Genomic DNA, 144,179 nt, shown 5'->3' on the forward strand with positions numbered 1-144,179 from the left:
AGCAAAACTGCCAGCTGCACCATTTCAGTATCTGCTGCTGATAAGACTAGGGGCCTGCAAACACAAAGAATGCTTGTTTTAAGAAATCCAAAGAATTATATTGCGTAGAAGGCCAATTATAACTACCTGCTTGAAGAAAACACTGATATAGCTTAGTTACGTAGACGTCTTCGGATTTACGCAGAAGTTTGCTTAACCAATAGAAATTAATTAAGACTGAAGGAATTTCTTTTTTGAGACTTAAGCTCTTTGTATTCCTTATCAGGCAAGTGTATAAAAGGTCAGCTGTAACTTTTCTAGTTGGAACCATCTTCCTAATCGCAAGGAGGGTGCTTCCCTTTGGCCAAATATACAATAAACTCCTCTTCTGCTCAGCAAAAAGGTCTCCAGTGGATTTTTACTCTACACTGTAGATAAAGCAACTCCAGCAAGTCCTGATCTCAAATGCGTGGCTGCTTAGTTTGCAGACAGTGCAAGTGTGAAGACCTAAAATACACCCGAGCGTGTCTGTCACCTTCTATTCCTGATCTTGACATCAAAGCAAAACAGGCTTGTAACAACTCGGCTATAGAAAAATATTTTATTCTATATAAATCCACATCTTATACCTATGAAAGCATAAAATTCAATCTGAGATTGTTATTGTTTTATAATTGAAAGAAAAAATACAGATACCAAATCAGAAATGGTCAAAGGTGTAATTCACATCCACATACTTACACAGTCAATGTCTTAAAAAAAATGTCACTGTCTTCTGTCCTTATTGTATCTGGTTGCCTGTCAGTATGTAGAAAATTATGTTTTTTGTTACATTTGCATCTGTGGCTTCTTGTAAAAGGGTCGGACTGACAATTCAAAGTGAGAACAAGCAACACAATTTAATGCTGCAGTCCGGTGCCCCTGTATGTACATTTCTGCTTGTTTCACAAAGTGCTTGGGTCCAATTGTTCATTTTTACAAAAAAAAGTCTTTGTTGGTTGGTTGTTAAACAGAGCTGTGGGACTTTTTTTTTTTCAACAGCCGCACTTCAGATGAAACTTCAGCCATGTTCCACATTTATAAGTCTGGGGTGGAGCTGCTCAAAACCGTTTGCCCCACAGAAACCTTTATTACTCCTTTCTTCTGTTTGTGTGATAGCGACCTTGACAAAAAACAATCAAACCATATAAAGTGCCCTAAATTCACTTCCAGAGCCTCTTCAGTGCATGTGCACTTGAATGAGATTCACAAGTAGATTTTAGATCCTTTTCTGGGCCAAGTTAGTTATCCTGATCCACAGCTCTTAGCTGTTATTGGCTTGGCATTCAGTTTGTAGCCTTTGCATAATGGCTTGACAACAGAAAGACTCCTGTCAGGCCACCGCAGACCAGCATCCAAACTATACCGTATTCCATCTGCAAGTCTTCCTCAGCGCGGACAGAGAGATGAGAAGGAGGTGTATTCCTGAAGGTGGGAAGATTTTCTTTATTTTTTGCTGCTTGTGTTTGGAATGCAGTGGAAAAGATTGGCAGTCACCAGAACATTGGTGATGTGTTGGGTTGCCACACCTGTACGGGTGGAGGAGTTGCATGAGAGCAGAAGGCAGGGGTGTGTGGGGTAAGACAGCCGCTGTCTCTAACCCAGAGGTCCGGAAGAAACTTTTATTCTCATCCTGCAATCTTCTTTATCCTTTCCAGGACTCTCACCTGGGGACAGACAAACATTTGTTCTTTAACTTGTTGGATGTCATCAGATTAAATAGGTCTCAAAAACACGAAGGCTGGAATTAATTCAAAACTTCGATCCACGTGCCAGTTACAACTTGCCCACCATAATACTAGATACCAGCATTTAATTAGGAGTCCTATTTCGTTAGATGTCTAACCAAAGAAAATCAACCCATTTGTTTCTAATTTGTGGTTGCTAGGCGGATCAATACCTGAACCTACTTTTGGCTGCTATTCACTCTGTTACAATTCTTTTGTTAAATCTACACAATTGCATGACAATTGAGATGCAGTTCTCTAGAGTTTAGTCCAGGCAATAGAATAATCAATGCTGGTGAAGTTTTAGCCAAACTCCTATTCCATTAGAGTTTAGAATAATATTTAGCTGGACACTGTTAACTGTAAATGGCAAGTGCTGTTACAGACCACTCAAGAACAGAGCCCCACTCTCCGAAGTATTATTTCTGTGATTTTTTTTCTAATACTTTATAGCGGGTAGTGTGCATGATCCCAATATTTTAGTAACACAAGTGCATTCCACCACACTCTATATTCACACCTACCGCTTCATCTTCACTTCTGTGAGCTCAGTCAACTTGGCTGAGTTGCATGAGGATCTGAAAGAAACAAACAGACAAAACACAAAGGCCTTCAGCCCTGATATCAAAGTGAGCACCAACCACACAATCGAATTCTGAATGCTAAAAATGCTTGGTCTGCATTACCTTTTCTAGGCAGCTTAAATACTAAACTCCAGATAGCAGTTTCAGTTTTCATATAAAGGCTGGGCTGATACAGTTTTCATTTTGATGCATCTTATTCATGATAAGACTGGGGTCTTGTACAGTTGGGAGGAGTTTAGTAACATAAGTGCCAGAGCAGGAACCTTGTCAATTAATGGGCCTGATGAAGAATTTTCCTGGTTTAACTTTTGACCTTTGTGTGCAGAAGTTCGTCAAGACATTGTTTTTCGATGTGAGAAAAATGGCCAGGCTGTGTCCTGTGTTGTCTGTGTCTGTAGCTGAAAAACCAACTTGTCTACCAATCCTCTTTTGCTTGACGATTGATTACTGTGCAGCCGTTGCTTGTAAAGGGTTTTTACTGCAAATCTAGTTAAAATATGCTCAGAATTCAGGATCTTGAATCCTGTCTGGTTTGGGGGAAAGAGATGATATCATGCTTGCCTAGGAGCCCTTATTGTGTCATAGTCACGTTTCGAGGTGATGTTCAAATATTTAGTGCTCACATTCAAGGTGCTGCTTGGCTTGGCTGTCCTGTATGGCGAAGTTACATGATTACTTCTCTGCATATGAGCCTCGCTCATCTGGGCCAGCACTGGGTTCTTTTAAATTTAGCAGCCTGAAACCCTTTTCAGACGCTCCTTTTGTGATTGGTTTATCTTCTGGATCTACATTGGCTTTCTTCAGTTTCATTGTGTGCATTTTGCTTTGTAAGTTTTGTAAAGCACTTTGAATTGATTGCTGTTAAAAGCACTATACGAAATTATAATAAGGAACTATAATGCTGCCACAATATATACAGTATCCTTGTCAACTTTTGCAGCGTGTTGCACTTAAAACTCTTTTTGTACCACTCTACCCTATATAACTTCCACATTATTTTAACAGTTCTGCAACTGTTATGAACTTAAGTCAGCTTCAACAATGACATACACTTAAGTAACTCTGTAATTAACTAATTCATAAAAGGGAAGATTAAGTTTCGGTGTGTGTGTCTGCCTTGGGATGGACTGGTGTCCCGTCTAGTGTGTACGTTGTCTTAGCCCATTGCTTGCTGGGATAGACTCAGGCTCCCAAACAACCATGTACTGGAAGAAGTGGTTAGAAAATGAATGGATGGAAGATAGAGGTTTGATCCTGCATTTGGATGATTTGCAATAATAAGTACTTAAACTAATCATAACATCACTCCTTTCTGACAATTATGCACTTACTGAATTTGATGCTGTATCTCAACTGATTGATTCAGCAGAATGCAGGAGTTTGAGAAAGCACTGATTTAATGTATTCTCTCACCTTGTTCTAGTCTTTTCTGTTTCCCCTTTCTTTCGCACTTGCGAATTTGCTTTTCAGATCTGCGACTTTCTCTCATGTGTCATAGTAATCTTTTGGAAAGGTTTTTTTTCCCCCCACTGTCACAAAGGATATGTCATGTGTGACACCCCTTGCTTTAAGAAACTCAGTGCTAAATGTAACGAGATCTGCACTGTCCACACCACCTAAGGCAGCAAAGTGAGTGCAGTACTGTAGCCAGGCAAGATGGGTAATGTATCCTGGTGGATACAGACGTTTTGACCAGCTGTGGCAGGAGCTAGGAACAATAAACAACACTTGCTCTAAGTGCAGTATTAATGAGACCATGCTGGCTGCTGTGTCACCAGTGCAGGACCTCTATTGCTGAATCTTTTGCATTGCATGCATGGTGCAGGACAGTTCCTGAACTGCAAAGGGCAGAGTGCAAAGGATGACCACTTAAGAGTGATTGTTCATGCCTCCCCCATTCCCCTGAATCGACCCTATCCTGCTATGTTTCATTTATTTCTCTTACTCAAGCTCTTTGAGCTGCTTTTAGCGGGAAAGGTGCTATATAATTAATAATTAATAATTAATAATAATTGCTTAGACTTCTATAGTGCTTTTCTGGACACTCCACTCAAAGCGCTTTACAGGTAATAGGGACCCCCCTCCACCACCACCAGTGTGCAGCCCCACCTGGATGATGAGACGGCAGCCAGGGTGCGCCAGTACTCTCCCCACACACCAGCTCTCAGTGGGGAGGAGAGCAGAGTGATGGGGCCAACTCAGAGATGGGGATTATTAGGAGGCCGTGACTGGTAAAGGTCAGGGGGAAACTTGGTCAGGATGCTGGGGTAACACTCTTACTCTTTTTGAAAAAGGCCCTGGGATTTTTAATGAGTGCAGTGAGGACCTTGATTTTACATCTAATCCAAAAGACAGCACCTTTTTACAGTACTGGAGCATCAGGACCTACATAGACTGCAGGGTGAGCACCCCCTGCTGGCCCCACTAACACCTCTTCCAGCAGCAACCTTAGTGTTTCCCAGGAGGCCTCCCATCCAGGTACTGCCCAAGCTCACACTTACTGAGCTTCAATGCACTGCCAGCTGTGAGTTGCAGGGCAATATGGCAAATAGCTTTAGAATTAAATAGCTTTTTATCTTTTATAGTTATCTTTTTTGACTTCCCATTACAGCAGTTCCACTCCCTTTGAACAATAGGGAAATTATTACCTTTTAAAAAAGTGAAATCACAAGATTCATGAATTTATGGAGCAAGCCTGAGTTTCATTTCTATTAGGAAACAGAAACAGTATCTTATGTACCTGCATCACTGTTGGTCACACTGCAAGATGAACCTGTTGAAAGGACTGAAGTGGTTTTGGATACATTAACTGAGGAACAGTTGCTGGATTTTTTAAAAACTTTTTTATTTTTAGATATCCCAAGTAGAGAGGAGCTCTTCTTATGCCTGATGCTTTAAAAAATGTTATTGCAGAGCAGAATAGCTCTTGCTTTGGTGGAATAGCTTTGGAACGGCAGTATTCACTTCAGGCTTGACATGACTCATATTTAAAGAAAAAAAAAGAGAATTTTTAGAATTCAGTAGAATGACTGATTATGCCTTCATTTATCATTATTTATATAATCCACCCTTTTATAGTGCTTGAAGAGCCCAGAGCAGGATGCCAAAATTTTTCAGGCAAATCAATGTTAAAAGACTTAAGAGACACCTCTGGGATGAATCACAGCAGCTGTGCTTTGTCAGTGCAGGGCGAATCATCTCTCCCAGGGGAGCAACCTAGCAGAATCTGAATTATTTTGATCTGATGGAAAATCACCTAATATTATATTACTATTTCAATCGCTTGGCAGATTTGAATAACTAAATCACACAGAGATTGTGTCCTGGGACCATTCCCTTGGTCTCATGTTACAAGACTCATGGAGCATTGAAACAGGGCTGTTGCTTGTTTCTTCCGTGGGAGCTGTCCCTTGTGAAGGATGCAAAACCGATTCCCACTCTGATCTCTTTCATTTACAGGTCAGCATGTGAGCTTGGCTCTCGGTCTTTTGAAAGTCTTGCGTCAGCACAGACCTCACCTTGGACACCCGATAATCCTTCGTAAGGCAGCAGGAAACTGAGCACCAACGGATCTCCTTGTGTTATTGCGATACATCGTCGTCCTCGGTAACTGCTTTCCCGTAATTGGGGTTCAAGTCCACCACCGTGGTGCCTTTGAGGGTGCCGCTGTAGCTCTCCTGAGTCTGAACGTCATATTTCTCCGCCAGTTTGCCCGAGGAAGAGGAGGACCCTCCCCCATGGCTGCCATTGGTCTGGGAGCAGACGTTGCTGACCTTGGCCTGCTTCTGCTTGTAGTGGTTGTTGTACACCTTGTACTTCATGAGCAGGATGAAGATAAAGACCAGCACAGAGGCCACAATGATGCCCCCAATGATGATGATCATGGTGCCACCCAGGAACTGGTCATGGATGGAGCGGCACTGCCTGTACTCCTTCTCAGTGGTGAAGGCCACGCAGCCAACCAGCTTGGTGGCGGTCAGGGAGGTGATCCCGTCGTCGTACACGGCCAGCACGCACAGATCGTAGTCCCGCGAGGAGGCCAGGTCGCTGAGCAGGAACAGATTGCTGGTGGCAGGGATCATTCTGAGCAAAAGAACAAGGCAACGGTCAGTCAATACCCAAGTTTACACTTTCTCCAGATTGGAGGTCACCCAACCTGGTCCTGGGTTTCCAGCAGGTGTTATGATCCCTCTTCTATCATCAGTTTGTAAGAACCTGGTGCAAGTGAGCTTTGATCAATTGAGGAAGTCAAATGATTCAGTTACGTCAGGATTGTCCATCTGTGCTCCCTGAGAAGGGCAGGATGGTGGTATTTTCATTTCACATCATCTACAGTACTTAGTAGGGCTTGAATGGGCAGAAATGAAACAGATCCAAATGCTTAAAAACTGATGATATAAGAGCGACCCCAAAACATGCTGCTGTGGCTCTCTGAGGCCCAGGTTGGTCCACCCTGGATACAGATCATAAGGTGATAAAAATAGATTATAATTAAATAAAAATAGACAAAAATAGATTCTTGCAAGAAAAAGCAGCTCTGAGCTGGTGGGAAATCACCCATACTGTTTTTATGCCAGGTGCTTTGGCTGCATACAGATGTGGATCTAGGATCTGTGGCGAATGCCCAGAGCTTCTGGACTTGAGAAAAGCAAAGCAGACTTTGGAATATTAGGAGCGGCATGGTTAGAACACACAAAGAAGCTGTAGTCTAAGAAGCCGTTAAGGTAAAAACAGAGTAATGTTCAGTTAAACACAGTGAAAGCATGGGAAATACATGGTAAATCTTGATGCAAACCATGGCTAACGGTGCCGAAGCAAACTAAATGTGTGGGTTAAAACCTTGAGAAAACAATGTGGAGCAAGTTTACTGTGGTGAACTTTCATAAGTGACCAGCAGGAGGAGTTTTCTTTTGGATTATTAAGCAGGTGAAGGAATGCATGATTCATTGCCTGAAAACTTGCTTTGTTTGCTCATTCAGGGTTTTAGCCTGACTTGCTGATCCTTGTACATAGTGGGATGCTCTTCTGGCTTGATCCTCACAAAACATCCACCTGAGGCTGTGTGCTGTGTGCTGTGTGCTGTGTTTGATGCATTTTTCCCAGGGGACTTGGCACGTGAACTGTTGATATGCTTTCTGCAGCCTACAGCAGTTGTTTTCCCTGTTTGCTTTTCTGGTCCCTGAAGTTCAAGTTAAGGCTGCCTTATTTATCAACACTTTGAAAGTAAATGGCAAGGCAGTTATAGAAAACAGGCAGAATCAGAAATCTCAGTAGGCAGACTCCTCAATATTTGGCAAAGTATTCAAGAACATGAAAATTATGATCCAAGTTGGACCATGGTCTAAAAACAAGAAAAGAGAAATAGGGGTTAATGTACCATTCTTTATTCTTCAAAGATTTTAGCCGGTTTCACTTTCATGTGAACAAAGAACCAATATAGTATCTGACAGCTGTCATTTCTCCCCTCCACTGTCTGTTCAATGGAAGCCTCATGAGAAGGCACATCTATTTAGTGGTGGAATGTGTTTGCACAGACTTCACAATAAGAAATCCGTCTTTTGCTTGAGATCTCCCGCAGTGAATACATTTTGCCGGAGAGTTTTCTTCCTCTCCTGTGTCTGGGTACCTCAGACCGAACATGTTAGCAATAAGAAGGAACATTATCACCCACGTTGAGTGAAATTGAACTTGAACATTGAACTTTGCTGGTGTAAACTTTTCACTGTGGGTCACTGTATGATAGCTGGCCACAGACCTGGTTTTCAGTACACTTCGATGAGTGGCCCTACCTTTTCACAGCCTTCCCTGTGAGCAATGATTGATTTTTTTTGTGCTCTTCAAACTCTTCCTCAGCAAGTAAGTGCCAGCTCAGCAGTCCTTCGTCTGGTGACAGTGTAAATATAGCTGATGGCACAGATCCTGCCTTTTTGGCGGGCTGCATATTTTCATGGCAGTAGATCCCTATGTGAACTTTTCTGTGACGCCTCCCTGCAGCCACTAGGTTAAGACTGACATGAGTGGAAGAGAACAATCTCAAAGATGCAGCATCTGACATGGCCTATGGCTGGTTTGATCAATCAGTTAATCAATTAGCTGTGGGCAAGATTGATCATATTCCAGCTAGCGCTGCAGAAAGCTTTTGGACTGCAGTGCAGCTCCAGGGTCGGCTTCTATTGAACCCCCTATTAACAGCATTTTAAGATTGAACCAAAAAATAACTTAATGAAGGCATGCTTGTAGAGGAGTGCAGGGGTCTGACACGTTTCGCCTCGACCCTGAGTGTGGCAGCTCTTCAGATCAGTGTTGCTGCACTGTGGAGGCTGTCACATGGTGTCAAGGAACTTTTTGCAATCAGCCATCCAGCTGTCTAGCAGAGTTAGTGGCAGGGGCATAATTACTACCGCTCGCCAGCTTGTCACCAATGGGTAGCTTGGAACATAGAGGCAAAGAGCTAATTAATTTGCTGCTCACTGTGAGCAAAAGAAAGATGTAGGCTGGTTTGGGTATATCTGTCAGCCCCAAGCTTTCCTCTCCAAGCTTCTCTAACAACAAAAATAAACAGCAGTGGCCTTTTCTGGTATCCAACAGCCTCTAAGGATTGTATATATTTTTAATTGATTATGAAGCACAGTTTTGATTGCATTAATTTCCTCAAACGAATCCCTTTGACTTTTGTGTACTCCTTTTAGCATAATTAAAGGAAATTAGATTTCTTAAGTGGCTGTTTTAGATTGTCCTTGGGGATAAGCTGGAGGATAATTATATTATTACAGTCTGTAGTGGTGTAGAATTGCAACAGTACTATTTCTTATTGTCTTTAATTGAAAGATGGATAAGTACCTTTTTTTCTGTTTTCTGAAAGTAGGGTTTTTTATTTACCGAATGCAATCAGTACAACAGGTCGCAAGCTTTATATTGTGTTGAGATCAATTCTACAGCTCCCCCAGAATGAAAAAGTGGACAAGTTGACTACTTTTGCAGCAAGTTAATTAACTGCTTTCAAAAATGTCCGAATCACAGAGAGGAGGAGAGATCTGCCTAATCTGAAATGCTCAAGCATAACTTCATGTGATGTATTCAACTGCCTGCAGTCCACCCCCTCGCTGAAAAATACAAAAATACAAGGTCTTTTTCCAGATCCCAGGTGGAGCTGTGTAACCTGAAGGGTATTTTTAAACATTTCTGTATAACGTCTGTGTGTGGAGGGAAAGAAAAACTGCTGTGGTTGAAGAAATGTGTGTTTCTGTTTCTTTTACGATAGGATTTTAACGATCTTTGGGTTTGTGTTTAGATAAATGTTCATTCCCTGTATTTTTGGGTGTGTATGTTCTTTTGTCTGGTGTAAGAAGAAAAGTCAAATTAAACAGATGTATTCATCTTTGCGATTCAATTTCTGTCTTATTTAACAATGTTTACTGCAGTTTTTTATATTTCTGTATATCTTAGGATTAGTACACTGAGACCGATCTTCAATACAGTTTGTTTAGCCTGGTATTTGCTTTGTCTGAGCTGCCATCCAACTATTCTTAGGAAGCTGCTCATTCCTGGTGAGGGCCACCTTAGTTGGCATACTGGTCCATCGAAAGACACACACATCCAAGTACACAGAGACTCCAATTAACCTAGACAACATGTCTTTAAAAGTTGGGAGGTAACCTGGAGCACGTGATGATAAAGAAAACAACAGAAGTTGAGTTAACAGGCATTCCATCGTACTGCCTGCCTGAGGTACCATGATTATTAATTCATTATTCATTTATTGTAAACCGCTGGTATGATCACACAAGGATACAATAAGAACTCATACTCAAGCGGTCATCAGTCTTGAATAGACACAATTATAAGCCGACCTGATGCTAATCTTCACAGTCCTGAGATGTGAGCCTAAAGTCAACCCTCTTCTTAACTTTAGGATCGATAATCAAAGCGAAGGCTGGGAGGACAGTTGTTATGAGGAAATGCATTTAAGACTGAATAAATGAGACATTTCTTTACAAAAAGGGTAGCAGATGTCTGGAAAAAACAAATACCCTGCCATGCTGTTGAAGATTAGTCTCTTTGAATCTTTCGAGAAATGGCTCACATCATCAATTCACGTCTGATAAAAAGTGCAGGAGTGAATTCCTCTCTTTTGTAATCTTTTTTATGTTCTTCCTATCTTCCTACACGTTAGTGAACATTTGGTCCCAGAATAGATCTGAGGTATTACAGTGAGCGTGCATTTGTTCTGTAATATCGTGTCAGTATGAATAATGACAGTAATGAAAGTGATGCTGGCCCTTTTCTCCTCTACATTAAACTCATAGCAGAGGCTATAGCAGGATCAAATTGTTATGGTAACCCACGACACTGAAAAGCTGTATGCCTGCTTAAGCAAAGGGAATTGAAAAAGAGCCCTTGAATTTTGACTGAAAGGCAACACATACCAAAGATGACTCAAGTGTTTGATGTTTTTGACCGTCTGGGGGTAACGTGAATACAGATGATCTCTGAATTCTAGTAACATACTGGTTGGACTAAGAATACCTTGTCAGTCTGTAGTATACTCACTTATTTATTCCAAACTTTTCACCTGCAAAACAACAGAGTGCATTTCTCTCCCTGCAGCAGTGCTTGAGGCCTCTGTCTAGGACATAGTATTAGAGTTTACAGTCTCACTAAAACTGCTAAAAACTCTGCATTAGAATTATTCAGTGTTCAAATGAAGGATGTGTACTTGGGGAAAAGTTAAAAAGGAATGAGAAGCAAAAGTTATGAGTTTGTTTTGACTAATTAGTACTTCTTGGGAGGAAATGGAACAACTTATTGACTTTTCGTCAGTGTTACTTTTTTGTTGTAATCAGAACCTCTCTAGTGTCACGTGGTTGCTGTAACCCGACAGTGCATGCACAGCAAACTTAGTGCACCAATGCTCTCCAGTCAATCTTTGTTCATCTGTTCACTTCCGTCCAAACAATGAAGAGCTGTCTCACCTGTAGATCAGGATTCGGTCTAGGGAGCTATTGTACTGAATCTGATACATCCGTATCCCTGGAATGTGGTTCTGGGGGTTCCACTTGATGGTGGCTGACGAAGACGTCACCTCGGTCACCATGACCCTCTGGTCCTGCCTGGAGTTGGTCACATTGGATTTAATGGATGTGGGGAAGTCTGAGGGTCCCGGCTCGGGTTCGATTTTGGGGTTGAAATAGGGAAAAGGGTTGACGATGAGCTCCACGGGGGCAGTGGACTCTCCGGCCGCGTTGGAGGCAATGCAGGTGAAGATGCCGGAGTCCTTGATGGTGGTGGTGAGGATGTCCAGGGTGCCGTTCTCGTAGCAGGTGGTCCTGGTGGTGTTGGCAATCAGCTTGCCTTCGGGACTGACCCAGTGAATGGTCGGCTCTGGGTCCCCAATGGATTTGCACCTCAGGCTCACCTCCTGGCCTTCCATGACAAACATCTTGGAGGTGTGCCTGGTTATCATGGGTGGTTCGCAGATGAACTCCTCCTCCTTGATGGTCCAGAAGTATTTCCCCATCAGCTCCTGCGGCGAGGCGCAAGTCTCCAGGTCGTCTTCCCTGGTCAGCCTCCGGAGCCACACCAGCTCGCAGTTGCAGTGCAAAGGATTTCCCCCGAAGCTGAGCACCAGAGCAGACAGGGGGGATCCCTTTGTTTTGGCGTAAACGGGAATCCTGAGGAAGAGGGGATCGGGAGGAATCTTCTTGAGCTTGTTGGAGGTCATGTCCAAGCGGGCCAGCTTGTGGAGGTTGGAGAAGATCCCCTCGGGGACGAACTCAATGAGGTTGTGATCCAGGCTGAGGGTGTTGACACTGACCAGCCTGCTGATGGTATCCCAGGGAATGTCCACCAGGTTGTTATAGGACAGATCCAAGTCTTCCAGGGTCTCCAGGAAATCCTCAAAAGAGCCCTCGGCAATGGACTGTAACTGGTTGTTGCTGAGGATCAAGTGGCGCAGGTTGATGAGTCCTTGGAAGTGGCTATCATTGAGGGTGGTCAAGCGGTTGCTGTCCAGGTGCAACGCGTGTAGTTCCTGGAGGTCAGAGAAGGTGTAGGGGATTATTTGGCTAATGGTGTTCCTGGAAAGGGTCAGGTGGATGAGGCTGGTCATGTTGGCAAAGTCCTTTCTCCTCAGAGTGGTGATGAAATTGTCCATTAGCCGCAGCTCGGCTGTCCTCTTGTCGATGGTGGGTGGCACGAAGAGGAGCCCAGTCTTGGCACAGAGCACAGTGTAGGAAGGCATGAGGTTCTGACACATGCATCTCTTTGGGCAGAGCATGGCAGAGGCTGGGGCGCTGAGCATGACCAAGCAGATGAGCAGTCTCTCCATTGCTAGCTTCCTGGACAAACAGAGAGGACATGTGGTGAGAAAGCAATACAGAGAGTAAGAAAAAAAATCTCTTAAGACTGTGGCTTTGGGATCTGTCACATTGTGTATGTTATGCTTCCAAGCCAGAGCCTGCTTGCCTCTCTGTTTCAGAATAATGGTCACTGGTACTGCCTGCAAGCAAGGACTTCACACTAGTCTTGTACTGAATGCTGTGACATGAGCAATAACATGGTGCATACTACCTTCTCTAGACAAAGCTACTTATGATAATAAAAATAAAATGCCTCATAATTACTGCTATTTTTTGCCATTTTTGTCATCATAGAGAACAGTACATTTTTTAAGAAAGGAAAACTCACTTATTTGACAAAAGCAGTAAAATCAAAATCTTGGCACACACTGTCATTGTAGTGCTATTACAGCTGGAGTCCAGGAGAAGGCAGTATTCTCAAACAAATGAAAGGAGGAAGGAGAGAGTCCAAGCTCATAATTTATCACACACCCTCTCTCTTATATGTCCATACATACTGTGAACTGTAGCAGATCTCAACCCACATTACGGTGACTGGGATGACTGTGGATCTTATTGTAATGAACCAATATGCAGAAGAACAGCACATAAGGTCAAACCTGGAGAAACAATATTTGGACTTCTCAAAGTTGTCAGCACAGCTGTGATACCAAAACAGGAAGGCATATAGTCTAATTAGTGTGGTCTCTTAAGAATACCTTCAGACACTCATACACCTGCCATTTTAATTGTGCTAAATAAGTGCTGTGCAGCGCACATTATTATCAAATAAGCAACCCTCCAAAACACAATGGAATCGTATCACTTTGTATTATTAGCAGCAGATATGCTTGTCTTAATGTGACAGATTTGTGTATGAATGGTATTTAGTTTCTCAAACTACAGAGTGCCATTTCATGATGGTGAACAAAAGAAACACAATGTTAATACAGTAATGGTGAGTAAAGGTTAGCGGGGGATTTCCAAATTAATTATACAGATTAAGGTTTACAATACTACATATAGTAAATATATATGCCATTATTTTCACTCTGGGCAATCTGCCCAAACTGTAGCAAATGAATTCAGTGGCATTTTGTCCACAGGGAAAATTGGGGTTTGATAAATGTTTTGTTTTTTCTTTAAATTGCAAGTATCAAATATAGGACCATTGCTTGCTAGGATTATGCTAGTAAGTAGCTGTACTAAAGCTGTACTTCCTTTTTGTTTTCTTTGATTACAAACTTGATGGCATGCTTTGTGTGTTTTTTTTAATTGCAATTTGTTTCAACTTAGCAAGTTTGCTTAAAAACCCTATAACCAAATGAGGAAGAAAGAGACATCCAATTTTCGATAGAAATTCAATTTATTTAGCTTTATCTTAAATGAATTGCTAATTTGACCGATAAGGCAGAATACACAGATCACATTAACAGTAGATGAATAAAATGATACAAATGACACTAATTAATTGATTAAATATTGAAGTGGTGATAAGGGTAATGAAGGAACAGGCCAGTTGAAGCACAGTGAGTCGCGGTTCTGACGTTTTAAAAATTGACATGCCAGTTAAAGAGTGGTACCTGCGTTAGTCTAATAAGCAGAATTTAAAGATCTAAAACCCACACAGTGATTTCAGGTGTCGACTGCAGATGCACTGTGAAGTATTAGATTAGGCACGTTGTGCAGCATATACTGCAAAAGAGCTTCTGAAAGTGTCACGATCAGTTCTTTCCGGGCCCTATGGGGACGACACGATCCGGAATTGTGAGGATACAATAGGGAAAATAGTCATGCAGGAGAAGGGTCTGGAGATGAGGAGTGCAGGTGTCCTGGGGGAGTGAATCCAAGGCGAACAATCCAAGGGTATATCCAAAGGGGGGATCCAAGATGGGAGGCAGAGTCCAAGACCAGGGAATCCATCCAAAGGAACTAAAAACTGTGTGTGAGTGAGCGAGGAGGCAGAATAAGAGAGAGTCTGGGTATGGGAAGCTGTTTTTGGAGGGCAGTCGATTGGGTTATCTGTAAATATGCGAGCGATGCATGTTTTAGCAAAGAACGTGCTACCAAACAAAGACCGACAGCCTGACAAATCTTAAAGTACTGTCTGGTCCATAACTTTTTCCCTAAAATTACACAATCTGTAAAGTGTTTCCCTCTTCAGGGATTCAGGATTGTTATTAAGCGGTGGCCAGTGTAATGAATGTGTTTCCAAGGATGTAGTAGCGTGTTGTTTAAGCGTATTGGAAAACCGGCAGCTGTTGGCCGGTCTGAAACTTGACAGCCCACTGCTGGCTTTCAAGTTAGGAGGAAACTTGTTCATTTCACATTTCAGGAGGGAGCCAATGGGATGGACTGCTTGGCCTGTGTGGGTGGGCACTGCTAGCAAACAAATCTTGGCTTTGACTGAAACAGCATTAGTACAAGCACTTTCGTTTAGTCTTGCTGTAATGTTGTACAGTTGATTATCATGATTCATATTGTAATGCATTACAATGTCATCACTCCACCGGTCCATTTCAGGAAGTGGAAACTACTTATTCTTATTCAGTGGTACAATATTAATGCAGCAGGTTTTCATTCCACCTAAGCTCCTATTTGTTAGCATATCTGGATCAATCCAATGCCTTTCTCAAGTGGTATGGCGCTGGAGACATTAAGAGGCATTCATGGCATCATAATTTATCAACTCGGAACACTAAAGTGCAAAATACATCAGTACTGTATATGCACTGTGCAGAGATTAGAGCAGGGAGCTGCCAAGGGACCAGAAGAGGTTTAATTCCATGCTGAAGAGTAAGAAAGGAAAGAACTGTGTGTTGGTTGTGGAGCAATCTACAGCTGTATGAATCAGCCCATTTCTAATGAAGTCCGGTATTGTGGCAATTGAACAGAGTCCTGCATTTCCCTTTGGATTCTGGCTGTAAGTCTATTGTGCTGGTTTTGGGGACTGTCATTAAAGTGAAAGAATTAGTTGCTCACCACCGAAGCTGGAACAGCTAACTGCTAAAAGAACAGCTATTTGAGAAGCAAATTCTCCTGACATTTTGTGTCACCTAACTCAGTCTGAAAGAAAAGTCTTTCTTGTTATGTACTGCAGACGTTTCTGTCCGCCAGCGTGCCTCCAGAGCTGAGCCAGAAGCAAGCTGCAGCGGGAATCCAGACATCCAGCTTTTTTATTTTAATTTTCCTGCAAGTATGTGGAAAATACTGGATGTGCATCACGTAACCAGTAAAACATTTGCTCCCTGTGATTTAAAACGTCCCCTGGGCCCAGTTAGGTGAGTTTTTCTGAGTCTTACACATTTTCAATGTCTTCCCCCCCCAAAAACAAGACCATTGATACCAGCAGATTTCCTCACAGCAGCCTCATTATAACAGGGTTTAGCAGGAATATTGTGTAGCATTGTGTCCTTCACAATTCTTAGTCCATGCACGCACGCGCACACTTCACACTGACTGCCCAAATCAGCGGGACTCCTGCTCGATGATATGCTCTGTGTGTGGTTGCTGTGAAGGATGGGTGGGGACTGTCACTGATCCATGGAGCTGAACTGCGGTTTGTGTAGTCCTCGCGAAAAGGTTGTCTCGCCTTGTTTCTGTGTCGCTGTAGCCTCTTCCTTTCTCACACTGTCTCCCCCGGCAGGTGAAGCCATGTCACACACCTGCTGGCGAGACAAAGCCTTTCGCCTTGCTGGTTGAGCCTGCTCAAAGAACACTTTCGCCAGGTTGCGGTGGGCTTTTGAATCGTGCTATCACTCCGTCCCAGTCTGTTGCTCTCCCCATATTCCTCCATGCCAGAGATCACCTGACACAGTCGCGCGGCTCGTCCTATTTGTGTTGCCTGCAGGTACGGTTACGCGTCTATTCAATTTGACAAGTAATGCATATTAAAGAGTTTGGGTTGGCTCGTGGCTCCTGTGAAGTGTATTCAGCTGGAGTTTGAACAATCAGATTTTGAAGTCAGTGTAAAATTAATGAATTCAGCCACAGAGGAGGAATTTCATTAAGGCATTTTGCACAACAGGAAAAAAATTAAACATGACAAAACTATACAACTTTAAAAATCAAGAAACATTCCTGAAGATGATCATACTGCCTGATTGAAGGGCCAGGTCACCCTATCTTGTAACTAGAAAAAAGAGAACAGATATTTTTGCTGCCTTTGTTACTGTAAAGTACAGTATTACATATTTATTTTGTGCTTGTCCTTTGTGAAGTTGTAGGGTTTGGTTTATGGTCTTAAATATAAGTGAAAATATAAAAGTGAGCACTTGTAATCTTGCAGTCTTTTGAAACCACCTCATTAGTTCAAAAGCTGGAATTTTTTAAATGCTTGCAAGTGCTGAAAAATAAGTACTTGTGTAATTGTCCCTTACATTAAACAAAATCAACTGGGCCTGTGAAAATTGCTGCAACGTCGGTGTGTGAAATCTAGCAAGTACAGCCGATCCATTATTTGATTACAGTTACTGTTATTTTCTGCAAAGAGCCCCACGGGGGGAAATTGTTTAAATCTGTCAACAGTGCTGACAAAAATCCGGGAAAATCTCTTAAAATGTAGACATGTACTTGACAAAGTAATAAACACGCGTCCCCGTCAAGACGGAGGTACGATTGTGCAGGGAATCATTTCGTTATTACTTTTTCAGGTTCAGATGATTTCAGAAAAAAAAAACAACCCACTGCAGCCAACTCTTCTCTTGCAGCCCTATAGATAATTTATGGAAATGCATGCGTGCTCTTGGAGGGATTTAATAAGATGAACAAATGAAGTGTAAAAACTTTTCAAGATTCAGTAACTTCCGTAAATTTTCGGCATCAAAGCAGTTAACGAGTTTGACAGCTGTGATTATGTCCTGTCGTGACCTTGTTTCTCAGTCCCCTTTCGCCTTCTCCTGGACAGACTCCCCCTCACTCCGACTCCCCTCTCGCTCGGTTTCAATTAACCCAAACTAAATAAGCGCTGACAGAGTACTAGGCTCGCCTGACAATAAGCCGTGCCTCGTGTCAGCTCGACTCCCGCCGCTACAGCTTTATCGTTGCGTCTCGTTATTGCAGAGCGCTTCTCCAGATGTGTGCGCTGGGATCTGCAATTCACAGCAGTATCGGAGCGCAGACAGCCCAGGGCACAAGTACGCTGTATATTAATAGGGTCTCGGCATCAGACTGCAGCTTCTCTTCCCCCCCTGCATAAACACAACAGCAGACTGAAACTCCCCTGCCTTATAGCTCTTAAATCCTTCCCCTTAATTGCATTCTGGTCAGGGGTGGTACCTCCAGCTCGGTGCATTAGTGTTGTTTTGATCAGGCATGTATACAATATGTAAATGAAGTAGAGTAATCTAATACTTAAAGCATTTTTCATGAAGTACTGAAATGTCTTCTTTTTTTTTGTTTTGACTTGCTTTAGTCATTAAGCTTAGGCAGGGAAATTAAAAAATGGCAATCACATTCTAGGGATTCTGTCAAGCAGGTGATCAAAGTTTGTGTACACGTGGGTAAAAAGCTGCGATTTTCTTTAACATGTTTTATATTCATAAATAATGCTCTTGTTTTGATATTTTGAAATTAGAGGAGACATAAGCTCCAATTCTATACACTGACCTAAAGTCTGATTCTTGTGAGGTTGTAAAGTAACAGCAAACCAGACCTTTTCGTCGCTGTGTTGTACTGATTTAATTGAATGAGAATTGCTGGCATTTGTGTGATTTGCCTGCTGAAAAGCGTAACACACCAGATCGTGTGCTCTGTTTCTATCCATTACTACTGTGGCTTGTTCAAAAAAACTCCAACAAGCGAGTTCAACAAGACCTGCCTTTTCTAAATCCATGTGAGTTAATTCCTGTTTAATTCCATAGCTTTTCATGTGATGGAAGCACGCCTTATTGATCAATAATTACTTGGTTCAGTTTTCTTGCCCGTCTTGTGGATTGGTGCAGCATAATCAGTTTTCCAGTCAATGGGTATTACCCCTGTTTGAGTTTCTGCTGATGGAGTTTTACTAATAGTCTCTAAGTAATGTCTTGTTTCCTTAAGTAGATCCCACTGGGTTCTGTTTTCTAGGTACCTCTAGTTCCTTTATCACTTCAACCTCTTCTACACTAATATTATTTAATGTTTTTTCCTTAACCTGTTGTGCTTTCCCCCATACTAAACACCTGAGGGAAATATTCCTTTAGGTGCCAAGACACATCACAGTTTGCTGCCTGGCTCGGGGGTGTAGCCCGACTCCATCATGCCAGCTCCAGTGAGAACAGACAGGGAGGTGGCGCAGACCCGACAGTGTAATTTCTGTCTGCCTCTTATCCTCCACACCATCTCCAGTGAGTACATTACTGCTCCACCCACACAGAAAACAATAAACCGAAACGCGGACACACACACATGCTGTACACGCACTGAGCCCAAAACAATTTCCTTCTCTGCTTGATTTACAATTACTGGAGCCTGCACACCTGCAAGCCAGAAAGCCTTTCTTCACTCTCTTCTGAGAGGCGAGGAGGAGGAAGGATGAGGGGTGTTGAAGGGCACTGCTATCACACGCCAGCTTTAGAACTTAGCTGCCTCTCTCTGCATTAGTGGAGACAGAGACTCTTCTTTGTCCATTTACCAGCTCCCTCCTCCTGTCTGCACTTTCCTAACAAGAGGGTTCAACACAGGATCATCATCAACATCTCTTCTGACATGAGACCCAAAAAGAACTCCAAGAAAAAAAATGGATTCGTTTTATTTCGTTAACCACTCTGTGTCTCTAGGTTTGTTTTTGTTTTGTCAGGTCAGTCAGGTAAGTCATAGGTTCCCTCTGGATTTTGCTCAGGGAGTTCAGAGGGTAATAATAGACTAGTGTGGCACATGGTGCTTTGGCACAACTTTCAAGGTACATTATAAGAACATGATAGACATTCAGACCATTTGATGTAGTAAAACTCCAGTTTTAGTTTTGTTTTAATTGATTGTACCATGTCTAGCCTGTGTATTCACTTCAATGTGCCATGTTTTTCAGTGAATTTGTGCCATATATTAGCAGGTTTCTGCTCAGGCCCTACGAGAGGGGGGCCAGCGGGGCCATTTGGCCTGGGCCTCACCTCACAGGGGGGCCTCATCTCAGCCAAGGGTGCATGGTTCCCCACTTCAACCCTCTGGCTTTGTTTCTCGACTGGAGTCGAATGTGGAACTTTTACCACAAACTGTGATTCTGGACTAAAGTCCACGCCTGTGAAAAAACGTCTCCCTTTCAGTGCAGAATTTACCATTCTTTAGGAGTTTCAAAATGGCTGCCTTAATCTTCCCATCATGCCATTCTTTACATTGAAATATTTTTTACCCCTCTTCCCAAACAGTGACGGGGCCTCACAATGTGAAATGGCCCGGGCCTCATCTGAGCTCTGTTTATACTTAGATTTCACTGGTCTTTTTGACACTTTTCTCTGCTTTTCATAGCACATGAGCATGAACATTTAGAAGGGTTGACAAGGAAAGTAATACATTTAAGCACGTATCTCCAAGCACAAAGCTGAGTGCACCCAAAGACAGCAGTATCTGGTAAACTTGGCCTTACGTAGACAGTAAGAAAACTGATATTTTATACTGCTAGTGTGGATGAGGGGCATGCCCATCGTGTTTTGGGGTACACACTTCTGTACTTAGGATTACTGTATTACTGTACTGTATTACGGATTTATATTGAGTTCTCTTTGACACTGATGGTGAACCGCTGAAACAAACAAACTCTGAGATTCCTTCTTTTCTCTGAGCTGTGATCTAAGGCAATTCCGCCCACTCAGTGTCTACAATGCACAAAGACTGTGAGAAATTGTGGATGGGGGTATGCTTTGCTCCTGCTACATTATCCCCCTGAAAAACAGCCCGCCTAATGCAAAATGGCTCAACCTTTTTTTAAAAAAGCCTTAAGTATTACAATTACTTAGTGCTTGGAAAGGTGCTGAACTGCAATATTTATTTTCTAATATTTGCACCGCATGAGTGCTCATCAATCATTTTCTGATGTTGGAAAAGCAATATCCGTGTGTTTGTAATGTAGGTGTCAGTGTTTTACTCTCACTGTGTTACTGGCATTTTGAAAAATGTGCGCACAGCAGTGTGCAGTGGTGCCTGCTTGCTGTGCGTGACTATTCTACATCAGTGCACGAACCAGTCAGCTAGAAGGCAAGTTAATTTTCTTAATTCTTCACAGCAGACCGGAGAGTAAACCTTTCTAGACCGATCGGTGTCATGTCTGTTTGTTCTTTTACCTTCTGCACCAGGCTTGCTAATTAAATGTTTAAAATTCTAAATTAACTGCCTGCAGTGTTGTAACACCTAAAGGAGCAGAACCTCAAATAGACACTGAAGGCAAATAAAATCAGATCTAGGTTTGTAATGTAAGGTTTTTCCTTTTATCCCGAAATTGAAGGTCTGTTCAAAATAATTGAAATAGTGACAGGACTTGCAGCGTTGTTTAGCAAGTGGAAATGTGCATCTGAAACCACAGTATGTTCTACAGCTGGACTGAAACAACAGAAAGAAACAACAAAAGAAATGTATTTGGTCTGGGTTAGCACAGAGTTATAATTTTGCATTCTTTAAACCTAGAGTTCTGCTTCAAAAACGTCACCGTCGCTCCAGGAAATCTTTTTTTAAACATTGGAATTGCCAGTTGTTACAGATTTCACTGTTTTTTTGGCCAAGTGAGACACAATACACAAAAAAATTGACCCTGAACTTTAAAAAATAGATTGCTGCCCTGGGATTTATGCCCTGGATGCCTTTAGCCGAATGAACCTGAAATTTGAGCCAAAGGAATATCAATTGAATACAATATTTACAAATTTTTTTTTGTGCATCCAAAACCCACCTCCAAACACCAGGTTGTGTGTGTGTGTGTGTGTGTGTGTGTGTGTGTGGCTGTGTGTGGCTTCAAGTAACTGGGGCTGAGGAACAGCAGCAGGGAAATGAAATAACTTTGCTGCTATCTTATTGCTTCGGATTCTGACCCCATTGGGATTCTGATGACAGAATCTCAGAAGGAACAGGGCAGCTCACCGTAATAATGATATACAGGCGTGCGCGGATGTGACTTGAATTCAGCTCATCTCAAGGAACTCTTATTTGACATGGTGCAGCTGGAGAAGGGCAACCAAAAAAATAAAAGGAGCAAAATAATCATGACAAAATTTGCTCCGCTCAATGCATGGCTCTTGGCTCGAAGCGTAATGAATTAAGACATTTTGTAGAGGAATCCTTCTACTCCCAGACATGTCAGTTAGTGCCAGGTTCTGACAAACTCACCCCCCCCTCCCTATCTATATGGAAATAACATCAGCTCTCTGTTGCACTTAACATGAGGCAACCTTTTAGAAACTCATTCCAAGCAATAACTAATGACTAATACTGTCGGCTAAAAATAGCAAGAGAATGTGAGAAGAAGTCAAGTTTGTACTGCCCCACAGCTGCTGTGCCTCAGCAGCTAAATGACTTGTCATTCCTTCTAATGTTGCTGCATGCGATTGTACATCATCATCATCATCATCATCATAACTACCTTTCTTTTTAAGTCTCAGCTGTTTACTGTATATTTACTTCACGTTAATCTCCTGCCGTTGAAAATGGTGTCACTGCAGCAAGAAGTTATGCTTCCTGCTCATCACCCCCGGGAGTCAGCAAAGGACTCCCTGACTAATGGACAGCAGTCGTCTTCAGTGATGGGTCCCAGGTGGAGCTCCTTGGGATTCTGGATTCGAGCATTTCAAAGTCATCGTCTGTGTTCTCTTTCCTTGGAGAGCAGCGATGAATGGGCTGTGCTTTGTGTTCGCTGGATTTTGATCGGATGCTGGGAAAATCTCAAGGAGAAGGGTAGGGGGGATTGTGTGCAGCACCTGAGGTATTGACCAACCTCAGGACATTCCCCTAGTTATTGTAGATATCTAAATCAATCTTGTTAGATTTCTCTCTTTCTTAAGTACATTTGCCAAGGTGTTCTCACTATTAAAAAATATGCTTTCCAAATGCAGCAGTTGTATCATGCTGCAACCCACAATTAGCAGCCCACTAGGACTCAGCAGGTGTGAGCCTGGCCAGTACCTAGATGGGAAAGCTAAGGTTGTAGCTGGAAAAGGTGTTAGTGGGACCAGTAGGAGGCGCTCATCCTGCGGTCTGTGTGGGTCCTAATACCCTAGTAGAGTGACATGGACACTATACAGTAAAAAAAGCATCATCCTTTGGATGAGATGTAAAACCGAGGTTGTACCTCTCCATGATCTTTAAAAATCCCAGGGTGTTTCTTGAATAGAGTAGGGGTGTAACCTCAGTGTCTAGGCCAAATGTCCTCCATGGCCCTTTTTCACATTTTCCCTCCAAATTTCCCATTGATCTTTACCAATCATATCCTCCTAATAATCCCCCTCTCTGAACTGGCTTCCTCACTCTGCTCTCCTCCCCACTGAGAGCTGGTGTGTGGGGAGAGGACTGGTGCACTATGGCTGCCGTCACATCATCCAGGTGGGGGCTACACACTGGTGGTGGTGGAGGGGAGTCCCCATTACCTGTAAAGTTCTCATGGGAACTGTATGGGTCAGTTAAGGAAAGAAGCTTAATTTAATCTAATCCTAAAACTTGTCACAAACTGCACGCATACAATTACCACACTCTCACGAGCACCTCTCCCTGCAAACGCTTACATACTAATTAATCGATTTCCATTCCACACACCCTACTCTATTTGTCCCCTCCCACTCCACTCCTGTCCCCACTCACTATCGAGGTTGTCTCACGGAGCTCACCAGTAAACGTCCTTTTGGCCTTTTCCCTTTGAAACCTTCCTCGTCTCTCTCGGCTCTAGTTTTCCCTAGCTCTGCTCCCGGACCACGGATTCGCTTCCTGTTTGGATATGGTTACCTTCCGGAAATACTCGCACACCCGGCTCTAGAATCCCTAACTCGACTCCTAGATTTTGGCTTTGCTACACGTTTGGGTTTTGGTACTTGTGGAATTGTACGGAATCATCTCGGAGACATTCCACCTACTGCCTCGCATTGGGTCCATATCTCCTGTTCCTATATTTGCCTTCTGACAAAACGAAGACTAAAAAACTGTTTGTAATCTTAGGGCTGTCGTCCATCATATTGCCATCTAGTGATGGTCGAAAGCGCTGGAGTGTTACCCGTTTGTAGCTACGCACGTAGAATTCTCCCATAGGGCTGTGAGAACTCCCTGTTCTGTCTACTGTGGAAGGAAAGACAATAACTTGGATGCTCGAGTTTTTGTAGTTGATGCTGTGATCTTCAGTTCTGCATGGCAGTGTTCAGATGCTAGCCAGAAGGCCAATTCCCAGCTTGCTCTTTTCTCTTGCTCACCCTGAAGCGATGCGGGTTATAATGTCACAGTACTTTGGCTCTATCATACAGCAGATGGGATACAGCAAATTAATTTTCCTTTTTGAGGTGTTGGAAGCCTGCAAAGGAACAATCTTTTTTTCATTTTTTTTCCCCCCCTGGCTTTGAACGTGGCAGGCGAATTGATCCAAATGCTGCTTTGCACATTATTCTCTTGCTATATAAGCTCATGTTTCATCGTCGGTTTTGGAGAATTAAAGAAAAACGGCACCACCATTGTTGTCTTGAAACATAATGGAGTAGTGACACATTAGAATTTCATAATTATATCTGAGAATGAATTTTATTTCTTTTGAATAGATCAGTGATAGCAATAACTGTGTAGCCCCGCTGTAATGAGACTAATAACGTTTTCAAGGCCTGAGTGGACATGTAATGGGGTTCAATTACACATTGCACAGTCATGTTGGATTAAAGAATTGTGCTGGACTGAGGGTGTTGCTCCTTTGTGTTTTTGGATTCTATAAAGCACACAGCAGTTTGCAGTCAGTAAGCTGCAGTATACAAATGGGGCAATCCATTAATGTTGAAACATTAAAGGTTTTTACTTCCACTCACAATTGGATATTTAAAGCAATTTGTTATTTTTTTGACAAACAAAGAAAATTGGGCCAGGCTCCAAATTAAATTGTTGTTGAACGTTTCATTTTTCCTTCCAAATCTTTTTTCTGTGTATCAGCAAAAAAAAAAAAAAAAAAGTGGTGCAATGTTTCCTAAATAGATAATTGACCTTCTTAATTTATACCTCAGGACTTCAGCGCTTTATTGATCATTGCAGAAACCTCAGATCTGGAAATGGTTTGCAAATGAGATTGGAATCAATCCATTTGTAGAAAGTGTTAAAAAGAAAAACAATTCTGGATTAAGAGCTGAGGTTGGAAAGAGGTAGTAATTGTACAGAAGTGTTGTAAAACACATATTAGGCTCAGTTCATCCCATATCAAATGAGATATTCTGTTGTGAATTGGGCTTTAACACTGTGATGAAGACTGAACATGTTTCAGAAAAGAAGGGTACTTGTTATCTGTCTTGCTAATACATGGTATTGATGCGTCAGGTCACGATGATCCTGATTTAGAGCTAAACATCTGCAAAAGAAAGGACTCAGATTTCAAGGATACCACGACCAAAACTATGCTGTTGGGCAAATTGCCTGAGAGACATGTTAGCAATGTTCAGAACCATTAACCCCTCATTCTCACACTTCTGCAAACACCCTTTATCTCTATCTGCAACTAAAAAAAATAACCTCCTGTCACAGGAACTACTTCAGAATCACTTTGAGTGGAGCAGAATGATGCTATGATGGGCTACATTGTCTCTTCTCATTATTAATGGAAAGGTTCATCTCTTAGCTGTGACCTTAGAACAAAACAAACCAAAAAGGTTTATTGACAACAAAAGAATGAATTACAAAACTCTTAGCAGTGAAAACTGCAGAACATTGACTGGGAAAACGCAATCCTATTTACTCCAAAATCTACAATAATACAAAAAAGTGCCTTTCAAAGTCACAATACTGGGCTTACACAGTGTTATGTTACCAAGCACCTCATGCATTTAATTACCTGCCTAGCAAATTAATTTTCTTCTTTAAACAAACATGTAAATAAACACGAAAACAGTAATGATGACAAGTCTGGATTTAATGATTTTCTGAATTGCCCATCCATAACAGTCACCAAGCCTATTGAGACAAATTCAGATCAAGGGCCTTAATAATGTTAGCTGATGGGGGGTGGGGGTTGTTTTCACAATGTCTACCTGTATGCAGTCTAGAATAGCACTTTTTGTATTTATGTAGTGCTTTTTATCCCAAGGGACCTGCATGCACTTCACATATAGGAGGAGAGAGTCCCACTCATCCAGACCTGGATGCAGTACCCACCTTAGATGTGTCATAGCCTTTGTGTCAGCAGGAACAGTACACAGCAGATCAGGGGGAGAGACAGAAAATGGCTTCACCAAATGAATTAAGGGTGAGCTTTAGCTAGGCCAGATTGTGCAAGCCCTGAATGGAATTTAGCCAGGACACTGGCGTTAAGAGATTGGCAGAACATCAGAGGGTAAGATGGTTCATTTTCGAGAGCCCATTCATCCTGTTCTTTGTAGAAGCCTAGCCTTCACGCAACCACCTCGTTTTGAAAGTTTGCTTCAACCAATATGGCAGATACACCCACTGCTCTTTGTGCAAAGAAAAACATTTTATTTCATTCCTCGAGGCATCTCCTCTTAGAGCATTTAGGACAAAAGAGAGGAGGCAGTTCTTTCAAAGGCAAGCCTGCATTTATGGGATTCTTGCAATAAAGGCGAACAATATCCAGGACCACTGTTTGAACTAGCATTTTACCTTTTGTGCCTTTTGTTATTTTCCAAGTGAACACTGGACTGATAATTCAAGAATCTGAGAGCTCTGCAGTAATTCACTCATTTCATTCTGTAGACATTGAGAGTGAGGCTATTTAACAGATGGTTGTGTCTATATGAGAAGCAAAGAACATCATACATGACTTAGGGGACTCAAGATCCCAGAAACGCCATTAATATTCACTTTCAACAGGACACATACTGTTAACATTGGTCACACTGACATAAGTCAACATGGTGTCTATTTATACTGCACAGTGTTTTAAATATGTACACTGTGTTCATGCTCATTCACATCCGACACTGATGTAGTGTTGTTCAAACATCTGAACCAGATGCTGGTTTATGTGCTTAGAACTCTCCTTGCTGAAATCTCTCCCTCACCCAGCAGCACTTGACTCATTGATTATTTAGGGCAGCGGCAGCTTTTTGTGAAGGACAGTTGAAAGAGGAAGTCAGAAAGATTTCATAGTCAGCTTCAAGCATATTTTTTTAACAAACTTTCCCATATGCAATAATACTGTACATATTCACATACACATATACTGTACGCAAAACAATTTACCAGAAAATATAAAAGCCCTCTTAATGAATGTAAATATCTGTCAGTCCTGTCTGTCTGTCCTTTTATCCACACTGGACTGGGTATTCGATTTGTATCCATGCTGCAGCGTGAGCTGGTTTTCCGGCTGCATAATGTCCTGGATTGTGGACTGTCGGGGCAGGCTGGGTGTAAACACCATCCTCTGCTGCTAGTCAGGTACCTGCCTGCCTAAACATCACAGATATCAATCTGAAGTTTGACTTTCGTTAGCACAGGCCTTTGTCCAAGATGGTTTCGTAGACTGAAGACAAGCTGCAGTAGAATTGAGTTATTTGGAGTCACATTCCTCTCCCAACTGGCGCACGGACTCTCCTGTTGGCGCTCCAGCATGGCAGAGGGACTGTGTCAATATGAGCTTGTCTAAGGCAGAGCCATCTCTCCTGAAGTCATAACAAGACACTAATTCCCCCGAGTGAATGATGTAAGTGCGAAGTGTGCGCTTTGGCAGAAGTATAGACCAAGTTCGAGTCAGATTCTTTGGAAAACACAAATAGGTTGGAAACGTTTTTTTTCCCCCTCCATTTCATAGTTGCTTTTTTTTTTAGTTGCTCAGTGAGATGGCCTCTTTCCATCTCCCGAAAAGGAGGAACTGAATAAATTGATGCCAGTTCTAGCTGTAGCAGGATGTGTTAAAGCCTGGATTTGACTGCGAGTTAATGGCAACCCATATTTTTCAGAAAACTCCTGAGGCATGTACTGTGCAGTGGATTTATTTTTTAATTCTTGTGTATGTTAGAAACTGCTTCTGCAAGCTGTTAATAACCCTTTCTTGTAGCCGTACTCAAAGTGAACTGAGCTGTCCTAACAGAACTGTGCAGCCCATGAGGTTAAAATGTATTCCTCACGCGCTCCTTGTCTTGTGAAGAAACACATTTGATGTGTACTTTACCTTCTTCACAGTTCCCTGCCGTGGCAATTATGCTCAAACAGTCGATGCTTCATGAATACTGATTAAAAGCGAGATTTTTTAAAGAAAGATTTCTGGAGGTCTTCTTTGTTTAGCTCAACGTGTGCCCTGTGTGCCAGTGGTTGCGGGATTTGCAGTGGAATCGGAGCTTGTCTGCTGGAGTGACCCAGCCTCCAGAGGTTTGGAAATTTAGGCCAAGTTGAGGGAGAGAGAAAAAAAATAATGCCACAACAGTTCCTCTGTAGTGCGAAATTTGATTGCACATTGACACAGTTATGGGGTGCAATTTCCCTGAGTTATGTATTGCATGGGCATCTGTGACACTCTAGGTTGCTAGACCTTAGCGCTCAATACACAGGGACTCCAGAAACACGTGAAGGAAAATGCCCTACTGCAGCAGCTGAATTGAACAGATGGCAGACACAGTGAGCCAGGCTTAGCTGATCTCTGAACAGAACTGGAGACTGAGGTGCTTGTGTGCCCCTGCTTATTTCCATCCAAGCAAGGAAGAGGGAGGGCTCAGAAATCTATTCCGCAGGCCAGCAGCCTTTTGAAGGTAAGAAAACGAAATCTCAGCAATACACCGGTCGCATTTAACTCATGTTAGGATGTCAGCAGGCACTTAAAGAAGTCAAATTCTACAAACATTAAAAAATGTGTTTAGACTGTTGAAAGGGCTGAAGTTTAAAATGCCATATTTTGAGGAAGCTTTTCATGCTGTGTTGGTGGCTGTCTGCTACAGGATGAAGGGTGAGCGCGCATGTGCCAGGAAACGCAACAGCGATTGTCCTATGCTCTGGAACGGTGCAGAGAAATTTACCTAGTCCAGCATGCACAGGGAGCCTTCAGCCTGCAACCCCCTGGGTTGAGCAAGGACCCAGGGGTGGGGTGTATGGAATATACATGTCAGGACACCAATTGGTAGAATATGAGGATCCTTATGCGGAACCGTGAATCCTACAGAATGCACAAAAGAACAGGCACAATCCAAAAGACGAAATCCAGGGGCTGGGTCAATTAGGGAGACAATGAGTCCGGTAACCAGGGAAATCCAAAAGACAATCCAAAGACAAAATCCAAAACGCGTGGTCAAAAGGCAGGAGCAAAGATTTGGTACCAGGAGATCAGTCAAAAGGCTTAGAAACGCGCACAAGAGAGTTCTGCAGGAGGCTCTGCATATACACCTGTATATGTAAGCAGTATACACCTGTCCCTCTTTTTACGAAACCCTTTTGTATACCAAAAATTCATTAAAAGAAAAACCCATTTCCATTACTTCTTGTGGGGAAACATTATGACCTGTTCCGGACTTTTATTTTTTTCACCAGAAACGGACAAAAGGAACATTAATTACTAATTTTCATACTTTGGTTCGTGTTTTAAGTAGCAAAAAACCCTGCGCACCTAGTTAGAAATCATTAATCATACCTCAGTACAGTACTGTACAGTAACCAAGTCATTTGCTTTTTGTGTAACTACATCCACACACTCACAATTTTCATTTTCTTCACACCTTTAGGGTCTATGATAAAGTCTAAACCACAAATTTTCTTACACGAGAGGTAAGAGTGGAAACAAAAGAGAACAACGTACTAAGCAAGATGCGGTGAACTATATCACACGTCTCTCCTGCCATCCCATAGTGCTCTGTGCCAGCTCTCACCTAGACTAGTTAGTGGAATGTGATGCAGACACTCAATATGAAATGATATAAGACGCCTTCCTCTTCACTCAACTTCATGTGTTTCTGTGTTGCGGTTCTTCATAGTTTTGAAGTTGGCCTCGTTATTCTAAATGTGGGTAACAATTCACATGCTTCGTAGTATCTAATTTTCATTAGAAGAACATTTGTAAAAACAGGTACGGCTGTATACTGTATGCAAGTTATTTAGTATATACAGTATGTATACTTTAGCAAAGTAGCTTGACAGCACATCATTAATCAGTGGCACCTCTCTGCACTTGGAATTAAGTAAGAGTTGCAGGCTTAGATTGATCGATAGATAGAAACTCCTAATCAATACATACATATATGCATGGTGTACTTACCAACAAAACATCAAATCTGAGCACGTAATCTTGCACACAAACTTGGCACTTTGGCATGTAAGTTGAAGTATTCTGGATGGCTGCTTTCTCAGACTGTAAGTGTTTTGACATTGCTGGGTTTTCTAGACTGACTACCTTTCAAATTTTGCAGCAGCTATGCTGTATTTTTTTAATAAGTGGAAGCTTGCCTTTGGGGAGGGCTATCAGTAAAACGTTTTAATGTTCCTGCTCCACAACAGCTAAGACATTTTGAGACTTTCAGGGTCATAATACTGTCAAAAAAAGCTTGACATACAAGATTCTGCTAAGTGAAACCCTGCTCTTATTTTAGCAGATTAACATTCATACATATTCTTTACTACAGGAAAAATATCATTTTTTCTTTCTGCTCCTCTGTTAGTTTTTAAAGAAAGATGTGGCACATCCCAGCTTCGGTGGAACAGACCTGTACTGAAAACAAATTAAATACCTCACTAGACCTCTAACAAGGTGTTGCACGTTGCCACAGATTGTCCTGCAGTGTCCACAAATGAACTGATGCTGGAAGCCACATGTAGTGACCAAACGCCTGGCTAAGGATGTTGTTAACAGCTGGCGTCCCTGGGTTCATGGTGCTTACATCTGTCTTTACTCCTCTCCCATTACACAGCAAAATACCAGATGCTTGGCTTGCATTCATACCACAGATGTTTTCATTGGCAGATGGATACACATCTCTGCTTCTATACTACAGGCTTGTAGCTGGGCTACAGAGTTGTGTTCTATATGTTTAATTCTTTAAAACATCCAGTCTCCTGTCTTTGAAGTCTGGGATGCATGATAATGTCCTTGGCATTTTTTATCCCCATTTCCTGCACAGTTAGATTTGAGCCTTTTCATTGAACAAATTTAACAAAATCTCTGTTCAGGAAAAGCAGTAGATGTGATGTGCTGATACACTCACCCCTCCTTTGGCTAGGATGATGCTTGGTCAGCCTGTCCTTATTGCAGAAGGGGAACAAAGGTGCCAGCTCTTATCCAGCTGAATGGGAGCCAGCCTTTCACAGCCAGGACTCTGCAACGTGAGTTTACTGCATTGCCACGTATTTCATTCAAGGCCATTGTGCAGTGTTTGACTGCAGCCTTAAACCTTTTTTTGGAAAGGATGCTACAATTTTGCAAAGCTCCTCCTCAGCCAAACATCGGCATGCAGAATTATTTAATGAGTAGTTAGTAAGATCATACATTTTAACTCACAAGGCACATTTATTTTTTGTGCCTCTCTTTATATCTGTAGCTCATTCTTATCTTTCTCGGGAACTGGTGGCCAGGAATTTCCTGTTGCTCAGTTGTGTTACTGGTTGTATAGTAGGAGAGCATCTCTTAAGTGCTGTTTTGTACTGATCTGATCCAGGGGGTGGATCACGTGTTCTCCCTTTCTTGAGCCGTCTCAGTGTTTTGATCTATTTGGACCAATTGAATATTTTGTTCCAGGCGTTGAACACGCCATGCATGTTGAATCAAGCACCTCTTTGTAAACAAGCTGCCATGGGAGACCATGGCGAGAAAAATAATTTAAATATGTCTAGTTAACAAAATACATGGGTTGATTGGGTCATTTAGAGCATATGTTGCAAATGGAAAGCCAAGTGTCTCCACAGTCCTGAAGGACTGGAGTTTGAGAGGCTGATCTCCGGTTTCTCTCCTGAGCTCAACGAAGACAGGCATTTGCATTGTGCAATGTGGGTGGGGCAGGAGTTTGCAGAAAAGCCTTTACTCAATGCCTTCCCAGGATGTGCTAGTTATTTCCTTTTTAAATTAAACCTGTAGTAGGTATATAGGGAGCTCTATTACTATTTTAGCATCATGTAGGTTTTCATCAGCTCCTGTCGATGCTTTACAGCATCTGCCTCGAGGTTTTTGGACCTCAGACAATGTCAGTCGTCAGCCACTTTATCTAACTGCCAAACTGTCTGTAAATAAATAATGTACCGAACACATAGAATGGTCTGAGCAACAATCCATGCCAAGAAAATGATTAAAATCTTTTTTCTAGGAATCTGGAATTCTGAAGGCTACACCCAATTTCAGGTGAAGTCACCACAAACATGCCAGCAAGCAGCGAAATCAGTGAACATTAGATGCCACAGGAACTCAACCATTAGAGCAAGAGCAGTTAAACTCCAGAGAATGCTTTTCAGGCATTCATCCTGTGGCTGCCATCTCTCACATTAGAAATGGAAGCCAAGGTTCATTATTTGGAATTAATCTTAACTGAGTGACAACTAGATTCCTTTTGAAATCCATAGACAAGCTCATTAATATGGGCTTGACAATTCAGAGCCAGCAACGCCGTAGAGCAGTGATATTACTGTTCATGAAATAAAAGTGTCTGGAGCAATTCCTGAATCAATAAAACACACAACACACTCCTGCTAGAAAAGTGTGATGAATCTCTTATGATTCATCGCATGGATTAAGTATGTGTCTAATAATCATCTTCTCTTCAGGGTGCGAGTTCATGTGGTTGAGTGTCGTCAGACTGTTTTCAGTTGCGTTTTTGTGAGGTTGTTAGTCAGAGTGAGATCAATCACACAGTCATCGAGCACCCATGCGATCTGTGTGGAGCTAAATGGTTCTTGCACCAAAACCCTGATACTTCATCTCCAGAGGCAAAGATGTTCTGGATCCTGTAAGCTTCCCTACACCTGTTTCTAAAGACTGGGAACAGTGCCACACCAGCAGCCATATCACCCTGCAGCTCACAGCATGCAGCCCACTGAAAATCAGCAGTATGAGCCTGGCCAGTACCTGGATGGGAGACCTCCTGGGAAAGCTAAGGCTGCAGCTGGAAGAGGTGTTAGTGGGACCAGTAGGGGGTGCTCACCCTGTGGTCTGTGTGGGTCCTAATGCCCCAGTACAGTGATGGGGACACTATAGTGTAAAAAGATCTGTCCTTCATCGTCCTTCAGATGATATGTCAAATATTCTGACTCACTGTGGTAATTAAAAATCCCAGCGTGTTTCTCAAAAAGAGTAGGGGTGTTACCCTGGTATCCTGTTCAAATTTCCCATTGGCCTTTACCAATCATGGACTCCTTATAATCCTCATCTCTGAACTGGCTTCATCAGTTTGTTCTCCTTCCCACTAAGAGCTGGTGTGTGGGGAGTGTGGTGGAGGAGGGGATCCTCATTACCTGTAGGATGCTTTGAGAGGAGTGTCCAGGAAAGCGCTATATAAGTGTAAGGAATTATTATTATTATTATTATTATTGATCAATTCAGTAAGTCATTTTTTTTACAATTATGGGAGCTTTTTGTTCCAAATGATTTCTTAATTGATTGAGAAAAAGATAGAAGAAAAATGAGAAAACTCTAGAATTTTGAAATGGGTGCTTTAACGGCAAAGTTTAAAAGCTCCTGGAGTGATGTTTTCCTAGTTCAGGATTGGACATGGCTGTTTTTAGGGGATCACAAAGAACAAACATCATAGACATATCATGAGTAAGTGATGCTTAACTATGAATTTTCATTGAGTTTATGTACAGTATGAGAACATTCTACTTTTTGTAGAGATGGGCTACAATGTAAAAACACTGTATTGATATTATTATAATATATTGCAGGCTTTCAATAACTTCATAAATGAAATTTGCATTTACATAACATTTTACACAATGCCATCATATCACCTGATGGTCAAAATAGTTCATCAAACAGGATACACCTTGAAGTCCAGTTCCCCTTTAAAAAAACAAGGCAAGGTTACATCGTCATATGTGGGTTCGTTTTGGCTGTGCTGATCTACGGTATCTCAATTACACAACGAAATGCAAGCACAGGACCTTCCAAACTTTCAAGCTGCTGTCCCTGCGTTGAGATTTAGAACCCGCAAAACCGCTGTACTTTTATCGCTTGCCGAAATTTAATGTGAAGTTAAGATGATCGCTCTGCCCGTCTAATTAAGACGAACAGTTCAATTAGTCCCCTTCACTCCTCCCATTAGAGAGCTTGCACAGCGCCTTGAATTGCATACTCTAAAATCTGCACCAGATCAGCTAAATTAACCGTGTAAAATCCACACCAAGGCACCCAGGGGGAAACATGACCTATTATATAGATTTTTTTTTCCCCCAGCAAAATCAATGGCAACACACGAATCATTGCTCTCTGTTTCGGCCGTTCAGTGCATTCGCACCTTAAAGGGATACAATACGCAACTACATTTTAAGGATGTAGCGCACATATCAATGGATTATTTTGACATTGTTAACAGATCGAAAGGTCATTCACCCACACCGAATTGCCGAGTTTTAACACGTATGTAGCCTCTTGTTTGTTTGCTCTCTCCTCTTCTCCTACTTTTAATCTTCATCACGTGTGAAATTTAGATAATGATTTGCCAGGGTCAGCAAAAGCCGTCGTTGGCGGCAAAAGCGAAGGTGTTTAACTAAGAAGTTCAGATCATACATTTTTAATGGAAGCAGAATTAAACGTTTATCTTCTGCATTTTTAATGGTCAAGGGGCCATTTTATGGCTCTGTAATAAGAGATATATTACATCACGTAATGTCCCACGCTAAACCTTACTGTGCTGCACAGTAAGAGACATGGGAAGACAGATTGCACACATATCTGTCAGCCACTAATTGAAGAGGGTCACCTTGCCTGCACCAAGAACGTCCGTAGAAAGAAATGTCTGTCCAAAGGTCTTTTAATTTTCTATGAATTCTAAGCAAATTCTAAACCGCGATCTTATTTAGGCATCTGAAAATGAATGCTAGCTGTTACAAAGCAAGATAAATCATCTCTAAAAGTGATGTGCACATTTTTCAACATTACGTAAGAGATGTATAATTAAACTTTATTAATTATTGTGGAAGATTTTTCTTATCACAGCATCTCCTCATGGTTGGGAGTTACAGCTGCACATACAGTAGTGTACTCTGGGTGTTGCTTTTCAATGCATTTGTTTTCATTTCAGAAGCATAATGAATTTGTTTCAGTTGTTGTTTCTCAAAGTTCATCAGAGGCTGCAAATGTAAAGTTCTAGTCACTGGTGAAAGCAGCGCATCAGCCTGTTGTAAAACTGGCGAGTATCTGCTGTTCTATTTGGTTTGGCTTTGTGTTCAGGATCATTGTTGTGTCGGAAAGTTCCTCATCGCTCTGTTTGAGCTTGTGCATTGAGCTCTGGATGTTGTAAAAAGCCTCTTAATACAGTGGGTTTTGTCTTCCCTGTACACATTTAGATGTTCTGTCACATACCTATTAGTTGTGTGCCTTCCTGTTTTGAAATGGCTCTGCATGCGTTTTATTTAAGGTGACATTTTTTCAGGGTGTAAAATGGAACTACTGGTAGTATCTTCTGTAGGTTTGTAACTCATTCGTGAATGATTTCTTCTGCAAACGAGATGAGACCTGTGTTATTGAGCTGTGAAGAGCAGAGCACTGCCCTGCCTGCCTGACCTCACCTGGAGCTTGGTTTCTGCCTCACTGATTCCCTTGATGGGATATTGGCCAGGATCAGCTGTCCAGTGTGGTCAGGATAGCAGCAATAGAAATCCCAGCGGCACAGCAGATGACTAACAGCACATTGATAGTACTGTCACTTAGCTTTTTGATGGCCTGGTCAGCCACACATATTGGATATTTTTTACATATGGTATTATTGTCTTGCATAAGAAAAAATAAACAAAACCTTTTTCTGTGTCCGGAATATGATAAGCATCATTTTTTTCCTGACTTACAGTAGATATATTTGAGCAAAGTAAGAGCTAGCAGACTGTTGAGAGGAACTTTGTGAACTTTGTAGATACTTTTCCTGCTGACGCAGCAGTATTTCATAAGGTAGACATACCGAAATGTAATTCTACACTGTATTATATAGAAATGCATGCTATAAAACTAAGTAACCAATTGCATTAAAAGAAGTTACCTTTGGTAGAGAAGAGGAAGATGAGTGTGATTCTGCAATGCTGCCAATCTGATAAGCATAGGAAAACATGACACAGTAGGTAACAGAAAAATATTTAAGGACTGTTCTTATTTAATCACTTTGAGAAAAATACACCTAGCATGTGTTTAGCATCCATGTGCATGACATAAAAACTTATTTTACCTTCTGAGACAGACTCCTGACTATACTTTAAGGGGAAGAGGAAAAAATTCTCCAACAAGGGGCTCCCAACTATGAATCCCACAGATCTTTCATGGCCCTTTATCAACAGCTGAAGGCTGTGCAGAAGCTATAATTTGGTCCAGTCAGGCTTTAATTGGATCAGTTTCTTTCAGTAACTTTCCATGACTGACATTATGATGTAGTGATAAACTAGTGTTTTTTTAACTGCACAACCTAGTAGGCTTTGGCAAAGGAACTCTTTTTCTGTTTCATTTAAAATAACAAAGTATGTATATACTGTATCTCTCCCCCCACATTAATCCCAGCTGACTACTGTAGCTCTCTTTTCTCCAACAGAGAGGTGAAGACAAGGTACTCTAGGTCTATTTACATCTGTGAAATGTGCAGTTGTCACATCTTTCTATTCTTAGTCACTCACTGAGCCTGCCAGTGCCAGAGTATGTTGTAGGGGAAATAAGTAATTTTTACCTGTGACACCCCATTATCTTGTGGGTGCCTGGCTAACCAAGTTACTGATGCCTCAACATTTCCCAACCCCAGTAGTGCTGACAGATGTGCAACCCTGGTTGTGGTACCCTGGTTACTGGTGTCTAATGACACAGCTGAAATTGGAATTAGCAACCTATGGATTATAGGTCCCAAATAGCACTGCTCTATCCATGAGATATATAGTAATTCAGAGTGCATAAATGGTGATTTTTAGAATATTTGTATTTTGTAATGCCGTGCTGTGTGTAGGATGTTAGATGATTCACAGCGAAGGGGCATCGTCAGGGTACAATGCTGAGCAATTTGTGCTGCTCTGGGAATCTCCAGGCTGACCCACAACCAATCTCCCACCAAGATGTGCGAGACTGGTCAAAGTCTGGGTGGCCAGTTTTCAAGGCATCCTTAAAAGTGCCCAGCCTTCACACACACAACTTCTTTCATGTTTTTCATTCTCATCTCCTTTCCTGACAACATCTTTCATCCCTCACAACACCCATCCATCCATCCAACCATTTTATAGCCTCTTTATCCGATTTGGGGTCACAGGGGAGCTGGAGCCTAATCCTGGCAAGAGACGGGCACAAGCCAGGGTACACCCCGGATGGGATGCCAGTCCATCATGGGGCACACAGAGTTGCAAACCCACACATAGTCACACAAGGGCTAACTTTCCCAGAAACCAATTGACCTACCAGTTTGTCTTTGGACGGTGGGATCAAACAGGAGCACCCAGAGGAAACCCAGGAGAGCACAGGGAGAATATACAAACTCCCCACAGATACCAGCCCGGGAATTGAACCCAGGACCCCAGCACCGGAAGGCAGCAATGATAACAACTGACCAGTTGTGCCACCCCCCTCGTGACATAACAACACAAAGAGTAAAATGGAAATTCTTGAGATTTTGAAGAAGCCTTCACAGCATCAAGGGACTGCCTTCGAAACAACAGTTCTGGCTTTACTGCACGGAAGACGAGCTGCAGTACCAGAGACCAGTGGTGAGCCTCTGTCATTCGGTTCAGAAGTAAATAAAAGCATTGGGCGGAAGTGACAGGCTATGGAAAGCACCCATTTAAATTCAATTGAGAGTGCCCATGCTCTTGGAAAATAAATGAATAAGATGAAGAATTCAAGCAGTAAGTGAACCTTGCTGGGTCAGCAGTCAATTGGAACCGTATTACTGATATTCAACTGGATACTGCTGTGCTCCAGATGACAATGGGGGGGACAATGTGCGGTAGACAATAACACGAATCAGTGTCCGGTCCTGTATAAATATAGCTGCTGCCCTCTTCCTGCAGCCTGTGCTCCAGACAAAACGAGGCTGCCTGAATGTGAACAATGTTTAGGCCCCGGCTAACACTGTCCAGAAAAGGTCAGGTGAATACTATCGACTTTCGGAAGAAGAATCCTTCATGATTTGGACGTTTTAGACATCCAGTTTCCCCATGTCAGAAAAACATTTCTTCCTGCATCTGCGCTGCAATCCAGAAAAAAAAAGTGAGTGAAAGGCTTTTTTCCAAACCAAACAACCGGCTCTTTTCATAACTCTGACAGTCTGACTTGCACCTGGGGAGAAGTGTTTTACTGTCACCGGTCCTTTTAAAGGTATTAGTGCATTATCAAGGCCCCCATTGAATTGTTTTGGTTTCTAGTTCTGCACCAGCGGGCACCATCATGCTGGTGGATTTGAAGTCTTGTCACATCGGTGAAATACACCATTCCTGTAGGGAAGGATTTATTTCCACCTCAAGACCACCTATTCAAAAGGCATCTGTAGGTGCTACAATCACTCCTTCTGTGCTGTCTCTGTCATCATTGCAGAGGTAATAGCTATTTCCTACATTGCCTTTCATCCCTGCTCACTATGGAGGATCATATCTCAACCATGTCAAATTGACTTTTAACTGGACGTTTTGTTAAAAGTCTTGTTTTTCTTTAGAACTTAAGAACATTAGAAAGACTATGAATGACAGGAGGGCATTAGGGCCATCTAGCCCTTTTGATAGGTAGTAGGTAGTTGATCAATAGATCTCATCCAGCCTTTTGTGTAAAGAAGTGCCTCCTGACCTGACTGGAGAATCACATCCAGTCATTTCTTGAAAGATGCCTGGTTATCAACTTCACGAACATAGTTGGTTAACTTGTTCCATTCTCCCACAACTATTTGTGTAAAGAAACTTTATTTGTAACGCAGTGACCACAATTGTGCATAATTCTAATGCTTCCCCTTATTTAATCTGAGCTCAGCTACATGTTAAGTTTGATGCATTGCAATCTTACGCCCCATTGTCTGTGATTATGTCATGGCTGAAGATAAATAAATCAATAATAACAATAACTACTAGTGGTAGGGAGACTGACTGGACTTTAGTGCCAGTTTTTTTTTAACTGGGGATGACAATGTATAGAGGGGTATTTCTTTGCACTGCGAATGTGATATTTACAGCTGTGGTCACTATTCATGCTTTAAAAGAACAAAAAGCATTGTTCTGAACATTTGCTTCTAATAGAAGGTACTTTATTAATTAACCTCCGAGATTATTAACATGCGGACAGCGCCTTCTTGGTTTATACGAGTCTTACTTTACAAAGGAGTGGCCATACAGATTATAGAAATCAATGCCGATCGCTTCAGTGGCTCTTATTTCCCACTGGACTCTTGTTTTTTTCTTCTAATTACAGTACGTGACCCCTTTTCAGAGTAGTTGCATGAAAGACTATTCATTTGGTAGCATTTATGCTTCGAGAGCTGAACTACAGACCCTTGAGTGAAGCAGGCCTATTCTAGAGATGTATGCTGTATATGGAGCATGGGAATAAAAAAAGGAGACTTAATAATTACTTCTGTAAGAAAGGAATCTGTGTAGATACCACGTAATGTTTAAATGGCATTTCAAAAGCATTTGGATTCGTCTTTTCTACTAGCTAGCACATTGGGTTATCATCAGACGCGGCCATGTCCTTTTCTGTTTCAGATAAGGGCTTGATAAAAGAATCGCCATACGCTGTGAGTTGGTGTGGTTTGTCGGAGTGGTGGAAGATTGTGAGCCTCTACAGTTTTGCAAAATGACCTTGAGGAAAGAGGAGCAGTACTTCACTTCACCACTGTTGGTACTGCATTACCGTCCATCAATCAACAGTTCAGCGACTCAGAAAAGTTAATTGAGTCTAGGGGATAGAAAAACAGAAATGTCTGAACCATATTTTTAGCACAAGGTTAGGTCTGCAGATTCCTAATTGTGACTTCTCAACAGCTAGAAGGGAAAGCAAGTGGTACCACGTAGTGAATGATCAATTTAAACTCTGACTTTATAAGAAAAATCTGATCTTCCTCCGTATTTTTAAGCATATTTCATTCTCCCCTCAGAGATGGGAGAAAACAGAAACAACAATATTCTTTTAATATTACTAATGTTAAGGTCCTGACATCTAATATTCATGTTGTTAAGCAGCAAAAGACATCTGCAAACTAAAGATGAACGTACAATACTCAAAAGGCTGCTCGAGTTGTAAATAGCATTTGAGGCTAAGTGGTTTAGTGGGTTAGGCAGAGGGCTTTCTGTCTAGCAACATCATGGTACAGAAATATTGGTACATGGTACAGAAATATTGTGGCCGTGTAAATTTCTAGTGAAGGTTTTTGAAACATTCTTTATCGTGCTACCACGACCAAAATATAATATTAACCGTTTCCTGCTACAATGTTGGCTGGGATTTTGAAACACTCTGATGTAATATTCATGTGTATAGAACATGCTCAAGTAATGTCTTATAAAAATATACTGTATAACATACTTGTCTTGAGTGTGTGAATTGTGGCTACTGCTTCAGGGACTGCCTCTGTAATTTTGTTAAAACCTTGCTCAAACATTTTGTCTAACAGAAGCGAACTACAACCTTCCAACAACATTTTGGAAATCCTATTCTGAAGTTTTATGTTGGTTGGCTGGTACCAGGTGTCAATGTAACCCCTGCAACTGACCAATTGTGCGTGATTCTGAGTGCAGTTCCTGAGACTGCTGTGCTTGTGATCTGACATTAGATAAAAGTCTAAATGTAGATTCAGAGTTTAAATGTTTGTGGCCCTGGGTAACAGTGCTCATGAATTGAACCTCTTTCTTAATTTATATCTCCCCTACTGAAATCCCCCACTGGCAGTGCTGAGAAGACCTGGTCTTCAGGCATGGGGGAGGTATCCACTGTCTAGGCCCATAGTGGTCCCAGTTTTGCTTGGCTTGAATCCCTGCACAGGCAAGGAGAGCTGTGCTCATCACATCAGGCAGCAGCAGGTGTCGATAGTGTTGATAGGTGATATTACAGATATGTACAAAGACCATGTGTCTGTTTCTTCCTGTGTTTGTGAGTAATGTGTGTTTTTGTGGTTGCTTTTACATGGATGCAGCTGCAAATTGAGTCAGCATAATTTCCCACAGGGTTAGGGTTTCATTGTATATAAAAGAGTAATTCAATTATCAGATAATACCCGAGTGACTTACAAAGCAGTATTTCATCCACCCCATCCCAGATACATTCAGAATAACCTACTCATTTATCCCTTTTGACCTCTGCAGTGTAATTATATTATTTGGGCTGATTTCTTCAAGACAGCAAGAAAAGATCACCCCAATAATGAGTGCAGTACACACAGGCGGTTTAAATTGCTACTATCAATCTTGTTTGACATTAAAGCCAGGTTTTGAATTAATTAAATGTAACTGTAGATGTATACAAGTCCTTAATTCAAAAGTCACTTTAAAACATACAATTTGTGCTCAGTGCTGTTAAGGCCAAAAGGATACTCTGCCAAGTCATCATTAGCCCCTTGTGAAAACAGACTCTTCATTGTGTCATATAATTGCAAGACTAGTATGTATCAGCTCATACAGGAAAGTAATAACTTCAGATTGTAAGTGTGGCTTGCGCAGGTTGCGTTGTTAAACCTCGAACCAGAGCTGGCTTACGTACAGTACATATCAGTGTGTAAGAACAGATGTTCCTACAATTATTCTGGACTGCAAAAAAACTGTAGTTATTTAGAGCAGGGGCTACTCCACTCTTTTGGTCCTCTCTGCTTTGGTACTTTGTATAATCGTTATACTGATTATACTAATTACAAATAATGTAATAAGTTAAAAAATGAATACACACAGTTAAATTTGTGGAGTTGCAAAGCTGTGCACTGAACCTGTTCTTTAATGCCCTCTCTCCTTAAGGAAGGCCTGTGTCTATAATAAAAATACTTTCCATTTCCTTTCAACGTGGATACTCCGTTCAGAGAAAGGAATGGTTTGTTAAGCCCACGAAATACAATACTGCCCAGATCCCTGACAAAAAAAATCAATTTGATTATTTGCAGTAATCTATAGAACACTGAAACCATCACATCCTTTAAAGTTTTACAGAACAATCAAATGTTAATCATTTGTATTCCTAGACTCTGTTTAGAGTGTGGCATGAATTATATATGTTAGTGTATCTTTTGATGAAGAGAAATGCAGTCATTTGATAGCTGTCTGACCTTGCTGATTTACATCTTGCCCTTAAAGAATGAAATGAAATAAGCTTATTAGCATTCTAAAATGTAACAATGCTATTGTAAATGCACTGCTTCCTGCTGATATGCTGTACTGCCACACATAAAGTATAATACACTTAAGCTTTTGTAAGTAACTGGAGAATTGAAGAACACCTAACTATAAGTCAGAGCAAATCTCACAATATGCTATTTAGGCCAAAAGAGGGTCTTTTTTGATGTGCTTGCAGAAAATAATTCCCTTTACAGCAGTGTATTGATTTTTTGGGCATGAATTTACATTCCAATAGTTACAGTCTCCCACAGTTTATTCTCCTCTTACCACTTCCAACGAATCAAATAGAGATCCTACAAGTAACATGCTTTAATCTTCTATTCCAGATACAACATTTTATAGCTGTCAGATTTTATTCTTTTACATATTTTTATCATGTACAGAAGACTAGCCTGCACCAGTTGAACATTACTACTGCTATTGGCTTTTATTCTGTAAAATCTATTAAATAATTGTGTTTTCTATTACAAAAGATCTTAAAACACTACTTATAGGAGAGAGCCCACTCCATCTAATGCTGAGTGTAGCATCCACCCAGGTGACGTACAGTACAGCAGCCCCACTGCACAGCAGATAGGGCACATCTGCTGTGAGAAGTGAGAAGTCGTTTCACTAAATTTTAGGTAAGGCAGACTGTGCAAGCCAGGAGTTTAATCCCCCCATATTTACAATTAGTGCTAGTGCTCTGATTTAATATTCAAACTTGTCAGGACCTTGATGTAACGTCTCTTCCTAAGATTGGCACATCATTCATGAGTCCCCAGTCACCATAATGGGGCACTGGTTTGGAAATTCACCATATTGGGGCACTGGTGGGAAATTCTGGCCCAGAGAGAAGTGTACCATCTCCTGGTCCACCAACACCACATACCACTTACAGCAACAGCCTGAATTTCCTTGAGCAGGGGTGATATTCTTTTCCTAGAATTACTTTAGCAGTAGTAATTTCTATTAAAGCTTGTAACTGGCATTCTTATTGTGATACTCCAGGCTCTGAGGTGTTTTCTGTGTAGCTGTACCATGAATACAGATAATCAAAAACACTTTGTTTCATTGCTCAATTTAGTCTTCAGCTTAGAACAACAACCAGAGCACACTGGAACTAAGTCTCAGATCTCCCCCCATCCCAGTACTGACCAGTCTCGTCTGGCTTCTGGGATCTGCTTAAACGACTTGAATCAAAATGACTAATTGCAGTGCATCCTGGTATTGTATATCTGTATAAACATGGTTAATGTGGGTCACGTAGATGGTGTTTGAAAACTTGCCCTAGCCCACCTGAAGGATTTTAAAAGCTCTTATTTCATTCACATCATTAAAGGGAATGTGTTCTACAGGGAAATGCCTGAATAAAAAAAAGTCCTGAACTAAATTGTACAATTAATATACAGATTTGATCTGAAATGGATGTTTAGGGTATCCTTCTCTCTGTGAGCTTTTAATCAGCTGTATTTATGTATTATTCACAATGCAATCCTGTGAATTGAATGCACGTATCTGAAAGTAATGTTCTTCCTCAGAGATGCTAAAGATGCTAAGATGCAGTTCTGTGAGGTAGAAGGTGTTGGTGTGTCCAAGGGGATAGCTCTCCATGTTCAGACAAAGGGTATGGAGTGAATACAGCTCCAAGCCAAGCCCACTGACCCATATTTCTGCCTATGTGCAAAGACAGGTCATTAATCCTTCTCTGTAGTAACACCTCGACTGTACATTCTCCTACATCCTGCATACAGTACCAGCAGATGAAGCATTGTCTTCCTCTAGGCTAGGCTAGTGCGTAACCATGTAATCACGTTATTGTCGGGTCCAAGCCACAGAGGAGACATTAATGTTGGTGCACTGATTTAGGGATGTTTGTCTTCTTGATAAGGAACAGTTCCCAGGATTGGGATGCAACCAGCTATCATGATGGATGCTCACTCTTGGCGCCTGGTTGTCTAGTGAGATTCTAAGCACATCTGGATTGTGGTCCTAGAGTCAGAGGTAATGATCAATCATTCCTCAAGTTGACCAGCCAATCAGGAACCTGCAGGGCCTGGAAACCCAAACTGCCCGGCAACCTCTTGACCAATCACCAATTGTCCTCCAGTTAAAAGGCATTGCACAGAGCTCCGAGATTGCTCCTCCGTGCACCCTCGCACTCCTGTCTGACAATCACGTGAGCGCCAGTGCTGTAGTCTGAGTGTTGGGACTTGTAACTTTTTCCCAAGTGCCCAGCCAGAGATAAACCGTACGTAAAGACAGAATTCTGCTGACGCCAAGCCTGCAGCAAGACTTCGTGATCTGCTAGTGTAACGAATGCGCCCCTGCGTATAACAGGGATCTCAGCCGCCCAGGCTGGTGCAGGTCTCCTTTAGCTCAGCCGGCAAGTTCCCTGTTGTGTGATGCCAGAGACCCGGGTTCACGCCCAAGCAGTGAGGGACGAACTGGAAACCCAAAAGAACCGTTACACTAGCAACCACCGCCGTATCCACCTGATCAACGCAGCGATACGGTTAGACTTTTGTCGACATCCGAATACTTTTATTCAGAGGTAGCCGCTACGCCGGAAGCAAACCCAGTTACTTCCCCCCAAAGAGTGACTACTTGCTCTGACCGCGCAGTCACCTCTGTGGACAGATCCACTAGTTCAGCAGGAGGCTAACTAGCAGGTCCCTGGAGAGGAACGACTGTCCAGCGCGAAGCCGACAGAGGAACTCTCTCTCTCCTTCTCCACGTGACTCCGTGCCGCACCAGGACTGGTTGGGCATCGAGCCAGGAGGCTACGGATTGGATACCGCCTCGACAGAGCCTGTCAGCTGTTCGTTCCCTGCCCGTGCCGGGAGATACAAATCCATACCGCATGAGTATATATCCAATATCCTACATTACTGATCTCGAGAATTCAAATGTTATCTCAATACAGGTTGATATCAATTTAATTCGTATGAGTAAAGTATTAACTTATGAGTATCTAATGTAGAATCTGTATTAATGAGACTGATTAACGAGATAGTGTAACCTAATGGTATACTAAATTCATATTTCTTTGATTTGTATCTCTTCACGATTGTGATATATTCTGTATCTTGGCAACCCTCACAATAAGATCTGCCATCTGTGTCCAGGCAGACTGTTATATGTTTTTATATGCACAATGTGATGTATTAATGTATTTCGTGTATTTGAACCCGTGTGTGTGTATCGCTGATTATTCTGACGATTGATTCCCAAAAGCTAAAAGACGTGATTTACTGTTACAATGAATAAATTGTCCCAGTAAATTCACAGGACTCCTACACCTACTGTATATTAATGGATAGATGAGACGTAGTCACGGATTGGAAAAGGAGATGTGCTCACAAGAGCGGTGGCTGTGTGGCTCAGGATCTGCGCCTGTGGCTGGAAGGTTGCCAGTTTGTATCAGAGGAATCCTACTCCGTTGGGCCCCTGAGCAAGGCTCTTAACCCCAACTGCTCCAGGGGTGCTGTATAAATGGCTGATGCTGCGCTTTGACCCTAAGCTTCTCTCCCTGTCTGTGTGTCTCATGGAGAGCAAGCTGAGGTATGAGAAAAGACAAATTCCTAATGCAAGAAATTGCATACGGATAGTAAAGTGATAAAGTAAAGTGATCTTAAAGATGAGGTGTTTCCGAGATGTAGAAAGGTGAAAGAAGAGAAAGTAGCCTAGTTACAGTAGCTTCATCACATCAAGGTCAGTCTGCTCTCTCTCCCACTCCGTCACCTGCTGTTCCCTTCATGAGTCTTCATCTGAGTGAACGCTTACTTGACGAGTTAGGGCCTGTAGATGCCGCACATCCGCTGTGTACAGTGTTACAGAGCAAGGGCTTTAATCAGAGTGGGATTGTTCTGAATTATGGCAGGATCCTGGGGAAATCAGCTAGCACTTCACCTCCTTTGTTAAATCGAAGAAAAAAATAAAGCCTCCAGATTGTAACACTGAACTGAGAAGGACAAGTCTCTGTTAAATTACTCCATTGAAGTGTTTATAACTGCTTCAAGGGGTTTTATCTATATCACAGGAAATATTTACCACATGACCAAATGCATGCAGGTTTCAGGAGGAGTTACCGTATACAGTATAAGTCAAGTGCATGGATGTTTAGTAAAGTTTCAACTGGTTTTTAAAGTATATTCCTAAATGTGACTTAAAAAATCATTTCCAAAAATGTTGAAATCGATCAATAGAGCAAGGTATTTCCCTCACTACTCACATGTTAAAACCCAAATTCGTAATGGTAACTTTCTGTTTATCAGACACTGCAGCTCTTCCGACAAACCCTGAGGTTTTAAATTTGATTCCGTGAGAGACACACTGTCTGTTGGTTTTTCTTAAAACAGCTTAAACGTCAGCTAAGTACTTCATCGATTTAATTAATTTCCCAGTTAGGCTTATTATTTCAATTTTACATGTGCTTACTTGTTTGGATGTTTTTTTTTGTATCGCTAATAGCTCCAAAGATGCAACTGAGTCATGTTATAAAGTACGGAAGCTTTTTCACCCTGGAGGGAGAGATATCCCACTTATCCAGTTAATTAGTTGATTCGAGCAATTAAGCATTTGAGCGCCTGGCTAGAAGTCACCAGGCCCCTCCAGGAGCGCAGTCTGACAATTCCTGATGGGTGAGTCGAGCTTGTGATTTAATCTCGGGCTAAGGCAATAAGTGAAGAAGTCGGGATCTTGTTGTGAAGCGCTGGTTGTTAGCCAATTCCTCTGCACTCCTCTGTCACTGACATCTCTATCTCTCTGGCTTTCTTCTGGCTGCGGCTTCGCCACAGCATCAGAAGATAGCGGAGATCATGTGAGTTAAGTCTGCGGCCATTAGAGACAATTGAGTGATCATTCCTGACAGTTTGACAGAAATAATGTGAGGAATATCTATTTATAATGTGGGAATTAGTAATGTATACACAGAGGGTGGGCATGGGTAATGTGGTGAACCTGGGTAGGATTCCAGACTTGGGTTCCCTCTCGGTGGAGTTTGCATGTTCTCCCTTTGTTCTCATGGGTTTCCCACCACCTTCCAAAGACATTCTTGGACTTTTAGTTTGATTTGTGTCTCTTATTCATCCCTTAATGGGTGTGTGTGTATATTTGAAATGGACAGGTCCCTTTTCAGGGTCTGGGTTGCCACTCATTATATACAGTCTATTATAATCAATCAGGTTGATTTTACAATTCAGTGTCATTGTTACTCATTATTCCCATCATTTGTTTCTCTCCACACATATGTAACGGAAAAATGCTATTTTTCTGTAAAACATTTAGAGAAAAAAGTAGATCTAGTCGACGAGACTGAACGTCTGAGATTTGTCTTAGAATATATCCAAGAATTGGCGGCTGTGTTTGCCCAGCAATTGCAAATAAAAAAAAGTATTTGACGGCTTGTCCTCTTTATATGCACAAGAAATGCACTATTAAATATTGGATTTGTAATTTGTTGTTTGTCAGCAACTCCAGGTTTTTATTTTATCCTGGGCCGCATTGATTATATTTGAACTGTAAAAGGTTTACAGATTTATGTTTTGGCGCAGTAGTTTTTTTTTCCTTTCCTGGGCTTCAAGCCCAGTGGAAATGTGTATGAAGCATAAGAAAAATGACGTCGTAAAAGCAGACACAAGTGGGGAGCCCATTAGGTATCCCACAGACGGAAGTACAAGTGCAGAGAGTTCAGTGAAGGTCATGTGGCATCAGACCGGACCTGTGTCCCCACTATCACTTCAGAATTGAGCGGACAGCTTCATAAAATTAAAGTAAAGAAAAGACTTATGCAATGTTTCTTAACCGAGGCCACCAGGAGCTTTTCCACATGCTTTATGTTCCACCTAGTTGTTTTCATGGTAATGAAAAGCATTGCATTTGCATAATGAGCATGAAACACCTTGGACATGGCCTGAGGGAGCGATTACATTTGCATTATTTGCTGTATAATCTTACTTTTAAAAAGACTGCAAGACAGGAAAACTTTTAACAAACAGCCTTGTGAGTATTTCGGGAACCTCTTGAAGTCACGAAGAAAAACCAGGAGATAAAAAGATATATCAAAATAAGGCAAAATGATTTCGTTAAAATCGATGCGAGGCAAAAGCTTGATTTGGGATTAGTGTGATTAGGGAGTTGGCTAAAACGGTATGTAGGCTTTTGTTTGGAAAAAGAAAGTTTCTGCCTGGCATGTGGGATTTACTTCCTACGTAAAAAAATAAAAACATTTTGACTGACTCGTGTGGTAAAGCTGAGCAATTGAAATGCGAGCCCATATCTGGGGAGTCAAAACAAACTATCGATGCTCCAGCATGAGCCGCTGGTGAAACTGGAAATGCCTACCCAGCCTGGCCTGGTCTTGATTGTCTAAATGAGAGATTCTTTTCATAGGCCATGGGGATTTGAACCTTAATGGTCCAGTGAAAATTTACACCACGTATTTATCAATAATTACATTGCTTCTCGCCAAGAAGGCTCATATCTGATCGGATTAACGGCAATTAAATATTCATCAGGGAGATTTCAACACAGTCTTGAAGCAGAGGGAGCAGAGAGAAATTGGAAAAATAAGGTCAAACAGTAGGGTTCACGTGCTCTGCAGAAAAGCCCTGTGCATTTTAATTCTGCTGTTCTCTCAAGCCAGGGGTGTCTGGAATTCATTAATCATGGGAAGGAGGCGCTCCTCCGGAACACACTAAGAAGAGCAGCACTGAGTTATGACCAGAAGGGGGCGTCCTTCAAGCAATGAAATGCACTCAAAAAAGCAGGACAGTTATGAATAGGTTTCAAGTGGGGAGCTGCGCCAGTGTGCATTGGCTACAGAGGAGCAAATAAAGATTAATTACATGCTGAAAAATTACGAATATGTGCTATTAAAACATCATTATTTCACTGGGAAATCATCCTTTTTTCTTATATATGGTTTCTTGTGCACTGGTTGGAAACAGTAATGAGCCATTCAATATTCATGTTCAGACCCAACACTTTTCTGGGTAAAAATGTAAGCAAAAACTGCAAAGAAAAATGAAATATGTTGATTGCTTAACTATGCACTATATATCCTCAGATCAGTTATGTACCAAATGGACTAGATGGGCCAAATGGCCCTGTTTGTATCCTTTCTTATGTTCTTACTTAGTGTTTCTGTGTTGAGTTTGTATGTGTTTCCTGTGTTTGCATGGGCACTCTGGTTTTCCACCCCAAACATACAGGTCTAATTGGCTGTTCTGAAAGGGTAGTGGGTTCAGACAAGATAGCATCTCTTGTCTGAACTACATTCCCCAGAAAGCTGTTGGGGGAATGCCCCGCTGCCCTCAGTCACCTGACCAATTAAAAGAAGACAATTGGTCAGGTGATATTTGAAACCAGGAAGTGGAGGATTCCAATGGCTGTCAACCTCCGCAGTGTAGAAAGAGAGCAGAGACTCGGATATGTGCTGCACCAGAGGGAAAAGAAACTTTTTCAATGACTCTCTGATGAGCATGTGGAAAAGGCATTTCAGAAAGGCTTGAGAGTTTTGGCCTAAGATAATTCTTGGTTTTGTGAGAAAGACTTATGTTTTGCTGCCATAGCATATTCATAGGATATGTGAGAAGTGCAGTTACAGGTCAAATACGAGCTAGGGTTTTTGTATCTGTTCCCCTCACTGTGTAAATAAAGAACACTGTTTTTTTACTTACTTTAAAGGATCAAATAGATACCTGCCACAACACTGAACCCAGTGGAGTTGCACTTGTCCCTGTGGCAGATAATAAACCCTAATAAACCCTTTGTCGATGGCACCTCTAAAGCCCTTTTACAAAAAACTGGGTTTAAGTAAAAAACTGCCAGGGGTGGTACATACAGTACATGTACAACTGACACAGAGCTCTGCATGTTGTGCAAGCTATAATGCTTTGTGGTCCTATGCAATGAAATCAGGCCGCATTTGTTATATTCAGGTTAGAGTAAAGAATGAAAATGGACCTTAAAATGAAAGAAAGATAATAAATGGTATTATCCCTATAGAAACACGTATATTCTTCTTCTAACGCATCTAGTCTTGCCCCAGGGAAGCTTCTAGTGTCTGAAGCAGTTCCACAGGAACTGTCCAATTGACAGCTTTGGTGTGTATGAAAAAGCAAGCAAAACAAAGCACAAACAGTCAGATCAGGGTCAGCATGAGGGTTCCACCTTCAAAAGCAGTGCATGTCCAAGCCTGAAAGCAGTCAATTAATATAAGAAAGCCTTTTTTCTTTTCAGAAGGTTAAATCATCTTGTTTTATTTGATTTTCCACTCGTTTGGGAACAAAACTCCTTCTTAGCGATGCAAGCTGATTTGATAAAAAAAAAACAAGGCAGATGCAGCCCAAACACAATTACTTCCCAATTCAGTGCTTTATGAGGTGTTTATCTCTCACGTAAATATCTTGCATGGGAAAAAATGGCTAATTGCTAGGTTATTTTGAATAAGAAGGATGAGAGTAAAGACATGAAATTCAAATTCCCGCAGGTGGGAGAATGTGCAGCAGAACAGCACAAGAGATCAGCTGTTCAGGGGTGGGTTTTTATGCTGCACAAGAGAAAGAGGTGCTTTACATTTCAAAAGTTAAGGCTGCCTCTCTGAGTTCTGGCAGCTTAATCATACACAACAGGAGCTGTGCTCTGGGGGTTGGTCATGTCAGCAGAGCGCCCTGCTGCAGTTATCACCTTGTAATTTACTGTACCCTATCTATTTCTTCTTCTGTAGAGCAGCCTCTTCTGTGCAGAGGATTACAGCCGACCCTGGTCTGTGGACTCATGAAGCCAAGGCCTGTGGGAGAGGCAGAGCTTCGGAGGAGGACGTGATCCTCTTCTGTCTGTGAGCGTCTGTGATCAGTAGGGGTGTTAGCCTGGTGTCCTGGCCAGATTTCTTCCTGGCCTTTACCAATCATGGCCTCCTAATAATCCCCATCTCTGAACTGGTTAAGGACAGACGCTTCATTTAATCTACATTGGTTGTTATTATTATTATTATTCGTTTTCTGCAGTTCCACTCTCTCACCTGCCTCACATCCAGACTTGTGCTTAATGTCAAGATTCATTAGATTGCTGACAGCCAGCAACCACTCCTGGACTGTATAGTAAATTTTGGCATACTGTACCTGAGTCTTTTTGCCCACTATGGACTTGTCTGTTCCTGAAATTAACCAGAGAGGTAGATCGGGAAGGTCTCAGTCTGCGATGCCCTTAGTAGAAACGGAGGTCTGAATTCCTGGGGTGGGATGGGAGTTGCTGGTGCTCAGGGAACTAAATTTCTGATGCTCCCACCTGTCGGAACCAACTCCCCACCTCAATCTGGTTTATCGGGTCAGCCTGGGGGAAGGTATACCTGGGGGAAGGTATTCTCCGATCATCTGTTTTAATTAATCTAGAAATGCACCCAACCACTGGTGACTCACCGGTAAAGAGAAGTTACAGCTCCAAACATACATGTAGACTACAGAAAAACGAATGTGAGCTGATTAAAAGTAGGAATTCTAAAGCCTTAAGAAATGTGATGGCTTGCAATGAATTTGAGGCTTTCATTAAGCTCGGGCTACTTTTCATGAATAATTGAGCAGGCTGCCGGCTCTATATCAAGACACTGAATCGTTATTTCCTGTGTTGGCAAAAATGTACCCATTTCATCAGTTCTGTCTTACTTATGTTGAATGCACGCAGTAACACTCTACATTCTGTTGTTTGTGCATGCATAATTTCATAAATAATTGTATAAATCCTGCATGCTTATAAGGTGTATAAGCATACTACACTTTTACTAATACAGATCTTGGTTACAAGGCGGCAGGCAGAGGAAGACCAGGTTATAGCTTCAGTAATCCCTATTACCTACAGTAGTTACTCTTGACCCACCTGGATTATTGCTGGTTTCCAATTAAGTAAAACAAAGGACAACAAACATGTTTTCTATTCAGAGCGTTTGAATAATAATATTCTCTTGCTGCAGAGGAATTGTGGTGTAAGGTCTACTTCAGTTGTTGAATTAGTCTGGATGCAAACCCAATAGTTTATCTTTAGCTCTTTGGCTGCCTCCTGTTTGCATTTCAACTTTTCTCTGATCCCTTCTGGGCTCCAAGCAGTATGCTTGTTTTAGAAACCTAAGAGGTTATCCGAAGTGGAAATCCTCACCTTCACAAAGAAAGCACTTGTTATTCATCAAGCGTCCTCTGCTATCCAAGTTGAAATTTGTTTAACACGGCCTAATTAAGGATATTGGCGTTTCCTGGATCATTTTAGCGATGCCAATGGTGTGAATTTTAATGAGCGTGATTCCAAAGCTTTTGAAGAGGGGGGAGAGAAGGAAAAAAAAATCAAGTTTATTTGCATTTTACTGCATTAATAGAAACAGACAGGCTTCAAAGATTTAAAGAATTTAGCATGATTTATATCTAATTTACTTATTCGTTTGCACCCTTAAGCACATAATCAAAAGCATTTGATATAATTTTATTAATTTACATGAAAGCAAATTTAAGCACTTCACACTCAAAGAAGTGTTTCTCATAAGCTCCTGACTGAGACAAGGGATGTTTCACGATCCAAGGGAACTTAATCAATTAATGTGAAAGATGTCAAGGAAGAAGGAGCCTACAGTGTCATTCAGGGAAATATGTCTGGGCCTGCATGGAACAAGCATGGAGCATTTTGTTGCCTTTAAACTGAAAATGTTTAAACTATCTGAATTCTGAGAATTCCATCTTGGTTCTCATATTTCATCTTTTGCCCCATAGTGCCTGTAGGACATTGTTTGTTTAATGTTAAAGGTCAGACAACCGACGTAGAATTAGCTGTGGCCCTGCTAGTGAGCATTTCAAGTTTGACAGTTCAACTGTCTGCAGTTGGTCTATACTAAGTCTGACAACTTAAAAATTAGTAGTTCCAGTAGGGAGCTGTGTCAGCATGCGTAGGCTGCAAAGGAACAAGTAAAGGTTCGTCCCATACTGAAAAGAGAAGAAAAGAAACACAACGTTTCTGCTGTAGAGCCTTCTTCAGCTGTCAAGAAGGCTCGAACTGAGGCTCCACAGCCAAAACATTGTGTTTCTTTTCTTAACTTTTCAGCATGGAATAAACCTTTACTTCCTCCTTTGCATCTTTAATTAATGATACCCCCCCCCCCAAATATATATTTTTAACAGCAAAGGAAACAACTCATTGGACAAAGAGTTAGATATGCATGTCTGGGGACACTGATCTGTTTTTTATGGCATTATGCATTGTTGGGCTCTTCACCAGTCCAGACCGAGTCTCAGCTTGGGCGTTTTCCACCTGGCCTCGCAGGAGACGCCGTCAGGGAAGGTGTCTAGAGTTGTGGGTGTTGTAATGAGTGGCACCGATTACCACTGCAGTGTCGCAGGTCTGACCATAGAATGGACATCTTATGTATGAATGCCCTTCCACCTAGAATGATGTGCTCCTGCTGCACTTCAGAAATAGTTGTTCAATAATCTGGCCGGTGCCAGTTTCTTGTTATCACTCATGCTCTGTGTCTGCTTTCCATTCTCCTTGTGTGTTTGTTACGCCCTCTGCATGTATAACCCCTCAGACAGATTGGTAGTGCCGAGAGCTTTAGTTAGCTCATCTTTGTTGAGCCTGTAGGCTGCACAGTGGAGTAAATCTATATTGACACTCTATGTGTGGGGTCAATTCAGTAAAAGAACGTAGTGCAGAATTTCTGTGCAGGCTTCCCCATACCTGCTGCCACTTCCCACTTGGAACCACTAACTCACGGGTCTCCCAAGACTCTACAACAACAGAAGCCAGCCAAACACACTGTTCTGCTAGCTGTTCAGCCCAGGACTCAGTGAACTAGCTTTCTCTTTCTGTTCAACAGAAAAAAGAAGAATACTGAGAATACTGGAGACTGACAAAACTACAACAACCCCTCTTTAGGCGCAGGCAGTAGCAAGATAGCTGGGGAGAAAAATGTTTTAAAAATGGCATTATCATGATAGTAATCGAACAGACACAAAGGGAAATAAAAGGAAAACATGCATTTTAGACCTTTGAGCTTTCATCTGGGAGAATTATCAGTGACAACAGTGATGTACAGTTACTGATACAAAAATAGGCTCTTAATCTGCAGTTCATTTTCATTGGACTACATTTGTGAGTGGTGAAATAAAAAGTGACAGGAGCCTGCAGGTGTCCATAGAAATTTAACATGAGGGAAAGAGTGTGTGTTTTTGAAGGCAAATGTTTTATGTTGTGAACTACATTTTTTCTGTATCTCAGAGTACGCAAACCTCTCTGCAATCAGTTGAAATGCGTATTTCAGCTTCCTGAAACACACCTTGCCTTGATCAGAGTGCCTTCTGTTGATGGAGACTTTTGTGTTGCTGAGCTGTCTGCTGACTTATACTTACAAAAACATATTTGGGACATGGAAGATGGTAGAATCACCAAAAAGCCTTCCATTTTCCTTTCCAACTTTTATAAAACAAGTCACATACCAGTTCCATAGAGAAGCCAAAATCGTGGTTATTATCTGGACATGATGCGCTGTAGAAAAAGCATACAATCCCCGCAGGATCATACAGTCTATGCATCTTGTACAGTATTTGTAACCCCACCCATACAAAAGATTACCGGGCCATTTCACAATCTACAGTGGTGCTCTTAACATAAATAACAAGGTCTGCACACATCTGAGTAACTGCTTCTCAACCGAACAGTGCATTCTGCAATTCAGATGTGAACCCAGACAAAAGAAAACTGAATCTTTAGTCATAACATCATTAGACAGAGAAGTGCACCTTTCTCTACACGTTCCATTCTTAGAGAAGGATATTTCCACTCTTAACATATAGACACTGATACAACCACTGTCTGCTGTCTGAACTACAGTTCATCCTTGGAGAACTGGGAGGCGGGGGTGGGTGACTCTCTGAGGCACATTATTAACTCAGACTTCTCCAAGTGATGACGTCTGGTTAACCATTCTTGACTCAAAGCATATTGCTTGCACAAAGTAACCGGCATCTTTTAAGCATTCACTTCAAGAGCTTCAGGGGTAGAGGGTGATTGATAAGACTTTATCTGTCTCCTGCAGTTACTCGTCTGGTCCCTATCAGGCCCTCGTTATCTCCAAAGGGAAATGGAAAGGAAACAGACCTCTCACACAGCTTACAGGTTTGTATCCTACGGGGAGTAGGAGCAGAATTGGAAATTAAACAAGGAGCGGTCATCTTCAGCTCGTCGGGCAACATTTCATTTCCGAATACCATGGCCTTGATTTGAAACCAGACTGTGTTTTCTCTGCATAATGCTTGGTCATAGAGGAGCAAAAATAAAAAACAAGGCCCTTCAGAGAGCACTTACACTGTGCAAATGAGATCACTTGTCTTGTTACTGTGTGCTGACAGTCTAAAGGCCCCCTTTCATGTCTTTAATTTAAGGAAATAAATATGAGTTTCATTCTGCAGGAGAAGCAGTAACTGAGTCACACAGCTCCAGTACTATGTTGACTTTTTTTCAGGGCTGTGTGTTTAAGTTGTGTCTCCGAGCTGCTGTGACTTAGTTCCTCTTGTTATCCGCATGGTGTGTCTGCTACACAGGCCACGCAGGTGTAAAAAAGATTGGATCAGCTGGTGCAAAAGGAGGGCACCCTGTTGATTTCTGTCCCCTAGAATAGCGAGGTTGTGTAGCTGGAAAGGTAGTGATGAGTAAAAAAATAGCGTGCATTAAAACAAGAAAATGAACGCACATTGATTACAGCTGCCTGTTCATCTGTTGTTGTTGCAACGAATGTAACTCCAGCTTTTGTTTTTTTTGGTGTGAGTAGGTTTTGATTTTGATTTTGAAATGCACCACTCCACTTTAATGATTTACTTTCTAATACATGCAAGAAATCGGTTGAGAGTGTTTTGAAACACGGACCGTTTTAATCAAACAGTTGACCTTTATTTCTCGCCTTACTTTGCACTAGGAGAGACGCTTCATGTAGTTCGGGGAAAAAAAAGCAGATGTCTGCCTTTGTGTTCAATCCAGTCACAGAGGTTGTTCTTGTCACTCGCTTCATCTGCACTTTAGTTAATATAGCTTTTCATTCTCACAATAATAGACTCATTATTCCTTATCTCTGTAATACTAGGCAGTCTGAACGTTTTCGTGAGAGTGCAGATCAAACGTAAAATTTCGTTGTGTGTTATTCTTCTTTGATGATGCCATACCTCAGTGAGAGCGATCAAAGGAAAACCAGATCAGGAGTCAAGTAATTATGCAATTGTTGATACTAATTAGATTCTTAGAGAGGTCTTGTAGCAATTTTGGAGTTGAAATTACTAATCTGCTTTTCTAATGATGATGATATATTTCATTAAAAAATACAGACCTGTCCTGAATGTGATTTCATTTCCTTTATCTTAAAAAAATAATACTCTCTCGAATATCTAAAACAAGGCTTTGCTTGTTTTCCAAATCCAATACAAGCATCCTGCTTTTCAATTTATTTCTGTTCTGAGATTCTGATCTGAGACCTAAATGTGAATACCTTTTAAGCTAGCTTGTCAGTCTCTGCAGCATTGCTTGTGAACTTGTGACCCAATATAATGTCTGCCTGTGCAGTTCTCAAAGTGTAGAACATAAACTCTTCTAATCTATACCATTGTATTCCATACTAATCTCATGTACTGTATATTGCTGCTAACTATAAGTTTATATATACTACTTGTATTTTCAGTACTTCTTTCCACTATGTTGTTGTCATCTCCAACAATTTGTGTGGTCATTTGTAATGTGAGGAAATATGGAAGTAAGCATTTCATTGGATTTTTGTAGTCACCTGATCACAAGAAACAGAATCGTTGGCGGCTTTAGAAAATAAAATGAGATATTGTAGAATGGTTCTTAACCAGCCACCCGAAAATATAAACTCAGAATTAGTGCTGCTGATTCTCGGGTCCCTCTTCTTTTCAATCTGAATTTTCTGATCTCACCTGGTGAGCACCACACCTGCACAGAAGTTATACATAACATTGCCAACTGTTTATCACTGCCATCCTCTAAACTCCTACTAATCAGTAACACTGATCGCTAGTGAGATCGGAATGTTTCAGTGTTTAGAATGAACCTTAAAGATGAGCCAGGCATGGGAGAGAGGAGGCCAAGCTCTTTTTTCAAAATTCTGGCTTATAGCCACCTGACTTTGGAATGGCCAGGTGTATTTATCACGTCGGGTTTCACAGCTACCAACTTTGCAACCTCATATGGGAGACAATGAGGAAGAGCATTCAGACCACCTGTCTTCTAACACGTTACAGACACCGCATCCAGGTGGGGCTGCACACTGGTGGTGGTGGGCGGGAACCCCATTACCTGTAAAGCACTTTGAGTGGAGTGTCCAGAAAAGCACTATGTAAGTGTAAGGAATTATTATTAGTATTATTATTATTAGAGTTTTCTCCTCTCCCACTTGTGCAGCTCTCCTCCTCTCAAGAGCTTTACCAAGATAGAAATCCACCTTCCACCTCTCTGTGTCCACACAGTGGCAAGGTGTTCGAACCTGCAACCCCTTTATCACAGCACACAGCCTGCTCCCGGGTGCAGCAGTCAAGCTCTTCACCCACCTTTGAAAGCCACAATATCTCTCTCGCGTGGCAGCAGACCTCTTTCCAGTAATACGACTCTGCCTTACTTGCCTTCCAGCTGACTGACTGACTGACTGTGTTTTTTTAACACTGCAATATCAAATCTCATTAAAAATAAAAGCATATGTCCTCTCCAAATTTGTTTTAGCTAACGGCAAAGAAATCAATTAACCGCTAAGCCATTTTCCTCTCCTCTTTTAAATGACACTCTGGTCCCCCATTACCTGTATTTATTGGGAGACTAAATTTGAAGTTTTAAAGCACGGCTGTAAAAGGTTGTTTACAGTGGCTCCTATTCGAAAAAAGCTACAGGTGCCTTGTGGCGGAAAAGCAGCAGAAAGGAAGGTAATGTGATTAACGTGGGATTATACAGCTCATAACATCTTTGACATGACAAGCAATATTATTTGTGGATTAAATTCGTACCAGCTGAAAATATTAAAAAGAAACTCTGACAGTTTTTGAAATCAAATGGGGATTACAGGCACTCAACATCCCTCTAAAATGAGAACGGGATATGGAATGCCTTTCACCTCTAATTATTTATGGGAGTACAAAGAAATTAGCATGCACTCAATTCGCAAATGGCATTCTTTTCATTTTGCCGTGTGTACTGTGTTAACACCAGTGTAAGTTATTAGAGACTGTGCCGTATTCGTTCCAAACTGTGAGGTTTGTATATTACAGAGAGGCTTTATTGTTCAGCTAAATGTGAAACCTACCAAGGCACAGTAGTAGCACGGAATCAGCTACTGATTTTTGCCCTTCTTTTAAAAACAGCCCTTTTGAAAATCTACCAAGGTCTACTGCTCCAAATGTCCTGTCACTCACTCTCACAGCTCAATGTGCCATGAGAGGATAAAGTGTTTTTGCACTGAGGAAGGGCTTTCTGAGAAGGCAGTTGTTGCAGAGGCTCAGGGCCAGAGCTCTCCTGCATCAATGGCCTTTAAGTCTCAGTGACTCCCTGACAGCCAGGGATTTTGCCTGTTAGATTTTGTAGAACATATACGGGTTAGTTTTTCTGTGCAAGATCTGCCCTGGCATTCCTAATACAAGAATATCACTGTGCTGCACATTGCAAAAATCAGACAAGAGTAATTGGCAGTAGCCATGTACACCACTGTGGAAGTTGGCTGGCACACTACGCTATCTAACTGACACTACTACTTATGTGGATGGGAGTATTTCAGGATTCGAACCGTTTGAAAACTGAAGTCATTTTTTTCTTTTTTGTCTTTCCATGCAGAAAAGTCCTTAACTGTTAAAAAGATTAAAATCAAAATTGAATGCATCACCTAGTTCCCAAAGTAATTGAGACATGCATTCAAAATGCCTATCCACACTGCATTCAAATGGGTAAAGTCTGTACAGTTTCAAGCTTAGTTTCTGTAACTGTATGTGTTTATAAAAAACATTTAATTATATAACACCACAGTCTCACACCAAATGGATGTTGAGAGATAATATGTAGTGTTACAACTTGTTATAATTAAAGTGGTATAACACCACTGTTGTAATTTTTGTAACAGTGTCTAATCATAGTACAGTATTACTGGTCTCCATATGTTTGTCATATTTTATATTTAGATACCATATATTTGATTTGGGAATTTCTTTTCATTTCGAATGCCTTTGGTTAATGTTCTGTGCTCAGGATTGCAATATGTGATACTACAAGGCAGAGCCTCTGTGTGCGAGATTTCATTTGGTTGCAGAGTTGTGTTCCCCTTGGCCACTTAACGGCCAAACTGTACAGTCCTCTCTGGAGACTGTACAGTTCATAATTTCAAATTTATTACTGAACAAAAGCTGCCAAGAAACATTATGCTGTCACAGGTTTGGAGATCCAGATACAGCAAATAAGATGCTTGAAGTGAACCTGGTACCCTCCACCCTCCTTTCTGTTTCCTCAGCTTGCTCTGCCTCCACATTGTCTAGATTTGCACTCGTCTTTAATGAGCCGGGTACGAAGCAAGATGTGGTGGCACAGTGCTCATCCACTGCCTTTCACTGGGGTTTCACCCAGGAAGCCTGTCTGGCTGCCTCTTTGACCCTCCAGGAAAGACCAGTCACGAGAAACAGATGCAGGCAAACAGAAGACATGAGGTATCAGGAGCCCATCATTTTACAGAGCTGCTTTTGAGCGGGTTATCCGTCCCACCATTCAATTCTGTTCCTACAATTCCAGCTCGGTATGAAATCTGTTCAGTTCAATCGGTATTTCTGACTGCTTTGCTCATAAGCATTGGATTTACAAAGCTGAACCTGGTGCACTTGCAGAACACTGACGTTTGATCCTCTTGTCCCCTGAACTCCAGAACCTTTTCCCTTCTACTCCCTGGATTCCCTTGGTATTTTACACACAGGGATCCCTTCCTGTCCAAGCTACAGCCCGCCACTCTGTGACCAAAGCAAGGTGGAAGGCAGATTTCTGTCTTGTCAAGCCTCCTGCGAGGCGTAACTGTCCCAACTGTGCTCTGACTCGGTTAGGGATGGCTGAAGCATGATGGGGTGAATCAGCATCAGGTTATTTTCCTTCCAAAAAAGCCTTCAGAGCACAGCCAGAAATTCTGCCCTCCGTGTGAGTTCTGAGAGAATCCGTGTCTTGTAACTGTGGCAGTTTATCTAAACAAGCCCAGCGCGCCAGGTGATGCCAACAGCGTAAGTAAGCAGGAGTGGACTTTCCTTAGTTCAAGGCTGCTCCTGCTGAAAGCTGATCTTCGAAATGTTTAAGAGGGAAAACTGCTCTGTTGCTCATACCACCTACCAGCAATCCTATTTGGTAGCAAAAAAACAGAGGTTTGAAGAGATGTTCAAAACTTTGAGTGCTTTTGTTTTGAAAGGCAAAACTACCCAATAAAGAGAGATTTCTGAAAATAAAAAGAATGATTCTGGTTGGTTTTCTGATGAATCTCATTACAAATTAATTTTGCTTTTGTTGGTCCTGCCTATAGTTACCATTCAGAATAGAAACCCTGGACGATTTTACTCTTGTAATAATGAATTTGTTTGTTTGCATGATCCAAAAGCGATTGCACGCGAAAGCTGGGAAGGAGACAGCTGTTATGAGGTTCCAAAGACCTGAGGAAGGTGGGCGAGAATGAAAAGTAATCAAACTGACAGGTTGAGGCGGATTGCTTGGCATCTCTCTGCTCCATAGCAACCCTTTTATTTTTCCTTGGGATGATCATAATACAGTTCTTATAATCTTAAACCCACATTGTAAGCTTGGTGAGCTTTTTTACTTGGGTCATTAATTTACACAATCTTAACACCCATTGGTTCCCAGCTCCAGGGTTCCTTGTTTAACACGTAGGTGCAACAGATGGGCTTTGTATGTTTCAGTGCGACAGGTGTGTTGCTTGAACAGAAATTGCAGCATGAATCTGGAAGGTCTGTTCTAAATGCACAGGGTGCCTGAATGAATCAAGCAAAGCTGTGGGGTAAAAGAACGAGTTGGCCAAAGTTAGTTTCTGTGCTCATATTTGCAGGTTTCTTGAATGTTTCGTGAATATGCAGAATTGGTAGCAGCTGCTTTGCAGATTTATATCTTAAGAATTTGCCAATTGAATGCTCTCCACTGTCCAAGGAGAAGGAGTTGGAAAACATGGTGATCCTGAGCTGTTCCCCTGAGACGCTCACAACAGAAAGTAGCCAAGCGTCTTGAAAGAGTAATGATAGAAAGCGCCCATCTGGGAACCTGCATTCGACAGCAAAAGGGTCCCGAAGGATCCTCTTCATCCCCAAAGGATCCCCAAAGCTGTATATATAGCATGAGATCCACTTTAGCCATCACTTCAAGTGTAGCCCCAACCTGGTTCATGGGTAGAAACCATTCTGTACCAGTGAAGACGTGAGAAATTATTTCACCTCTTGTATTAAAGGAGACATTTAGGGTGACCAAATTTGCCATGGGATGTTTAATGACCAAAGAGTCAGAACCTCTGTTTAATATCTCATCCAGCATTGGGCAGAATTTTCACACCAAAGGCACACTGTGCTGCAGGAGATGTCCAGCTGAGGGACTGGCTGATGGGTCATTCGACATGCCTTGACCCTGTTTATAAGAGTAGGAGTGTTAGGCCTGGTGTGCTGGCTGAATTCCACTCTGCTCTCGCACAATCTGGCCTTCCTACAGTTCCCCCTTAATCCTCACATCTTGATCTGAGCTGGTGTACAGAGGGGTTGTCAGTGCAGGATGGCTGCCATGTGTCACTATAGCATATTAAGTTTATTATTATTCATACTGTATACTCCATGTAGAACACAATTTTAGATTGCTCCACAAACAACCCTTCTTCCTTTGTCTTGCCTTGTCGAACTTCAGGCTCTAAAAAGAAACGATCCCCTTGTTCAAAAGATAATGTAAAAACAAAACTGTCTTTCGTTATGTCCTCTGGGAGAGAAACCGCTGCCAAACTGGAAGCCGGGGGTTGGGATTTACAAATGACTTACAAATTTGTAATCAAGAGAGATAGGACTGTGGACTTAGGAAAAAAAAATTACAAACTACGCCCTAGAGTCTTGGGATTTACGTTTGTGAATTTCTGAGGCCGAAATTGCAATGGTATAAAGAATTATAACTGTTTCATGCCTATAGTACCCCATTTTCTTTTAGCGAGAAGTGTAAGGCAAAAACATAACTGGCAATTTCTAAAATACTGTTTTTTGGCTATATAAATGCCCAGGAGATCTTTTTTAATGGAGACATAATGGTGCAATATAATCCCTGAGTAATCAACAGCATGCCCCTGCTTTGATATAGATAGATTCATGCATTTTTTATTCTAGGTCTTCACTTGCAATCTCTGGAAGTGTAAAAGCGCTTGTGCTTGCACTGTGCAGGGACTGGAAGAGAATGTATCCGGGTTTTTTTCATTCGTTAACAGCCACAGAAAACAATAAAAATGGAAGATAAAATCAATTGAATGCAGTAAGTGCTGAGGGATTATGTCGCTAATGTCCTTACATCTCCTCACATCCAGGTAGTTAGAGAACAAGCTGGACAAGGACAACCCTGATATTAACAACTCATCCGATTATTGATATTCACTTTTAAACAGGGCTTCTCGAATCACAATTTTTTCCCCCTTTCCTCTAATGCCTTGGCTAAGCCATGTTTATTTCCACACAATATTGAAATGATACTATACTGCAGTCAAACCCCTGTGCATTCTTATCCAGCAGCATCTGTTTTATAATCCCTTGTTAAATGAGCTGACCAATGTCAACTGAGAACACATGTGCAATTCCAATACGTCCAGGAGTTCAGGTCATACAGCAGGGCCTTTCCCAGAGCAAGAGGAATAATAGCTTCCTTGCTCAAGGGTGCCTGTCACGACTGTAGTCCCTCCTCCCTTAAGGGCGCTCCGCCCCTTTCACTTTGGACTTGATTTTTGTTCACCTGTCTCCTGTTCCCAGCCCACCTTAAAAGCCAGGCGCTGACGTTCATCCGGGCTCTGCATCTGATGTCCGTATCGTGCGAGTCCGGGACCTGGAAGCGCCTGGTCCCGTTAAGGTTTTAATCTCTGTTCCCGTTCCCTTCCCGCCGGTTCCGACCCGGTTCATGTTTTTAATTCCTTGTTGAATGGATCACCTGGCTATGGACTTATTCTTGTGTTTTTGGATTCCCTCTCTGGATTATTTTTGGTGTTTGTACAGTATGTTCTCCCTGTGTTTGCGTGAGTTTCCTAACGTTTCCTCCCACAGTCCAAAGACATGCTGGTAGGTTAACTGGCTTCTGGGAAAACTGGCCCTGCTGTGAGTGTGTCTGTGTTTGTGTCTATGTCTGCCCTAAGATGGACCAACGTCCTGTCCAGGGTGTGTCCTGCTTCGTGCCTGTTGTTTGCTGGGATAGTTTCCAGCTCCCCTGCAACCCCAAATTGTTAGAAAATTCATGGATGGATTTTTAGTTTTTGTATTACAGGGGCAGTGTAGATTGGTGGCTTCTGAATTGCTCCAGCCCAACCCCTGTGTATAAATGAGTAACAGCACTGCTGAAGGCTCTGCAGTCCTGACAGACCAGTTTCCATCTAGAAGGGAGTCACATACTGTCAGACACACATTCTAGCTTGAAGAGCCTGTAGGTTTGAGCCTGAAATTCTGCTTACTTTTGGTTTGAACTATGTACTAAAAACATGATTACATTTTAGAGCACAGAAAAAAAAAATCCATCTCTCACTTTTTATTGATCTTTTTCTTTTTCATCTTGCTGCATTTCTTGATTTTGTTTTGAAGGTAAAAAGCTGAGTAATGGGCACATTCCCTCTTAAAGAGTGTCTTACAGTGCTTGTCTGTTTTGAAGCTGTTTTCTGGCTGACCTTTCAAAGGGAAGTTCTGTGGTCATTCTTAATGGATGCAATCTTTTTAAAAATTCAAAAGCGTAGAGCTTTGTGCTTGACCTACTGAATGTCTCCACAGATAAGAGTAGGGGTGTAAATCTGGCTGTTAAGCACTGAGTGTACACTTGTCTGACCTGCTTGTGAAGGTATGAAGAACAATATGCTAACAATCTTTTATTCAAACTGTACCCTTGACCTCTTAAAGTGCAGTACGCCAGGCTCTGATAGTCTCATGTCCCAGGGATTGAATTCCTACTCAGGCATGCTGTCGTTGAAAATCCTCATGCATTGAAAATTTGGGATTGTTACTGCAAAATCTAGGGAGATGAGGAGAAAAAAAATTAATGCCTTGAATGTTCCATATTCCACTCCTTGTTTTTACTGATATACAGTTTGCACTCTGATAAAGTGGAACGTTTTCTGGGCCTTGAATATTATGCAAGGTTTAGGTTGCACTAGGACAGTATTAACGATGGATATAAACAAGTAATTTTGGTAATTATGCAGCAAAAGAGCAATAGAAAAGCACAGTCACACTGTCGTTTGAGGTATAACTTTTTGCCAGTTACTTAAACCCGCCTGATTTTACTAGCACCATTGCAGTTCACTAATATTTTTAAATATTGTGCAACATTTTGAGGTTAGCCTTTTTAGGCTTCAATTGATGTTCAATAAAGACTTGTAATTGAAGAATTTGTAACAATCCAGTGTTTTACAATAGAGGACTTCAAACAAATCAAACAAAAGTGATGTCATTAATTACAAAACAAAACAGACTATGACAACAAGTATACTGTATGTTTTGGGTACCAAAACAGACCCTTCCATAAATAGATTGGTTTAGGATTTTATACTAAAATCTCCCTTTACATTAAGAATTAAAAAGGGGCTGACTTCTATCTTTGAGATGAACTGTCTGAGCTATACAGTATGTATACAGTGAGTATGGTAACGTCCCTCTCTGTGGAGATGACATTCCCTTTATTTTATCTCTCCTATTACCAATGACAGGATGATTGAGTGTCTGTGAATTACAGATGATGAGCTCTTCCACCAAAGATCTGTCAGATTTACGGAATGACACTTTTAAATACATTATATTTTCCACTGTGCATAATGCTATTCAATTCCTATAGCAATTGTATGACATGAATATATATAAGAATAAGTAGACACTTTAATGCATCAATATTGAACTGCTAAAAAATGGAAGAATGGCAAAACCCAAAAGCCATAGTGAGGTTAATAACATGAATGGATAAAGGATGTTGGAGAAGTAGGCTGTGTCCTGTAGCTGTGAGTTCAGCTCATTATTTTTATTATCTGAATTTTTTTATATGTTACCCTAATTTGAGTGGAGAAGCCAAGGAATATTAGACATTTTCCTGGCTTTTCCAGCCTGGAACAAGCAGGACAAAAGGATGATTTTGTATTTTGGATTCAACCTCATCTACTTCCAAGGTTTCCATATTAACTGATAATAAACCATTCAGTGAGACTGCTACCATAAGATGGATACCAAGTATGATGCACTGGTTAAAATAGAAGGAACCCCATATCAAAAGAATGCACTGTCCTGGGCCGAGAGAGTAGTTTTAGTTAGACTGTAGTGATTAATTTGAGGGGCACAGTGCAGGCCTTTACCACCCTTCCAGTCTACAGCAATCTCTGGATCTCAATTCTGTTTGAAAGCAACAGAACCCACAGCTCCTTTACAAAACATTTTCCCAACCACAGCCTAGTGTCATCCTCAAAACAAAACAGGCTTGCAATTGGGTGCCAGCCAGCTGCTTATCCTTTTCCTGTGCAAGCTGTTCACACTGATCATGGAGACTGAAAATATTCTTCAGGTGACACGTTTCCAATATTTTGGCCAATATTAGGGAATACTTAGTAGGGTAGAAATGGTAGGTCTTGATTAACGGTTTAAAGCTCTCTGAACAAGCAGTAGAAGTAATAGATATAAACAGCATCCAATATGGTCTATGTTTTCAGAAGGCTTTGATAAATGTCCTCATTAGACTTAATTCTTGATGCAGTAGGCATTCAAGGAAATCTAAATAAATTAAGAGCTGAGTAATGGATAGAAAATTGTTAGTACAGGTTAGGGGGGAAGTAATTAGTGGAGTACCTCAGGGATCCGTATTAAGACCACTGCCCTTCCTAATTTACATCAATGGTCTAGTTTCTGCCATAGTTAGTAAACTAGTGAAATTCTCAGAGATACCAAAAATAGGAGGATTTGTAAACGAAAGTGAAAGCTGCCACAACAGCTTTGTGGTGTGTAATTAAATTCCAGCATGCCCCTAGTCATGTAAGCCCCAATACAGCACAATATTTCCTGCTGGCCTTTCCCAGTCATGGCTTCCTAATAATACCCATCTACGAACTGACCTCATTAATCTCTTCTCCTACCCGCTGCAAGCGGATGTGTGATGTGTGTGCACTCTGTAAGTGTAAGGATTATTATTTCGGCATTTCTTGTGCAAGTCTATGATGTCATCCTGTATAATGTTTTTTGTAGTGAAGATTAGTGTGTGGCCTTGTGCAGCTTGTGCAGCCATCAGTCAGTCTTGAGGTCCTTCTTTTGTAAGATTCATAAATATTGTAACAAAAAATATCACAAGCACATGCAGGTGAATGTAAATAAATTAAAAGGAAGAAATGTGGCCTGTGCATTAGAAGTAGCTCCAGAGTGTATTTTGACACTGTTTAAATATTTTCCACTTGATAAAGGCCTGACTCCAAATGAATGAGTAACCAGAATGTCACTCAATCATGCCTTTAACTTTTCTTCCTCTGAGCGCCACAACGCTCTTTAAAACTGCTGCGTTGTACCATTTGTCAGCAGTACTGCTGAAAGTCAAACAGTAGAAATTAATTTCTTGTTGGATAACAAAAAATGGATGCCTTTGCATTAATCCCATTAATGAGTTTCCCCTTTAGAGACTGTAATACAAGAAATTAAAGTGGACTATGTCATATTATTTATCTCTGTGGGAATTTCGAGGAATTGTCTTAATCACCTTTTCCCAATGGATCTGTAAAACACCACAGGTGATGTTAAAAATTGACCTTACAGTGAGCTTGGCAACATAGTGGAATGTGGTTTGTATGACTGAAGAGCATAGCTGTAGCTCAACCCAGTTACTGGAAATAGAAACATTTTGGAAGTAGTGTTAATTTTTCAAACAGAAGATGACTTCAACCTTCGAGCATCATCGCATATTTTTTTCTTTAAAAATGAATAATTCACATTTTGAGAAAAAAAGCATTCGGTGCACGTTTAACTATTAGCAAAACCCCTGTTACTGTCAGCAGGTGACACTTATCACAGTTAAACTTGCACCATATTATGTCTGCATGTCATAGAAGAATTTAGAATTGTTTCCTCCTTTTCCTATGGATGTTTCATAAATCTACCTTAAATCATCTCTTTGGGTAGGGCATGCATTAAATGTTTAGATGATGCAGTTTTTTGTTTGTCGTTATGAACTGTGCTCTGCCCCTGGGTAAGTTATTCTTATGTGAGACCACATTAGGTCTGATGATTTTCAAAGAATAGTTAATCTTCAGGTAGGACTGATCAAAACCAGTGTGTGTAAAAGACTCCTTCCTCTCCACAGTCATGGAATTGTTCAGATTTATATAATTAATATATTACATATATTGAGTTTAATTTTGACAAATGTGATTAGCCACAGCTAGCAAATTATAGCCAGATGGATTTTGAAAATGTGATGGATTAAAGAATCCAAAGATTTAGAGATTATTCTTAGAGAAGACAAACCACTTTGATGTTTTAAAATGATCAAGTATATATATATATCATCTGATATCTAGGACCTTTGTTCTCCTTGATACCATCTTAATAGGAACAAAAAAAAGCAGATAAAAATCTGTGGCCGATAAAAACATGCTTTAGACTCCTGTCATTTCCCAATGAAAGTGGATGTTTTAGAAACATCTTTGGTAAAAAATAGAAGTGGAAAGTGTGGCATCAGCTTTAATGCTAATGAATTGTGTTTTCTAAGCCTTCAAATGAGAACACTAGTGAATAAATACAGATATTGTCAAGAGTCAGGTCTTTTTTTCTCTCAGTGCTTGAATAAAATCGTCTCTGCATATTTATCCTGTGTCTTGTCGGAGCTCTACATTCATTTATCTTTAAAAGTGACAGGTCAGAGCACAAATCTGAATGGATGAGTTTTATACTTAGATTTTATTGCGGATTTAGGAGATTCAGACAATACCACACAGCTGAATGCACAGGAGTTAGTTGCAGACATGGCTGTGGCTCAGATCCACTGAGAACCACGAACTAGAGAGCCCTAGTGGATTTAAACCTGAGAACTTGAGGCACTTCTTTACCCAAAGAGATGTAGGAGTGTGGAACTGGCTACCCATGTTCTTGAAACCATACCCTGGCTTCTTTTAAAAAACAGCTGGATGAGATCCTGGGAACACTGAATTACTAACTACGAAACAAGCAAGATGGGCCAAATAGCCTCCCCTCAATTGTAACTTTTCCATTGTCTTAGTCCCCTATATGATGCAGATGGAGGAGGGGGATGAGAGTCAGGAGTACTGGGGGGGATTTCGGTAAATAATGGGACTTGAGGTTGTCTTCCCTCCCAATCTTTAGCTTTTAAACTTAGTAAAGCAGTAAACACCTGCCAAGGCAAACTCCCTATTTCTAGTTTTTAAGCACTTGCTTCATTAGAGAGCGATAGTGCTTTTTTTTACAGCTATTTGATATTTTCAAACTTTTGAAATACCTACAGCGTAGCAGAGAAGCCCGCGTCGCAGGTGTTGGTTCAAACATGCTTTTGATGCGATCCCAGCATTTCCAACACAATCGGCACAGTGAGAAGCCTTGTGGAAGAAAACAGGCATTTTAAATGCGCTTCATTTATTTTTAACCAGAAAAACTTCGCCCGTCCTGTACTTTCCTTTGCATATAGTGGGGGCTGAGAGCCTGCGTCTTTGGATCTATGAACACAAAATGCTTGCATGTATTTTTTGCCAAATTTATCCATGTGGGTGTCTATATTGCATGCTTCCTGATCCCTGGTATCGAACAAGTTTGTGTCAGTTTCTACATGAAGTGTAAGTTCTCCGCGAGAGGAGAGAGGGAAAGGGCAGGTTATCAGTTTAAACCTGTACAGTATGTCTTTAGTTCCCCCCCCCCCCCGTCTCTTTTCCTCACTCAGCAGGCAAAGACTCTTCAGCTTCTCCTCTCACGTTTGATCTCAGTGTAAATTAAACCAGGGAAAATGAATTTGAGGCAAACAGTGCAAGAGAATTGACAGGCTTTATCAGATACCATCGGCTGCAAATCTCCAACATGACCAAGTAAATGGCCTTTCATAAATTATGAAGGATGTATTATCACACAAATGGAATGGATGACAACAGTTGAAATTAAAAACCAGGACCATCAAAGAAGTCCTTCAGCTCTGACTGGCAATTATCCAGAAATAATAAATTACATTTTTTTTTGGAGAATAAAACCCTCGTGCGGACATGCTTGGGTACTTCTAGAAGTATTCCATAGCAAGAACCAAATGTAATTTCCAGGCGTCTGGGGATTTGAGAGAGGGATTGTGTTCAGTAATGGCCTTATTGTAATAATGTGAAGACTTTTTGATTGTCGTATATTTTTTGCTATTAGAGATACCTATTGTGGTCATGAAGTAGATAAGATTTAGATTTTTTTGACAGTTTATAGACTAGTGGTGTTGGGATGGATTGTCCGTAGGTTTTTTTCCATCAAAATGACGGAGGTAAATATTACCTTGACTGGATCAGCTTTTTTTTCCTAGAGGTCTGCTCATGACTTAAAGAACCTGGGACTCTGGGGCTGTGGACCCTGTACTCTGTCCTCATGTCTATCAATCAATCAACCAATCGATCAATCAATCAACCAGTCAATCAATCAAGGTTTATGTATCAATGCACGAACAGTACAGCAGGCAGCGGTGTTGTTGGCAATGAAATGCTTTGTCCGTGAGCTCGTTAAGAGGGATAGGAGAGTAGAAGGGTGGGAATTTATAGGGATTAGATCAAAATTAGGATACAATAAATTAAACAATTGCAATTTACAATACGAGTTACGGATTGTGCGACAGTAACACAAGGACAGGAGGTATTTAGCGCTCTTCGTATGTGTCCTGAGAGTGCAAGAGGCAGGAGGGCGCCGGTGCCCCCTGTCAGCTCAAGGAGGTTTTCTGCTCTCTGTGCTCCTGCCGTTTATCAGCACTTCGCAGTGACAGAGGCTGCTCCCCACTTCACCCTTCACCACTGTTGGGATAGACAGATTTGCATCCGAAAAGAAAGACAATCAAAGGATGGAAAGCAAAGTTTACTGAACTGCAAGCACAGGTGAGAAGGAAAGAATTCTGAGCCTCTCTCAGCCACATATGCAATGGAGGCTAAAATACGGTAAAAGAAATATTTGGGAATTTAAATCGAGGGACTTTGTATTCAAATTGGACAGTTTCACTAGTTTAGATTTAATATTGCTGTTCTTGGTCCACAAAAAGAGCAACCAGCTATATTCAGAGGCCCAAAGGAACGTCCTACCCTGACAGGCTAATTGAAGCTCTTTACTTTTGAATAAAGAATCAGAGGGCACAGCCAAAGGCATTTAAAACTGAGAACAGGAGGCAGGTTTTACACGGAGGGTGGCGGGGTCTGGAACAATCTACCCAAGTGTGTCATCAAAGCCGATACCATTGCTTCTGTCAAGGAACAGCTGGATGAGATGCCCTGAACAGCTAGCTACTAGCCACCAAACAAGCTACATGTTTATTCTGGAGCTTTGTGTTCCAGTCTAGAGAGCGAGTCCATACAGGGATGGTGGCATCCTACAATTTTGGAGACGATATGCGCAACTCTTTGTAGCCGCTGAGTAGAGGTGTTGTGAAACCACACAGCTCAAACCACTCTCAATGGCAAATCTGTAAAAAAGGGTCATTGCTTCCTGTGACACTCCAAATGTCTTTAACTGCTTCAGCTTTCTTGACCATAATGGATGCGTTGACCTTGCAACTAAACAAGCAGAATGAGTCAAATGGCCTCTTGTCTTTTATTGCCCTTTTTTATTATCTTGTGTTCTTATGTCTTACTCTGCCTAGAGGCAGGTGGTAACACCTTGCAAGACTGCACTGCTCTAACTCGAGTAGGAAGGATAAAAAGTAATTAAAGCTGACACCTACCCAAGAGTTGCCAGTTTATCTCAGGTGTGTGAGAGTTCTGTTACTGTCGGTACCAGCCATCCTCACATTTCCTGAGAACCGAAAGGCTTATTGTTCCTCTCCAGTCTTCTCTTTTAAAGAAAGCGAAGGGAAAAGTTGTGAGGGTGGGCAACGGGGGGGTTGGGGGAATGAAAAAGCAGAAAAAGTAAAGAGAAAACGAGAAAAAAAAAAAGAAATCCCAGCAGAATACTAGAGGAGCTGCTGTTCTTTCAGAGCATCTTTGTGTCATTATCAATACTGTTCCTGTCATGCAGGAGATGTGCCAACACAGACACTTTATGCTTAGGGCAGAGCTGTCATGGTGCCTTATCACTGACAGCACACATTGTCTTGGCTGGAACCTATAGAAAGGTAATAATTTCGCAAATCAACTGGTAGGTCTTCCTGCATGGGAATGGGGATAGGCTTTTGTAGGCACTAGGTATTTCGTTTTTGGGGAAAGCAGGAAGGGGTGGGATGACCGAAAGAAAAAGCTCTGCAGGCCTTTCCAGCTGGAAGGGTACACAGGATTAAGGACATCTGGAAAATCAGAAACTCCATTAGATGCGGTCTTATCTGTCCTCCTATTGTGTTTCTGTCACACTGAGCTTTTATCAGGGCAGCGCCTGAGAAAAATCGAAGCCTTTCCTTCATGACATTTAAAAAGATGGTAAAATGGAGAAATACTGCTTACGTTGGCATTGACATTTGCACCTGAGATTGAACAACACGTCCGCAGAGAGCTGGGCAGCTCTATGTCCTGGAGGACGACAGTAGGAGGGGGAGCTGTGTGGGACCAGTTTTTCATCCAGTCCCTCCTGTTCTTGTCCACTCGAGTGAACCAGTTTTTCGCCAAATTGAACAAATGCAACAAATGTTTCCTGATTATTAAGCACATGGCAATTTAATAAAACCCCCTAAACTAAATCTGCAGGACTGCAGCCCTTGAGGACCTGCTAGACCAACCATCAGTATTAGTCACAGGATGAGAGCAATTTCTTTCAATGGTTTCCTGCAAAGTGAAACACAGTGAAGTATAGCGAATGCAGCACTCGTGATGGAAGGAGTGTTTACAGTATGAGCCACACGCACAGAAGATGGCAGATCTGCTGGAGCCTCCTTTGTGCTGACCTGAGCCTTCCCATCTGCTGCCTGCTCGAGCTCAGCCAAGGGGAGATTTCAAAGCTGTGAGATCCTGCAGGAGTCACAGGTGGTGGGAGGTCACAGTTTATAACAGGAAGACCCACTCTGGTTAGAACTAAAGACTGCTTCTTCTTGGTGTACGAGCTGGACGCAAACCCAGAGCTTGAGACTGAAGAAAAGGCAAAGGATTTTATCGTCTTCTCTCCACACCTCCTACACTATTTCTGGCTGCATTGAGTGGATTTCTTAGTGTCAGACAGAACAGGGGAAAATTCTATTCTTGTTTTTGCGGCAGCCTGAGAGTATTCCATAGTGAATTTTCTTTTGGTTGTTTTCAGCAAAATCGCCGCTGCATCTCCTTTGTTTCGGAATTTTCATAGATGGGTTTAGTTTGAAGCTTGCGACTTCAAAACCTGCGTCCGTCAGAGCATTGTGGTTGAGACACACTAATGGAAAAAGGCCTTGTTTTGAAAAAAATGCAGGAAGCCAGCAAGGATCCAGTGTTATACCCCCCTTCCCACCAAACTTGATCTACAGATCTGTCCATGGGAAACATTCAGTTTGCACCTTCTTGTGCTGTTGGATAAATCGTGGCTCATACTGTATGTGAAAGCAGCTCATTCCAAGAAGCACCAATGCTCCACTATGAAGTTATTGGAGAAGACACAGGAATTCAAATCCAATTTGGTCCAGCTTGGCGATAATGTGCTTGAGGCACAGCCGGGAGCAAGCGCAAAATGACGTTTGTGTACTGTGGAAGCACATGGAAGCCAGGCAATGTCAATGCATGTGACATTTCTTTCTGACAAGGTGAAGTGCGCTTGTCATGTAAACTAGAACCCTTGTTGGTTGTTAAAGGAGGGCCAGAGCTTTGAGGTCTTTGAGGTTATGACATTTGACTCGATGTCAGGTCGGGAGCTAGAATAAACGATGAACTCTCTTTGATCGTGGCCCTGGATCATATCTATGTCTATAGGCATGACGTCATGACTCATGATTTATTCGTTGATCATTTCATATATAACACAATACTGTATGGAGCATTTTTTTATTTCCAAATACAAAAAATATATATATTTTTCATTTGAAGTAGATTGTTTTCCTTATGATGCATGCAGCACTTACAAGATTCTTGAATTCTTTTATTTTCTGCTAATTGATAGGATGACTTTTCTCTGTCATCACAAAGGCAAATGAAAAGGAATGAGGAATGAGGACCAGACCTCTTTCCCAGTCTCATTTAACATTCCAGCAGTTCCTTATATAACTTTGCACTCTTACAGTGCATTACCGAGACAATTTTGGCACTGTTCATTTGGCAGCCGAAAGCAGGAATGAAGTGAAGTCTAAAAGCCTAAAAGAATGTACGATAAATTCAATGATGTACACTTAAAGACACAACTGGAGAGCCTCCTTGCAGAATTTATGCATTGAAACAAACCAACAAAAAAGCTCCACCTCAACACCCCCCTCTGTTGTTCATCTAATTTCCCAAGACCATCAAAGGGGACGTAATGTATTTGCACACTGGACATCACATTATGGCAGTGGGAGATTTCTGTCAGTACTTTTCTGTCAAGGCGAAGAAGTCAAGTTGTCATTTGTCCCAGCTGGAGTGAACTTTGCCGGGTTGCAGCTTGCATTACCTTACTGTTTCTTCTCAATGAGAGGATGTCCCTGCTGCTGTGAAGAGATCGAATCCTGTATTTCAACTGAACAAGGAAAACTTTTGTAATTTTTGTTTTTAATCACTCACACTACACCCTTTTCTAGGAAATTTTAAACAGGGTTGGTTAATCTGATTGTGATGTCTCACAAAAAAAATCAATCTCGAGAGAATAATAAATATGCAAATATGCACCTGACAACATAATTATGCCAGGTCTATTAGGGGCAACATCGACAATTAATGGGAGTTCTAAACAGCCTGGTTTAGATCAAATGTTCAAATGATTACAAACGTCAAACCCAGTCCAAAAAGTGAAATTGCACAGTGTAAAAGTTAGAACCTCCTGTTACAGTAATTATGAATCTGCAATCAAGCTCTGTTTATTTCTTACATTTGAACCTGCCTTCTGGACTGCAAATAAGCTGCAGGGAAAATTGGCAGAACCCTGAAGAGTTATTTATAATAGTCGAGGTCAAACACCTTTGCTGAGATCATCTCCAACGAGCTGGCTTTGTGGGAATGTGAGAAATGAAACCTGAGTTTAGCATATTTGCATCCTCTGCATAAGGGTAATTCATTTATCCATCCATAAGCTTTCAGTAGTGCAGACTTGAATTGATTTAGATTTTTACTAAATTCAAAAGGGGGTCCATGTTTCCAGCTCAGGCTGTGTTTTTGAAGGATTTTGAAGTGATGATATACTGAGCATTTGTGAACATATGAGGTCACAAATGAAAGGTAGCCATTTGGTCCATCTAGTCTGTTTGGTGGTTCGTAGTTAATTGATCCAGGGATCAGGGAAGAAGCCAGGGAATGGGCTTCAACAGTATATCTGGGTGTTCCATACTCCCACAGCCCTTTGTGTAAAGACATGCCTCCTGTTCTTGGTTTTAAATGCATTAGTGAAACCAGAAGGTGGAAAATGAAAGAAAGAATTTTAGATCCGAAACACCGTGGAAGTTTGACATTTTTGAGCTATTAAAAATTAAACATTTGCAGAGCATAAATGCGAAAGATGATTACTTGTTCAATAATACTCTGACGGAGCACAGCATTCACTTTAAAAAAAGAAAGCGGAAAAGTGATTCAAGTTTCCTCATTAAGTTTAAACAGACAGTTACTGTATGCCTGTTCTGCACCAAGTAAAGGCTTAAATTCTCAGTTGAAAATGGGTGTTTTAACAACTTCACATTTCAGAGAGTTCATCTTCCTTTTGTCTTGTGAGAGTACAGAGTAGAAAAGGCTAGAATGTTTGGTGATACATTTTTCTTTCAATTCTTAATTTCAACTGCACTTTAATTATTTTTCCTATGTCTGCATTGTAAGTTTGGTTCTTCTGCATCTGATAATTGCAGTTCCAGTCATTTGCCCCAGTCACTCATTTGAACCCAATTTTAGGGAGTGCTTTAGTGTGCTGCTATAATTTTTTTCATGAAAGAAATCAAGTTTTAGAAATTGGATGTACCACACCCCTCTGGAACATTCTATAATATGGTAGTGAATTGGGATATGAGGAAAAGAACTGTCTGGGACTTAGTGTTGACCTACAAGGTTTAAAAAGTATGGATCCAGATTTTTCTTTCTGAGCTTGTAGCGGTATGGACTTGAATTAAGTAGCATCTTCACACAGCAAATGTTTAACTGCGATTGATTTTTGTGCAAGCAGCTACAGACGTGAAAGAAAGAGAAATCCTCAATTTGCCACTGTTTGTGTAGCATAACCTCTCCTTCCTTTAAGCCAACTTTAATGATATTGAAATGTATTGCAAACAATTTGTCAAAATGTTAAGACTACAGCGTTAGCATTCTCAACAGAATATTGAGACGGACGAATGTCCAGGTGCTTTGTTCTATCTGAAACAGGCTGCTGTGTGAGCTCAAAGAGCCAGGCTCTGACAGATGAGCTCTCAGGCACGCTGCACATCTTCCACTGCGGAGAGCTACTGGGCACCTGGGAGGGCGCTGACATATGGCCGATACTGAAGCGTGGTCTTGCTCCCTGATGCCCAGAGTCAAACCGCAAAGCTGTAGCTAATAGGATTAAATAGGCCGTGAGAGAGCGGCACTACAGAGGACCTCACCAAAACAGGCAGGAGGAATTCTTCAGCATGTGAGGTTCCTCCTGTGGACAGTTAAGAATTTTATCAGATATTTTTCTTTTTAATAATTGGTGTCAGGATGGCGATTTTGCATGCAGGGTTTCACATCACTGCACCATGTCTGTGACTGAGCTATGCAGTTATTTTACATAGCTCTTTGTAAAGCCTTGGAAATCCGTACAACTTCTGCCAGTATGACCCCTCCCCACACATACACAGACACACCATTTGTTTTAGGCCTAAGGAAATTTCCTTTCCACTGACCTTTCAGTGTTTCCTTCTCATGGTTCAGTTGCACTGCACAGAATTCCAGGGTGCAACACAGCAGCATCTTGCATGGAGATTTAATTGTGAAAGCGATGGAGCAGCTCAGACACTTCCTGCACTGTGACAGGAAGGGTTTGTTTTTTTGAACCGCCAGGTAGCAAACACTGCTCAGTGGAACCTTGATCAGTGAAGGCTGAAATTCTGCAAGGTAAGGGTCTTTTCTTACTAGGATAACAAATCAGCATGACAGCACTGGAAAAAAACGGGACCCATCATAAAAACAGTGATCATTCTGGACAATGACTGTTTGATCAATCGAACCAATTAATGTTCTGAGCAAGTTAGTTGAGCTGCATTTGTTCACTGCTCCATTGCACTCAAATGAAAGATTCATGAAGAACACTCTAATAACTTATGCATTTTGCCCAGAGGCGTTCAGGAAATGCAGTTCACATAAGCTAAAGAATCAAGTCCTGTTAGTGATTCTTTTGTGCGCAGTGTGACACAGGGATTACCACTGTTCTAAAACCAGCGATGAGAATATCATGTATTTACAGTTTATTTAATTGCACTACCTTTTTAATTAGCCGTGGAAATACGATGAGCTTTATTACTTTGTTTAGTTGATGTGCAGTATCGAATCAGAAGCTGCTGAAGGATTGGTTATCAAAAGATTTCAAATTGCTGTGCACATATGCTCCCAAACAGCACTAAGAGCGAGCAACACGTTCAGTTTTTGGGTTAATCTTTTTTTCGTTTCATCCAACTGATGAAGTTTGATGTTGAAAGGTTTCCTGCATTTTTTGTCGGAAGACCTTTAATCCTTTTGGTAATGAATTTCAAATTATTCAAAAATGATGGAATTTGAAGTTATCAATCCTAGCCATGTAGTGAGAAGAGAAGACACAAATTAATGATTAAAGCATGAAAGCTCAGACTTGTGTGAGAGTGCTGACAGAATGAAATTTAAAAAATAATGGCTTTGCAGATCAGAGAAAGTGCTTAAAGTACTCAGTCAGACTCTCTGTTCTTCTGTTGGAATTCATTTTGAATTGGGTAAGTTATTGAAAAGGTCTTAAAGGTGGTCGCTGTTAAACCACTGCTGTAGGATGATCCAGGACATCTTCCAAACAGTGTCTTTAATTAATAACACAGCAAGACAGTGCAGGAGGAAATTTCTCTCTGAAACATCTTGAAAAACACAGCAAGGCTCATCCTATTTCTTAAAATAACATACAACGAGGCATGGCATTTGAAAAGGTAAAGTATTTGTAAGGATTTATTGCTCCTTCCAACGATGCACTCATGAATTACAATAAACAATCCCAATAAGCTGGAGTAATGAACACCAAATCTTATTGCTGTGTCAAACATTGGATCATTTATTTTCTGTTTAGTTTAATAAAGCACATCTGTCACGGTTCTACACCATTTAACTAATCCTTATGATAAATTAGCATTTGGAAAGATTAACAGTACATTTTTTTTCCCCCCAAAGTTAGCATCACTGTAAGCCTGCGCTCGTGTCATCTTCCCAGTTCATCAACAAGGCTTTATCACAGTACAGCGGCTTGACTTGAGAATGTGTGCAATCATTCTGGCACTGCGTCCAGCTGCGCTCCACCGCCCAGAGAATCTGGTTGGATTGTAATTTTGACTTCATCTTTAGCAGCAGCCCATGGAGTCGGGTTTACCTGTCAAGCTAGACACCGGTGGATGTCTAGTGCTGCCCCCACCTGGGCAATGCTGGAAGTTATTCCACCCCTAGCAGCCCCACAACATCTCAGATCAGGTTGGGACAGTGAGAAACGGCTTTAACAATGAAGTGGTCACTCTTCTGTGTAACCCAGAGGCAGTAAAGGTTATTTAAGATGACCAGGGCACCACCCCTGAGAGCTGTTTGACAACTCGAGTAGTTGGTCATCTTGTTTAGCTGATCATCTGTTCTCCATCCAAATATATCCTTTCCTCCTGACACAAAAGTGTTGGTCACTACTGCATTGCATGCATAAAAAGCACTCAGCAATTTGCATGCTTCAGAGTTAGGTCTGAGAGACTGCCTCTCTTCCTTAAGAAATGAGATTGTCTGATGTCATTCTGAGCTGACTGTGAATCCTTCTTGAACTTTATTTTAGTACATTCGACTGCTGTGTTAATTTAATGGATACATTAACTATTTATCTGTCCATGTAACAGAAGAACATTAGGTTTAACATGTAAGCCTGGCATCTGTTGCTGAGTTTTATTGTTTGTCAATATACACCTTATACACCTGCAGCTCCAGACAGAGACCTGCCCTGAATTTGTTATCACTATGCTGTGAAAACCGAGACAGCCTTACTTTGTAGCTTAGATGTAGAGACAAAAACATGTCTGAAATCCTTTGAGAGGAAATTAGAGACAACAGTGTAAGAGCATGCTCTGAAACTAGTAGTAAAGAGCTCAGGAGCAGGGGAAGGTCAGTGCTTTCAGGAGGCTGAGTGAGCCCTGGAGTGCAGTGGCCTGTTAGCTCAGAGAGATGGACAGATGCCTGACCGTGTAAGACTCTAAAGGTCTTGCAGTCAATCTTCAGAGCTACGGGCAAACTGTGTTGTCTAGACAGGACCACTGCCTCATGGTGACAGAACCTTTGTATCAGTCAAACCCCACATCTCCCCAGCACCCTGTACACAGCTGTGTCCTAGAGTGATCAATGCATGTGTTTTTCGCAGTGCCCCTGAACTATGAAAAACACAATTAAAACGAGCCAGAGAACAGCTGGCTCATTCATAACAAGTGTTTGGTGTTTCAAAGGACTCGATTCTTTTTTCATCTGCACCCTTACAGAGACTTGCTAATTGTTGAGGCATTATTATGTAACAATGTGACAGTTACTATTTGTTACGTATCAGACTCAGAAGGTTAGCAGCAATGATTACAACCCTGGCGGCTTCACATCAATGATGTGTTTCTTGTCAGGTGGAAAAAAAAAACAAAGCTTAGTAGGCCTGCTTCCATTAATTTTCTATTACATGTTTGTGTAAATTATTGCTGCGGTTTGGATCAGATTAACCCCAAACACACAACCACTATTAAAAGAGCAAATGTGTATTTTTCATTTGAAATCATTTATTAATTTGTCTCCACAATATCATTTAGCTGTGCAATTATCCATTTCACACCAACACTAGCTGTCAGTCTTTCTAGGCGAGGTACGATACCTTCTGTGGTGAACCAAACGTATGCGGAACTTTGCGGAAGCAAGTTGTGGGTCGAAAGAGAATGGTTATTTTTAGTTTAATGACCATAGGAATAGCCTGAGGATATGTGATCGTATTTGATCCTTCAATTTGCAGTCCTTGAGGCTTCAGTAGGAAGAACCAGACATCTTTTTCTTCCTTCCCCTAGTTCCCAGGACATCCAGGAGATGAATCCTGAATCACTACCCATTGGGACATGCCTGGAAATTCAGCATTCAGCCAGTTGTCCTCTGATGACTTGGGAATCCCAGTCACAGTCAGCACCTACCTGATATATAACTACCCCAGACACATAGAAGATTTGTGGATTACAGGGAACTAAGTCTATCCTGTCTCCAAAAATCAAGCAATATCTTAATAGTGTGTCCAAAGAAGCATATTATACACATTCACATCCAAAAATAAGTAAATTACCAAAAATATGAATAATCCACCAGATACTGTAGCTCAAGAGGCGGGCAAGAGCGTTTTCAGTTTCAGCAGAATCCCCGCACACTTCGTCACAAGACTTGACATGTCCTCTCCTCGGAATGAAATGATGCTGGTTCCCATGAATGACTCTGGTCCCTGAGTCATTCATGGGAAACACTCAGGTCAAACAGATGTTAATCTGAAAACTGTCACCAACACCGCGAGAAGTTTGAGTCATGACCAGGTGTCAGGAGAATGAGAGTATTCTGGTCACTTGTTGCGGTTTGCACCGTGAAACAGGAAGAAGAGCCACGCGTTCTGCATTTCTGCAAGAGCCATTGAACAGCAATAGTAGCAAAGCATCACGGAGCACATACCACCCCTATCTTTCTGAGCACTGTGTGGGCTACAATGTGGGCTTGGGCATGAGCTGTTGCCCCACCGGTGGTTTGGCTTGATAAAGGAAGCTCTTGGAGGCTGAAACTTCAGCGATGACGAGCTTCAAGTGGCCGTGCAGGAATAGCTCAGGGACCGAACAATATCCTGTCATCATGAGACTTCCATCACCTGGTGAAGGAATACTAAAGGGGACTCCCTAAACAAAAAAGATATCACTCTTCTCCACCTGTAAAGCTACTGATTTGACAATTCACAAGTGCACTTTACTTATTGACTTATCCTATATACTGTAGATCACTTACTAAATATATTCTGTGAACTCATGTTTGGCTTTTTAATTTTTGAAGTCTGAAAGATCAGTTCAGGCGCACTGAGAGCTATAGCAAGCAAGCCTCAGTGTGGGGCTAAACAAGCCATCTCTACCAGTTCATCAGTCTCTGTACAGTTCTGGGGCTCTGGGGACAAGACTATTTAATTTATTTGCATATGCTTACAAAGTGAATGATGAGCAGAGGCTCAACAGTTAAAGAATATCAGTGGTTTTTCTTAAAATAGCCACATGCATAACATGGCCAAAGAAAGGATCATGCATGCTGTTTCTTTGTGCTTCCCCTACGCTGTGTTTGAGAAAGCTGTAACACCAGGCTGAGTGTGCAGTACTGATGAAATCACTGCAGTCTCAGGTGAACAGGTAGACTGTGAGGATGAAGGCTAAATCTCTTCAGCAACGGCAACCCAATGATTGCAAGAAACACCCTGAAGATCTGTAGCGATGGGTCATACCCAATACGCACTGTCCAAAAGCCTTATTTGTTAGCCAGCAGACAAAGTGTTGCTTCTCTGATTTTTAAAACCTGCGTATCATTTTTGTTCCATTGCTGTTGAAAGACTGTAGATTCCTACTGACTGTCTGGTTGTAAAGAGCACTGAGCTGTGCAGCTGTTCAAACATGTATGCATATAAACCTGTCAGAACAGGTAAGTGGTCCAACTTCTCCAATTGTAGCTGTGGAATGAGAATACTGTTTTATTTAACCCCACCCACACACACACATTCTGCTGAGATATATTGCATCGAATTTGAGAAATAAAAAAGCTAATACATTTAATACTGGTGAAATCATACAGCATATCAGGGAATGACTTTGCCTTGGGATTGCATTGGATTTTGAGATCTCTGCCATGCAGTAACCACTGTAATTTACTCGTCATAATGTTGAATGTACAAGTTGCTCACATTGCACTTGAGATGCCTCCCTGTTTCAGAAGCAGCTGAGTCTGGACGTTCCCACAAAGTAGGCTATGGCTGTATAATTCCAGAGTCAATAGCTCATTCGTCAGGAACATTCGCCCTCCATTGGGAAGATAATACGCTTTACATTGGATACATGGCACAGAGACAGATCAGCCTTGACAGATAAAAAATATATCTTCACAATAATTTCATCTTTATTGAGCATGGTGTGCCCTTAGGGTCTTATTACACCTGTCAGGTCCTCCACAAATGCAGTTCATAAATAATTTTCAGACACTCCGTAATCAGATCTTAAGAAATACTAAAATAAACGGATTCCAGGCTCAGAGAATTTGGAACTTCTACTCTCTCGCTTTTTTTATCTGTAAAGCTGCAAAGTTTCCTGCCAGATTTTTTCCATCTTGGAGGTTGGAATTATGTAATTATTGCTCAGCTGCTGTTACTGTCGAACCAAAGTCTCCTGATCCCCATTTTCTTTGATCGTACCAGTGAATTCTCGAGTAGCAGACCCTCCCTACCAGTAATTCAAATGGCGGGAGACTGCTAGATGCTAATATTGAATTCTTTCATGTTTAACAGAACAAATGTAACACTACCCTTTTGCATTAATATATAAGATATTTGTGTCTGTCTGAGTCCATGCATGTGTGTGTTTGGGATTGAATGTAATTGACAAAGGTATATATCAGCAGACATCTGTATAAGTTACTGTATGGCATTTATGTCTTTCTTGATTAAAATAACGGATTTTGACAGCTTTGTAACATAAATAAATTTGTATCCACTAGCCTACAGAAAAGGATCATATTTCTGGATTTTTTTAACTGCCGCCTTTGAAGGTGATAATAACAATTGATTCATTCAAGTTGCTTGTGCTTAACAACCAGCCAAATGACCCAAAGAATCGAATCAAAACCAGCTTTAATAGATTGATTATTTTTTTGCGTCGGTCGTGCTGGGGTTTTTTTTTTCGGTCTCGATCTGCTTCTATTACCTAAGAGAACAGAACGGAGCTGTAAATTCATGAATCACTTCGAATTCTGTCACGTAATCAGGATGTGACTCCCAAAGGTACCGACAGAGACATGAAAGCCGAAAACCAGCGCAAACATTTTTAGCTGTGTGAAGGGATTCGTTTCCTTAACTACTGAGAACCCCGAACACATCAAAAAGACAACTAAAAACAGGCATCACACGTCCAACACATCCATAGACACCAACTGGACCGGGAGCTGTCTCTGGTGCTGAAACAGCTGTACTACCATAATGAAGAGAATACTAGCAGTGCTTCACTTTTTTACTACCGTACCTCAAACCTTATGCTGCAATATCGCTGACAGAGTCCAGATCTTCATTCAGGCGTTGCCTCTTGCTGATTCCAAGACGCATTTCAATTGAATGTTTCCTCTAGAGATCTAAAACGTTTCTCTTCCATTCCGTATGCTATACCGTACGTCCGAAAGGAGAAGACCACGTAACTGTAAGTTGACACTCCAAATATACACATACAAGTATTCACGAATTCAAAGATAACTATTTTGCCCATTTCTGGATAAACAGGAAGGACAGACTCAAAGGGCACTACACACATCTATAAGAAGACAAAGATGCACCCACTGTCTACAAAATGTATTAAAAATATGTATGAATCTCGCTTAAAAGAAACGAACACATTCAAATTAATCATTAAAACTTTACCGGATCCTCAGTTTGATTCTCCTTTTTATAGATCGATCGCTGTATACGAAAATAATTTCTGTTATTCTTAACGTTTGTTTTTTAATATAATTTTTGAGCAGATAGTGAGCATATGCTTAGAAAACATTAAAAATGATTCCTGAGCCTATAATTAGCTACAATATATCGCTGTACAAAATTCCGGGGTAAGTGATCACGGATAGATATTAAAATAAGCTAAGAAGGGTTAAAATGAGATATTCTACATTACCTTTATTTTAAGTGCTGTGAAACAGCCATTCTTAGCTCCTTTGTACTTTATGTATCGGGGCACATTATGGATAACCGTAACATTTTCGTAACGCAAAAAAAAAACCTACATACATTAAAACAAATATTGTTCCAAACTGCAGGACAGATGCATACAGTGGGGGGTCTCTCTTTCAAGGTGATTGTGATTTTGGTTTCCTACAAAGTGAAGCGCCGAGCACCAGCAGTTAAATTCAGGCCAGCGTACCACAGACAACAGACGCGCTGGCACCGGCGCGGAGTTCATTCTGTAGTTTGGCGGTCGCAGACAGGCACAGCGTGAATCAAGCAAGCCGCTTACCTTCCGCACCCCACTCCCGAAGATCCTCCGTGCTGCAGGGACTGTCGCCGGGTCGAGCGAGGGCTGCCTTGCAGCTCCCAGCTTAGACGCTTCTCTTACAGCGAGAGCTTCTCCTGTACCCACTCAGAGCTGCAGCCAGGAGCAGCGCAGGGTGCTGTAACGCGGCGCGAGCGAAGGACTGGCATCGGAGTTGGTTTTAGATGCATACAATGCTGAGATTCACGACGGGATTCAAATGCGCGTACTGTACTCTGCCCGCCGAGGCTTGCCTCTCACAGCAACTCGCTTCCCGGAAAGACGGGGAGCAAAGCAATGTACGCCCGAGCCGTGTCTCGCTTTCGGCTTCAGTTAATCATTGCACACGGCAGGCTGCGTGAGAACTGCAAACATTTCTGTCTCTTGGACGGGGTGCCTTGTCCTTGTCCAGTAGCTTCAGTGCAACCGAGCAATGCTTCGCCAGTCACCCTCCTCCTAGTTAAGAACAACGATAAAAAGATGCGTGTAAGAAATCACCACAGAAAGTGCCATAGCGGGACAAAGATGTATTCCGTATTGGGAAGGACGGTAAAAGATTTAAAAAAAATGCAAGTTAAGAAACAGGGGTGTTCAAAGAATTTAAACGCTACAACAGCCCAGCGTCTCCGATAAGGCTCTCACCAATTCGTGACATTAACCTTGAACTTTTGTAAGTCCAAACGTAGAGGACAGTGTATTTTTCGTTGATCAGAAGGCAGATCCAGGGGAAGACGTGCTCTGTCTTTCAGTGTGTGTTGTAAACCAAATGCATCTTCGGCGCCCGTTTTCTTTAATCCCAGAAGAAGGCGAAACCCATGTACAGTAGGCACCGAAGCCTATGCGCATCTGCTCGCAACGGTTCCGATGACGGTCCTCGTCATTCCTCGCTGAGGAGCGCAGATAGCAGGAAGGATGTGCAGCAATCCGTCGGAGCAGCCCTGGAAGGCGAGCGCGAGCCTAGCCGAAGAGCAGCTCAGCGCGCGCAAGTTCTCCTGGCACTCCCAGCCTCGCGCTCCTTTCCCCTCCTAATAACACTGTACCGCAGTCGCTGCGGGGCACTGCTCCCATCCCCAGGCGTACCTGTCACCCAGCTAGTTCAGAGCCATCCCATCAGATGCGTATTTGAGAATCTATCATCGGCGTATATTAAAACGCTGAATAATCGAACAGAGGGTTCGGTTTTTTTTTTAGCGAGAACGAAGGTCCAGTTTTGCGCGCTTGTACCCAGAGACGGCGGGAGAGAGAGAAATTATCTCGATGTGCAGAGGGAGGGGATGCCCTCGTATCTGCATATAAATCGGCACACTTTCAGTCACGTGTGCTGAAATTCTACTGTACTTTTGAAATGCGCTGGTTGATCCATATTTGTGCACAGAAAAAAAAAAAGAAAACTTGCCAGGAACTTAGTGTTTTTCTTCACAGTTTGTACGTGTTTAAAAAAAAACGAGCTGTTTTTTTTTTCCTGTGCCGTGTAGAGAACCACTGTGCAAATGTAGTAAGAACGACAATAATAAGCATGGTGAATATCGTACCTGCTGCAGCCTCTGCCTTAAGTGGCAATACTGTGTGTCTTAGAGTTCAGTCGTGGTTAATACTAATTACAGCCGTAAATGCATGGTGATTGAAAATAACTGAAAAATAATCATTTTTATTAACGCATGTTATCATATCACGTATGTCTTTATGAGCCAAGTATGAGTCATGGCATGTTTGTCAAAGCTAGCCACTAACAAAGCTGAATATGGATAGTGGCCATATCATAAACACCATACATGAGTATTTTAATTAAAGGTAGATACTGGGATTGGACTTGCCCGTGGAACTGCATGTCCATTTGTAAATTTACATGTACAATATAAATGATATTGGAATGTGCTCTGGCTCTTTGTATGCTTGAGCCATTTGCTTAATTCAAGCAGTTGTATATACAAAACAGGCTGCAGTACCCCCCCCCCCCCCCAAACACACACACACATTGTCTGAAATGCTTCCAGTTGGCCTTCTGAGGGGGGATGGAGTTATCTAAAAATTCTGAGATCCTGAAAGCACTTTACAGAAAATGTGCGGTCGTATTCTTGCTCGTGCTGTCAAGAGCCTGCAGTGGGAAAACTCTGATTGGCCTGGCACAAGCGCTGGCCACAGATCTGGAATGTTTCATGCTTTGAGACCAGAGCTGGAGAGAAACTTATCCAAACCCCCAAACCAATTAATAAGTAAGACAGTAATTGATTCCAAAGACTGTTTCTTTTGTATGAGCTCTGTTTAAGTGCATTCACTTTGTGTAAGCAGTAATTCACCATAGCATGTAATTCTTTTTTCCAATTAAAAACCAGCTAATTGAATGTAGCCTACATCACTTGGTACATTTCATTCATTCACTGGCAGTCTTTTGCTGCACAGGGCGACTGTCTTCCATAAACCTGTAGTTGGCCAATCTGCCTATAGGGGGCACTGCACTCTTTGGCAGGTGGAGCAGATGGTGTCTCCAGTGACATCTGGTCATGGCCTGTGGCGTTCAATCACACTGAGCTCTTTGAGATGCTCTTATTTTGCTTCTTTAATTCGATACCTTTAGGTCTCGCAGTGCTGGCCTCCTTCCCAGATCATCTTCCTTCATATGGTGTAGTCAAGAGCCTCCAAGTAGATAACCCTTTAACTGGAATCTTAGTCCAGATCCACCAGTCTCTAAAGAATGAAGACTTCTTGTCCACAATTCCTTTAACTCTTTACAGCTGTCATGCAATGTGATTCTCTTCGTCCCCCAGGATTCAGTGATCGACTGATTTCTTTCCAGTATTCCAGTATGCTGCCAGCTTCCATGCTTGCCTTAATATTGGTCAGCCAGATTCCCTTATCTTTAACAACAATTAATAACCTCAGACTGACCTACTTTTGAACCTTGTTAAATACTGAAATTAAACACAATACATTTAAAATAATAAAGCTGTAGAATGCACATGATGATGAAAATATTAAGAAATAATTAAAGAAGTATAAAATGCATTTTCTGTATTTAATTGAAAGACACATAAAAGTCTATCGTGGCTGGATGCTTGTGGATGCTCCTCATTTTATTGGGGGTATTGAAGAGTAGCTGGTTTGTCAATGGCGGTTGTGAAGGACACCCCAGCAGTATGAGGTCTTGCAGTGGTCACATGGTTACTTAGCAGAGAAGGAAGGTGAGAGAGGTAGAGGTAGGCCACTGCAACAGTTGAGGAGAACCCAGAGTAGGGCAGACTCTGAACAGAACGGATCTTGTCATCTCGGTACCTTAACAGAGTACAGAGTACAGAATTGGGTGTCTCCATTGGACCCTGGGCAAGAAGAGAATAGCAACTATCCCAGTGGGGTCACAGGTATTGGTAGGACAGATAACTACTTCAGGAAGGACCTGCTATTCCAAATCTATAGCGTTTTGCCTTCAAGCCACTATAGTGTCATCTAACTGACAAGTTTGGGCTGGAAACCAAGGGTCAGAATCAGACTGACCAGTCTGAGGAGCATATGGTTAAGGTACACCACCATTCCATTGTGTATTCACTGATGTGGCACTAAACCCTGAATAAAATTTATTTTGTCACGTGTATTTTTCAGATTTAATTGCTTATGTACTGAGCATGTTTGCTGATACTGCAATGGGAGCTGTCCGTGGTGCTGAAACATATACAGTATTGCTGCTATACTTATAAAAGCACTGTGCCCTTGTGCCCTGGCACTGAGAACTGTGAACCTTATGAGAAACAAACAGCAGTGCTTGGGTTTGAAATCCTACTCCTTCTTCCACTTCAGGTTCACCCCCCACAAATATTTATTCTTTATTTCATTAAATAGAGCAAAATGCAACATATTAGGTTTAAGTTAATGGCTACTGTACTGTAAGTACACTTGGTCGGTTAATCTGCTTTTCCTTTTGCGATCTGCTTAACTGCCTGAATGCCTATGATTAAGCTAACTGTCTGTATAAATTAAAGAAGGTATCCAGCTTGTTTAATTCCATATCTCCTCTGAAGAGAACAGATTTTTGCAGGGCTTTTATAACTCAGTAATTACTGTAGGGCTCTTGAATTGAAAGTGAGACTGTGCAGTAATGTGCTAGCGTGTTTCAGTTAAACAGAAAAATGAGACGGACTGAGAGAGACTGGCTGACGAGACAGCATTGCAGTGAGGGATAGATTATATTTGCTACAAAACAAAGGCACAACTGAAAGATCAAAGGAAACATACTTACTGTAAGAATGTGAGCAAGAGGCACCTGTGACTAGGACAAGCTACTAAACCATGCTGCTGGCTCCCTTGAAGGAAACCTTAAAATAATGGGCAGATTAGATCCCTTGATCATTTTTAACCTTTCTTAAATTCTTTTGACATCACAGTGGAACACAAATGTTAAAAAATGCTTTGTCATTTAACAGCATGGTATGGAACAAAATGAGGTGTTTCAGAAATGACAAAATTCTTTAAAAAAAAGCAATTGAGGAAACCTTTGTGTGTCTCTTACCTTACATCCTTACATCTGATTAGTACAAATGAGTTTGCAAGTTATTCTTCAGAAATACTGTACACAGACTTGGAACAATTTTCACTTACTGTAGGTACAGTATGCCAAGCAGAGAGCATGTCAGAGGACTAGAACCGCCTGTGGAATTATACTGCTGTGGAGTGGGGAGCTTGAGAAACGTGAGCACCCAGAAGAAAGCACTTAAGGAATTTTTTGTTGAAATGCATATGGGAAAAGTCCACTATGTAATGACAAACCCAAGCTTAAGAGGTTTTAAATGGAAGCTGGCACCAGAATGATCCTTGTCTAGCTGAAAGTGCTTGACACTTGAGCAGTGAATATTTGTGCCAAGTGATTTTCTGCAGCTTGGCAGATATGAAGAAGTGCTCTGAGTTAATGGGTTCAACTGACTTGTGATCTCTTCCTATCAGACAGGCCAAGCCAGTGAGATGACACTCTGGTATCTTTTAAGCTTCGCTTCTTCTTTCTGCTTCATGCTTGCAGCATCGTCACCAGGGCCCCCTGCATCGGCATCAGCAAAATCCTCAAAAAGTAACAACAGCTTGTTTACACTGCATCAATGTTACTGTTCTGTAACATTGTTACTGTTCTGTCACTGTACTGTCACATCTGATTGTTCATACATTCCATGCAAACATGCTACATATCTTATTAGTGTTCAAATATTTTCACAATTCTGCCTCCCCTGCATTTAGTATCAAATCACATTCTAGTTCAGAGGAAAGAATAAGTGCAGCTTTGTCAAAAAAAAAAGTTCTGCCTGCTTTTATACAATGTCTTTTTTCTGTTGCCAGGACAGAACCTTTGCACCAGGACTTCCCAATAATGACCGTTTGTCTTTTTTTCCAGTTGAGCTCTCACTTATCTGAACCCCAAATTGTTCAAATACATTGCTGACTTAAAAGCATGGCATTCTTAATTAAATTGGGAACATTGCTTGCTTAGGTCTTTTTAAAGCCACATTCTGATCTTAAAGGAGTGCAGATTTCATGTTACTTGATAAAAGTTTGTGATTGGCTCAAGGTCTCCAACTGTTCAAAAGGTTGTAATAGCTCCTCGTTAAAGCTGGTATAAGCTTACATCCTGTGTCATTGCTGTTTTATGTAGTTACGCAGTTTAAAATATTTCAAGCTATACAGCTTTCTCTGCTTGTTGTACTCTGTAGGTTTACGTTAATCTACATTTCTTTGTTTTCTGATTGTATATACGTAATGTGACCAGGAAAGGGGAAGATCAGGAAGGGAGAGACAGAATGCAGCAGGCGGAAATGTGACTGTAAAGAAAGAAACTGCAAAAAAAGAGAATATCCGTCTCCATCCAGTTCCCATCCTCACAGGCAGAGTGTTTGACCACCTTTGCACAGACCCTACAGTTACACTAGTATTGAGCCCTAGAGTTGGTTAGCGTATGGAGACTTGGATTTAGCTTTAAACCCCCTTGGATGAGGGAACAACAACGTACTATAGCTCTGAGGACACATACTGCCTCCACATAAGGATGGAGGAGACACAGCTGTAGACAAAGACTGCTGGGAAACGTGGTCTCCAGATTATCACTTTCCCTGGCGTTGTCATGAGTTTGCCCCCCACTGTCGAACTCCGTTAAAACAATTTAAAAGCTCTAAGTAAGCAAACAGTTTACTCAGCTGAGGGTTCAGGTCTGTAATTTAACCGAGAGCTCGGCTGCGAAAGCCCAGACGTTAATGAGATCAGGTGGGAAGCTCTGCTCCAGACAGTTCCTGGGATTGATGAGCAGGTTGCGAGATCCCAAGAATATGAGAAGAGATACACTGTACTCTGTATGTGCATGACATACGTGTAGGTCTTCTTTTTGGAACAATTAATTATCAATTGCACATAGTTAGACTTAAAATTACAGTTTTAATTGCGTTTCAGTTCTGGGTTGATTGTTTTTTTCAGTTTTGCAGTACTGCACTGGAATATTCTATCAAGCCGTGCATGTCCTGTAGGAATCAGTTGAGAAAGAGCCACTGTATTTGAATATGTTCATATGACCAAACTGAAGGGAGGTTCTCTGCTCTTCTGGAAGCTGGCTCAAGCTTGTAAATCACAGAGAAGCAGGTGATTGTTGCACAATACCAGGGAAGTCTGTCCGTTGCATCATAAGCAGTGCCCCTGGTGGCAAAGAATAAAATTGCAGAAATTAGAGCCTAGAGGGGCATTAGGAAGATGATTAGATTAATTATTTCCAAGCTTCAAGGCAAGCCATTTTATCTACTGTTTTAGAAATTTAACAAAGGGCTTTTTAAATTTAATTAATCTCATTTGCCCCAATCCTGAAAAAGCGAAAAAATGTGTTTTTTAAAATCACTACTGTATGTACAGTATGTGTATATTTAATTAGGACATTCATACATAACATAGGACGTACTTTAAACAGAGAATGGCGGGTATGCTGACCGCAGTGCTTTGGCACTGTAAGGAAGTGATTAAAATACATAGCCGACTGCAGTTCTTTAATCATTCAGCTGGAATAAGACCAGTAATCAAAGGGCAGAATGTCATCCTCTCATTCCTAACTTTTCTAATCTTCTTGTGTAGTGCAGACTAGAGGTCAGCTATAATTAAATTGTAAATAGACCACAATTGTCAGCTGCAATCTCAAGCTGAACAAGTGTTGCAGTGATATGGTTTGAATTGCGATTAGGGTTGCAACTACTGTATGCACTGGTAATTGCAATTGCAATCCTTGTTATACTAAACTGTAAGACAAGCAAAAAACTCTAGAGGTAACAATTTGGGGGTTAAAAAAGAAGAAATGCAAAATCCCAAAGACATGGAGGTGATCAGTAAAATAACTTCAATGTTAATTGTGTATTCGGAACGTCGGAGCTCCTCAGGCCTGAATCCATTCATCCACGTTCAGTTTTTTCTTGTCGGCTAGGTGCAGTCAGCTGTTTTAGGTTTAGAGACATTTTCATTCTCAATCTACTGCAGTATGTTCTGGTAAGGATGAAGCAGAACTGGCTTGTAATTGGTGGAAGGTGGGCAGAAGAAACACCTTTTCATCCATGCACGATGAAGAACACTCCTGTTCTATAGCAGTGGGCTGGTAGTGTGTGAGCAGATGACAGGGAACTCTTCAGCAAGCTTTTCTGTCCTGAGAGTTGTTTCTTTTCATTTTATTGTGCTATTTAAAATAAATGTTTAAATATTGCGTTCAATAAGCCAAAACAACCCCTGCGAGTTATTATTACACTTTCTTACACGGCTCATGTAGGAAAGCATGTTCATGTTCCTACACGGCTCATGTAAGAAAGCATGCTCATGTTCTTACATGGCTCATTTAAGAAAGCATGTTCATTTTCTTAAACGGTTCATGTAAGAAAGCATGTTCATGTTCTTACATGGCTCATGTAAGAAAGCATGTTCATGTTCTTACATGGCTCATGTAAGAAAGCATGTTCATGTTCTTACACGGCTCATGTAAGAAAGCATGTTTATGTTCTTACACGGTTCATGTAAGAAAGCATGTTCATGTTCTTACACGGTTCATGTAAGAAAGCATGTTCATGTTCTTACACGGTTCATGTAAGAAAGCATGTTCATGTTCATACACGGGTCTTCACCAAGTTGAGATGTTCTGTGAAGAACCTTCTTGTCTTTCTTCCTGAGAGAAGACCTTGCTTCTGTTGTAATATGGCAAGAAACCTTAAATCACACCATTGTTCTGAGAAACATGTGAACTCTTCAGACATTTCTTGCAGTCTCAGGCGGCATAATGTAATTTAATTTTTTTAAAAATAAAAAACAGATAATATAAAGCTCCGTGTCATCCTAAACCTCATGGATGTCTAAAAAATTCAATATAAATCATATTTGCCATTGCATCCATTCCTTAGAAAGTCAATCTTTGTATTGCTGCATCCTTTAATACAATACTGTGTTAAAAACTGCAAGCTCCCTAGTTGAGAAAATGACACATTTCCATTATTACAGTTTGGCAGGGGGAGCCACTATGCTTGCAAAAATCAAGAGCTTTCTACTGTGTTTTCTGAGTTAATGATGTGCAAAGGTGTGCTTTGCATATAGAGAACATGTGGGAAACATGCGACTTACAGACAATGGAGAAGATGGAAGGTAATGTGCACCTGAGAAACCAAGACTCATTCGGATAACTGTGATCATCACCGGACTCTCCAGTCCAGAGCCCGTGAGAAGGTCCTGGAAAGTACTGAAGGCTTGGAGCTTCCGATTTCAATTGTTACCCATTGCACATTGGACTGTGCGGTAGAGAGATATACTTAAACCTTTGAATGTCAGAAGTCTGAAAATAAAAATCTGAAACGAATGTCCCCCTGAGGTTTATTCATGCCTTTTTATTTGCATTGATTTTTCTAAGAGGAGGAATAGAAATACTAGAACGGAACCTTTCACAAGAAGAATGTGAACATCGTGGTCATTACACAAAGCACAAAATGGGAAGTAAGCAAGAACTCCAGCTACTATTTCTTCAAATATAAAAGTAAAAGAACAGACACCGACTAATTTGACGTTATCCACATATTGTACTGTAAACCCTCAAAACACAAAAAACACTTCTACATCATGGCTGAGTAGTTTGGCCCATAGTCCCTCAACCCTTTGTGTATCACCACTGGATCTGAAGACATCCACTGGATTGAATTTCTCACTGCTTTTGAGGTCTTTGAATACTTCTGTCAGCTCTCCTCCTCATCTTTTCAGTTCAAGACTGAGAATGTCCAGTCCCTTCAGCCTGTTAGTGCAGGATGTCCTCTTGAGCCCTGGAGCGTATCTGGTTCTGTGGTGCAACGCTTTTTAAATGGATTAATATGCATTTATGTACTTGTAGTTTTCACTGTACCTCAATCACTATTCTGTTTTATTTATTTCTGGACCCATGCTGAAATAGTTTTCTTACCCTTGTGTATTGCAGGAGTAATTCAATATAAATAGATCATGTCCTCAATGAATTGTGGAAACAGATGAAAAGATCATTGGAGCCTCCCTCCCTTCCATTTCTGTCACCTATCACAAACGCTGCCTACACAGGGTCTCTAGTATAGTAGATGACCCCTCCCACCCCTCCCATAAACTATTTGCCCTCCTAGCATCTGGGAAAAGATATTGCAGTGTACAGGCTAGCTCCACCAGACTCTGTAACAGCTTCTTCCCGCAGGCTGTCAGGCTCCTCAACACCCTGGAATCTACTTGTACCCACCCCAATTCCAGAAGCAGGGTTTAAATCCCCCCAGTGTGTTGTGTATATTGTATTATGTATTGCCTTTTCATTTGCACTTTGCACTATGTGTATCCTGTCTACAATGTCTATGTCAGTGTCCTGCCTGTATTTGCACCATGGACCAGGAGGAACGATATTTCATTCCACTATATGGCTGGAATGACAAATAAATGGGAACTTGAACTTACTGTACAAACTAAAAGAAAATACTCTGCTTAAAGAGATGGAGATATTTTGGATATGAAATTGAATTAACTCCAAGAATATGTTCCCTGTTATTTTCTGTTAATTTACAGACAGTAATATCTTCCTGGACAAAATTTTCTTTTCTGACTCCTTTCTCTTTATTGTTACTCTTGTGCTTTGTTTACTGTGAAACAAATACAAGCACGTATACTGTACAATATAGAGGGGCAACACACAACAAAAAGCACTCTAAAACATGAGACATCATGGGCACTGTGTTCTGCTTTCTTCTCTTTTTCCAGTTCTGTGACAAAACCACCTCTAGTGACCCTTGTGAGGCTCTCTGCCATTTGAGTATTTACTGTATCTAAGATCTTTTCTTCCAAACATGCAGTTCTTACATTTGCTTTTACAAATCCTTGGCATTTTCATCTGGAGGATGTCTGCCAGCGACGGTATTCTACAGTGACCTGTTTGGTATATGTTTTTATAATAGGGGTCTGTGCCTCTGAGTCACACAGAGGAGAGGCGTTTGAGAGTGGTTGAAAAAATTAGGTTAATGGTGGATTAAAACAAATAAGAATGAATTTAAAAAGGTCTTCCCACATCTTTGCTATCAAACAAATAGTGTGGGCTTACAAAAAATAGTTAATTTACTTGAAAGCTTGTTAATTTCACCAATTACGGACTTTGAGTAAGCTGGCACTTTGTCTGCTTGGTAGATCAAAGAGCTTTCTGATACTCTTTAAGAGGCAAAAGAAGCTTAGTTCATTAACCAACACAAGCCCTGAATGAGTTTCACTGTAATTGTTCCTGCACAGAAACCATTTCTTAAAACCTCGGCCATCCATCTCATTGATCAACAATAGCTTCCTCTGATGGCACATATAATTAGAAGCCAGTCTCTCAAACTCCATAATGCTTGAGAGGTTATTATTTTTATTACTGTAGAGCAAAGGAAAAACACTATTGTAAGAAACAAAACCAAGATATAAATAGGAAAAGAATAGCCCTGTCACATGTATTGCCATTCTCTCAGCTGTAATCAGGTTACTCATGTCGTACGTATTCTGTGTTCTGCTATCGGCAGAACACACACAGTTTCCAGTCTTGTAATAGGGTTCAGTTTTAAAGAAGGCTTGTGAAATGAAATGGAGCTGTTGGATCTTCTTCGGGAAGATTACGTGACGGCCAGGGGCTTGCGCAGCTTAAATGTCGAAGAGATAAAGTAAGTGGGAGGGGGAAAGGCGAGTAAATGTGAAGCTCACCTTTTTGTGTAAAAAAAAATGTCAGTCAAATGTTAAAATTACCTTTTGCACAAAAAACAAACGCCCTAACCTTTACCTTATAAGACATTCATCCCAATTCCCTCTGGCATTCGTATCCTTTTTCTTGGTCAGAGTGAAAGGTTAAGCCTAAAAACATTCAGAAACCATCTATCCGGCCGGAGATTCCCAGTGTTGAACAAACACAAGGTCTCGAATCAATAAAAAGTCGGACCCATCTGCCCCAGTACAATTCTTACTCCCAGTACTCACCAGCTACAGTATTCCATTGAACAGACATAAGATACTGTACCACTAGCAATCAGACAGATGACATCAATTGACATTTGGAATTTGCGAAGGGATGGCAGGTCAGTTTCTGTGCAATCCGAGCTGGTTTGTTCATGTTCTTTATTCTGAAATTTTGCATTGCAAAGGGGTCCCGTCAATTGTCCGGGACGCTGACGAAATTATACATGTTCATTGAGAGATTAAAAAAATAACAATCTGCACGGTGTGGAGCAAAACAGTTTTTTTTAGATAATTTTTGCTAACATAATAAAACGTCTTCATTCGTGGGTGATTGTTATGTGTTTTGGTTTTTTGAAAAGAAATCTTGACAAGATACAGTATATCCCATTAAACGTAATTTGAAGATGTAACTTGAAAAAATCTGTTTAAGGTTACCATGGTAGTAGTAATGATAAAAAGTGCTGAAGGATTTTCTGCTGTTAAATAATATGATGAAAAAAGTGTGTGATAGAATTTTTTTAGCTGCATAGCTCTAATAGTTTCTTTACTGTGCATTTATTTATATAACTGGATCCTAAGAGGTCTAGAAACCTCATGAGGCTTTCTGTGAGCTGTCAAAACCATTGGATTCCAACTGATTTGTGAAGATAGCCCAAGGTGTAATGCAGCATAAACAGGCAATAATGTTTGACTGTAGTCTGAACATACATGAAGTCATTGCAATTAGAACATCAAGGCTTTGCAATGGCAAAATGTTTAATATTGATCAGAGGTTGTGAGATGTTTTTAAATAAATGTTCGCTTTTGTTTCTATGTGAGATTTATGACATTCAGACTACACTTAATCAATATACATTAAAATCACTGCTTAAAACATAATGTAATGCAGAATGTGATCAGTAGTTTGGCTGTGGTATTCATGGTGATGGGCTAGGCTGTAGCTGTAGCTGTAGTTTTGGGAAAATGTTTCATTAGCTATATACTTGTTTTTCACAATAGGTATACAAGAATTACTGTACATTGTAATAATTATACAGTACATGTATCTCAACAAAATTACAGTTATGAATAGCTGCAGCGTAAATTTGTTTTACCAGTACATGCAAGTTCCACAATTGTCTCTGTTTTTTTCATTAGAGCGGTTGTGTAGTTATGCTTATTGCATGTACTGTACACAACAAGAATAACATGAATTACATAATATTGTATTATGCAATGAATACCATTGCATGATATTGTAATTATAAGTAAGTGCATATGTACATATCGCTATGTAATTACTCCGTAAATAGAGGAACTTAATGTAAGCAGATACTAACTTTTAAAGATGCACGTGATTGTATCTGCACATCATGTAGCTACTGTACAGTATGTCTTTATGTTTCCCTGTTTGACTCTGAAAGCCTGCTATGGAATTTGACTGTTATCTCAGTTTTGTCTTATGTGGAGGTTGTCTGTGTGATTCCAGGCTTTGCTTATTCCTTTTTGAATGGCTGGACACATTGACCGTGCTTTTGTTGATGAGATCCTTCCAACTGGTTTGAAAGAACACTGAAATGTGTGTCTCATTACTTTGTTTCATGCTTGAGGAATAACCAGAATTGATACGTGTTTGCAGCAGTAACACAGTATAAATTTATTATAAATAAGCATGAATCTTGATAGACATTCAGTATGAAGCTGCAGAATTATCCTTAGTCCATGTATAGAATGCTCTGTGCACAAATAACTTGTCACACAACATTGCTTCCAACTCAAAGATGTTAAAATAAAGTGGTAAAGTGAAGCAACGCAGCGTTCACATAGAAATCCATCTCCAAATGTCATGGTTTTTTTTTCAGCTGAATACTAAATTGACTATTTTCTAGACCCACCAGGGTTTTGAATCATGTATTTGAGGTGCTATCTTTGGAATGCTAGAATATTTTCACAGGAATTTCAGGTAAACCTACATTTGACAACATTTCCTTTTGAATTACTCCCACAGCTGGAGGATTCGATCATCTCTGATATATTTTCGAAACAAAAACTTGTAATCCACTTGAAAAAAACTTGAAAAAACCCCTTTAATCCTGATGTCAACTGTCCGAAAATATACTTGTCTAGTGCCACATATAGCTCTCTGAATTCCAAATCAAAGTATTTCTAGATTTTTGTTGGTTTGAACATTTTCTGAAATTTCCAGAATGTGTTCACACAATTGTTGTACATCTTTCAAGTTCATTGAAACAATAATCTGACTTTTTCCCATTAGAAGAATTGGTCTGTCCTCCATGAAATTAATTTAAAAGCTGCTCCATTTTAAGAAAGAGATTAAGGTACTGGAACCTATGAAAAATAGATTAGGCATTTTTTAATGTTGTTTGATTTGTGTGAGATTTTCAACTCTATCATACATACTGTACCTTTGAATAACCAAAGTTCATGTGCTGTTGTGACTTCTGAACATTGCCAAATTGCTTTCCAAAATTCTCCTTTGTTTTAGGTCACGAAACACAGCACTGTGACACTGCAGAAACATTTGTCAATATACAGTAGCACAAAAACTTAGTATGGAGTGGGCAGGTGTTGTTCACAACCTTTCATGTAAAAATCAGGTGTTTTGTCAAAAACACATTTGTCAGTAGAAAGAGTCAGTTACCTTTTTGTGTGTAACAACCAACCTGCAAATTTGCATTTTCAACTGAAGATTATTATTACGTGTATGAGCTTAAGAGGCTTAACATTCAACTGAAGAGAGGTGTTTAGACAGCTCTGCGTTAAAAAGGAGAAAACCTCAGCTTCCGGGAGACAATAACGTAGAAGATGTTATTTCTTGGTGTGTCATTTCAATTCATGTTTCAATGTAAAGATACACAGCTGCACTCCATCTCATATGCGGGACACAAAACATACATGATTTAAGAAAGATTCTGAAAGCAAATACAATCTCTCTGTAAAAAGGAACATCTTTTTTGAATAAAAAAATCATCAACTTTCGAATAAAACACAGCAGCTAATGTACATAAAATGCATTTCAGAGCCTCTTCATTTTGAAAGCCAAAATGCTTCATTGCCCTCCAATGGAGTGTGAAGTTAGGTATGCTGCAAACACAAAGGGACACAGGATGAAGTAATGAGCATGTGTCTCGCTCATTATAAGATCAGGATCCGCCATTTATAGCCCCGTGCCTTGGAGAGTTTCAAAACTGCGTAAAATCAATGGCAAGATTATAAGTACTGTTTCTATTAATCTGCCCCTTTCCCCTGTCCCCTCAGAGAAGCAGCCTTTTTTCCTTTTCTTTCTGCGCCTGGCTTAACTCATCAAAGGGCAATATATTTTCAGTCCACTCTCATCACTGTTTTTTAGTCGAAAACAAAACAAAAGAACCACAAAAGTCAAATGACTCTATTTCCTCTGTAGTCATTCATTGCCTTTTCTAATTGAGACCTGGAGCCCTTCCTTCAGTGGCTGAAGATCTGGAATGATCTAGGATCGTTTTAAAGAAATTATATAAAGACCGGAGTAAGTGGCATTAAAAAAGCAGGGATTCAAGTAGCTTGGCAAGGTGTTGCACATACAGGGAGTGAAGGTGGGACCTTATTGTCCAGCTGTAGATGATGACTCACACTGGGGCTATGGGAGTGAGGGTTGCCTGGTGACACCAGACACTTTGCAGACAAAGCACCGGGTTTGAATGGCTTGGATGCAGCTCAGGTGCTCCTCACTTTGCCATGCAACAGTGACCCGGGTGGCACCAGCCACCACTCACGTGCTTTGGGTGCCCCGTGAGCGGTGTGGGCTCACACCACTAAAGCACCAGGAAGGCCTGACAATGTGTTGGGGACAGCGAAGGGTGGATTAGCCTCTTGACTCCGAACCAGAAGGTCCACACTGTGGACATGACTGCTGTATCTTTGAACAAGGTGCTTTATCCTGTTTGCTCCTGTCCACCCTTCTGTACCGACATGAGTCGGGGTAGCCCTGCAATCCAGGATGGAATGATGTGAGTCCACTCTGCTTCATGCCAATAAGTGTGGATAAACTCTTACTTCCTGTGCTGGCAGAGGAACTGATAATCTGAAGGTAAGAGAGGAGAAAAAAAGGGAAAAAATAATTAAGTAAAATTAACCTTCAGGTGGAAATCAAACTAAGACACCCTTTGTCTCTTTAGGAACAGTGGCAGCCACTGTTGAAATATGGAGTCGCCCTCAATAATTCCAATGAGACTGAAAGTAAATAGTATTTCATACTGAAGGTATGACAGTGCAGTCTTTTCTCTAAAATCTGAAATCTCTGTGCCAGTGTTTGGTTGTGCAGGGCAGGGAATAGGCAGCATGCAAGAACATATCCAAATGTATCCAAGATTGCATCCATTTGTAACAGTAAAATAATGGATTAACATGTGGGAAGAAGCTGTGAACTTTGTTCACATGTAGATTATCAGATTGTGAAGTCATTAATGCATGCATTCTGACTTTCCCTAAGTACATCTATTTCTTGATTAGCAGGTTCAGTGAAAGTAATTGAATTAGCATGATTAATGAAGAAAGACCCACGCCGTATCTGTCGGCAATTACACTGAGACAAGGTGATCTCGACTTTCTCACGTATGAGATATCTTGCATTCATAGCCTAGTGGAGCAATTAATATCATTTACAGCCCCGCCTGTTGAGGGACCTGCCTCATTCGCCCCTCCCCGTTCAAGAACAAGCGAAGTTGTGGCAGTTAAGATCGCCAATCCACACGTGTTTACATGCCACCCGATAAGAGTTGTGGCACCGCGTTTTCGAGATGATTAATGAGCTTCCTAACGGTGTCTAACCGCGTTACTGAGAGGTTTACTGGGATGTGCTTTGGGGTGTCGGAGCTTTGCTGTTTGTCAGGGGTTGTTACAAAGGAGCTTACTGTGGACCCTGTCACACTGTCACAACCGCTCCCCGTTCCGCATTGAAATCAAGTTCATATTTACTTCTGCGCATTTGTCAGAATTTACACAGCCCGTATGGGTTCATTAGAAATTCATTGCTTTTTGCATACGGTTCATCAGCTTTGCTGCATTCCTGCATCCTCTGTGGCAGCTTTCCGGTCTTCTTGCGCGTATTATTATTTACAGAATTGCTGTAATTCCTGAGAACACAGCACTCCGGTGACTTAATTTTTCCTTCTTCACGCCCCTAGGAACACCTATCACAAGCGATATTGTTCACACTTAAGTCAGCACTGGAGCAAACTTGGCAGATCACACTGCACTGACGAAAGTGCCATTCCTTTCTATTATTGTTCGAGTTTGTTAGAAGGCAGGACATAAAGATAATGCTTTTCAATGGCTTGCAGATCCAAAGCCTAAACTATTAAACCTGTTAATTATTGAAGTATTACACCCGTAAATCTCCTTAATTGCTCAGTGAAAGGTTGAAAGGTATTTGTTCTTTAATTCACTTTTTATTTTATGAGTGGGTTGCGTCTTTTATTCTCCTTAATGTTTTTTTTATACCGCCCATCTCTTTGTGAAGGCGCATTCCTTCAAAGGTGCTATAAAAGTCATTTGAAAGCAGTGCTGTCTTTAGCTAACACGGACCTAAGCATTACTGTTATTTAAATTGCCTCTCCGTTTTTCTAAGCAGTTTAAAGGAATTTATAGGATCTACTAGAAAGGTGACTGTTTTCAGAAGCAGATGCTCTTTTCCCCTTCCTCTTTTTGCACTAGTAAGAAATATCTACTGCATCTGCCAGACAGCCAGTGGAAAAGTCTTCGATGGAAACTTCAAAGAGTCACCCTAAGGAAACCGATAACAGCTCCGTGATCCTGCACATGCTGTAAATCTGAGAGTAACTCAATTCCAGGAGCAGAGAGAAGGCAAAGATATATTGCTGTTACTACCACCAAAGTACCAGATTTTGTTCTAAACTGGAAAAGACCTACAGTAAGCAAACATTTTTGGAGGTGATTTTCTGTTGCCCTTTGCTTAGTTTCCATACTGGAGGAAGAGTCTGATTGTTTCTTCCTTTCAAGAAGTGGCTCGTTTGACTTTGTGAAGGGCTTTCTCTTTCTCTACCCCTGTATCTGTTGCTCCCCATGTGGATTTTTTATATTGCTTTAACACTGCGTCGAAGTTGTTTATAGATTTAACTGGTTGTGCATGAATACACCAGTTGTACTGTTTTTAGTTTCGGTTTATTCCTGGAAGGTGAAGAGAGGGATGCCCAGCGAGGACTAACTGGGGAGATGTGTTTTGATTGCTTAAGGGCTGAAAGGTACAGGAGGCCTCTGACAAAAAAAAATCTCAGCTTTTGATTTTAAAACTTTACTGCAGGTGAAACTCTCTCTCGGACGTGCCCACAGTCTTCTAGCATCTCTTCTGCCTGACCTTTTAATGACTTAATTACATGATATAACAACTTAATTGGTCTAAATTACACCTGTTTGCAAGTCTTGTGGGCCATGAATGACAGGCTGAAACAAAGCACTGTGCAAGAAGACCACAGCAATTTGTGATATAGTTGAGAGTCTGGTGGTTGCAGTGAATAGATTCAATTGGTTACAGAGGTCAGTGATGCTAGTGTTACAGAGGCGTGATCCAGAGGCAGTAGGTTGAGATACTGAGGGAAACACTGCCTGTAAAAGGCAGTAATTACTCTAGAGCGCCTGCCTGGAAAATGAGTTTTAGCACACAGATCCAAATTTTCATCCTTGCTGAAAAATTGAATAAAAGGGAAACTAAGATTTCGCTACTGTACAGTACTGTATGTATACCAGGAAGCTGGTAAGGGTTCTGGTACTGGTGATTTGGAGTGTTTCCCAGATGCTGGCACTACAGCGTGGGAGGGTCACCTCTTCATTGCAGAACACACAAACACACCCAAGAGCACAGGGACGATATACAGTAGAGACTCCATTTAAGCAAGCCAGTATGTTTTCAAAGGGATTGAAGAATTCTGCAGACACAGGAATGTAGACTATCTAAATCTTAAGAAGCTAAATTCCAGATTTTTTAAGAGGATCTCCATAAAAAATATTGTCTCCAGCAAAGCTTTAAAGAAAAACCGGGGGCGGGAGATGTCTCTCTCATCCTGTGCTGCAATTTATGGTTTTTCGGAGGTTGGATAATTAGTAAGGAACCTTTATTTTCTCCAAATTAGTCTATTTATTTGCACAAATGCCTGTGAAGTCAATGCTTAGAACACAACAGCCTTTTGATTTCCCTGAATTATATCCTGATACAACAGAAAAAGAAGTGTTAGGAAGCCGACGTTGTCATATTTGCTAATTGATGGCTCTGGAAGTCTGCAAGCCATTCAGGAGAACTCGACAACACGGGCTCTGAGAGAAAGAAGGAGAGCCAGAGATCACTCTTATTCAGTGATAGGCTTAACAACTCCCACACATCCCCCGTGCTCTTTCAACTGCGCTGTTTATCCACCAAGGCCCTAATTCGGCTTTTTTTTCCCCTCGAACCTCCTCTTTCCCATTATGCTCTCTGGTGCTTGAATGTTGAATGCTGCATTTCAGCATCTCCAGTCTTTTTTTTTTTACTGGAAACAGCGAAAGACCTCATTCCTTGCATGTGTCTCTTTGTGAAGGCGGGGGAAGCAATCAACTGCATGGCACAGCACGTCTCAGCTGTTAGACTATTTCCTTGACCTATGTTTATGCGTAGGGGAGCACAGCCTCCTCAAGCAATCTCTGTCACTCGCTATACTGTATTAGTTGATAGTCTCAAGCACAGACTCATAAATTGTGGAGCAAAATTGAAAAGAACCTGCCTGGAGTATCTGAATGCATCTTGTGAGCAGGTTTTTTTTTCACAGGAGGGTTTTTTTTTAACGTCCATTTTTCCTTATATTTGGAGAACACTAGTGATCTATTGTGCAAAAACACTGTAGCTGACTGAACTGCTGCTCGTATGTTCTGTCTTATTTACAGGACTCGTGACTGGGAGGTTGTGGGTTCAAAACCTGGGCGACATGCTGCTTTCGTACCCTTGAGCAAGGCAGTCACCTCATTTGTCCCAGGAAAATAACCAGCAGCATAAATGAGCGCAAATGTCAGTCGCTTTGGATAAAAGCCTCAGGCAAATAAATGAGTAAGAATTAGCAAGTATATACTTGTAATAGCTCCATGCACCGCATCTCTTGTTCTGCAGCCTCCAAACATGGAGGATTTTGAACTTAGGAGGTATATTTCAGCTTGTAACAACTGTGTGCAAATATGAAGGGAAATGGACTCAAAGCAAACGATGCACTCTGGTTTTAGGAAAAGCCAAGAGCTTTAAAGAAGCCTCCATGCTTCAGCTAATGTCTGCCCTGCTGTGGGCCTTATGAACTGTGGGATGATCCAACACATCAGTGCCAGAAGATTTCCCCCCCCACAAGCCCCTGGGAACTCCAACACCAAATGCGCTCATTGTAGATTCCTGCCAACAGACAATGTGGATAGGAACGGGCACACTGTGGAACACTCTGTTCTGGGTAACAAGAGAGCTGGTCTGCCTGAGCGCTCACATATAAAAATACTTCAGCAGGAATCCTTCTGCTGATGCTGTGCAGGTCCTGCTAAGGAGTTTCGAACCATCTCTGAAATGAAGAACTATCGACGTGCACTTTATTGTTTTGCACCTTGCATCTTTATGGATTTATTGCAAATGTGCTTTGGATCGATCACGCTCCACGCAAATTGATTGAAGTGGTATTGAATTCTGGTAATTATCGAAAAAGACTGGTTCATTTAAATGAACCACCCAGACGGCGCCCACAACCCCCCTCCCCCCACACACACGCCATTCCTCTTGTGCACTATAAATACTGAAGTTCATCTGGAGTCCTGGATAACAGGTTAAGCTGAAATCTGAGATTGCTGAGGAGGTATATTTCAGCTTGAAACAACTGTGTACAAATATGCCAAACAAGGAGGTCTCACAGATCAGTCATGAAAAACATACTTCTAAATCTCCCAAACTGAAAACGAAATCATCCCGGGCCTCGCTTCATAACCCTGAGTGTGGCAGGGAGACATCTCGAGAGAATTGTTCATCATCGCTCCAGACACGATCTGGAATTGTCAGGTTTTTATTTTCTCTTTGGGATCTTTAATTCTTTATCCATGAGCTTTATCCATCTGGCTGCCCTAAATAAAAAAGATAAAGCCACTCGTCAGCTATAGATGTATGGCCACATTTGAAACCGAGTCATAATTTATATAGATTTAGCTGTACTGTATGGACAAAACAAAAAGGAGGAGCAGCGACAGTCTCAAAACACCTGAAAGCTAGGCAGTGCTTTCTCAGCCTCCCTCTGTTTGTAAAACAAATTAGTTTCCTGCTGTACGCAGAATTTTAAATAGGAGCACCTGGTGTTCAGCACACTTATGGAATCCGTTTAAGAGGTGACAGGGAAAGAACTTGGTTCCAGAGCAAAATTAACTTCTCTTTTTCCCACTTCAAAAAACAGTTGAAAAAATTACCCAACTCTTGTTTGAGTGGAGAAAACAAAAGCTTTGTTTGTTTTTTTTTTCAATCCCTTTGAACAGCGACAAAAAGCTTTCTGAATCGCCCTGTTAGCATTTATCAGTGATGCAGAGATGCTGCCTTAAGTGTGCTGTAATGCACTGGATCTTGTTTACCAGTGCATGTGTCAGTCAGGCAGTCAGAAACATGCCTTCCAGTTCCATTACCACTCTGGATAAATAGCTGTCACAGACTCTTACAATTAATTCAGCCCTTGTAAGTGAGTTTTATTATGTATCGCATGATGGCCCATTGCTGCGAGCTACTGTTGGGTTTTGAAAAAGCGGCTGAATTATAAAGCAGCTCAGAAGAATCCATTGGGACCTCAGTGCCCCAGCCTGTTTGCAACCTGTCTGTAATGTCCTAGAATACCCAGGATGTCACATTTGAAAACACAAGGTGTGGAAAAGCATATAAAATTCTCACTGGGGGACATGTGGCCCCTGGGCGTGTGAGATGCCTTTCTGGGGGGGTAAGACAGGCCCGATCGCTGAAACCAAATTAAGCACAGACTTCTGGGTACTTTGAAGGTAAACTGAAAAAGGGGTGAGCATTTCTTCATGTGTTCTTCATTTAACTGCAAAACATTCTCTTTCATCCTTTAGTTAGCTGTATCCTAGGTTTAAAGAACCAACCTACTTCAACAATCTTTGATCAGGGGTGTGAGAAAAGATTTTGAGAACCAAAGAGGTACAGGCTGCAGTAAAGACACACAGTCCTAGAATATCTGTCTGGAATATCTGTTCCTTGGAGCTGTTCTTCTGTTGTAGAATATCTGTCAGGAGTTGTTTCATATTTAAATATATATATATATTTATATTTTTATATGTTTTATATTAATCAGTCTCCATATTCTATTTAATTTCTTGCTTGCTGATGTTTACTAGCATGGCAAGTGCCTGTTGATGCTTTCAAAAGGATATTCTTTCTTTGTAAACATTTCAGTAATCCTCATCGGGTTTGTTACACAGTGGATTCCCTGAGCTTTTTTTCGCCCTTCTCATTTTTCAGAACGTGAGCTAAGTCCACCAGTTAGTGGAAGCCATGTGGTTTGACTGGGCCATTCGGTTGTGATCTTCAACAACAGCATGGACTGGGAGGTACTGTAAGTAAGAATGAAAAACTGTCGATTTCTAGCTGCTTTACAGAATTAACTGCATTGCGAATGCAAATAACAGATCATTTTCAGTTTCAGGATTAAATTTAGCCTTACGTGTTAAGTATTTTTAGTCCAGTAGCACATCAAAGGGATTGCTTTCTCAATTTATGTCTCAGTTTCACTAGTACTTTGCCTGCACTTACCTTTCAGCTCCAGAACTGCAAATTAAGTCTAGTTTCTTTTCCTCGTGCTTCTTAACCTTTGAAATGCAGGCCTTAGTCAAGTAAGTAAAATATTTCAGAGCAGTTTTTTTAAAAAAACATAGCATTGTGGAGCTTTTCCTTAAAAAGAAATTGCTGCCTGTCACGACCGCTGGAGAAAAGCTTTTTCCTTCTCTTATGAAACCCAGTAGTCTTATATCCTTCAGTGATGCTGTTCTTTCTTCAGAGAAGACAGCAAATGAGAGGTTTGATAGAAGGGCAGGTTTTGCTGAAGGTGTCCATCAGGCAGAAGCAGTGTGTTTAGTCACTTCTGATTGAATTAAACTAGGATCTAAAAAATGCCCAGGCTCTTTTCTATTTCAGTACTGACTGTTTTTTTTTTAATTGCAGGCAGTTTCCGAGTCAAGCACACATCACATTTCCCGCCAGTATGCACTTTCTGCATGCATCTTGCATGACAATATCAGCATAATTAAAAACGTCATAATAATACCAAACCCTCACAATTTTTTTTTCCTTTCCACAGTAAAGAAGCAGTAAGAAAATCTGTTTGGAAAACAGAAAATCTGTTTTGTGAACAAACCAAATGCTGATAAATGAACTTCTGCCTGAGCAATAACAGAAATACAGCTTTATTAGATTGCTTAGCAGTAGGATGGCAGATTTATGGCAGTGAGATGGAAATGAGCAAACAGGAGACTGCCTAAGGTAAATGCTTGAAATGCAAGGTTTTTAAGCAGGAATCCTTCTTCACAGCCTGGGGTTTCCATCTCCTGAGCCGGGCTACTTGCCTTTACCTGTGGGATATAAAAGAGGCCTTATCTTTTTTTTTTTTCAAAGAAGGCAAAATAGAGACACTGAGACTGCAAGATTCCCCAAGAGTGGTGAGACGTCAGAAGGTTGCATCTTTTGAGAAAGAATTGCTGGAGTTCCTCTTCTCTTTGGTGTTTTTATTGATTCATTTAAGAAAACCAGATAAGATGCTACAGAGATTTTATTTTTGATCCATGGCTACTATGTCAAAGGTTAGGCCTACAGTGGTGAAAGCTAAGCCTCTCGGAAAATGACAAGGATACAAAAACAGCTTGAGCAGCCAGTTCACAAAAGAGTATGCTTTCTGAGCTAAACCACCACACAAAGCTATTATTTAATGGTGTGGATGCAGACAGGAGAAGGACTTAAAAACAATTGAGAGAGGAGGATCTGTGCAGTTAGCGTTAAGTTTCAAGGTTATTACAATTGTGAATTCCAAAGAAATTTACGGTTGATTTAAAAATCAAAAGTTTAGCTAGATGATTAAATAAATAAAAGATGAAACTGTGGTTCTTGGTAAGATTTCCTTGTGTGCTACAGTCTCTCGCTCTTCCAGAAGAGCTCTGATAAGACAACTCACAGCTTCCCCTTCAATTACAAATGTTAATCTCTTAAATCAGGGTCATTCCAGACCTCTCAAAGACAAACAGTGTCTGAGCAGCCCCCCCGCCTCTGATTGGGCACTGTTACTATGGAGATGGCTCAGACAGGTTTCACTGGTGATGGAATTATGGAACTAGGAGGAGGACATGAGATATTCAGGTGTGTACCAAACTCTGTGCACTGAGGTGCAAAAGACAGGACTTCTGGACAGCAACCACCCACTGTGAAAAACTAGGGAGCTAACCTCTTGAAGTGGGGAGGATTTGTGTTCCACTAGTAATTTGTATTTCCCATTACCTGATAAAGTGCTCTGAGCAGTACTGTATGTCTCCAGGGCTTCAGCTGTCAGGCCATACCGGGGGGAAAGCTCAATTCTGAACACAAATACAAAATAGAAAGTTCCTGGAACGAGCTTAATGATGGAACATATTTTTATGGCTGGGGAGAGATACAGTGCTTCCTTCCTGGTTTTGCCTTGATGTTGCGGTGAACATCATTGTTGACTCTAGAGGTTTGCCACCTCTAGCAGTGATTACAACTGCAGTATATTATCGATTTAATGTTCACAGATGTCTCTGGAGACATGGCACCACTCCGGCAACTGCAGCTGATGGATCTTTGCATAAAATATATGTAGCTGTTTAGCTACTGCTCGCAGCCTTAATTGTGCTTCCTGTTGGTGTTACTCACCAAAAAATGCCTGTAAACTCTTGAGACAATGAGTTGACACACAGTCAGGTCTGGTGTTGCATCCAGCAATGCACCAAAGCCACATACAGCACCTCAAAAGGCATGTCTCTTGTGAGGTCAATTATGCTGAGAAAGGCCTGCTCTGTGGACTTTACAGTCCAGAATACAGTCTGGTGCCTTCTGGGACTGGAAGGCTCCTTTAACTATTCTGTTGCGCTGTTGTATTTCCCGTTGCTACATCAGCAATAGATCTCTGTTGCTGAATCCTCTCTAAGGTAGGTTAAATATGTTTTGGTCACCTTGTAAACTACAATTCGACGGCATTGAACAAGGAAGAAAAAAAAAAGAAAAAAAATTCCTCTGCTTGAGTCACCATTCATTGCACTGTTGCTGGGGAACTGGATGTAAGTGCCCACTGCAGCTTCCTCAGAAGAGCTGTGTGTGAACCGCGTGGAGGGGAGGCCAATTGTGGCAAAGCACAAACTAGGGGTTTGTGAGAAGAAAACACACCTGGAGCCAATTAGAGCGCCACTGACATTCACTAATTATGCAGAGGCGCGGCCGGGCGTGCTGTACAAGAGTGGCCGTTGATCACGGACTCTCACCTAGATTTATGACATAATGACTTGCCCGTGAAGCATTTGTTAAGCATATGTAAAGCATTGCCCACAGATCACACCCACATCCACGCACAATGACGTGCAGAAAAGGGCATGGATTGGTTGGGCTGCTTGTTTTTCATACATGCATCAAACACATTCCACTGTCCGGGACTCTGTTTTGTCTCTTTTTAAAAATGTTTCTGCACACTACAGTATATGAGTTTGACGAGTTCAAATTAGTTTCAGTGGCTGCTTGACGTGGAAAAGGAAAACAATGCCATTACATGTGCAATCAAAATCTTTTTTCTTTCTTGCTGCACAATCTGTAGCCTTGCAGCATGTAAAACCTTCGGCGGATTTCTTTCTTTCTTTCTTTCCCCGAATGTATACCCAGATAATTTCCCCCTTCTTAGTTAACAGTCCTTTCTTGGATCCGAAATGATTCCGTGACTTGTTGTTTCTGCAAAACATGCCATTCAGAAATATAATGCATTTCTGAAACAAGCACAGATTTCCAGATGGCTCTTCTCTTGATGTCATTATATATGGGATGTGCTGCCTTTAACGCCAACAGGGACCGGCTATTGACTTTCCCCTGGATTCTGAGACTGTGACAAACTCAAAGGCTGTTACTAATATGATAAATGACACGAAAGATGAATAATCTTCCCTAGCAAGATGTGCAAATAAATAAGAAAGAACTGCTATTATTTGTGAAAATTGAATAACCTGGGATGTTGTTTGTTTTTAAAGGCACAAGCATTTTTTCGCTTGGATTGTTTCTAACCTTGTACATTCTTATAGTTGTTAGTTACGCAAAGGCCATGCAGCGTGTGGTGATGTAAGAATGCTGGAAGTCATTATGACATCCATCTGTTTTCGGTAAGGGCTTAATCCAGTACTGAGACAATGGAAGCAAGGCAGGATACACCCTTGATGGGTGTAGCCAATCCATCACAGAGGACGCACATACAGGAACCAATTAAAGGATGCCGATTGACCTATACGGTATGTGTTTGGACTGTGGCAGGAAACCCGAGCGCCTGGTATGATGCATGTGGTCGAGTGAAAAAAAACACAAGCTCCATATAGCAAGTGACACAGGTCAGAAACAAAACTGGGACCCAAGAACTGTCAGGCAGCAGTACCAACCACCCTCACCACTATATCATCACTCTCAATATGACTTACAATAAAATAACAAATATTTTCCTGCGTTTCCCACTTTTTCCACTCCCACTTTCCACTGCCAAGCAAAATCTGCGTTGAGTGCGTGTTTTTGTGCTAAAAGGGATTCCGCGTGAACACTTTGGATAATATGATGCCTTTTTCCTTCATGCTTGGATTTCTTTGTCTGAGGAGTATCGATTGAGTTTCAAGAAAACAAAATCTTCCTGGATAGCGTAGAGCTGAGAGAAATAATAATAACAGAATTAAAAAAAAAAACGCCAATAAAGCTTCAATATTAAGAATCTTCGGTCCCATTTCAGCTAATCTAAATAACTGTGTCTGGATCGATGAAATAAAATGAAAGGAGTTTGAGGTTCAGGTATTTGTGTTCTCGTTTTTGAGAGAAGGCTTTGCTGTGAATAACTAATTGCTTTTTGTGGAGATAGAAGTAGAAATGTGTCCTTGAAACCAAGCTACAAAAGGAGCAGTTGTCAGGACAGAAAAGCATTTATTTCCCAATGAATTCAGGTAATTTACGCAGCAACTGCATGTCTACAAAAAAAATCCACATTTTCTGCACTGGATTCTTCATGACGTCAAGGTCAGAGCTTCTGAGTTTTTTTAAACAGATTTATGACATTTAATTTATTCCTGAAAGTGTGCAGTGCTTTGCCTGTGACCACTTCTTAGGGATTTTTAAAGCCATGTCATCAGATTTAATCAGTATTCTTTCTTGTCGATCAAGGAGTGTTTTTCAGCGGGGATTCTGAGAGATGCATTATCTCCATCAAAGCCCCCATGTACAGAAAATTGGACCTAAGGATTGTAGCCCTGAGATGTGAAGCACTTTGTCCTGCACATCTTCCTTTTCTAGCCAGGCATTTGTCTCACCCTGCCCAAGGTATTTCTCTGGCAATAGCTGATGGGATTAATCTCCTGATCACTGAAATGCTAAAAGAATAAGAGACATATGCTGGTCAATTAATGCACAGAGTTCATCAGGGCCAGAAAGGACTGTGTACTGTGCAGATGAGGAAATGTGTTCTCTCTCTGCCTTACACATCATTACATTTCAATTTAATGCCAGATTAAGTCAGAAACGACCTCCCATCACCCTAAAGACGAAGCGGAGCTCCAGTGCCGTTCAACTGTAAAAGCTCCCTCTTGAAACTTTCAGACATTCCAATCAGGCGCTGGTAACCACGTACAGTACAGGGTCACATGACGATCGACTCTCGTAAAAAAAAAAAGATTTTTCAATCTAGATGCCACAGATATGGAAAGTCACGCTAGGAGCAACCAGCATGTGGAGGCATTTCTAATCTTGTAGTAATGATGTGCTGTGGCTCATTTTTGCCTCGTTGCCCTTTCTTGCGTATCCTTGCCCCGTATTTTTACGCACTCGTCTGTGCTTCAGCAGTTTGGTTGCAATGCGGTACGGTTTTAGTGCGACCTTGCTGCTGAGGTGCCTTACAATCCTGTAACTTGCACTTGGAAAACAGCGGGGCTCCCTTAAAATTCTGTCAAGTGTCCCTGTCTTTGATAATGTAACTGATTTCTCTGTGTGGTGCCAGACTGGCTTTGGTGTTTTTTTATACAGTAAGACAGCAAGGCTGGGAATGAACAGTGTCTATAGGACTGCTCTCGGGGAAGTGAACTGTAGATTAATGTGGTTTTCCTTCCTCGCTACAAAGCAACCCATTTTCTAACTTGTGTGCATGCTAGGGGACGACCCTATGGATGAAATGACAGAAATGTGAAGATTTTGCGTTCTGAATTCTGATTTGCAGCTGACATGGGAAAAAAATGGGAATGCCTTGATTTCACCTGATACAGAAAGAAAATATTTAGAAATATTTCACAGGAAAATAAAATTAAATATAATAAGCATACACGTTTCAGAATTTTATTACACCACTTCTTTCCATTTTGTGAGAGATTTGTATGAAACGTCCTAAATAAACTGGGGAAAAAAAGGAACAGGTTTTTGAGGAGAGGAGAGAGTTCATTTTTCATTTTAACCTCACATTAGTTACTTTGACATTTTGAAGGCTGCATGATTAAATGCTCAGCTCATGAGGTATTGAATATTTGAATAGAACTAGAATATGAACTAAATGTTTAACTGTAGCCTTGTATAAGCTTCTTTAAATGCGGAGAACATGTGTACTTAATTGATTGCATGGACAGAGCACTAGTCAAGAAATAAGGGTAAAGAGAAATTTCTAGGATGAACCTTAAAAATTTTATCATGCTGGTTGTCTTCACTAGATGTTAGCTTCCTGTGAGCTTGGTTTGACATTGCTTTGCACTATCTGTTTTTTCTCTCTAATGGGGAAGCAGAACAAAGTCAAAATAAAACCGTAACTGCTGATTTTATATATAGTCACTCACTATTCACACAGCTAAAAACACGACACAAATTGATTAGCCCACGGGCTGTGAAATCTAAGGGTTGCACAGCGCTGGTGAATCCCCATTCACACGTCAGCCATAGTCAGGAATCCGGGAGTCACACTGATCCTCTCCGGTCTTTAGAGTCACCTGTGAAAAATCTGATTAAGACATCTTTCTTTCACCTTAGAAATATTGCCAGCACAAGGTGATTTCTATCAATGTCCAATGTTGAGAGCCTGATTCATGCATTTAGAACACCAGAGCTTGACTTCTCCAACTCTTTACTCTATGGGCTCCCTAACGCTCTTCGCATCAAGTTGCTATGTGTTCAAAACTGCGCCTAGACGACTGACTCACACCAGACCATGGCAGCATAACACTCCTGCACTGAAGTCTCTGCATTGGTTGCCTATAAAGTCACGTATTCCATATAAGATCTTGTTACTGACTTTAAACGCTCTAAACAATCTGGCTCCATTGTAAGTCTGGAGCTCCTCCTCCATGTTTACACTCCCTCCAGTGGGCTCCACTGAGCTGAGGCTGGTCCTGGTCCTGGTCCTGGTCCTGGTTCTATCAGGGGAGCCGGATCCGACTCCCGTGGAGCGGGATGGTATAATCCAGGAGTGACTGGACAGATCACCAGGGAAGACGCGGCGAGGACTGGACGGGATGACGGACAGGGGGGCGGTGAAGACGGTGGTCCGGTGCGTGGGGGGAGCGCAGGCGAACGAGTCCGAACAGGGGAAGTGCAAAAAAAGGAAAAACAGGGCTCAGTCCAGGGTCCAGGTACCGGAAGATCCATCCAAGACAAAAACAGTTAAAGACAGGAACTAGGGAACAGGGACGTGGAACCACTCCTGGACCCGCTGGTAGGCAGAAGAGGGGGAGCAGGGGACAGGTGCGCGTACTGACAATAAACAATACAATCTCTCTGCTCCAGTGCTACGAAATGACCTTCCTCAGACGCTACAAGAGATCGCTTCTTTAACTCTCTGCAAATCCAAACTCAAGACTTACCTTTTTACCAAGGTCTACCTCTGATTGTCTACTTCTGTAAAAACCTGTACACTCTTGTTTATTTTTTCTACACTTTCTTTTTTATTGTACTTGTTTGACTTTCCCTTTATTCACGATGTACAGTTTCCCTGTTTTTGGAAAGGCGCACTCTGAATAAAAGTTATTATTATTATCATTAGGGTGTCCTTGCTACTAGTCCACTGGAGTGTCAGCATTCGCACTGAATATAGTCAAAGGTTCATCGCTGCTAGAATCCAGAAAGACTGGAGGGTGCCTGTGCTGTACTGTATGGCTGCTGTGTAGTTGGCAGGTGGAGTTGGAAGACTATGCCTGTGTTTTCACAAATTGAAATGAAAACAAATCACAAAGGCAACTGATCTTTTTCCTGCTGCCATGTAGCTGTGCTGCTTTCTCTCTCCGTGCAAAAAACGCTCCACAAAGATGATTCACAGCTACTTGGGCGCTGGAGAGCAGCACACTGTTTCAGAAAGCCTTCCTGAGCTGGAGATGCGGTGGTTGGTGTTCACAGCACTGTCGCTGGGTCATGGCTCGAAATTGCTGGGTTATTTTTCCTGCACTCAGAGAAAGGAGCAGTAATGGATAACCAGACTTGAAACTGCCCCAGGTGTCAATGTCGATTTCTCTTATTACATGCAGGAAAATAAAAAAAAAACATATATAAAGGAAATCTCAAACAGTCTCATTTATACTGTAGGTGCCTGCCTCCCTGGGGGTGTTTGGAAATGAATTCTTCTGCTCATTTGCATTCTTTAACCTCACTGTGTCTTTCCTTGGTCTCACTGCAGTGCTGGAGATGAGCCCTTCAACCTGCAGCAGCTGTGCTGTATCAGCCAGCAAATTGTTTCTCGGCGTCGCTGTGAGATCGGCGTAGACTGGTGGCCTAGATCATATTAAATCAAAACCTGACCCTGTTTTGCACTTCATGGCACCTTTCAGATTTCCAATTAATTACCTTTAGCCTCTAATAGCTGCGGTCATGTGGTAGTTCTGATGGGCGGGCGATGTACAGTTGCGTTCTTATCCTGGCCTCGGCTCCTCCGACCCAGCTACTACAACATCGCTGCACGTGTTGATTTGAACTGTTGGATGAGCAGTAGATTTGCACGGACGGAAAAAGAGAGGGGGTAGACATTTAGTCATCTTCCCGTTTCTCAGCCCTTATACTGTATGTTTTTGTGACAACAGTGTTTTTTTTTCGTCGAGGAACGAAAGCTGGAGAGTTCGAGTATGAAAAATGTCTTTTTAAATACCTAAATACCTTTGGCAACTGATTTACACACGGCCACGGAGTGCGGTAGCTCTTTGAAAATAGCTACTGTACCACAACATTTCATGCACAATCACCATTCTGAAAGAAATCTGGCAGAAACACGGGATGCGGAGGAGTATTTTAACCCTTGTTGCGTTTCTTCGCGGTGAGCTATCACCCTCGACGACACCATCAGATAAAACCAGTGACCTTTCGCTGGCTTCCAAAACACTTTCTGCCTCTCCAGAAACGGGGTTGTGGTGATGAGGGGGAGGAGGCCGGGAGGGGGGGGGGGGTTGGGATTCTGAGGCGCTCAATTCAGGATCATCGCAGGCTGGCGATCGGCGAGCTGGAAAGACAAGGCCAAAAAGGCACTTTTCAGAGGCTTAATGACAAGGCTTTGCCTTTCCCTCACGACGAGCCAGCCCAGGCAGCTCCGCGCCCGCCCGCCCGACAGGGCTCCGCGCCGCGCCGCTCCGCTTTCTCGCGGATTGCCTTGACAAAACACCACAATAAATCCCTCGCCCTGTAGACAAACACGTCAGCCTAGGTTTGTCGTTCAGTTAAACCTGTCTATCTGAATACCCCGCCGGGATTTTTCCGCGATGCTTTTTTTTATTTTATTTTGTCTGAGACCGAACAGTGGTGTTAACGGAGCGAAGGGCGCACGCACGTGTTAAAAAAACCAAGTGGATCTGAAGATCCGCCACCACTGACACCTATTAGTTTCAATTTATTTTTTGCGTGTTTTACGCTCCTCCTCTTGCATTTCGTCAGTGTGCGGGAATCACAAAAAAAACAGTTCTGGGGTCGGGCCCATTTCACAAATGGTCCAATAATGGAACATTAAGAGCAAGATTATGCTGTATGCAAGAACATGATTATAGAAGAGTATTACCATACATACTGTACACACGTATGTATGTTAACAATAGCTTCCAGACGTGTACAGTATGAAGAGGGGGTTGCTTTCTTTTTTGGGTAAGGGGATTTGGAAATGAATGCATGGACCTGCTTTGGGCTTTATTATTTTTCTTAATACTTTGAAGGTCTTTTGCACTGTGGCATTCTTTCACTTAGTTCCAAAAAATATACATTGTTTTGGAATTGTCATGTATTTTCCTCATTCCTCCTGTTTCAGACATTAGCAGAGTGGTTCTGAAGAGCTGGTCCCCTGGGCTGTGTGCAGACTGCAGGGCTGAAGCTCTGTCTGTCTGTGACATTTTCTGCCTGTCATGTTCCACGCTCTGGAATTACAGATTTTATTTGCTGCCCTGAGCTGCAATTCAGGCACTTTCTGGATTGTCACAACCTGTTTTGTCAGCAAAGAGGATGCCATGCCTCTCCAATCCCTGGTAAATGAGCTTCACAGTAGACCCAGGCGTGCTTAAAAATGAGAAGAGTCACATCTATATTTATTGAATTATTGCATTTATTTTCCCTTCAATTGATTGTTTCCTTAGGTCTTAAATTACCCCCTGTCTCCTAACAAAGCACAGAACATTAACATTATATATCCAAATTAGTTCTGGTTCTGTCAGCTCCTGGCAGTGCCTGTAATTTAGGTTTGTGTCACGATCATCATCCCTCCTCTTAAAGGCGCTCTGACCCTTTTAGATTTTAGTTCATTATGTGCACCTGTCCCTTGTTTTGCCTGTTATTATTTAAGCCTGGTGCTCCCACTATTTCCAGCTCTGCATTGGAAGACAGACGCCCGGAAACTCACCTACCAGCGGGTCCAGGAGAGACCCAACAGCATAGGCTTCCTCACGGCGTCCTGACTGTCTGAGTCCGGGGCTCAGGGCGCCTGGCCTCATTACCCTGTTTTTACTCCTTGTTCCTGTTCCAGATTTTAACTTTTTCTGTCTGGGATTGATCCCCTGGTTCCTGGACTCTGGCCTGCGCCCCGGATTCCCCCTTTGGACTGTTTGGATTGTTTGCCTTCACCCCGTCTCCCGAGCACCTGATCGCCATCGTCACACACCCCTGTCTGTCAACCTGCCCTGATCCTCTGCGTCTTTTTCCTGTTGTCCTTCTCCACTTACTTCCGGATTATACCGTCTGCATAGGGTCTTAAACTACGCTTCACGGGAGCCCGGAGCAGCTCCCATTACAGTTTGTGTGACCTCAGTCATGGATATACAGAAGTGTAACACATAGGGTTTTACGGGGACTCATGCAGGCTGAGTTCCAGCCAAAAAGCAGAACACAGTACAAACAGCATGAGTTCATGGCACTGAAGCCTGCAATGTCGTGCTGATGGTTCTTAGAAAGAACTAAAGACATTTTGGTCATTTTGCATTTTGTTGCACATTATGGGTGAATCTGGTTGTAAATTTATCTTCCTTGCCCCCTCACTCTTGTCATATCAAATACTTCAGACATGTGCTTATATGTATAAAGTAACACTAGGATATCTCAACGACCTGCCTCTGAAATGGGAAAAGAGCACAATGGTCTGCTGTATCTTGCTCACTGGTTGCTTTTCCATATAATTGGGGTGGATCAAACAGTTGGATCAACTTCTATCAACTTGCTAGCAAACAAATGAGCTACTGTAGGTGGACCACACAGCCTCCTCTCATGTGCACACTTTCCTATCCTCTTTTATGGTTATTGCCAGGACTGTATAATCTCTATAATGATGTCTTTGCAGTTTCGTGAACAGTTAATGCACACAACCATATGTATTCATACAGTAAAGGCCATGGATAGTTTTCTCAGTAGAGTGCTATTGAGAGAGAAGAGATTCAGTCCTCACCAGTCTGCCCAGTCATGATCTGTTCGGACACCCTTGTCCTCCAGGTCAACAGATTCCAATTTATTTATTGTATACATTGGAGATCATTTCATATCTGAAGGCCGGTGACCCACCGGTGTCTCTTTCTGATGTGGTTTAACATCAGTTCCAAACAATTCACAGACCCATTTCACCTCATAGCAGCACTTCGTTACAGCACCCAAAAAAAAATGAGTGGAAAAAAAAAAGCTGGCCTGCAGTGTGTTGAAATGCTCGTGCCGCAGTGCACATTAGCCTGTTGATAGCCTTTATATTTCCACTTGAGTCTTTGCAGTGTGTTTGATTTATTACTGCTGTTAAATATTCTCTGCCTGGGCTTGGAAAGCTGCTGTCAATCCGAGCAAATGTCACCCATGCCAGACTCTCCTGCCTGTTTGTCATGGACAGATTCACTACTGGAGGTCACAGGCTGGAATTTATTTTAACTCTCAGGGAATGATACAACAGGATCGCAGCAGAATGAATTTCCTCAAGGTACAGTAAAATTTGCGTAGAGGGTATGGCATAATGGTACAGTGGAAATACAACTTCAGGCTGATGGAACAACACAGCTTAACATGTAATTAACTCATCTGCTCACATCACAGAGTTTTAGTCCCTAGTTTTGCATTAAACCCTACAATATTCACATATGAAGATGCCTTTAGTTTTTAAAATATATGTCTGTGCATTTGCTGATGACATGTATTAAGCAGACTACTTCTGTTTGTGTTTTGTGAGTCATTTTATTTCCACATTGACACACCCCTTCATCAGCCCATTTATTCAGAGTGATGAAGAAGGTGTTGGATTGATAGTTGCCATGTAGCGTCCTCTGAACACCCCTTTGATGTATATCAGTCATGCATATGTACTGCTATCACATCTAAGACCTATTGCCGATGATTCAGTCTTTAAAGGGCAAAAATAGGCTGGAAGACTTAAAAAAAGAAGAAAACTTGCATTGAATGAAGTGATTCTTTAAATCCTTATAATAAATTAGGCCATTTCCTTTGATTTATGACTTGAAACAAGGATCCAAAACTTTAGATTGTTTTGGTACTGATACACAAAAACATAATTAGATTTTAAGAGGTGACCGACAGATATTGGCCACTGATTCCTTGTAAATAGTGAATTCTTAAGCAGAACAAAGGCAGATTCAGATCCGTAATTTATTATTGAGTGCCTTGCAGAGCAGCAGAAATTTTGGCTTTTAACCTCATTCACAGGTCATGTATTCAGATTGGGAAAAAGCTGGGGCTTCAGCACTTTCTCACAGCAGTTAGCAGCTGCGGCTCTGTCAGACTGCACTGGGCTTCTTTGATAAATTACACCACCAAGACGTATCCAGAAGTGACAAGAGGTGCAAATGAGTCAGAGTTCTTTATACGCCCAGGTTGTCTGTTATGTATGGTTGGAGAATTTGGGAGAAAAGGAATAACCTTTTTATTTAGAAGAGAGACAATTTCTTTTAACAAAACATGAGAACATATCTGATTGTGGGCTTAATAATAATAATAATAATAATAATAATAATAATAATAATAATAATAACAATAATAATAATCCTTATGCTTATATAGTGCTTTTCTGGACACTTTAAAGGTAATGGGAACTCCCCTCCAGCACCACCAATGTGCAGCCCCACCTGGACAATGCAACAGCAGCCAAAGTGCATCAGTACACTCCCAACACATCAGACATTGGTGGGGAGGAGAACAGAGTGATGGAGCCAGTTTATACTTGACTTTAGTAATGTTAATTGTTGGTTAATTGCATTTCCTTTCCCTGACGTGTTGAGATGATGGAGAAGGAGGCATTTCAGTGCAATTGCAGTACCAGCATTTCAAGATCCTGGCTGCCTGCTCCTGCCCTACTGTCTTTGGATAAATAGTTAGTGCAATCTGGCATTATGACTGTCACTACGAGCTGTGTCTCTGTCAATATCAGTGCCACGTGTCTGTGTTAGTGTGCAAACAGCACTCCCCATCTCTCCCCATCTCCTACAGCGATGTACCTACAGCACTACACACCTACATTCAAGAAACAGTTGGATCCTTAAATCAATTAGCAACCAGCTCCCTACATGTTGATGTTGTGTTTCTACCTGTGCGCTGGTGTTCTTCAGTGCAGAAACAACCTGGCTTGGCAGGGACAGGGGTGTGTGGTGACAGTGCCCCAGGCAGCCTTGGTCTCATTCCCTCAGCACCCTGAGCCCGTCTGCTGCAGGGGGCAACAAGCTTTAACTGCCCTCTTGTCGCCAACCACGTTGATAAGAGGGGATGCCGTGGGCAGTTGGCAGTGCTGCTCGGCCAGTAGCAGGAAGCTCACGCACTGCAACCCAGCGGAGCATATCCTACGACCTTAGGGCCATGCACGCATGAATCATGGCCCTCAAGGTATTCCTGTAGGATCATGCTATAGATCTTTAAAGAACGTCATGCAAAGGTACGGTCAACATTACTACAGAGATACTGCACTCTCCCAGGCTCAGGACACACTGCTGACAGGCATGAAACCCCTGCTCTGAAGACAGCACATTACATAGGCATGTGTCTTGTTAAAGATCTGCAAGGAGAAACCCAGGGATCTCAATAAGCTAGGCAGGAGGTCTAAGACACTATCTACAGTAAGGCTGGGTGGGTTCTACTGTGCTTATCTGTACCACAAACCCTGTATATAACCCAGGGACAAGCTCTGGGTTATCCAAACCTTGCCAGGGATAAGAGATTTTTTAGTGCTTGTGGCTTTGTCATTTCTCTGAGATTCTTGTTTCGTGCTGCGGCCGTCAAGACTGCTCAAGGGCTACAGACGTGGCTCTCCACATTTGTGGTGAGAGCGGTGGCTCACCACCGCTCTCACCTAGTTCCAATCGGTGGTGACCCAGACCCTCCTGAATCACCCTCAGCTTCGGGCTATGTGAAGTGTGACCTTTTCGCACACTGGTCGAAAGGTTAAAAAGACAGGCTTCTAGATGCTACTAGATGAGCAGCAGGGGCAAAGGGCGAGGGAGGGTTCTGCTCTGAGCAGAGCGGAAGGTTTAATTGCAGTAGTAGACTGTACTTTCCAGCATCCTCATTAAGAGGTCTCTTTACAATCTCCCTGAAGTACACTTACGTGTCTTTGGGGCTTCGTCTTCCCATAGCAAGGTCAACACTTACTGCAATACTTGTTGAAATTTGCCTCTTTTTTTAAATGCTCTTGCAGACAAAAGATTGCACCTAAGGCAGCACTTGATTGCTTAAAGGAACACGTAGAGAGGTAATCAGAGATATAAAAGCATAACACGTCCACTCATACTGCAGAAAAAAAGTCCTGTTTTATTTTCGTAGGTCACATTTGCAGATACAAATTGCAGATATCAGTCAATAGTGTGATCTACTCAGTCTTGAATGTTTTAGGATCTAGGACACCCGCTCTCCTAAGGTAACGTTTGTGTATCAAGTGTTAATACAGAATAACAGGTGTGACTGAAATATGAGTCCTCCCCACCAGAATTATGTCTTATTTGCTAGCAGCAGAATTAGCAAGTGATAAGACAACAGAAATTGTAAATCCTGAGATCTGGTCCAAATGTAAATGATAAAAAAAGGAATTTAATGAAGTGTAGCTGGACTTCTAACATGTTAATTTAACATCTTGGCTGGTATAGAGATATTGACTAGGGACGGCACATCTGCCCGAGTTTCTTGGTGCAGAATAATCCAATTCACTCTGATAATATAACTGCTTAGAAAATGTAAATATTTAAGCTGATGAAAATGAAAGTTCTTTATAACACATTCACTTCTTAATTACACCAAAAAGGATTGAGTGAAACCTTTGAGATCAGAATACTGGAAAGAATTGTTTTCTGTTTAGTTTTCGCATTTGCTTGTCTTAAAGGAAGTATTTCAAGTTCACATGTTTAACACAAGGGGTGTGAGGGTTATAAAAAGCAACAGATTCTGCGTGGTTAAAGGTGACTTTGATACTCTTTTCTCAATTTGCTGCTAAATTAAGCAGAGATGGAGCACTCTGGCAGAATACTAATGCAATAGGTACAGTAACTTGTGTGGGAGTTGGGATATAAGAACAGTGAGAGTGGGACTCTTGGCCCATCTAGTTTGCTCTTACTACTCCTGGCTGAAAGAAATGAACCTTTTTCGTGCTGATCAGAAGAAACTACATGGGGGACCTGATGCAAGTATTCAAAATTCTCAAAGGCACTGTCAAAGTAAACTTAGTCAAGACTTTTTCAGAACAAAAACACATCATCCCGAGGACACAAGTGGAAGTTCATTTGAACTCTTCTTCACCCAAAGAATTGTAGGAGTAGAGTGCACTATCCAACCATGCTGTTAAAGCCAATACCCTGGCTTTGTTCAAGAAATGGCTGGATCAGAACCTCAAAACAATTAGCAACTACAGTAACTCCCAAGTGACCTACATGTACAGAAGCTGGGCTGACTGATCTCCACTTGTTTGTAGCCTGTCTTGTGTTCTCACCTCTGCATTGGTGTTCTTCAACAGATATAATGCACTCACTGAGGTACATTTTCACTTCTTTAAAAAAAAAACAGAAAAGAAGTAAGTGCCAAAATGCAAAACCGCAGATACTTAAAAGGTACTCCCTCCCTGTGCCAGGGACGAGAGCCCTTCTATAGTCAGAGAGCTCTTACCGAGCCAGCTGTGTGACAGTCTGTGCTGTGCAGGGAAAAAGGAACGTTGTTTTAATAATTCAAATACCAGTAGACCTAATTAGCGGCTCCTTCTATCGTGTGAGCGCGCAAACACGAGGAAAACAAAGGCGTCCCCGCTGCATTTTCAACTGGGGGGGCACAATTCCCTGATCACACTTAATTAGAGGACACAGTGACTGTAATTTCCAAAAATAACGCGCCGCTGAATTTAGAAACCGTAATGCATCGAGGTGTTAAAAGTACAACACAAACTAAATGCTATTCATTTTGCTTTAAAACGTTAAGGCTAAAGTCGGGCAGTGTAGATTTGTAAAGAGACGTATACAGGAGCACATAAATAAAAGCTATTTTAAAATAAAATGTAATTTAATGCAATTTGTATTTACTGTGAGTTGTCTGAAATCAAAATTCGTTAATTACAGTGACGGCCTGGAGAGTAGCCTTTATCGTCGATACTATAGCTATAGCTAAACTATGTAATCAAACAACATATTCAATACCTTTACACATTCTATTTAACTAATGAAACTGTTTAATTGCATTTTTTTTTACTGGCATGGAGTATCATCATTTTAAACGCACGCTGTGAACCGACTGCAGATCGAAAGGCATTTCCAGATCATGTATTTTTTGCAATGTGTTTGTGTGCAGGACTGCTGGTGTCGCAGAGCTCTTTATGCGTCTTCACCTCAACAGCTTTGAAGACCTCGTACTGTACATCTCTGAAGTGGACAATGTTTCACTGAATTCAGATATAATACATAATTTAAGCCACAAGGTTTTACATGACAGAACGCATAAGCTAGCGGCCATTCCACATTCTCATATACAGTACAATAATTTACGTGCTTTCACGTCCCACTTTCGCACGCATAACGGGACTCGAACATAGAGAAACGGAAGAAGGGGGAACGCACTTTGCGGCGCTCCGAAAGAGCTGCTCACGCCGCCTGTGCGTAATCGACTACGAGGTGCGTAACAGGAGCCGCAGACTGACGTCAGACGCACGTAAAAAAAACGACTCCCAGAGGTTCGTAAAAACCGGTTTTGTTCATTTTGTTTTACTCGACAAAATACGAAAAACCGTCTCATGAAAGAAAAAAAAGAAGGTAATGTTTCTTTCTGGAAAGGTATGACCGTTGGCTGACCAATGACTTTAGGCTCTGGAGTTATCTTTCAACGGTGGTGATGAAATTTTTTCAAAAGAGACTTGTTTGGTGGTTTGCCAAATATTATACCTTATATCATAACCCTCAGGAGTTTGTGGAAATAATTTTGAATATTAACCAGAATCATTGACTTCTTGACGTTATTCGTTGAATTGAAGGGGAAGCTTTACATCCACATAATCATGCAAGTTCTTTTTATCGATCTCTGCTGTCAATGTACTGTATAGGCCATTGATCTGCATTTGCTTTTTCTTTGGCTTTGTTGCTCATACGGTGAGTGTTGAAGACATTTCCTCACACATTTCATGGTTCTCATTTAATTCATTTCAATTTAATCATTTTGGAAACGTTCAAAGTATTTTAAAAGCCAAACATCATTTGTAGCCTATCATAACCTAATCGCTCACAGGTGTGGTACCTCCCAGATTGTTCACAATGTAGAAGCATTAACAAAAACATAATGAAAAAAATCTCTTATCCCTGGCAAGGTTTGGATAACCCAGAGCTTGTCCCTGGATTATATACAGGGTTTGTGGTACAGATAAGCACAGTAGCCACCCAAGCTTAGGTAGATCATGTATTTTTTGCAATGTGTTTGTGTGCAGGACTGCTGGTGTCGCAGAGCTCTTTATGCGTCTTAACCTCAACAGCTTTGAAGACCTCGTACTGTACATCTTTGAAGTGGACAATGTTTCACTGAATTCAGATATAATACATAATTTAAGCCACGGTCAAGGCTTTACATGACAGAATGCATAAGCTAGCGGCCATTGGGCCAGCCAGCGAAATATCCACATTCTCATATACAGTACTGTCTAGTTAATTCACGTGCTTTCACATTCCACTTTTGCCCATGTAAAGGGACTCGAAGAAAACGGAAGGAGGGGGAACGCATTTTAGATAGTGTCTTAGACCTCCTGCCTTGCTAATTGATATCCCTGGGTTTCTCCTTGGAGATCTTTAACGAGACACATGCCTATGTAATGTGCTGTCTTCAGAGCAGGGGTTTCATGCCTGTCAGGAGTGTGTCCTGAGCCTGGGAGAGTGCAGTATCTCTGTAGTAATGTTGAGAGTACTGTTGTCAGCTCTTTGGGGAAGCATTCACATTTTGCTGCCTCATTGATCAAATTTAATTTTTCGCTGGTACGAAGGCTGCATGCATATCCATTCATCCAGCAGTCATTGTTGGGGGTTTTGGTGGCAGTATATCAGAAGGGAAGTTCCAGATGTATGGGTGGTGGGATGGATGTTTGCCCATACAATGCCTTCCGGTATTGTAGGGGCAGCATCATCCTGTTGCTGTTTTCGTAACATTATTTTTTTTACGGGACAGGGTTGTTAGCCTTGTGCCCAACCTCCAACATGGAGGACCTGGCGCCTGACGTGGGACACGAACCCACTACCCTGAGATGATGAGTGTCATGCTCTACCAGCCTGGATTTCCTGGTGGGGTGAGTCTTGGTGATCAGGTATGGGACGAGAACATGGTCAGAAAAATGGTCCACCTCAAGAGCCACCCCCTATAATAATTGCTAAAAAGACCCCTGAAATGGCAGTGAATCCTGCAGGCCACTTCCTGAGCCACTTCCTGGGGAGTGGCACTCATCGGCAAGCCACTGGGGGCTGTCCTTCCCTGTAACCCAGCTTGGTCTCAGCCCAAATGGTTGAGGATCAAGGAGCTGTGCAGGCTCACCACTGTTGAGGCAAAGGGTGAGAGGGATCAGGGGCGATGCTAGTACCCCAGAAATGGGATGGGTCACGACCTGTATATATCCATTCCTCCATCTAGTTTCGGTTACTGCTTTATCATATTAGGGCTAGAGCGATCAGTGGGAGCTACAGCCTGGACAGGCCTGTCTATTGCAGGGCCTCACTTTAGAGAAGAATTCCCTCTCTTCTGAGGAGGAGGCAGGTGAGAGGTAGCACTTAGCCTGGACAGCCTGCCTGCCTGCCTGCCTTTGGACTGTGGTAAAAAGGCAGGCAGGAGGTCCCGCATGGATGGAACATGCAAGCTCCCAAAAAAGGCAGGCCAGTCTGAAATTGTGCCCTGGACACGAGCTGGGAGGCACCCTGCACACAGAGAGAAAAAAATCATTTCAAAGCAGTTTGTAATGAGGGAACCAGGTGGCAACCCCAAATGGTGAGGAGATAAAAGAGCATACTAGGCCAGCCTGATCTGATCTGAAACCTGTCCTGTAGGAAACAGGGAGTCTGTCATTGTATCACGGACATGATTACATTTATTGTGAAATAGGTTACTTCAATGCCGAGCTCTCGCATACGCTTTCTGCAGCAAATACCTTTTTTCTGCTTTGCTTTCTTTAGTTAAGCTAATGGGATTTTCTGTACACAATGCAAAACTGAAGGAGCTAGACTGACTATGAGAGGAGGCCTTTACCTCCCGATGACAATACAGAGTTTTGCATCGTCTGCTTGTATGCTTTTTATGTGCACCCTAGAGTGTACTGGCCAATGTAATCCTGCTATTACTTGATGCTGAGCAACAAACAGTAGTATAGGGCTTAGCTTGATTGGCCTCTGGCTTGGCTTGTTCAGATGGATGGATCATTAAGTATTCCATCTCCAGTCTGATGGGGTGCAAATAGAATTGTCACCCCTCCCTGGGGACACAGTCAAAATGTGGATTTTAGCCAGATTACAGTTCCTATTGGTGTGATCCATTTGGTCCCGTGCAGTTCTTCTAGGATCTAACAAGGACAGCGTCCACATTTTCTGTTTACACCAAATTAGTTTATCATTTCTTCAATGGAAAGAATTAAAAAAAAACATTATTTTTACATATTGGTTTTACAGTCACAGCTCAACACAATAGCCTTTTATTTTTCAGTGTCTGTTATCTGGCTTCAGTGTTTTATGAGATTTTCAGCGAAGGGCTTGTTCTGTGGTTAACGTTAGTCAGACTGGCACATTTATAAAAGCGTACTGACACCATCATCAATTTCAGATCTTTAACAACCATCCCCTCCCCAGAGACGTGGAGGAGCTGCAACAATTCCTTTGCTGTATGATAACATGTTGGAGACCCAGACTGCTTATAGAGATGGAGAGAAGGAGTTGCGTTGTTGGTAAAAACCACATGGCACACTAATCATCTTTTCTACAGGAAAAGAAAAAAAATGTACAAAAGTCAAGGTGATAGGTTGGACACCCAGTGTGATGCTTGCCATGCATTAGGTGTTGCAAAGCAAATATTAGTGAGTTTTTGGAATGAACTGTTAATATTATTCCAAAGTAGTAAGCAGGTGAGTATTGGGCGATCAATAATTCAGATGAGTTTGTGAGGATCTATTGATCTGTGATCAGTCTTATGAGAGGGAAAGCAAGGGAAGAAGATGGCCTTTTCATTTCAGATCAAACTCTGAATCACTAGCACACTGGGTAAAGCACTGACTGCTTTGTAGGTTTCCTCACTTCTGTTTAAAAGTTCATATGGCTTGAATAAACACGTTGCTCTGAAAATGGCATGGAATGTTTTCATTTGTACTATTGATGCAGTTGTGCTTTCTTTTCTATTCCTATTGTAGATTAGGAGATTGTTTTCTTACCTCTGTGGCTTTTTCCAAGTCCCTCGGTCAGCCCGGAGATAAAGTTCTGCCTACCTGTTTTGGAGAATAAAAACGTTAAAAACAATTCTCACTGTTTCCTTTCTGTTGCTTCAGGGACTGAACACTATATTCCCCACCACCCTTGCTGTGATCTATTCCCACTGTTAAGAAAGAGAAAGTCTTTGTCATTATTTTATGGAGCAATTTGCGTTACCAGTATGTGGGCTTATCTTCAATGTGGGGAAAAAAATTACTTTTCATTTTATTGACTACAGCTAATACATGTGTCAGTGCTGCACATTTCGCTGGTACATAAAAAGTCCACATTATGTATTCCCTTTTTATCACCTATGAAGAATTCAGTGCTCTCAGTAACATGTAATTATTCAGATACTCAAAAACACGGACTGATGGGATAATGGCAGAAGGGCAACTGCGGGAATTCGGGACAAAGGGAAAAGAATGGCAGGGATGTTGACAGATCTGTTCCATTGCCTGTCTATTAGCGTGATGACTGACGTTTCATAATAACTGGGGGAGCTTAATGCTTAGAATGAATGGTGAGAGGTGTTAACTGTGATGCAGCAGGTGAAATAGAGAATGGGAACGAGGGGGAGTGTGCTGAACGGATCTCACATCTGTCACTTTCATATTTGTATTACTCCTGTAGATATAAACGTTGGTAATACGAAGCACGTGTGCCTGATGATACCGTCATTCTCTGTAAAGGTCCTGACTATTTCCAAGCTCTTGTCTCAGTGAAAGCATTTTTTAGTGAAGAAATTGGGGAGCTTCAGCCTGGCACTGGGCTCATTATAGCTAATGACTAATGCATGAACACTCCCTGTCAACACACACAGTTGGCACAGAGAGCTCCCGTCATTTTCAACACACAGATGAGGCAGTACACAGCTCTGTGGCGCGCCACTGCAGCAAAAGGAATGTTGTTGATTTTTATTAATTTGTACTGCACGGTTTGTATTGATAAGGATTGCATAATAGCAGTCCTTAGCAGTCCTTGAAATTCAATTTAGCAAACTAATCAGCAAGCCCTCACGGTAAGATAAATGAGAAGCACTTAGATCTGCAGGAGGTTTGCAGTTTGACTGTAAAAGAAAACATTGAGATTGGAGACAGGGAGAGCTGTGTGTCTTTTGACAGGAAAGATCGGGTTAATGACCAATAGACGCTCAGCTTCTGTCTATGACACATATCTTATGACAAGAGCAACTGCAGTGTTCTTCATGAATTAAATGTGAACTTGCAGGTAAAATTTAAGTAAATGGGTGACAGAATTGAAAGCAGAGAGCTCTGTGTTAACCCAATATCGAGGCTCCAGAATACTCTTTTCCATGCATGTCTAACTTCTGTTCTGTTTAATTAATACTGTTGAAAATGGGCACAATCTGCCAAATGACCTGTTCCCTGTGACAATAGGTTTTTAATGGCAATTGATGGCCTTAAAATTTTTACACTTGGGAAAAAATGGATTTTTTTGTGTAAGTGTATTGAATGCAGAATCGCATTATTAAATTGCTTTCCATGTCTGAGTCATTACATCTGTATATCCGTGGAACGCAACAGGGAAATGACAAATGACCTCATCACCTTGTTTGGTTCCTGTCATATCATTATTAATTCTTACACAGTTCCGTTTGTACAAAAGAAGAAAAACTTTTTTTTTAAATGTAAATTTTCACAAGATCCAAATTTTCATATATTAATACAGACCCTGGATGGTTGTTAGTTATTTAACAAATAATATATCTGTTGGGTATTCCGTAAAAATCCTGCTTTAATGAGGCCTGCAGGATGTAATGTTTCAATGATGACAAATCACTGAATATGGATATTGATTAGTTTTATGTTTTAATTGGCTATTTTAATAGCTGCAGCGCTCTAGAATTCCTTTTGGAGGTCTGAGCTATATCAGTGGATAATTAAACAGAGCATATTAATCACAGCATTTCTTGGACGTTCTGCGTATTTGACTGCATACTTATTCTTGTCACCCAGAGGAATCAAGGGGTTCCCATGAGCTCAGTCCATCAGGCTAAGCAAATTTGTTCCATCAATGTGAAATAGATAGAAGAGGGGATGGGTGGGGAGAGGAGGCACTTGCCAGATTATCAGGGGGATTCAAAAAAGGAAATTAAGGAACAAGAGATTTGCCGTTTGTCATCTTGAAATGAGCGGCAGATCTTGTGGATCACCAAGGCGCTTTTAACCAAAGAGACCTGCTCAGCTTCCAATACTCACCAATGGCAGGAGGCTTTTTCTCACCACTCCTCAAACTCACAGCCACCTCCCTTCACATTCCCACCTTTCTAGCACAAGCGCACATACAGTAGTAAATTCACACTGATGTTCTGCTCTTCGTCCCCAAGGGTTTTCTTCCTTTTCCCCAATTTGTGCTTTACTGTACTGACATACCACAGAACACCTTAATAAGGTGCTAAAAGATTTTCGTCTTTAAGGGACTGATTGGCTGGAAATGGAAAGCTTTAATTAGGTAGAGCATTGTATTTTGAAAGAAAAACCTAATTTGCATTGTTAGTCTTTCGTTATTATTGTGCTGACGCACAGATGAAGTTTAGATCTGTTTGTCTTGGCCTGCGTTGATAATATTGCCGTTCCAAAGTGCGCAGTGTGGGCTGTCACAGCCTGTGATACATGTTGTTATGCTCTTTCCTTCTTTTGTCAGCGCAGCAATGGCTCTGCAGCGAATATTATTCCCTGCCTCAGATGCCAGCAGAAGAAACCTTTAATCCTGTTTCACACATCTTCCAGTTCCTTTTCTTTTTGTGTTTGTGTGCACATTTTGAATGACGGCAATAAAGACTGGCTTGGAAAGGACATTTCTGAAGAGCTCACGTGTTCCCTCCTCACAGCTCTAATTGCATTAAACAACACCGAAGCGGTGCGTGCTTCACATATATCAGCCACATTAGAGCAGACGGCTGTCAAAAACAAAATCCAGCCACCAGTGACCTTAAAGGAGGTTCAGCCTTTTGCGAAAACGCGTGATGGTTTCTGTAGAGTGGGATTGAATTGCTCGGGTTGACCTCAAAAATTGAAGCACGGCATTTTGGGTCCCATAATGAGCAGATCAATGTTGGCGCCAGGAGACCTGTCAAAAAGTGGAACAATTTTGTTGGTATTTAATATTTCTCTTCCATTAAAAGAGTAACTTAATTTCAAATGCCATGTATAATGCATGGGTAAGTATGAGTTGCCAAGTATGTATGAGATAAGCACCTGACTTGTTATTTTTGAGATTCCTATGGTTTCTTCCCCTGCCTGGTTTTGACCACAAAGATGTGTGACCCCAGGGGCATCTTCAACAAAAGACACCATGAATGTGTAAATTAGCACTGAATCAGAGACTCCCATCATCAAAAACTCAATTGAGAGAGGAATAAATTATTTATGAATGCCGTATTCATTGGGGAGGTAAATAAGAGAAAAAAATGAAGCAAATATATGAATTAAAGCGATTCATCTGTTCATATTCATAAAAGATCTTATGTGTTTGCAATTTCATGGAGAATGTTTAATACACATACAGCCAAAAACAACAGAGACATTGAGAAGATGTGAAATCAATGTCTGACTCTTGTGACACGCTCCTCAATATAAATACTGCTGAAGTCAACACTTTTCTCCCTAACCTGTCTCTGTCATTCAGTTGTGTATTCTTAAGGACGTTACATACAATTGTGCTTTCATTTAATACTGATTTTCAGAGGGAACCACAAAATACATTGTGTATCTTTTTGATAAGTTTTTGAAAATAGTCACCAATTTAGATTACCTGATTACATGATATATTTGTCACCAAAGCTATGAAATAAGCTTCAGATAAGTAGTTGAAAGGATAGTCATTTTAAACGGGGGCATGTTAAGTGTATTTTGAAAATAATGGCTTTAACCTTTTTAATTGTTTCCATAATGTATTCCTCCTCAGCTGTTTATGTCAGGTGCTCACACAACATTTACTGTAAATAAAGTTTACTACTTAGTCTCTGCTGTATTATCAACACACTGGAGCTTACATTTCCATGATAAACACAAATGAAGTGTCTAGAAGAACTTTAAAAGTTAAAAAAACATTTTAATAATGTACTTATTTAATGTAATATTATTTTATAATGTATAATTGATCCTTTCTAACTGTGCTCCAATCTCCAAACTCTGTAGAGGAGAATCATTTTGTTGTTTTAAAGCCAAAGAAAGGAGCATGAGCTGAATGACAAACTCCGTTCACTCTTGAGTGGAGGGTAGTGCTTCTTGACACGGCTTGGGGTTTCTGTCTTCCTTTTTCTTGCTAAGATCCCAAGCATAGCGCACACATTTGCAGCACTAACAGATGGTTTGAACAGGACGTTGTATTGCTTTAATATAACATTTACATCTGTTGTAAAACTGATGTACAGTACTTTTTTAACTGTATGGAATTGATTAATTCTGTGGTCTTGAGGAAGCATTGGTTTGGCCATATATCTAAATTATTGATGATGCTGGGTCTGTGCTAGCAAAGAGGTTGCTCTGAGGCTACTGGTAGCTGGAACAGTCTAATATTTGTGTGCTGATATATTCTTTAATGTTCTGTATTGTCTTTAAGCACTTATATTTCATGAACAGATTGATTACCTCTAGTTGTATATTCCTTCAGTTACTCTTTCATTGCTCATTTTTTTGTGGTTTTGCTTAGGTTTATGTGAGCTATTCTCTTAAGATTCGCTCAGTACAAAAGAGCAAAAGATCCTACTGTATGTATGAAACGAAACAGGATTAAAGTGGTTAAAGAAACTGTTAGACAGCATTGAAATTTCTTGCTCAGGATTTCTGATTCCTTTGCATATCAGTGAGCTTAATGCATCTTGTGGCTCAAGACACTGGGAACATTAAAGAATCTATCTCTTCTATCTATGTAGTACATCAACTAAATAAATTAGTAGTGTGTACATATATTTATAGAATTATTTATGCATTAATGGTATATAAATGGGATTTAGTGCAAGATGTATCCCTTCCATTACAAGTTAGTTCCATTATAATGTCAATGCAATTTAATCGTGCAATGCCTTCTGAGGCATTTCAATGGTGCCTTTAATGAAGGCAGTAAAGATGAAACCCACCCTTTGTGCAAGGATTCATTTTTATTGTGGATCCTGGCACTTGTTCTGTGCAGAATGCAGGATGGCTATGACTACCAATGCTATCGGTGGAACAGCTGATGCTCCGAGTTCTTCGCCTCGCGGCACAGAGATATCAAAGGGCAGTCTGGATCTGAATGCTAATGTTTGAAACTGTCAATCACACCCCCGGTCTACAGCCACCATGAGTACACATTTTTGCTGAGTGAAACATGAAGCAATGACGGGTAAAAGCCACCTGACTGCAGCTGGGACTTCAGCCTTGTTAGTCTGTGACGGAGCCACTGAATGACTGCGAGTGTCAACTGCAAAAGCAAAACATCAAACCGACTGCTGTTAACGCACTTTATGCAGCAGGACACCTCATTCACATTGGGTCTGTTTGGGCTGGGCGAGGGCTGCATTGCTCAATCTAACCGAATGTCACAGTCACAACTCATTGTAGGCTGGCAGGCCTGCACTAATAGCTGCCCTCACTTTAAAGGATACGGGGAACCCACTGACAAGGGGGCATCGCAGCCTGTGTGTCCACCTTTTCTCTAGGAGAGCTGTACAAGCGGAGGTGCTGCATGCAATATCTGCAAACTCAACTTGTAGTCTTATTCATAGGTGTGGCTCTCACCTGGGCTGTTCCCACCGTCACCTCTCTCTGGCAATTGCTTGCTAAGTTCATTCAGCGCCAGTTATTCAAGTAGAACCCAGCTGAGGTTCAGGAAATGTCCACTTAATTAAAGCTTTCAGACATCTTGGGGATCCTAGAAATAACTATGAACTTGTGTTTGGTGCATTAAGAATCAGCACAGAGCCACCCTGACACTTTCCTGGTTGGGAAGAAAAGCTTGTTTGTCCTCTTCTCTCTTGCGTAACTCAAAGCGCTCCCCAATGACGTCCACAGCCTGGAATAACTCTTCTGAGTGAATCGGAAGAAGCTCTTTTTCCCTAATTGAAGCATCACATCAATAATGGATTGCTCTATTTCTTTATTTCTGTTTAATGCAAACACATAGATGTTTTTTGAGGAAAGATTAAATATAGATAATAATCCTGGGAAAGTTAAAAAAAGGAAATAATACGACACATTCCTACTTTTTTTGTTTGAGATTTTGGTGATTGGGGAGGTTATGAGCTCTGTCCAATGTTTGACAGAAGACGTGTGTGCTGTATCCACCAGTGCAAATTCTTGCTTCACCTAGATGACAGAGAAGGGCTTCTCTGTTTCTGCAGGGACAATTTTTCATGGCTACAGATCATGAGGAACTCACAAATCTAAGATTACAGGTTCTAATTCAGCAGACTAAATTGCTAGTCTGACAATAATAGTGTTGTGTCCTGATGGATATTTGCAAGAACTTTTTAATAATTATTATTATTCTGTATCGAACCATTCTGTGAAATTTATATTGTAGCTGTGAGCAATCATATAACATCATATGACATTTGGTGGAATAAATGGAATGAAATCTCGACTAAGGTTTCGATGAAAGGGAGAGAGTGAGGTCAACTTAACATACTGATGCCAATTAAAAGTGGCACAATGGAATCTTTGTCAAAGTGGTTCAGGGGGTGTTGATTCAAAATGTATATGTTATACTATAGTTGTCCTGTTTCTCTTCTCTCAATTTTACGCCTGGCTAAGCCCTCTGGAGTGAATTTCTCTCCGATGGCATGGAGCTGACACCACTGTGGGACAAAAAGGACTTCCATTTCTCTTTGTTCAAGCCTCTATACTGTATACACGGCCATTGTGATAAGAGAGCAACAGGACATTTCTCAGACAGGCAGACCTCCCATTTCATTTAAACCTGGCTGATAGCACACCTGGCAACAGCAAATTAAAATGCGTGAGAGGAAATGAAATGTGCCATATCTTGTGTGTGAGGAGAAATAGGTTTGCTTTCACCTTCTCCTTTGAGGACACTCTTCATGAAATATTCTGAGGTCTAGTGTAAATTCAAAGTATAGCACCAAAAATGTATTTATGGTATTCCCTGTCAGTGGTCTCTTAGTGTTATGAAGGAGTCTTATTTAAAATATTATTATCACAAGCCTATCTACACATCTTTCCCAGTGTGAGGCAGAAGAAACTGAAGCATACCATTGTGTTTTTCAGGCATGATTATTGTAATTGCCGTTGCTTGCATGTTCCAAACATGTTCTTAAGTGTCTTCAGAACGCAGCTTTGCAGATATTATTTAAAATTAAAATGCATGAATGTACTGTAGATAGTTTCACTTGTCTTTGCTTCCTTGTGCTGGCTCCCTGTGGATTTCTGAAAAACATTTAAAATAGCTCCTTGAGCCCTCTTTACACCTGCAATTTGGACTCTGGTCCAAAAAAAGAAAAAAAAAGGTTTTAGTTTTAGTTTTCAATACAAGGCTGGGAGACAGACCGATTTCAATGACAGACCCTAGGAGTCCATACTCTCTGTCCTGATACTCCAAGGCTGTGTAATAATCTCCCATGTCAGATCCTTAAGGTCAAATCCAGTCTTAAAATTCCCCTTTTTACTGTAACTTTTAATTCTGTTAAATATACTTCATAATGGTGTCTTCTTGTGTATTTTGTTTGATTGTACAGCACTTTTATGTGTACCATGGTCTGTGCTATCTATTTTATCCATTTTAGAAGAGTAAAGTATAAAGTGAAAAAGACTGGCATTTGCTGAGCTGTTTGATTTTCCATGTGTGGTATTATTCCCTGTTGGGTGAATATTCTGGTAGTATTCTTTTTTCTTTCTGCCTTGTTTTGATTTGTTTAATTTTCTAGTTTGGTGCTTGAGAAAAAATGGGAGTTTTTTTTCCTGCTAGGAATTTCCTTCTGAATGCCTCCTTAATTTTTTTTTTTGTGTGTGGTAACATTAGCCCTGAACCCTTGGTAATGCAGGTTTTCAACAGGGAGAGGTTTAATGGCACAGCTATATTGTAGGGTCTGGAAAATGTCATTTTAACATGAGCTGTTTTACAACAGCAAGTCCATTATCCATGGAATTTCATTTTGAAGCAATCACTGAATTCTAGACTTTGTGCTTCTGAATGATTGTGCTTTCCTTATAGTCCTGCTCCTTCTGTGCACGATATGTGCCGCGGTTTAAAATCTTAAATATGGAGACCACGAGACCCCCAACAGGAGGGAGAAAAAAAGACTGCACTCAAAATAAGATTTAATTAGATTTCATTAGCAGAACACAGTTTTAAACCATTAAAGAATTGCAGCGGTTTTGGAGAATGAACCATAGAGAACTAATTTCCCCCCTAGAAACATTCCAACTTTACCTTATTTGACCTTAATTAGTGACCAGGTGTGCTAGGCAAGAAATAAACTTGCATAGATAGAACAGAATTAGGCTGGCTGTATACCCCCCCCCCCCCCCCCACTGAGGGGCGATTCTGCTCAGTTCTGTGTTCTTTTAAAGGCCCAGGTATACTCGGCTGCATAGGTCATAAAAATGTAATGAGATTAGTTGAGATGAAAACCGAGCTCTGCTGACAGTGGACACAGAGGTGGAATGGAATTAAATCTTAATAGCTTGGCTTAGCTGCGGGCCAGAATTCTCAGCTCGTATTGTATTTCCATCATAACTCTGTTGTGCTGGATTTGCGGTGATTGGGTCTATCTGGTGGATCCGTTGAGCCATTCGTTGGGGGTGGGTGGGACGCCTGTGGCCTCAGCTGGGTGGCTGCGTGTTGCACAGATTCCCGGGATGCCCAAGACGTTTCTGTTCCCGGTGGGTGCATTTGCACGGCAGCTCTGGTCTTCCATCGCATTTTTAGATCTCTGGTGTTTTGTGGATTGTGTCAGAGAGGGAAAGACGAAAGCGGGGAAAAAATATGTAGTTCTTAGAAGAAGAGATATCTAAATTAGATCAATTCATTTACTGGTGGGTAACCATCTTATCTGATGCGTAGTTCAAAAGCAAGCAATTGAAAGGCAGTGGACAGGGAAGGATTGCATCAATAGTGCTTGAGTGGTGGGTGGGACAGAGGCTGGATTACCTGCCCCAGGGTCCTCCCAATCAATATGGAAAATCACAAGAGAAGTTTTGCAACAAAGAACGTTTTTGAAGGAGGAGCTGGCAATATTGCACCAGCTACCCCTCAAGGAGACTGGTGAGCAGCTCTCTCTCCTTCACCGTTTTCACATTGAGACCTCACATTTCTTGGTGGCTGGGAACCCCATGATCAAACCAGCAACAGTTTAGAAGCTGGATCAGATATTGACTTCGTACCCGGGGGCTCAGACACTTCACCGTCGCGCTCCTGAAACAGCCGAGCACACGTTGTTTATGAAAGGTCATTGTTCTGAATCAAGCACTGTAACACTGCGGCACTCACCAGATGAAGTGGAGGCAGGATCCAAGGGCGAGACAATCTGGTGCTCAGGCAGATAAAACCAAATTAAGACAGCATCCATAAACAAGGTCTAACAGGCAAGGGCTGAAGCGGCTGAATCGCAGGGAAATTGGACAGATGGAGATCCAAAGAATTGTCCGAGAAACAAGTTGGGTCCAAAGCATGAAAGACCCAGAAAGTCCAGAAAACGAGTTCGGGTGATCACAGAAAGGCACAGTGGAAGATAAGACAGAATCCGAGATCAGAGAAGTCAAGCCAGTAAGAACAACACCTGGAGGCACTGGTGGATCTCTGACAGAGTGAGAGATGCCGTCCTCGCAAGGCTATAATACCCACTGGTGGACTAGGTAAGTAATTGATTAATTACATTCTGGTGGTACTGACCTCCCTCCTGACCTCATTACGATGGTAACCAGTGGATTTATAGGCTGTGTTGCCTGGAGACGGAGGTGCTTCGGATGGGCACATCTGCAGTTACGTGGTTACAGGCTAGACATACTGTATACAGTACAGCTTACCTACAGCCGGTACAGCTGCTGAAAGTACAGCTGCGCTGACTTTCCTTTCACTCTGGTTTGACTTCAGATTTACTGCACTGTAATTGTATCATGGTAGGTCCACAGTAATCAGTTATTAAATATCCTTGATAGCGCCCACTATTATTTCACTGCTCATTATTAGGAAAGACACAGGACTCCTTGGATTACGTTCCGAGAATACCAAAAGGTAGGGCTGGAAGAAATCTTGACCAAGCATTCTCAACCTGGATTGGTTTAGAAAAAGTCGGAGACAGCAGCTGTGAATTTTCCTCATCCAGATAATAAAACTATTAGGTAGCTTCTGGGAGAGGTAATTTAGTATGAACTGGCGTACAGTATAAACCAAGAATAAAAGCACAAAGAGAAAAGGAAATACTATAAAGATAAAGAAGAGAATAAAGTCTGTCACGGTGATGTTAGTCCTTTTGCCATGTTGCTCTTGGGTCCTGATTTTATTTCAGGTCTGGGATATCTTCTGTCTGAAGTTGGCATGCTTTCCTCATGTCTATGTATGTTTTCTCCTGGTGCTGTGGTTTCCTCCTACTTCATAAAGACATGCGGAATAGTTGAAGTAGTGTCTTTATGTGCATGTGTGTGCCCTGTGATGGACTAGAATCCTCCCCAGTGTATAGTAATGCCATAGTAATGCCATGTGTTTCTCGATCGGGCTTCAGGTTGTCATGGTCCTTACTAGGAACAAGCTGCTTTCCGCTAATGGATGCACAGAGTAAGAAGAAGAAAGTAAGTGACAAAGACAATAGCATACATAAAGAAGCAGAATAGAAAAATCTGTTGCTAGTTCTGTCAGGTTGACCCTGCATGACAAGATATGGTCATTTTAATTTACCTAGCAGAACGGAAGAGATTTCCCTCATAACTGCCCTGAAGAATGCAGAAAGTCATCAGATACTCAGTGAATTCTTTCATCACTGGAAAAAAATGTGAGGAGAACGCTTTATTTGCACTCTCTCAGACTCAGTAGAGTCTGTAACAACTGGGAATAGGAGGGTCCTACCTTTCAGTTTCTTTGCAGACTCTGAGAGCTGGATTAACTACAGGAGAAACAACCTGCTCATTTACCAATGTTACAGAATGCATCAGATTCAGTTCCTTTAATAATTAATGTACAACATTAGCAGAAACTGAGCTAAACTGCTGTTTTGTTATAACTTTTGAGACACTGTTTTCATTGCCTTTTTTTCTGGAGGCTTTTGTGGTTTTGTGGTTAACTGGCAAAAACTATTGAAATGGATTTAAATTAAATTTGCTCTCGGATGAACACATTTGGGGATCCAATGTTTTTGTTTGTGTTTTTTTTGCCTTGGGTGGTAATTGCTGTGCTGTGTCTGAAAAAGAAGGAAGTCTGTATCTGTCACTTGCCACACTGCCTGGAAGAATCCCTTCTCTCACCCTGAGGCTCCTCATCTCTGTGGCCCCTTTCAGTCTGCAGTTTTGAGCTTCATCACCACAAATTGAAAACCATAGACTGCCATAGTGGAGAGTGGGGGGGGGGGGGGTAAGTGAAATATGCAATTTCTCAGCTTGCATTTAAAGGATTCACACCATTTCTCTGCGCTGTTGTGCCATTTATGTGACTATAATCAAGGTGTAATTTAATCATTTCGTGCTTGTTATTGTCGTGCTTTTGATGACCAGTAATGTGTGTTATCTAAGATGTGCATGACTCATAGTGGTTACATAAAGAAGAACAATTGACCATATTATCACACTCAAGATTTAGAGACCCTTCTAATTTAATGCAAATATCATTTTTCATTGTTTGGTGTTCAGTCTGTTTTATCATAATGCAAGTATTTAGCCTGGTTTTTTACAGCCATATTCAAACATGTTACCCTCAAAATAGTGTTACGGTCAAACTTGCATCCTTCTACATTACATTATCTGTGTCAGGCCCTGCGTGATGTTGTTTTGAGACAAGCCCACTTATTAGAGTTATTCATTGTGTTGCTATAAGCTCTACAGTGCTTTACAGGAAAATTAAAAAAGTTGTCAATATATTTCCTGTACAGTTGAAGCCTCCCTCTGACACCACAAAACTTGACAGCACCCAACTGATCACAGGAACCAGTGTCTTTGAAAGCTGAGAAAGCCTGGACATCTCACTCCAGTGGCACTCTTCCAGTCAGGGGATTCCCAGTCTCAGTTAGCTGGTGACCCAGGCTTGAAGCAGTGACGTCTGGGCCACGGGACTCAGCTCACACTCCAGGTGTGTGGGTTGGGTCACTCACCGACTCTAGTGTGCTTTGTGTTTTGTCACAGCTGTTGTACCTCTCTGCAAGGCTGCTCAGTGTAATGCTTGCAGGTGTCTGTCCAGAAGGCTATTTCTGTGCTATAAGACTAACTTTGGTTTCCAATATATCAAGTACTCCAGGAAACAATTTCCTCCCCTGATTTCAGAGTGGAGAGTTCCACAGCAGAGAAATTCGAGGTGATCCATGATTCCATACTGAAGTATGCTGTTGTTATTAATTTATTGGACTGATGCTTTTATCTGACTTTGTATCCAGTGCATTGCTGGTGAAATGGAATCATGTTTTTACTTAGCTGTTTGACGTCTTTGAGGTCTAAGCGCGACAAGCGGCAAGAAAAACCCACATCAGGTGATGGATATTTGAGCTTTTGACTTTATTTTGAGTACCTTTGCATAAACAATTGTGAAACATGTATAAACATAAAGTATAAAACCTGCAATGGGTCAAACTGCTGTAGAGTGGGAATGTTACAGGATCCCTGGCGGTGCTTCAATAATAATGTGATTGATTTTGCTGAGAGTCTATGCAAGAAAGAAAAAAAAACCTTAACCGAATGAAGATTTTAAAACATAAATCATAATCTTTATTCTCTTTTGAGGAATTCTTGTCAGCGTTAAATACTTTAAATGCTCTTTCAGCTTTAATACGGGAAATGAGGCATAAAAATTACTAAACCTATGTAATTAAAGTTTTCAAAACCAAGTAGCTCTACCTCCTTTCCTGATTAATTACTCCCTTTTTTTTCATGCTTCCTTTCCTCCCACGAATGCGTCACCCTTCCTGTTTTAACCGATCATTCCTCCAGTCCTCCAGCTTGTGTAAGCCATTTTCCTCATACGCGGCTAATCTTGCCAGTTATCAAAACTGGAATAAACGGTTTTAAGTGCCTCTGTCCTTGTTAGTAGCAGCTATGTAGGCAATGTCTTTATTTTTAAGTTTGGAATTTGCATTTATTTTTGATTTTGTCATCGTTGGCCCCCCCTTCCCCTCCCTCCTCCACACACATGCATATTTTGGCATTGCTAATGGTTCATCAACAGGGCGTTCCCAATGGAAATATTGCTCCTTTGCAGAAATGATGGAGAATACTGCAGTACATACAGTACTATTCTCCAAATTGTGTCTTGTCAGAGCCGTCTTTTTCTCACCTGATCTAATTTATACTAGTACCATTGCACTGGTTGCAGGAATGATTCAGCTCACACTGACAGCAGTGCAAGTTTGCATCTGTCCAGCCAGGCAGAAGGAACACTGCTGTGCAACATGCACAGGGTTCCCTAGTTGACTCAAGCCTGCCAGTCGTGTGCCACCCTGTGCAGAACACAGACTCCACAAAGAACAAGCACCTTGACTGGTGGAGCCTGTCGGTAAGGCTCTGTGTGGGTCGAATTTTACATGAACTTCAAACCCGAACTGTTTTGAATGACTTTTAAGCTGGTGCTCAAAATATCGATGTCTTCAAGAAAAAAAAACCAATTATAATTATCCTTAAGCCAAAACGAGAGGGGAAATTCTAAGAAAGCTAATTTTTTTCCCCTCACTTATATTTGTATTAATTTTAAGTCTTTTTACTTAAGATATATATTACAGAATATGCATCTAGCATACAAATACAAATTGCACATATGTGCATACTGGCTCAAGCAAGTTTCAGTAGTAGTGCACCACTTTTTAATAGTAATTACATAAATGAGTAAAACTAATATAATTTGTAAACTAATATAGCACAAATCTGAGACACAAAATGCTATTTAATGTATTTTTTCTCCATATTTGATGTTTTGTTAGTGCTCTGTATAATTCTTTAAACATTTAATCTGATTCTATGTAGGTTCTCAGTATATTGTACAAACATAGAGAAGTGACCCATAAACAGATCATCGTTATTAATCTTCACTCTACTCGCTCAATCCCTTGACTGACATTGGCTCTGGCCTCGGTGTTCCTTCTGGAGTGGGAAGAGAAAACAAGCCCACACAAAGTTCAGAAAGCCCCTTTGTTCACACATGCCCTGAGGCCAAACAAGGGAAATATTGACTGTCAAACCTGCCTCTGTTATTGTGCTCCTGTCAGGGAAGAGGGGAGTTTTTATTTGAGCACTTCAGACTTATGTGTTCATATTTGTTTAAACCTGACTAAGTAAGAAGGCAAGACAAAACTACAGATAAAGATTTGGCACCTGGTCGAGGTTGTGTGTTCAAGAAGGGAGGGTTGGCTTCAGTAATCCCGGTGGGGATGGAGATTCATCCGGATTGGAATTCTGATATGCTGGATCACATCCAGATTCCCTTCTAGTTCCTTACGGCACGGATCAATCTGGTCAACCCTGAGGCAGAGAAGAGAGAGACGCTGACTTTGTGTTTATTGAGTAGGATATGTCATTACTTTGGCCTGGCACATGAGAACACCCTGACAAGCAGCATCTGTTCCGGTCTCTCACCTCTCTTAGCAGATGTTAGGTCGAGGCAGTGATACAAGTTAATAAGCCTCTTTACGTTGCACTTTCTGCAAAGCTGCGTCTTAAAGATCGTAAATATACTGTGTTTATTTTTACACTCAAGCATATGGTGTGTGTACATATCCTTGTCTTTTCTGGCCCTGACGCATGTTGAATTTTTATAGTTGTGCATTGCTCACTGTATCATCTGTTGATTATGTTTTATGTTTATGTTATGTATTTTTAGCTATTCCTGTAAGCTAGTTTGTGGTCTTAACAGTCTTTCGCTTGCAGTGTTTGCCACTTTCAGTCCTTCCAGGCTCCAACAGTTTGTTTTAAATCTGTGCCATGTTGACTGTGGTAATATATGGGTACCAGTTGTTACAACTTCCTAAACCATTTGTTTTTCAGACACTGGTTTGGAATAATCCTGATTAATTCAGTGCTGTTCCATGCATCATGCATTGTGCTGTATTATATCAATTTACAACAATTTTTCATTTTTAAGTGTTTGTATTATGATGTCTTTCCATGGTTTTTTTTCCAGTCACATGAAACCTATTGTTTTCCCGTGTACCTGTATGACCAAGGCAAAGTAAAGCCATAGAAGCATCGTGCTGTGCTTGTCAAAATGACATTTATTATATGAGTGAAGGCCCAGAGATCTGACTCTTCCATATTTCTCTTCACACTCTTCTCCGAAACTCCAGTTGTAGCAGGGAGAAGCTGGGGGGGCGGGTGCCTAGAGGGAAATGACTAAGATTTTAAATTTTGTGTCTGGCTTATGGTGTTTAAGGCGCAAGGAACCATTTGTGGACGGCTCTGCTGTTCAGCTTTCAGCCTTGTTCAGAATTTACCATTGGGAATTGTACCATTTGCTATTGGTTTAGACGTTTTCACCTGTTACTTCTCACATTCCCTAACAAGTAGGCTGGTTGATAATTCCAAATGTTTTATTAAACATAGGGAAAAAAATCAAGATACAGATACATAGATATAAAATAATGGGGACAAAGGAAACCTAACAGTACATGTGATTTCCAGTTTGTCTTGGAAAATGTCCATGAACCTGTTACCTCTTGCAATGGATTGTGTGTTTCTTCTCTTATTCAAGAGGGCAGGTTTAGAACTTGAACTAACTGAGGCATCAGAGTCATGCAGAAATCTTACTACCCAGTTCGTGTAAATGGGGGGACGAGTGTATAGCATTCCTAGGAGAAGCACATAAAAACCGTGTTTCAACCAAATTTCGAAATGACATGCTGTCAGAAGAGGGATGTAATGTGAGTTTTAAATAGACACACACTAAGGGTTGTGTTTGTGTCACATTCCTTAGTGTTTAAAGTGAAAAGGGAATGTGAAGTGAAAAGACTTTTTAGATGCCAAAACAGAATAGCCGATGCCTGTTCCCCTAATGTTCTTTGCTGCGACAGGGTGTACAGAGCTTGTCTGTAAGGGGTAGGTATAAAAGAGAAAAGAACATGCATTAAGCCACTCTTGTTGTGGCAAGTTATGCAATGTCTCGGTGGCAAGGACAGGCTCAGAGCTATTGGAGTGCTCCTGAACACGAGGCAGCTTCGCATGCAGAAACTCTCACAGCTGAGCGCTTCACAGTCCGCCATTGGTGACGAATGGTCACAGTGCCAAAAAGCCATAATACAGTACCCCCGATTTAGTCCAGCCTTGGAATTGAGTACAAGATTGCATTAATTTATATACTGTACATCGGAATATTAGTTATAGAGGTGTTTGCAATATACAATAAAAACACCTGTAATTTTTTGTGAGAAGTTTATACTGAGAGGGGATCAAAAGATATACTGTACGTATCCACAGTATAAGTCCCCCTTCCTCTCCTCAGTTCAGAATAACAAATGTATTATTCAAACAGTCTTGTGGAAAAGTTAAGAATGTAACTAGAGTGTTGACAGGCTTCATTAAACTCTACACTCAGTGCTATGAAGTGATATCTAAATAAGTATGGCTAAAGACAGCTTGTGCCAGTGGCACTCCATTTAGAAATGTGCAGAACGCAGAACTGAATTTTGTCATTTCATTTCATAGCAATAACTTAAGAGAAAGTTCAGGTGCAGGACCGCTCTGTAAAAAACTGATAGAATTAAAGTAAGATATCAACGTCCACTCAGGAGCAGCCTGTGAATAAATGTGAAAAAAAGTGAATTTTCCTGGACAGCTTGAAATCAGATTGTAATTTGACAAGCTTCTGTGATGTTTCAGTATGGTGCTTTCGTTCTTTATCCTGTTTGACAAGTCATA

The 144,179-nt window shown here is 41.4% G+C and overlaps 1 protein-coding gene across 1 annotated transcript; it reads right to left on the reverse strand.

Annotated features, from left to right (window-relative positions):
* Positions 1-568: 568 nt before the first annotated feature.
* Positions 569-85,397, reverse strand: LOC148838712 (leucine-rich repeat and fibronectin type III domain-containing protein 1-like protein). Its single transcript, XM_088910330.1, has 5 exons — positions 84,118-85,397; positions 11,302-12,666; positions 5,848-6,412; positions 2,270-2,323; positions 569-1,685 (listed from the first exon to the last, which is right to left on the reverse strand). Exons 2-3 carry the CDS (start codon positions 12,654-12,656, stop codon positions 5,911-5,913), a joined length of 1,857 nt encoding a protein of 618 aa, XP_088766456.1. The 5' UTR covers positions 12,657-12,666; positions 84,118-85,397; the 3' UTR covers positions 569-1,685; positions 2,270-2,323; positions 5,848-5,910.
* Positions 85,398-144,179: the final 58,782 nt, after the last annotated feature.

The sequence above is a fragment of the Atractosteus spatula genome, chromosome 3, assembly GCF_055471065.1.
Source record: "Atractosteus spatula isolate fAtrSpa1 chromosome 3, fAtrSpa1.hap1, whole genome shotgun sequence".
Lineage (NCBI taxonomy): Eukaryota > Metazoa > Chordata > Actinopteri > Semionotiformes > Lepisosteidae > Atractosteus > Atractosteus spatula.

Bases quoted from the DNA above. Each gene is read 5' to 3' on its own strand.
- LOC148838712 (XM_088910330.1), bottom strand. From the start codon at position 12,656: ATGGAGAGACTGCTCATCTGCTTGGTCATGCTCAGCGCCCCAGCCTCT. The intron at 6,413-11,301 runs GTGAGACAGCTC...TCTTTTGCTCAG, and splicing joins GACCGAATCCTGATCTACAG to AATGATCCCTGCCACCAGCA.